At 40.7% G+C, this 144179-nt stretch overlaps 1 long non-coding RNA gene across 1 annotated transcript; it reads right to left on the bottom strand.

Annotated features, from left to right (window-relative positions):
- Nucleotides 1–28062: 28062 nt before the first annotated feature.
- Nucleotides 28063–94974, bottom strand: LOC140728715 (uncharacterized). Its single transcript, XR_012099161.1, has 3 exons — nt 94862–94974; nt 56770–56977; nt 28063–28913 (listed from the first exon to the last, which is right to left on the bottom strand). It is a non-coding gene; the product is annotated as an uncharacterized lncRNA (long non-coding RNA).
- Nucleotides 94975–144179: the final 49205 nt, after the last annotated feature.

Below are 144179 nucleotides of genomic sequence, written 5' to 3'. Positions count from 1 at the left end.
CCAGTCCAGAGCCTATGATCTTCTCCGACTCTGGCATTGAAGTCTCCCAAGAGAATGATCTTGTCATTGTTGGGAACAGAGGAAAGGACATTGTCAAGTTGGGCGTAGAGGTTCATCTTTACTTCATCTTCAGCGTCCAGAGTTGGAGCATAGGCGCTGATGATGGTGGCGTGTTGGTTCTTGACGAGCTGGATTTCCAGAGTCATGAGACATTTGTTGATTCCCAATGGTTGTTCTGTCAGCTTCTGAAGTAGGCTGTTTCAGATGGCAAAACCTACTCAGTTGTTCAGGATCAAGTCCTTTCCAGATAAAGGTGTATTGACCTTGCTCTTCCTTTAGTTGCCCATCTCCAGCTCTGCAGGTCTCACTCAGAGCAACAATGTCAAAGTTGAATTTTTGGAATTCCCAGGCAACAAAGGCAGTTCTCCTCTCTGGTCAGTCTGAGTTTGGGTTATCCATCCGAGTTCGTATATTCCAGGTTCCAAATTTCATAGTTTCACTATTCAACGATTTTCGACCGCTTCGTGGTGATTTCTCTGGATGCAACTTTCAAGACAGGATGGGGTGAAGCAGACTATTTTTTGGGCACATTTTCTATCCCCCTCCCAGTTCAGGGTGAGCAGAGTGGATCCTAAATAGGGCTGCTCAGATGTCAATACTACTATCGAATAACTTCCCTGCTTCTGTCCAAAAGCTGAGCGACTGAATCAAGTACTCACCGCTTTCGTACCAGTTCTTGACTAGGAGCTTCCAGCCATCCCATTGCCTGCTCCCATTGCCCTCCCCCAATCGCAGAAAGACTTGATGGTGTGGCCCACAGAGTGAAGATGCCTGTGCATGTATTTGTTAAACATGTACTTGATGTTGCACTCCAAGAAGTATACAATACTTCACAAATCAACCAGCTGATTCCAATGGCATGGAAACCATGATGATTGGAGCTGATGGATTTGTTGCACACTTCATCCGCCTTCACAGCTGTTGAGTTCAAAGTAACTTCATCCACCTGTTCCACCGTTGAGGTCTTGGTTGGATTGTTCTTTGTTAGGGACCTCACCCTCGACCTTACCACCATGGGTGACCCTACCAGGAGCATAGCTCCAGATGGCATTGCTCTCAGGATCTCAGGACCACACAAGCTTCTCCACCACAACAAGGTGAAAATCCATGGAGAAATCAGCTTCATACTGTAACATAGGAAGGATGACTGCTCTACAGACCAAATGTTTTGCTTGGATCTGTTGGTCGCAGTTATCAAAGATTCTTTTCCGCAATCTTGCATAGTCTTCACTAGCACTACACAGAAAATAGTTGATCTCTGAGTCAGTATCTCTTTTTGAGGACAGAAAGCTGCCAAGGTAGGGAAAGTGGTCAACAGTTTGAATGGCAATATTGTCAACTTTTATGGAGAGCTGGATAAATGGCTGGTTCGGTGGTGGCTGATATAGGACCTGTGTCATTTTTATATTCAAAACAATATTCAGGTCCCTCTATGCCTTAGCAAAGGAATTCAGGATACATTGGAGGTCTTCTTCAGAATGCGCTGTGATGATGTTCTCATCTGCATACTAAAGCTCCATGATAGTGTCGGTGACCTTGTTCTTAGCCTTGAAATGGTTGAGGTTATAAAGCCTGTTGTTCATTCTATACACAATTGGGCTTCCTTGTGGCAGGTGTTGACCAAGTAAGTTAAGGGTAGTACCAATAAAGATGGACAAAGGGTGAACACAATGAAGCAGCTCTGTTTGATACCTGTCTTGACAGTGAAGGGTTGTGATTCTACTGTTGCAGTATACTGTGGCTGACATGCCGCCATGCAGTAGCCTCAGTATTCCTAAGTACTTATCAGGTCAGCCATGTCTCAATAGTATGTGCCAGAGGTCTTGGCGGTCTACTGTATCAAATCCAATTGGTGTGCCGTGAAGATCATGATTACAGTACCTCTAAAAGGATGGAAATAAAACTATTCAGAGAGTACTTCTTCAGATAGCAGAAGGAATCGGTTGACAAGAATACAAGCAAACACTTTGCCTGATGTTGATAGAAGGGAAATGCCTCTGTAATTGCCACAAATCTGCCTCATCTCTCTTCTTTTATATAGTCATTATTAGAGCATCCTTGAGCTCTGAGTGCAATTGTTCCTTTTCCTAGACTATCAGGAGCAGGGCATGCATTTGCTGCAGGAGTGCTGGTCTACCTTCCTTGAGGATCTCTGCTGGAATTTTGTCAGCACGAGTGGCTTGGTTGTTTTTCGGTTTCCTAATAGCATCATAGACCTCTTTCATACTAGCAGTTTCCCCAATGTCTTCTCTCGCGGGTCTCTGGATGATCTGGTTAGTAACCTTCGTTTCAGTGGTACTGTTGCAGTTAAAATGTTTGTAAAAGAATGTTCTCCATTAATATTCTTCTAATTCTTTAGATTGTACTTCCTATCCTTTGAGAACAGAGGGCTTAATCTGCAGCGTAGACTGCTTTGGAGGCAGTGAAGCCTCTCATCTCAGAATCTGCCAGTCTCTGGATTTACAATTCACCATGATTCTTTTAGCTTACTCACCCTCTGTTGGACATTTGCCTTGGCTCTGGATTAAGCTTCTCTTTTGGCCTTGCTGCCAGTTGCTGCTCAAGTTTTAGTTTTGGTCTGGTCTACTTCTTCTGAACCCTTCTGTTTTTCATGAGTCTGATGGACATGGAGGAGTGGAGCAGGTGATAATCTGTCCAGCAGTTATGGTCATGGTCCTGTCATGGTCCTTGTGATACTCACATCACAGCACTAGCTCCAACCATGACATAGTCAATGAAACATCACTGTTTAGATCAGAGGTGCTGTGAAGATGCCTTGAATTTGTTTTTCTGGTGGTGAGTGTTTGTGATGATAAGATTGTGCTCAGCACATATGCTGAGAAGTAGTACTCTATTTGAGTTGATAGTTGTTAAACCTCTTCCTTTAGTATAGTACCCTTCCAAACATTGAAGCGCTGACTGACCCTGGCATTGAAATCTCCTAGAGAGTTATCTTATTCTCCTTGGGAATGCTCAACAGTGACATGTCTAGGCAAGTGTAGAAGGCGTCAATTTCATATTTGTGTCAGTCCAGAATTGGTACATAAGACTGGCAGTGGTTACCATCTGATTGTTGGCAGGCATCAAATGGATCATCATGAGATGTATACTAATCCCCACGGGAAGTTCAAGGAGTTGGCTGACAAGCTGGTTCTTTATTACAAACCCAAAACCATGAACCCTGAGCTTGTCTGCTGCCTTCCATTTCCAGAAAAAGTTGTAACCACCTCCTTTCATTGTCCTTTGTCTGCCAGACATTTTTCATAAAGAGGTCAATCTGGCATCTCCTGAGTTCACTGATGATGATCAGTTTTCCTCTCTGGTCAATCACTGGTTGCACTATCAGAATGCACACATTCCAAGCACAGAGGAGGTGAACGAACAGAAGCTGAAACAAGTGGAGATTTGGATGAGGTCCCCTTTATGAAGAATGTAGTGGGGAAAGCCAAGCTGAAGTGTGTTGGATCAGTAGTACCAAAGACCCAAGCCAAAGTTCCAGCAGTAGATGAACTGAGGTGGAAAGTTGTTGGGTAACGAAGCAAAGGTGGGAATGAGCAATCCTCATGATGGTGTAGATGTTCTGTTCAACACACCCTGCAAGGTTAAGTATAGCCCTGCTATCAAGATTGGGTGGATGATGTGTCAACCCTGACAAAAGCTGCAAACAGTTTGAGGATGGTGAAGTGAGATAAACCAATCTTACTGTATTGTCATAATTTTGTATCCAATACATTGCAGGTTGTCCATTATTATGGAGGCTCTCTTGGACACAGTGGCTTCTATGGGGTCAATCAAAGGTGTTACACTCTTTTATAAATATATTTATTGTGATGGCAGGACCTTGCTGGACATTAAGAACTTAAAGTCCTGCAGGTCTACCCCACCCTCAAGTTGCTTGTTGGCAGAGAAACTGAAGGAGCCGGATTTAGTGCTGATTGTTGTGCTGACAATGACAGAGAGGTGTCGGTGCACAAAGAAGGTATGCACTCTAACACTGAGTGATCATCTTAGTCATTTTTCATTAAATCGCAAGACTCTGTTGGACACTGGTAATGTGGAATGTTGTATGCCTGGTTCATTGGTTTATTGGTGAACGGCGTGGGAGCTGCATGGCCACGGTCAGAGCAACGACTAGGCCTCGGGTCACAGTGTCGACTGTTTCCAGCCGCCCTGGGAAGACGTCAGTCAAGTGCTCCACCAGAGCGCTGGAGGTGGTGTGGCATGGTGTCCATACTGGAATTGGTGCTGTCGCCCAGAGTTCGCTCAGCAGAAGACAAGAATTCAGACTGCTGCAGCATTTATTGACTCAGGGACTTGGACTATATATTTTTTTTGTGTCACTGTGTTTTACTGCTATTTTATATATGCTTGTTTTCTTATGTGCTATATGTGCCTTGTGCTGTGTATGCCTGCTGGTACAGTGTTTCGATACTTGGCTCTGTAGTAATAGACAATAGACAATAGGTGCAGAAGTAGACCATTCGGCCCTTCGAGCCTGCACCGCCATTTTGAGATCATGGCTGATCATCTACTATCAATGCTGTTTCATTTTGCTTCATTCACGGATATTCATGTATGGTTGAAAGACAATTATTCTTCAACATGAACTTGAATATAATGCTGTCTAACTGCACTATCAGACTCAGTAACTGAACAAAAAAATTATATCATGTCTCCCAAACAGACATACAAACTAATACATTAGTCCCATTTTCTTAGCATTTAAATTTTTGCTTCTGAGTTTTTCCCCCCTTTTCCATGATGACATATTACCCAGTATATATATTGTGGAACCTGTGACATGTTGCTTTCTTTGAAACAAATGTAGCTGAGAAAATTTGCAATCACAATGCATGAACGTATGAGTAGCTGTGAGTGCATGGACAGAAAGGGACAGGACCGACCTTTAGAATGGGTTTGCAGTTCAGGTTTTAAAACAATTGAATAAAAAATCTCAGTGAGCACTTGAGAAAAAGTAATTTCTTGCACGTCATGGCGATGGTCAGATGCTCATTTCCTGGAAAGAGGTTGGTTAAATAGAATCTTATACTTAAGGTTTACCTGGAGGAGCAGATGAGATGGATTCATTATAAGGTTGGGTGCTGGGAAATGGAAAAAGAACAAAGCAATGACAGGGACTCACTGAACAGAGTAGTGTTCCAAAGCGCTATAGATTTCAATGATTGTGTGATATGACCGCAATCTTTCCTTTAAGTGCTCATCCACCATGATACAGTATTTCTCCAGCTACCAATAAGCTCAATCACAACATAAATTCACTCTGGATGCCCATTACCCTGTGGGTGATATGGAGTTGTTCTTCTCTTTTGAATGCCATAGAGTTTACACAGGGGCTGGACCACCTTGGCTTTGAAACACGTCCCTTAGTCCAAGTGTATCTGAGCTGGCACTCCATATGGCTGAATCCAGTGCCTCACCAAGCATTTGGCTACAATGGCAGCCCACTGATCACACATTGGCACAGCGACAGTAAACCTGGAGAGTATATCTGCCAAAATCAGCATATTCTCCTGCCAATCTGACGATGGCTCAAGCACTGTGAAGTCCATTGTCACAACTTCCAACAAGCTGCCCATAGATGTTACTGCTTTGGGTTATGGGGCCTTGGACTCAGTACATCTTTCACAGGGCTTGCAGAATTCAACATCATGATACATGCCTGGCCAGTAACATTGCCCACTCACCAACTTGAATAATCTCTCCACCTGGTGTACATGGTCCCCGTGCATTTGAGTCATCACTTGCTCCCGCAGAGAGGGTAGAAGGATGAGTTGTCTCTGGTTGCCCACTCTTTGGGTCTCCATTGCACAGACCACTACCTGATTCCCCTTCCGCAGCAGTTCCAGTATTTGTGGCTCCTCTCTCAGCCACCCCTGCCAGCACAGTTGCTTTCCCCTGGCCCAGTATTTAAGGAAGTTTTAAGAAAAACTTGGACATGTATATGGATGAGAGGGGTTTGGAGGGATATGGCCCAGGTGCAGGTCAGTGGGACTAGGCAGAAAAATGGTTCAGCACAGCCAAGAAGGGCCAGAAGGCCTGTTTCTGTGCTGTAATGTTCTATGGTTCTATGAAAGCTGAGATAACCAGATCAGCCCATTGAAGAATGGCTATGGATTCTCTGCTGTAGGTGGGAAGTAGTCTCAAGGTCTAAACCTGGGGTTGTCACTTGCTCTTTATTGACTGATACTAGACAATGGGCCGAGGGGGCACCATAAGCCTCAGGAAGATGGTCCATGGCCAAACCCTCAGACGAGATAGGTCCTGTGTGCTGCCTTGACAGGGTATCTGCGGCTGCATTCTGTTGACCAGGGCTGTAAATACTTTGTAATCTGGAAGTCAAATTAAGCAATTTTTGTAACTCAGCACTGCTCTATAGCCCCCAATCTTGCTGTCTGCTGATGATTCAAAGCTTAATTATCTTCAAGGCCACAGGTTATTGCCGAGCAAGTGCTCCCTGAACTTATCAGTGACTGTTCACTTAAGACGTAGCAGCTCAGGTTTCATGGCACTATAATCTTCCATGTTACTTTCCGATGTCCCATGCCCTGCTGGTGTAGGTGACTGGCCTCATCTGCCTCTCCACCTCCTGGGAAAGTACTGCCCCAAGACCCTGGTAACTTGCATCAATTTCAATGGATTTAAGAAACCTGCATATGCCAATAAATGGGCTGTGACAAGCTTCTCTTTCAGTGTCTGGAAAGCAGTCTCACATTCTGGATTCCACTTCTGGTGGAACAAGTGGGCTGGCAGGCGATGTGTATTCTTCTTCGCAGACTCCAAAGTCAGAGGAGCATGGTAAGGGGTAGTGATAAGTGCAAAGCTCCTTATGAACCTCCTGTAATTTTGGCAAAGCCTGGGAAGGATAGCAGCTCTGAAAAGGTCTTGGGCCTTCTCCACTCACCCATGGATCCAGGATCAGTTGACACGCTCTTCAAAGCAATGACACAATCCAGGTACGATACTTCAGACTTGAAGAAAGAACACTTACTGAGCTTAACTTTAAGCTTGTACTCCTCAAAGCATGGGAAAGTCAATTCAAAATGCAGAAGGTGCTCTTCGAAGGTAGAGGAGAACACGACCACATCATCAAGATAAAGCAACACCTAGGATGTGCTCAATTAATCTTTGAAATATCACTGGGCACTACAAACCGAAGGCCACTCAATTGAACTCTTACAGGCCAAATAGAGTACAGAATGCAGTTTTAAGATCTATCCTTCTCCACCATTTCCACGTGGTTATGGCCACTGGCTACATCAATGGTGGAAAACCAGCTGGCAACACTTAAAGGAGTCTAGCAATTCTTCAATACAGGCAAGAGGGAAGGCATTCTTCCTGATTACAGAGTTCAACCTCTTATAGTCAACACCTATAGTTCTCATTGACCTATTCTTCTTCCTAAAAATTACAGTGGGGAAGAGTAAAGGCTGTTATTTTCTCTGATCACACCCTGCTCCAGAAATTTTGTATTATGGTCTTTAACCTTTTCGTACTTGCATGGGGAATCCTCCTATACTTCTGACAAACAGGAGCATCATCAACTACGGGGATTTCACGTTGAATGATGTTCATGTTCCCAGATTTTCTTTGGACACAAGAAGATGAGAAAATTTGCACATTGACTGCCGAACCTGCTTCACTTAATGAAGTGTGAGCCCAGGGAACTGGAGCTGTGCCTTGGCTGGAGGTAATTGCTGATCCCCAGCTGTTTCCAGCTGTTCCCTAAAGGTCACTCAGGTTCTCTGGCGGATCAACACGCTGGAAGCAGATATCAGTTCCCCCAGTGATTATTTCTGCTATAGCGATGCTGCAAGACATGTTTGAGGTGCCGGAACAACTTGATCCTCATTCCTTACTCCTACACACATTAGAAACCATGAGATGCCCAGACACAATGCCCTCATTAAGTCCTAATGCTTTAACTAACATGGTAGGCTTACAAAGGGATTGCTGGTAAAATGCAGAGACTGAGATGAAGCAAACTGATTCACCCTGAACAGGAAAAGGGGCAATGGTAGTGGCAAAAATCTTACTCACTACTACTGCTCATTTTGGCACACAGCAAAAGCAGTCTTCCAGTTCTGGCGGATTTTGGAAGTTGCCTGTAAAGTTGGTACGTCACTGGGATTTAAGAGCTTGTAACACTTCTTAATAACATTCACGCCTATTAAACCCAGCACAGCTTGCTTACGCTCTCTTGCTGCATATCCACCGGGGTCCCTTATAACCAATATATCCCTCATGGGTGTAGCCTGGCCCAACGCCATTACCTCTAAATCAACCTTGAAGTAACCAAGGTAGGGGATATCTAAACTGTTAACCCCACTCAAAGAAATCCACGCGCAGTCTGCCAAAGCCCCAACCCATTTTGACCACAAGTGCTCCTTAAAAAAATCTTACAGTAACAGTGGAAACATTGGCCACTGTGACCAAAAGGCACTGGCATACTAATCCTCACACAGAGACCTCTATAATTGGACTTCCTCCCACAACACATTCAAATGTACTACCCCTGGACTTGACTGTACCCCACCTCTGGCTTGGCCCTTCACTGCAGGGGGAGCAAGTTTCCCTGCTGTCTTTCCATCCTCTTGTGCCACAGGTGCAGAATTAACCCTTGACCTATGATTTGACTGGGAAGACAGGCAGGTTCATGCACTATGGCCAGCATTTCAGCATTTAAAGCAGATCAACTGACCTGACAAATCAAATCTAGGCTGCTGCCTACCAGAGCATTTGGAACCCAGCCCTTGCATGTTACCTACCTTCTGTGACAAGTTGTTAATAAAAACCTATTGTTCCTGTAAAATATCCATCATTCTGTCCAGGACTGGGTCAGGTTTGACAATAATGGCTGAAGAAACCACATTAGCCTCCACCACATTTCACAGGAGCTAGCCCCATCCCCCACCTCATTCCCTCAACACCAGTCTCTGCCTCCTCCCACCACTTAAGAGCTTTTTTGCAAAGAACATGAAGAAAAATTGTCAAGTTTTGTGTAATAACCTTTTTGAGCTTCCTGCAGAGCTGGATATTGTGAACATTCTCTACAAAATCGGTACACCAACACTGCCTTCACCTCGCAATTATTAAATTCTTCCATTCTGGACATCAAGGCATGGGAGTACTCATGCACAGACTCCCCTTCCCACTGTTCTCTCAAAGAACTGCTTTTCTAGCCTAGTGAGTGAAAGGGACTCCCCATATATATCTAAGGATCTCCAAAATGCATTCAGGGTCTGACCGTTCAGATTGCAGGCGACATTTAATCACGCCTTGCCTCCCCTCCTTTTCAGCAATGGAAAAGGGGCAAAGGCTTACCACTGAAATCAGGTCATCTAGCCACTCTAGCCACTCACAAAACGCAACACCCCCTTCCCCAAGAAAATCCTACACTTTCTCACTTTTGGCAAATATATAACACATTCCCAGGACTGAGGGGATTAACTTGACTCATCCTGCCTGCTGATAGGCCTATCGTCAGAGGGGAAGTGCATGGAAGAGGCAACTCGCTCTGTTGCCGGTTTCTGCTCCTGTAACTGTTCCAAAAAGAACTCTATAGGGACTCCTTAATTTCATTAGGCAGAATTCACCCAGACTGTTAAAGCTTAAGCTTGTCGTGTATGTCATGTGTTCGTTGCACGTTATTATGTTTTGGGGTGTGTTTTTTTTCTGATATACTATTGATTGTCGCTATTTGCTTGCAGGTCAAATAAAGTGTACGTTAGAAGTAATCACACTCGTGTCCATTTTTTTTGACACTCCTACACCTCCTTTGTTTCTTTCAGCTGCATCATAGCTTCCTCACCTGCCTGTGCTTTGCTCTAAGAGCTTGCAATTCTACCAACACATCAGTGTTAGTTAGGCATTTTCCAAATTTTTGGCAAACAAATCGGAATTTATTAATGTCAGTTCACCAAACCTGCGGGGCCGCGTAAGCAGAGTGGTGCTGAAATGATGGTGGTCACTCTCCTCTAACGGTCCCGTTTGCCCGACTTCTGTGCAGCCACTGCTTTAGCCAACTATTACTTCATCACCACACTGTGAAGCACTGTGCAGATTGACCTGCCTCTCTATAGGCTCACTCCCTTTCTCCAGTTAAGACCCAGAGCTCGCAGCACCAATCTGTAACTACTGAGCCAGTAGCAGAGGCAGATTCTGGACTTCATTAAGGCAGGCAGTCTGACAAGGTGGTTTAAAGTTATAACAAATTTTATTAACAGACAAAAGTTTTGTTAAAAACATTGTACATAGAGAGACAAGTCAGATATCACATGAAGCACAGCTCCTGAGTTATCATCAGATTGATCATAAATAAAGTGCAATAAAGTGTGTTAGGCAAAGTTACTACACCAGTCTAAAAAAATAACATTGGTGCATCAGGTTGACATGGAGATTTAAGACTAACCATACAAATATCACAAACTTAAGTTAAGCAAAAGGCATTGAAAAAGAGGCTCAGTGACTCACACCAGGACCTACACCGTCCTGCAATGTACAAAAGGAGCCGCTTAAGTAACATACCTCACACGGGTACACATGGTCACTAAAATAAATCAACCAAAAGGATCAGCTTTGCTGCCACATACCTTTCCTTAGAGACTGGACACTGGCCCAAGCAGGTGGGCAGCACACTTTTAAGGCCACCTGAGGTGGAAGGTCCCATGCTATGTTCCCTACTGGGGAAACAACAGGGAAAATTCCTGGCTACATTTAGTTTATTTGGCATTGTGTTCAGCAACAGATATGGTGGACTGAGGGGCCTGTTTCAGTGCTATACTGCTTTAAATTCTATCTGTGTAATAATTATGACCTTTTGGTTGCATACCTATAGCTTTTCCAGCTCCACATTCAAACTGCTTTTGAAACCCTTATGTTCAAACAATATTCTTTGTGATCAGTCCTCCCTCCTTTACCTTTATCAGCTTACACAGATCCATAAATTGTTAGATTGATCGTAACTTTCACCAAACATTATTCACCCTTTACCCACATACTCATATCAAGTAGCACATTGTAAGCCTGCCTGGCCCTAATCCTTACAATCCTTTGTAATACTCTACGAACCTCCAAGGTTTTTTGTGATTCCCCAGTTCAATGTATTTTCATTTACTATTGACAACCAGCTATTCAGTTGGGAGAAGCTGTTAGTGTAACACTATTACAATACCAACAACTTGGGTTCAATTCTTGCCATTGTCTGTATGGAATCTGTATGTTCCCCTGTCATTGTGTACATTCCCTCCCACATTTCAAAGATAGACAAGTTAGTAGATTAATTGGTCACATTGGTGTAATTGGGTGGTGATGCTCATTGGACCAAAGGTACTGTTACTGTGTCATATCTGTACCTTAAAATAAATAAATTAATTAATCTACTGTTGTCCACAATGGATCCACTTCCACCTTTTTAATGTCCACTTCCTCTGCCAATAAAGTGAGTTAGGTAAAGCTATTTTTATTATTATGAGGGATCCACATTCAAAACATTAATTTTCCTTTTAAAGATAATTACTGTTTCGAATTTCTAGAATTTTTTGTTCTTTATATTTTTTTCTTTGGATCTTTGAAATAGATACATGATAAGATTCAGTGGAAAATTAGGCTTTAATTACTTGTTCAGACTAGCTCCAATTGCACATCAAGAGCTTTGACATAACTTTTTTTTCTTTTTCAAAGATTCAGTCAACTTTCAGAAAAGAAGTCAATCTCAGTGTTGCAGACAAGACTGGGCTTCAGTCCTGAAAAGCTGAATGCATGATTTCAGTATTTCACGGATCAGTGAGCACAAGTGCAACACTGTAAAGAAAATGGCATGTATGTCTATGTCCCAATTTCCTGCATTCAGCCCATATCCTTCTAACCCTCACCCCTCCATGCTCCTTAGATGATACTACTGGACCTGCCTCAGTCACTTCCCTTGACAGCTCATTTCTATATACTGTGTCAAAAAGTTAACTCTCAGGTTCTTTCTGAAAGCTTTCCCCACTCACTCTACAGTTATACCCTTCATATTCAACTATTGTTACCATTCAAGTTATCTATGCTTCTCATAACTTTGAACATTTCAAAAAGGCAACCCCTCATTCTCCTGCAATTTAGGTGGAATAATGCCCTGACCAGGCCAATCTTTCCCTAGTTCCTGATAACATCCTGGTAAATCTTTTTTGCACTCTCTCAGTTTAAACAATCTTCCCTTTAACAGTTGACCAAAACTCTACGCAGTACTCCAAGTGTGTCCTCTCCTGAGACTAATTAAACTCGTCAAGCAGTATCAGTGGAAAGAGAAACAGTCAATGTTTTAGATCGAAGACTAAAATTTAATTCTGTCTCTATCCACAAGTGCCGCCTGATTGCTGAATGAAGCATCTTGGCCTGAGATGTCAGCACTTTATTCCTCTATATAAATGCTGCCTGACCTGCTGAGTTCCTCCAACCATTTGCCTGTGTTACACTTGATTCCAGCATCTGCAGAATATCTTTTGTTTATGATTACTGAGTATTTTTCCCATCATTTTCTCTTTCACTTTCAGATTTCCTGCATTCACAGTTTAAAAAAAAAATATTTTCAGGTATTTCATTTGGCTCCTACCTTGTGTTTTCACATGTTTCCCATGGTGGGGTGACCAGAGTTTCAAACAATATAAAGACAGAAGTTGGGTAAAGGGACATGAATAAAAAGAGAGACCAATAGAGAAGCTCATTGAAGAATGGCTAAGAAAGGTGTGAATTATAGAATTATAGTGATATCACAATGGATAAGAGGAAAGTAAAATATGGATTTTTAAAAAGAGTGAATAAAGAGAGGTGGGAGAGAAAGAGAGATAAGAAAAGTAATCACATTTTAAAGTTATAAAATCTCAAAACACCATTTTGCTATATGCAGTCATAAGATTAAATAGTTTAAATTGTACTCATTCTAGGCAAGAGTGGTTGATTAGCATTGGATGACCAATTATCATATCATTAGGAAGCTAATTATGCTGTTAAATTCCAAGCCTTACTTTTTGTGGCAAAATTAATAGGCAATTATGATGCAAATCTAGCATTCTTTATAAACAATGGGAGGCTAAGGGCAAGATGCCATTTGTGAGAAATAAACAGTACAGATTTAGAAATTGCATAGCAGATGCTGGAGGTTTGCAACAAATGGCATATTTCTACTATCCCTGGACTTGTTCTCGGATTTCTGAATTAATAACCGAGAGCATTTTAAACTCTGTTATTTTTTCCAATAGGATTATTGCAATAAATTTGTCTACCGAAAACAGCAGCAGATTCAATTTAACTGCCAACGTATTGTCCATTGTACAATAACAGCCCTTTTACAATTCATGTGGGGGAAAAAGCTCACATTCATGGGCTTTAAAACCTAGCAATTGATCATACACCAATTAAACACACCCTGCAGAGTTTATTTAACTTCTTTCGTTCATGTTGTGACTAAAGGAAATACATAGCTTTGGTGTAAAATAATCTATATTTAGCATTATTACCAGAAGGACCTTGTGTATTTAGCCTGAGGCCCTGAAATATTAACACTGAACCACAGCTGTAATAAAAACCTTAAAGCACGTAACTAAGAGTATCATGCACCAAGAAAGAGCTGGTTCCAGTAAATTATAAATACAAGAAAGTCTGCAGATGCTGGAAATACAGAGCAACACACACATAAAATGTTGGAGGAACTCAGCAGGTCAGGCAGCCTCTATGGAAATGAATAAACAGTCAACATTTTAGGCCAAGACCCTTCTTCAGGACTGAAAAAGAAGGGGGAAGACTCCAATATAAAAAGGTAGGGTGGGGGGGAAGGAGGCTAGCTAGAAGGTGATAGGTAAAGTCAGGTGGATGGGAAAGATGAAGGGCTGGAGAAGAGTGGACCATAGGAAAAGTGGAAGGAGGTGGGCACTCAAGGAAGGTGATAGACAAGTGAGAAGAGATAAAAAGCCAGAATGGGGAACAGAAGAAGAGCGGAGGAGGAGGAGAAAAAAATTACCTGAAGGAGTAATCGGTATTCATGCCATCAGGTTGGAGGCTATCCAGATGGAATGTAAGGTGTTGCTCCTCCACCCTGAAGGAGTAAGTCATGGACCAACGTGTTGGAATGGGAATGAGGATCACAATTAAAATGCTTCTCCATTGGGAAGCTCTGCTTTTGGTGGATGGTGTGGAGGTGCTCAACAAAGCGGTCCCCCAATGGAATCTGTGAAGCATGTATCTGCCATTACCTCACAGGAAGGCTTTGCAGTGATTCAACCGCTGCCACTCAAACTATGTCACAGATTTATAGAACACTATAGGACAGAAACCGGCCATTTGGCCCATCTAAATCATGCCAGACTAATAACTTGCCTGGATCTTAGCACTCCAGACTCCTTCCATCCATCTGTCTATCCAATTTTCTATTAAATGTTGAAATTGAACCCACATCTACCACTTCTGCTGACACTTTGTTTCCCCACTCTCAGCACCCTCTGTGAAAAGAAGTTCCCCCACTTCACCTTTCACACTTAACATGACCTCTAGTTTTAGGCTCACCCAACCTGACTGGAAAAAGCCTGCTTGCATTACCCGATCTATACCCCTCTTAATTTAGTATACCTCTATCAAGTCTCCCCTCATTCACCTCCGCTCTACAAAATAAAGTCCTTTCCTATTCAATCTTTCCTGATTACTCAGGTCCTCAAGTCCTGGTAGCATCATTGGTAACTTTTTTCTACATTCTTTCAATCTTATTGACATCTTTCCTGTAAGCAGGCGACCAAAACTGCACACAATACTCCAAATTAAGCCTCACCAGCATTTTACACAATTTCAATTGTTCAATTTAATATCAAAGAATGTATACTCTATAAAACTTGAAATCCTTATGCTTCATAGATAACCACAAAGCAGAGAGAAAAAAATACAAAGAATGAATGACAGAAAAATGTTGGAATCCCAAAGTGCCCCCTCCTCCTCCCATGCACAAGCAACAGAGGGGCATCAACCCTAGGATTGAGTTTAAGAGCTGAGAGGTAATGTTACAGCTATATAGGACTCTGGTCAGACCTTACATGAGTACTGTGCTCAGTTCTGGTCACCTCACTACGGGAAGGATGTGGAAGCTATGGAAAGGGTGCTGAGGAGTTTTACAAGGATGTTGCCTGGATTGGGGAGCATGCCTTATAATAATAGTTTGAGTGAACTCGGCCTTTTCTGCTTGGAGCAGCGGAGGATAGGAAGTGACGTGATAGAGATGTATAAGGTGATGAGAGGCATTGATTTTGTGGAGAGTCAAAGGCTTTTTCCCAGGGCTGAAATGGCTAACACGAGATGGCAGTTTCAAGGTGCTTGGAAGTAGGTACAGAGGAGATGTCAGGGGTAAGTTTTTTTACGCAGAGAGCGGTGAGTACATGGAATATACTGCCAGCAATGATGGTGGAGGCAGATATGATAGGGTCTTTTAAGAGACTCCTGGCGCGTAGAAAAATAGAGGACTATGGGTAACCCTAGGTAATTTCTAAAGTAAGTACATATTTGGCATTGAGGGCTGAAGGGCTTGTATTGTGCTGTAGGTTTTTTATGTTTCTATGTATTAAAAACCTCTTGAGTTTCCAGACCGTAGCTCAATTTACATTAGCAGATATAGTAGCCCAGGTCAGAGGGAAGAACAATGCCTCATACAGTTGCAGAAAAATGGATTACCTGTAACTTGGATGTTCTTATCCTTGAACTTCATAAGGAATTATTTTTAAAACTGCTTCGCTCCCACTATAATTCATTTTTGTCAGTATCTGGATATTATTTAATAAGTTTTCTATCCTTTTCTCTTAACCATTACATACTTTGACAACCTTGCTGCTGCATCATTCAATTTCTTATTTGTGCCTCTTTGTCTGAAATCTCCCCTCCTTTCTCTGCTTTATTTTCCTTTGTGTGGTTCTTTCCTTGTTGACTGTGCACTAACTCTAGGGCTTAGATCCCTTGGAGAATGGGAATTGATTTAGTAAGTGGAAGGTGTTGATGGTTCAGACACAAGGTGGGTTGTAAGATTGTCCAGGTATACTTGTGTGTCAGGGAGAGGAACATTGATCAGCATAGAGTTGGGCGAAAGTGCATTTTCCCAAGCTGCATAACTTTGTTGTTCCATAAATGGGGTGCAGCTTGGAGCAACAAGGATACAGTGAGTGAAAGTGAAAGGGAAGTGAATAAGCTGCTGATTGACTCAGTGAACCCAACATCTGTGGTAGAGAAAATACTTTGATTTCTTTAACATTATAATAAGCAGCTTGGAAGAGAAAAACATGATAGAGAAAGTCTACTGATTTATGAAAGAAAATACTCAAACTGAACAAATCTCTTGGATCTTTGGAGATTATAACTGTTGAGAATCAGTGCACTTTGGAAAGGGTGTAAAGGTGCTAGGTAGTCTCCCTCTGTTGCTCCTCTCACTTCCCTTTCTTCCATGGCCTTCTGTCTTCTCCTATCAGATTTCCCCTTCTCCAGCCCATTACCTCTTTCACAAAGCTCTTAATTTCACCCTCCCTCTCTCCTGGTTTCACCTATCAGATATTACCTTGTACTTCTTCCTCCCCTCCCTTGCCTTCTTGCTCAGATTTCTCTCCTCCTTTTTTCCAGTCCTGACGAAGGGTCTCTGTCCAATACGTTGACTGTTCTGTTTTTTCCACAGATGCTGCTTGGCCTGCGGAGTTCCTCCAACATTTTGTGTGTGTGGAATGGAAAAATGAGGTTTTTTATTCTCTGGAACAACAGAGACTGAGTGGAGGTCTGACAGAAATTTTGAAAATTATGAGAGACATAGATAGAATTGACAACTGATATCTTTACTCACTGAAATTCAGAAGATTGAGGGGGGATCTTATTGAAACATATAAAATTCTAAAGGGACTGGACAGGCTAGATGCAGGAAGATTGTTTCCGATGTTGGGAAAGTCCAGAATGAGGAGTCACAGTTTAAGGATTAAGGGGAAGCCTTTTAGGACCGAGATGAGGAAAAACTTCTTCACACAGAGAATGGTGAATCTGTGGAATTTTCTGCCACAGGAAACAGTTGAGGTCGGTTCATTGGCTATATTTAAGAGGAAGTTAGATATGGCCCTTGTGGCTAAAGGGATCAGGGGGTATGGAGAGAAAGCAGGTACAGGGTTCTGAGTTGGATGATCAGCCATGATCATACTGAATGGCGGTGCAGGCTCAAAGGGCCGAATGGCCTACTCCTGCACCTATTTTCTATGTTTCTATGTTTCTACCCAGCTCAAAATGTCTAAAACTAAAAGTCAGGCATTTAGGGTGAGTAATGTTAAGCCGAAAGAAGATACTGTATATGTTTTTTTAACACACGGAGTGGAGACTATCTGGAATAGCTTGCCAGAGGTGGTAAAGTAGGCAGATATAATAGAGGCATTTAATAGGTATATGAATATGAAGAAAATGGTGGGATATGAACCTTTAGTGGATAGAAGGCACTAGCTTAGTTAGATTTAACTATGAAGTTTAATTAGTCCATGCAATATCAAGAGTCAAAGAGTTTGTTTCTGGGCAGTATTGTTCTAAGTTCTATGTTGGCCTAGACGTTGAGTGGTGCATGCCTGAGCATGCTTATGATGGTGTAGCTCAGTCAGTTTCTGTACAATTCAATGACGTATCAGGTCCAAATATTTTCTGCAGCTTATTTCAATCTGTGCAATGTCTCCCCCAACCACCACACAACACACCAGGCGGTGATGCACCCTTTATTAATGCTCTCCACGGTACATCTGCAGAAATTTGCTCCTTAGGTGATATACCAAATCTCCTCAAACTCCTAATGAAATATAGCTGCTGTCTTGCAGTCTTTATAGCTGCATCAATATGTTGGGACCAGGTTAGATCCTCAGTGGTCTTGACGCTCAGGAACTTGAAGTTGCTCACTCTCTCCACTTCTGATCCCTCTATGAGGATTGGTTGTGTTCCCTCATTTTACCCTTCCAGAAGTCCACAATCAGCACTTTTGGCTTACTGACGTTGAGTGCCAGGTTGTTGCTGCGGCACCACTCAACTCACTGGAAAACAGTGTCTCTCAACAGCTCATATCAATTTGTGATTCTACCAATAATGGTTGTATCATCAGACAATTTATAGATGGCATTTGAGCAATACCTAGCCACACAGTCATGGGTATAGAGGGAGTAGGACAGAGGGCTAAGCATACACCCCTGAGGTGCTCCAGTGTTGATCATCAATGAGGAGGAGATATTATCACCAATCCACACAGATTGTGGTCTTGCAGTTAGGAAGTTGAGTATCCAATTGCAGAGGAAGGTACAGAGGTCCAGGTTCTGTAGCTTAATGATCAGGAGTGTTGAAATGATTGTGTTAAATGCAGAGCTATAATCAATGAACAGCATCCAGACATCAGTGTTTGTATTGTCCAGGTGATCTATCGCCATGTGAAGAACCATTGAGATTGCATCTGCCGTTGACCTATTGCGGTGGGATTTGCCTGGTGGCTGCTAATAGAGTAACAGCTCTCTGCTGGTGCTCCTAACTTATTTACTTTTGTCTCCAACCTTTTAAAATACTACTGTTAGATGGGTTATTATATTACTATGACTAACAAAGCAACTTTGGAAGCTATTACGGGCTCAATTCAAAAGCTTACTGAGGAGTTTCAACAATTCAGAAAAGAAGCATCAGCTGATTCACAACAGATCAGCACTGAAATTAAACAAATAGGTACAAAATTAGAAGATATTCAAGCAATTCTAACCGAGCATGATAAGAAGATAAGGGAACATGAAGAGGTTATTACTATACTGGATGAGAGAATGGATGATTTGCAAAAGCTGTATGAAAAACAGTCCAAGTCCAATGAAATACTGAGACAGAAGATTGTTGATTTGGAAAACAGATGTAGGAGAAACACCTTATGAATCTTGGGACTTAAAGAGCAAACAGAAGGAGATAATTCTAAAGAATTCTTTGCAAACATTTTGATGGAATTATTCCCTGATATTATAAAGTCTCTACCTTTGATTGATTGTGCTCGCAGTTCACCTATCTATGGATCGACTTCAAAATCAAAATCAAGATCAGTCATTATATCTTTCCATGAATTTCAAATAAACGACCGTCTGATTTGTGATGCCCATGGAAAAGGTAAGATTGACTACCAATGTCAGAAGATTCATATTGTTGAAGATTTTTCATCAGAAGTTATGGCAGAACATGTTAAGTATTAAAAAGTTATGTCGCAGCTATACTGGCAAAATTTTAAGCCTTCTCTTCGTTCTCTGGCTCAACTGAGAATCACAATGGAAGCTGGATCATTTAAATACATTTGTACAAAGGAGCAGGCACAAGAGTTTTTAGACTCAAAAAATTACTGTATACATATATTGAATAGATTAAAAATCTTGCAAAAACAGAAATACTATATATTAAAAAATGGCTGTTTAATATTTTTCAGTATGAATAATTGCTCTTTCTGTTTGATAAATCTGTTTAAGCTTGTTTAATACTGTATTATTTGGTCTTGGTTGGAACAGTAAATAACCTTGAATTCTTTGGAGTGGTTCCAACAGGCTTTCTAAGGGGATGTTTCCAGTGGGGGTAAATAGGGGTTGTTCTTTGACCGATTTTCTCTCTTTGGGAGGAGGGAGGGGGATGGGGAGTTCTCTTTTCTTGAAGCTGATTTGGGAGTCTAGTCAATTCTGTTGCTTAGCTAATATATCTCAAGGTTTATTATTTGGGTTTAATATACATTACTCTGATTGCTACTTTAACCTTTCTTATAAATAGTTTTAAAATGGATCAAAGTATAAATTTACTTAGTTTTAATGTGAAAGGGCTAAATCACTCCGTGAAAAGAAATACGATTTTTGGCTATATTAAAAAAAATTAAGGTACCAATTGTTTTTCTTCAAGAAACCCATGTACGTAAGTGCGACAATTCATGCCTTTTTTAATCGATGGAGAGGGTCTCTTTTCCATTCCTCATTTCAGGCCAAAGCCAGAGGGGTTTCAATCCTTATAGACAATAAAGTTCCCTTTGTTCAATATAAAGTAATTTCTGATAATAATGAGCATTTTGTTATAGTATCAGGGAAACTAAATAACAAACTAATGGTATTTGCCAATGTGTATGCCCCAAATATAAATGACCCAGGTTTCTTTAAGCATTGTTTTTCATTTTTGGCAGATCTAAGTCTGTACTCATTGGTGATGGATGGAGATGTTAATTGTTGCTTAGATCCAGTTTTAGATTGTTCATCTTCTAAACTAATGATACCAAATAAATCAGCTGTGCTTATTACATCTGTTTTAATGAAATGTGGTATTGTTGATGCTTGGTGTTTTATTCATCCAGTAGACAACGAATATTCATTTTTCTCTCATGTCCATCATATATATTCCAGGACTGATTATTTTTTATTGATAGCCAAATTATTCCATCAGTTCGATCCTGTGAATATAAAGAGATTGCTGTCTCAGATCATGCTCCTGCGCTCCTGTCTTTAAATATCCTGGTCTTCTTCAAACAAATAGGTTTTGATGATTTAATCTAACTTTGTTATCTGATAAAGATTTTTAAAAGTTTATGGAAAGACAAATTACTTTTTATTTGAAGAGAATACGTTAGAGGAGACTTTTTGTCTTATCAGATGGGATGCCTTTAAGGTGTATATTAGAGGACAAATTATTTCTTATACTGCAAGTATTATGAAAAAAGTTAATAAAAAGAGAAGTGATTTAGCTAATCAGCTGAAACAATTAGACCAAGAATATGCCTTGGCTCCAGAGCCTGCCTTATATAAAAGAAGTGTTGAAACTAAAACTAAATATGAGCTCCTTTTAACCTATCCAATTGAAACCCAACTCCTAAAAGATAAAAGTCAATTTTATATTCATGGAGATAAAGCAAGTAAATTATTGGCTGATCAGATTAAAACCTTTATAGCTAAACAGCAGTTTAAAGAAATATGCAAAGTTAATGGTGATAGGACAACTGATTATTTAGAAATAAATGATACTTTTAGAGGATTTCATTCTAAACTCTATAGTTTTGAATCTTCTAAGGATAACACATAATGAACAATTTTTTGAGCAACTAAACATTCCTACAATTTCTTCCGACAACAGAAAGTTCTTAGAACAATCTATATCTTTTGAGGAAATTGTTGAGGCTCGGCGCTCATTAACTTTGAGGAAAGCTTCGGGTCCAGATGGATTTTCTGGAGAGTTTCACAAGATCTTTTCCTCATTTATGTTCAATTTTTTTGGATTAATTCTAGTCGGGCAGACTCCCTCAATCTTTTTATGAGGCTTATTCTTAAAACGAATAAGGATCCAATTGAATGCTCTTCTTATAGACCAATTTCTTTACTTAATGTTGATACTAAGATCCTATCTAAAGTTTTGGGCCATAGGACTGAAAATATTTTACCATCTGTCATTTCCAATAACCAAACTGGATTTATCAAAAATCGATATTCTCACTTTAAAATGAGTCATTTTTTAATGTTATTTATTCTCCTTCTAACATGATATTGGAATGTGTGGTATCCCTAGATGCTGAGAAAGCTTTTGACATAGTTGAATGGAATAATTTATTTAAAACTGTAGAAAAATTCAATTTTGGACCTGTTTTCATTCAATGGATTAAATTACTTTATTTAGCTCCTTCCACTAGCGTTATCACTAATTCTCATAATTCCAAACCATTTAAGCTTTAATGTGGCACTAGACAAGGCTGTCTGTTGAGCCCTTTGCTTTTTGATCTGGCCTTAGAAACTTTAGCCTTTGCCTTTCGAGAATCTAATGATATCACCGGTGTTTTAAGGAGAGACACTATTCATGAAGTCTCACTGCACACTGATGATCTGCTGCTATTTTTTTCTACTGTTGAGATTTCGTTATCCCATGCACTTTCTTTACTCTCCTGTTTTAGCCAGTTCTCAGGTTATAAATTAAACCTACATAAAAGTGGACTTTTCCACTTGAATAATTTGATACCAACAAATTCTTTACTTTACTTTATTGTCACCAAACAATTGATACTAGAGCGTACAATCATCACAGTGATATTTGATTCTGTGCTTTGCGCTCCCTGAAGCACAAATCGAAGTAAATATAATAAAAATTTAAATTATAAATCATAATTAGAAAATAGAAAAGGGAACATAAGGTAGTGCAAGTCAGGTCCGGATATTTGGAAGGTATGGCCCAGATCTAGGTCAGGATCCGTTCAGCAGTCTTATCACAGTTGGAAAGAAGCTGTTCCCAAATCTGGCCATACAAATCTTCAAGCTCCTGAAACTTCTCCTGGAGGGAAGAGGGACAACAAGTGTGTTGGCTGGGTGGGTCGTGTCCTTGATTATCCTGGCAGCACTGCTCCAACAGCGTGCGGTGTAGAGTGAATCCAAGGATAGAAGATTTGTTTTGTGTGATGTGCTGGGCTATGTTCACGATCTCCTGCAGCTTCTTCCGGTCTTGGACAGGACAACTTCCACACCAGGTTGTGATGTACCCTAGAGGAATGCTTTCTACGGTGCATCTATAAAAATTAATGAGGGTTTTAGGGGACAAGCCAAATTTCTTCAGCTTTCTCAGGAAGTAAAGGTGCTGGTGGGCCTTCTTGGCACTGAACTCTGCTTGGTTAGTCCAAGTCAGGTCATTTGTGATATTCACCCCAAGGAACTTAAAGCTTTTGACCTGTTCCACCTGCCCATCACCGATGTAGATGGGGTTGTGCGGTCCGCTACTCCTTCTGAAGTCAACAACCAATTCCTTCATCTTGCTGACATTGAGGGAAAGGAATTCTAACCTTCCTTTTAAAATTGTAAGAAACCAATTTACTTACTTAGCTGTAACAATCATTAAAAATTATAAGTGTCTATTTAGAGAAAATTTTCTTACCCTATTGAATCATGTAAAAAGGATACTATCAAATTGGTCACTTCTTTCGTTATCGCTGATTGGCTGAATTAACTCTATCAAAATGAATATATTACCTAAATTTATATATCTTTTTCAGGCATTGCCTGTTTTTATTCCTAAATCTTTTTTTGATCCTCTTGACTCTATTATATCTTCTTATATATGGAAGAATAAGCATTCTAGATTAAATAAAATTCATCTTCAGAAAGATAAAAAGAATGCAGGATTAGCCTTACCAAACTTTAGATTTTATTATTGGGTAGTTAATATAAGGAATCTTACATTTTGGTTATATTTCATTAATTGTGAGGATTGCCCGAAGTGGGTTTTTAGAAACTAACTCTGTTAATAAATTTTCTATTATTTCTCTTCTTGGATCCTCACTTCCTTTGTCTCTGAGTAAGTTAACTGATAATCTGGTAGTTAACCACACTATGAGAATTTGGATATAATTCCGAAAATACTTTGGCTTATTGAGATTTTCTCTTTCAAGTCCCATTTTTTCTAATTATTATTCTAAACCCTCTATGATTGATGTGGCTTTTAAAGAATGGGATAGATTAGGTATTAAATACTTTCAGGACTTAATTGTAGAGGGAAGACTATTTTTGTTTGAACAACTGTCAACTAAACATAGTTTATCCAAAACTCATTTTTTTTTGATACCCACAAATAAGAGATTTTTTACGGTCTCAAATAAGTACCTTTACTAAAAGTCCTGATAAGAATCTGCTAGATGTAATTTTTAATTTGAAACCTTTTTATAATGGATCTATATCTAATAGTTATAATATGCTGTTGGGAATGAGAAGTGATCCTTTAGATAAATTTAAACATTTTTGAGAACAAGATTTACAGACTTCAATTTCTGAGGAAACTTAGAGTCAAATTTTTAAATTGGTTAACACTTCATTGTTATGTGCCCACCTCTCTCTCCTACAATTTAAAGTGGTCCCTTGGGCCCATATGACCAAGGATAAATTGTCTTGTTTTTATTTAGATATATCTCCATATTGTGATAAATGTAATAATGGAGAAGCTGCACTCATTCATATGTTTTGGACATGTCCGAGTCTTGGAAAATATTGGAAAGAAGTACTTCAAATTTTCTCGATACTTTTCATAGTAAACTTTAAGCCTAATCCTTTGACAGCTTTATTTGGTATTGTTGGAGGAAAGGATATTATTTTGGAGTCATCTTATTTGCACATTTTGGCTTTTATTTCTCTTATGACCAGAAGGACGCTCTTGCTTAAATGGAAAGATGCAGCCCCTCCTATTCACGCCCAATGATTATGTGATGAAATGTCATGTTTAAATTTAGAGAAGATTTGATGTTCGATCTTTGAATCTAGCCAAGACTTTCAAACATTGTGGGAACCTTTTCTGAATTATTTTCAAAACCTTTGATTTGCTGTTAAAGCACAGATGATGACTAATATTATTTTTTCCTTTTTTTCTTTACTAATCTGCTTTGGTCTTGGTAGTGGGTTAGATATTTTTATATAATAAAATTACTATATTTCAATGTTACAAATTAATTAATCTGTACAAATATAGGGTAAGGAGTCTTTATATGCAATTTAGTATATTGCATTGATATATATATATTTTTTCTTGTACTCCATATCCTTATATGCAAATTAATAAAAACATTGGAAAGGACCTATTGTGGCAATAGGCAAATTGCAGTGGGTCCAGGTTCTTGCTGAGGTATGAGTTGATTCTGGCTATGGTCAACCTCTCAAAGCATTTCATCACTGTAGATGTGAGTGTTACTGGGCAATAGTCATTAAGGCAATTCACCCTGCTATTCTTAGGCACTGGTATAATTGTGGGAACTTCTGACCGTAGCAGTGAGAAGTTAATGTCCTTGAAATCTCCCGCCAGCTGGTTGGCACAAATTTTCAGAGCCTTGCCAGGTACTCCATTGGGGCCTGCCACCTTGCAAGGTTTCACCCTCCTGAAAGACAGCCTGACATCAACCTCCTAGACAGAGATCACAAACTCATTGGGTGCAGCAGGGATCTTCACTGCAGTAGCTATATTCGCCCTTTCAAAGGGGGCACTAAAGGCGTTGAGCTCATCTGGCAGTGAATTATGGTTGCCATTCATGCTATTGGGTTTCACTTTGTAGGAAGTAATGTCCTGCAAACCCCATCAGAGTTGACGTGCATCGGTTGTCGCCTGGAATTGTTTCTTTGCTCTTGAAATGACCCTCTGCAAGTCATACCTGGTTTTCTTGTACATGCAGGGTCACCAGACTGAAATGCCACAGATCTAGCCCACAGCAGATCAAGAAGCTTCTGGTTCATTCACAGCTTTTGGTTTGGGAACGTACAGCAAGCACAGACACATCTACACAGGTTTTTACAAAGTCAGTAACAATTGCGGCATACTCATCCAGATTCAAAAATAAATGCCTGATTAAAGTTCAGTCCACTGATTTGATGCAGTCCTGTAAGTTCTCCTATGTTTTCCTTGTTCAAACCTTCTTGGTCCTCACTACTGGTGCTGCAGTCTTCAGTTTCTGCCTATACTCAGGGAGTAGAAGTAGAGTCAGATGATCAGACTTTCCAAACTGAGGGTGTGGAATAGCACAGTAGGCATTCTTGATGATGGTGTAACTGGTCTAGTGTGTTGCTTCTTCTGGTAGTACAAGTGATTAGTTGATGGTAATTATTTAGTGACTTTTTCAAGCTGGCCTGATTAAAATCCTCCAAAATGACGGTGAAAGCATTAGAGTGTGCTTCTTCATGCATGTTGATCCCATTGCCCACATCATCATTTTGGTATATTCCACCTCAGGTATTGGCCTGAGATGGAATGTAACAAAATGATTGCTAAAATCTCTCTTTTTAATTTTTTTTATTTTTATTTTTATTTTTTTTATTTCTAAAACCTTTTTTAATTCCTTAGTCTCTATTCTTTTGTCCTATTTGTGGAAGAGTAATCGTTCTAGAATTAATAAAGCATACCTTCAAAAATCTAAAATAGGTGGTATGGCCTTACCTAATTTTCATTTATATTATTGGGCAGCTAACAATCGTTGTCTTACCTTCTGGTCTTTTTCTCATAGCCAGTCTGACCGCCCTAAATGGGTGGCAATGGAGCTGAATTCCACTAAGGATCTTTCTATTTCTGCACTCCCTAGTAGTTTGCCTAGACTAATTGTTAATCCTCTTGTTAGACACACTCTGTGAATATGGGCCCAGTTTAGGAAATTTAATGGTTTCTGTGGTTTTTCCCTTTCTAGTCCTATTTTACATAATCACCTTTTTTTTTACCTTCTATGCACGATTCAACATTCTATGATTGGTATAGAAAGGGCATTAGGTATTTTGAAGATCTTTTCATTGACAATCGTTTCACCTTTTCAACAACTTTCTGCTAAGTTTAATCTACCTAATGCCCATTTCTTTAGATACTTCCAAATTAGACACTTCATTAATCCTTTATTACCCAACTTTCCTGAGATGCGAGAGAAAAACACTATGGACTTGTTTCTTTCTATTAATCCATTGGGTAAAGGCTTAATATCTTTTATTCATGATAAATTAGTACCCTTACGGCGTGCCCCTTTGGATAAAATTAGAATGGCTTGGGAGCATGACTTAAATATTCTCTTATCTGATGTGGTTTGGGACTCGATTCTCAAGTCAGTTAACTCAACTTCTCTTTGTGCACACCACTGTCTTTTACAGTTTAAGATTGTTCATAGGGCACACATGTCCAAATCTAAATTGTCTTGATTTTACCCTAATATTAGTCCGGTTTGTGATAAATACAAAAGTGGCGAGGCTTCACTCATTCATATGTACTGGACCTGCCCTAGTCCAGAGAAATTTTGGAGAGATGTTTTCCTAACTTTATCTCATATTCTGAACTGCCACTTAGAACCTAACCCTCTAATTGCTCTTCTTGGTTCCTTGGGTGAGATGGATATACATTTGAGCTTGATTAAATGTTGAACATTATCTTTTGCTTCTCTTCTGACTAGACGTCTAATTCTTCTTAGGTGGAGAGATGTTTCCCCACCCACGCACGCCCAATGGCTCGATGATATTATGTCCTGTTTAGACCTTGAAAAAATTCACTACTCAATTCTTAATTCGGACATAAAGTTTCATAAGGTCTGGGGACATTTTATTGAATATTTTCATAACCTCTCTTCTGATTAAGTTTCTTTTTCAGTCCCTTACTTCCAGCTTTTTTTTTTGGTAGTAGGCATTATTATCTTCTGTTTTTACTTGTATTTACAGTTTTGGGGGTTTGAATGTTCTGATTTATATTTTCTACATTTTGCTGTGGTTGGTCTGGAGTTTTTTTTTCTTTGCGGGGGTGGGGGGACACTAACTTTACACAACTTTAATTTGGGTGCTTTTTCAATTATTGTTGTGAATTATATTATCATTGTATGTTTACCTTGCACTATATTAATTTCCTATCTTGTTCTTGGGGTTTTTATTTTGCTGTAGTGTTGTAGAAAATGCATAATTTAAAAAAAAAATCTCTCATGACAGGTTAAATGGACAGCCCTAAATTACAAGATATTGCAGGTCTGGTGAATAGAATTAGGATATCACTGATAGAGTTGTGCACCAAGAGGAGTTGTTCATGAGGCATGCACCTCCACCTCTGCTTTTGAGAGACTCAGCAGTCCTATTGTGATGGTGTAGAGTGAACCTTTCAATCCAAATTGCTGCAGACGAATGACAGAAGAGCAGAGCTACTGCAACTAGATGCCCATCTTCCTTCACCTGCAGCCAGTGTGGAAGGGGCTGCCATTCCAGAGTGACACTCTTTAGCCACTTTAGGAAGTGCACCACCATGATGTGACTTTTGCCATGTGCTACTGATGCACCATCAATAACTCTTGGAGACGTGAGGTGAGATATAGGCTTTTATTGGCTGGAAGAAAGAACAAACAGCAATTGACCACCTCACTACATCCTGCAGACTGAGGCCAGGGCTCAGTCTTCAATCGCCTTTATACTGGGGTCTGTGGGAGGAGCCACAGGAGCAGTCAGCGGGGGGGGGGGGCATGTCCAGACAAGTATATGTAGTTCACCACAGCTACCCCCCTCTTTTGAGACAGAAGGATGCCAACACACGATAATAAAACCAAGATCAACTATGCATAAAGGATAGAACACTGTACTCTTAAACCTTTAGCTCACTTCTAATCAAAGATATATCCTGGGCAGAAATGTGCAATTTGGCATTATAGATTCAAATCCACATGACTCTATTTTAAATATCTTAACTTTTCAAATTTTAGAGGGGTGTTTTGAAAAAAAATTTGGAACTTTTCATATCATCCAAAATAGTCATTTAAATCAATAGGTCATGAGGTGACAGCAGACATTAAATATCATTTCCCCTGGACCATATATACCCTTGAATATTTCATAACATCCCTATTACCTCTGGATTTTAAGCACTTATCTTCCTTTTGTGATCTCCCAGTAATATTTCAAAGTGCATACAGGCAAATCTGATCAAGCCCTCCTGGAAATCCATTGAACATTCTGAATTCCCATTTACCCAGCCATTAATTTCATTTAAGAAAAAAAAAATGAGACCGCACATATAGTAAATAAGTCCAAAAAGTTTTGTAGGGAGCAATAGGCTTAAATCTTTGATTCACTAATCAAAATTACAATAGACGAGCATAAAACGCAAAACACACTTGGAATTATAATAGAGTGGATTTAACATCAAATTGTCTCTTGTGGTAAATATCAAAGGAAAGGTCATTCAATCCAAACTGGCAGTGTCAGCTAAATTTTCTACCAAGTATTTTTCTGTTTGATGTGTCCAGATACTGCTGTATGAGCAAAAGTCAAATGCTGGATCTTCTCTTTCAGTCTGACCATTTTACTTGTCAAGGTCATTCATTCTGGGCTGTGCTGTAAAAGAGAACTGTGATAACTCCCATAGCAGATCTTTACAAAAGGTTAAAAATAGTAAATAACATTTAAACAGTTAAAAACTCAGTCTACAATGTGCACAAATTAAAAAAAAGATATTCTGTAAACTGGAAGAGTGATGCAGTTTGTACTTGTCACCTTATTTAACTATTCTAGAAATGGTGTAATGCCAACATCAGATTAACAATATAAAAATTGTAAGCAGGAAAATGATATATATTTCTGTTGACATCACGTCAGTGAAGACATCCTCAAATTTCATCTCAATATTTGCAGCTGCTCCCTCACACCTACACAGTACAAAACACCCCTATAATTCACCCATTGAGAATTTCTATCAATCAGAACTCCTTCCTGACCTGCAAATACAATCTACTTACTACACCGTCCCAAACTTGCCCCAGCACCAAGAAACCTTTCACACACATGTCACACGTCCACACACTGTTAGTTATTTAGCCATGGCAAATGCACCCTGAAGACATTCTGCTACATTTTCACATTTGTTCCTTCTTTACAGCTGAACAGGTCATATGGGCAACGCTAACAACAGACAAAGAGCAACAAGACCCTATTCATGCAAATTGGAGGAGAGAGTGGAGCTAATTAGTACTGCAGTTGCCATGGCACGTGCAACTAATAGCAGGACAGTCTGTTCAGGATAATGGTGTCCTCTTTTCTGATTCCACCCCGCTCAGTCTGCAGTCTTTTCTGATGAAGCAGTGCTGCAGATCTTACCTGCCACTACCCACTTCACCAGAAATTTAACACTTTGCTTTCCTTCTGCAGATGCACAGAGCTGCCCAATTGATGAGGTGGTATTTCCACCAACACAAAAGCTGGTCCTGTACTGAGGGGGAGGTTTAAATGTCTGGTTGGTACATAGTGAGTAACAGGGAGTGAAGGAGAAAGGTTTGTCAGCTTTGTAGAAAATCAAATCTCACATAATCTCAGCTCTAGAGAACTCATTGACTCTTAGAGAGATAAAACAAGGAAACTGTGTTAACCATCAACCTTCCATTTACACTAACCCTACATAAATTGAATTTATACCCCCACATTCCCATCAACCACCCCAAAGTTCTACCACTCTCCTACACACTTGCAGCAAGTTATGTTGGCTAAAAAGCCTGCCAAAATGCCCATCTTTGGGATGTGAGAGAAAACAAGGGCACCCAAGAGAAATACATACAATTACAGAAGAACATGAAAACTGCACACAGGCAAAGTACAATGTTCAAAGTAAATTTATTATCAAAGTACATACATGTCACCCTATACATCCCTGAGATTCATTTACTTGCGAGGATATTCACTAAATCCATAATAGAATATTAACCATAATGAAATCAATGAAAGACTGCATCACCTTGAGAATTCAACCAGTGTACAAAAGACAGCAAACGGCTAATACAAAAAGAAGTAAATAATATTAATAAGTAACTAAATAATAAATATCAGGAATATGAGGTGAAGAGTCCCTGAAAGTGAGTCCATGTGTTGAGGGAACATTTCAATGATGGGGCAAGTGAAGTTATCCCCTTTAGTTTAAGAGCCCGGTAGTTGAGGGATAATCACGGTTTCTGAACCTGGTTGTGTGAGTCCGGAGGGTCCTGTACCTTTTTCTCGATGGCAGCAGTGAGAAAAGTGCATGACCAGGGTGGTGGGGGATGCTGATAATGGATGATGCTTTCCTGAGCCAACATGATGTAGATGTGCTTGGTGGTGGGGAGGACTTTACCCATGATGAACCGGGCCATATCCACAGCTTTTTGTGGGATTTTCCATTCAAGAGCATTGGTGTTTCCATACCAGATGGTGATGCAGCCAGTCAATATACTCTCCACCACACATCTTTAGAAGTTTTTCAAGGTTTTAGATGTCATGCCGAATCTTCACAAACTCCTAAGGAAGTAAAGGCACTGCTATGCTTTCTTCATAATTGCATCTACATGCTGAGCTCAGGACAGGCCCTCCAAAATGATAATAATAAAGAATTTAAGTTGCTGACCCTCTCCACCTCTGATGAGGGCAGGCTCATGCACCTTCTGTTTCCTCCTCTTGAAATCAATAATCAGCTCCTTGGTCTTGCTGACATTGAATAAGGGGTTGGCTGTTGTGGCACCCCTCTGTCAAATGTCAAACTCCCTCCAATATACTGATTCATCACCTCCTTTTATCTGGCCTATGACAGTGGTGTTGTCAGCAAAGTTAAATATGGCATCAGAGCTGTGCTTAGATGCGCAGTTATAAGTGTAAAGTGAGTAGAGCAGGGGGCTAAGCACTCAGTCTTGTGGAAGAGAAGTTGTTGTGTATCTGAATAGTCTGTAGTCTGCAACTGAGGAAATACATTTGCAAAAGGATCCGTTGGAGACAAGGTCTGGAAGTTACTCATTAGTTTCGAGGGGAAGGTGGCATTGAATGCCAAGCTGTAGTTGATAATGAGCATCCTGATAGATGCATCTTGGCTGTCCGAATGTTCCAGGGTTGAGTGAAGAACCAATGAGATGGCACCCGCTGAGCATCTGCTGCTCCGATAGGCAAATTGGAGCAGATTCAAGTCATTTTTCAGCCAGGAGTTACTATGTTTCATTGCCAGCCTCTGAAAATATTTCATCAATGCGGATGTAGGTGCTGCTGTACGATAGTCGTTGAGGCTGGTTACCATGTTTGTTTTAGACACCAGTATAAGTGACGTCTGCTTGAAGCAGGAGGGTACCTCAGACTGCTGAAGCAAGGGGTTAAGGATCTACCTACCACCCCACCAGCCTCCAGGTCCAACGTATAATTCTCTGTAACTTCTGCCACCTCCAACGGGATCCCACTACCAAGCACATCTTTCCCTCCCCCCTCTTTCTGCTTTCCACAGGGATCGCTCCCTACATGACTCCCTTGTCCATTCATTCTCCCCGTCCCTTCCCACCGATCTCCCTCCTGGCACTTATCCTTGTAAGCAGGACAAGTGCTACACCTGCCCTTACACTAGCTCCCTCACCACCATTCAGGGCCCCAGACAGTCCTTCCAGGTGAGGCGACACTTCACCTGTGAGTCGGCTGGTGTGGTATACTGCATCCGGTGCTCCCGGTGTGGCCTTTTATATATTGGTGAGACCCAACGCAGACTAGGAGACCATTTCACTAAACACCTATGCTTGGTCCGCCAGAGAAAACAGGATCTCCCAGTGGCCACACATTTTAATTCCACGTCCCATTCCCATTCTGATATGTCTATCCATGGCCTCCTCTACTGTAAAGATGAAGCCACACTCAGGTTGGAGGAACAACACCTTATATACTGGCCTGGTAGCCTCCAACCTGATGGCATGAACATTGACTTCCCTAACTTCCGTTAATGCCCCTCCTCTCCTTCTTACCCCATCCCTGACATATTTAGTTGTTTGTTTTTTTTTCTCTCTCTGCCCATCACTCTGCTTGTTCTCCATCTCCCTCTGGTGCTCCTCCCTGCTCCTTTCTTTCTCCTGAGACCTCCCATCCCATGATCCTTTCCCTTCTCCAGCTCTGTATCACTTTCGCCAATCACCTTTCCAGCCTTTAGCTTCATCCCAACCCCTCCGGTCTTCTATCATTTTGCATTTCCCCCTCCCCCCACTACTTTCAAATCTCTTAGTATCTTTCCTTTCAGTTAGTCCTGACGAAGGGTCTCGGCCCGAAACGTCGACAGCGCTTCTCCTTATAGATGCTGCCTGGCCTGCTGTGTTCCATCAGCATTTTGTGTGTGTCGTTTGAATTTCCAGCACCTGCAGATTTCCTCGTGTTTGCTCAGCTGATCTGCACAGGTTTTGGTATCATGATGCTTTCTGTGGGTTTTCCCTCCTGAAGGCTATTCGCATGTCAGCCTCAGGGACTGAAATCACAGTTTGCGATGTTTTGACAGTCAAAGCAAGCAGAGAAGGTATCGAGCTAATCTGGAATCAAAGCCCTGTTGTTACCTATTTTGCTTGATTTTAATTTATAAGAAATGATAGCATTCGAGCCCTGCCACAACTGTCGAGCATCCTTCATTGAGGCAGATTTAGTCTGGAGTTGTCACTTAGCCCATGGGATGGCTTTCTGGAGATCATACTTGGACCTCTTGTAACTTTTTTGGTCACCAGACCTGAATGACTCTGACCTGGCCCTCAGCAGAATGTGGATTTCATAGTTCATCCAGGGCTTCTGGATGGGAAGACTCTGAACGATTTTGGCAGACACACTCACATGCAACTGTTCTAATAATGTCCTTGATAACCATGGTATATTCCTTCAGATCCACAGATGAGTCCTTGAACTTTGCCAAGTCCACTGACTTGAAGCTTCTTCTCTGTCTTCCACAACCTTCTCCTTATTGCCCTAACCTCTGGAGCTTTGCTCTTTAGCCTCTGCCTGCACAAAATGAGGAGGACAGCCACGTGGTCAGATTTACCGAAATACACTCTGAGTCTGGAATGGGGTATTGGGATCTTTGGTGCTGTAGGTTATATGGTGATTGTAATTGGACAGGTTTTTCTTCAAACAAGCCTGGTTGAAGTCGTCGACGCTGACTTGAAATGCATTGGGCTGGATAGTTTCTTATCTGGAGTTTGCATCATGCAGTATTTCAAGCACTTGGTGAGTCAGGTCTGGAGGTCAACAATTAACACAGATCTCTAGGAATGAGAGACAGCACCTCTACTAGAGGTGTCACTCTGTCATTCTGCTGTCACTGGACTGAGTAAGACCTGATATTGATATCAAGTAGCTTCCCCCCATCACACCTTGCTGGCTGCTTGAAAACCTGTCAACAATGTCAAAGGTCACAAAGGATCCCGGCTGCGAACACCCACACAAATTTGTGCGTGACTGTGCAGACCCAGGTTTACACGTGACCGTGCGGCTCCAGGTTTACACGTGACTGTGCAGACCCAGGTTTACACGTGACCGTGCGGCTCCAGGTTTACACGTGACTGTGCAGACCCAGGTTTACACGTGACCGTGCGGCTCCAGGTTTACGCGTGACCATGCGGATTCAGGTTTGTGCGTGACCGTGCAGATCCAGGTTTACACGTGACCATGCGGATTCAGGTTTACGCGTGACCGTGCGGATCCAGGTTTACGCGTGTCCGTGCGGATCCAGGTTTACGTGTGACCGTGCGGATTCAGGTTTACTCGTGACCGTGCGGATCCAGGTTTACGTGTGACCGTGCGGATTCAGGTTTACTCGTGACCGTGCGGATCCAGGTTTACTCGTGACCGTGCGGATCCAGGTTTACGTGTGACCGTGCGGCTCCAGGTTTGTGCGTGACCATGCAGATCCAGGTTTACGCGTGACTGTGCAGACCCAGGTTTACACATGACCGTGCGGATCCAGGTTTACGCGTGACCGTGCAGATCCAGGTTTACACGTGACCGTGCGGATCCAGGTTTACGCGTGACCGTGCGGATCCAGGTTTACACATGACCGTGCGGATCCAGGTTTATGCGTGACCGTGCAGATCCAGGTTTACACGTGACAGTAGGGATCCAGGTTTACGCGTGACCGTGCGGATCCAGGTTTACGCGTGACCGTGCGGATCCAGGTTTACGCGTGACCGTGCGGATCCAGGTTTACGCATGACCGTGCAGATCCAGGTTTACGCGTGACCGTGCGGATCCAGGTTTACGCATGACCGTGCGGATCCAGGTTTACACATGACAGTAGGGATCCAGGTTTACATGTGACAGTAGGGATCCAGGTTTACGCGTGACTGTGCAGATCCAGGTTTACGCGTGACCGTGCGGATCCAGGTTTACGCGTGACCGTGCGGATCCAGGTTTACGCGTGACCGTGCGGATCCAGGTTTATGCGTGACCGTGCAGATCCAGGTTTACACGTGACAGTAGGGATCCAGGTTTACGCGTGACCGTGCGGATCCAGGTTTACGCATGACCGTGCAGATCCAGGTTTACGCGTGACCGTGCGGATCCAGGTTTACGCATGACCGTGCGGATCCAGGTTTACACATGACAGTAGGGATCCAGGTTTACATGTGACAGTAGGGATCCAGGTTTACGCGTGACTGTGCAGATCCAGGTTTACGCGTGACCGTGCGGATCCAGGTTTACGCGTGACCGTGCGGATCCAGGTTTACGCGTGACCGTGCGGATCCAGGTTTACACGTGACAGTAGGGATCCAGGTTTACATGTGACAGTAGGGATCCAGGTTTACGCGTGACCGTGCGGATCCAGGTTTATGCGTGACCGTGCGGATCCAGGTTTACGCGTGACCGTGCGGATCCAGGTTTACATGTGACAGTAGGGATCCAGGTTTACATGTGACAGTAGGGATCCAGGTTTACGCGTGACTGTGCAGATCCAGGTCTATCTCCATTTCATATTTTATGAAACTAACTACATTCAGCATCCAGTGGCTGGTATTTTAGCCTATATCACAGCACAGGTGAAACCACCCGGGGCTTGAGCACTATAAATAGAAGCTCCCCTTCTGACACATAGTTTCATGCTATTGCATAATCCTTGACTACCATCATTCAACGACTGCTCAGGATGTTGTGTGACGCCAGCAACCGTCGCTCCAGCACATTAGTCGGATTAATGATGTCCCATCCAAAGAGAGAGGGAGACATACTTTCCGTACTTTGTCAAGACTGTATTATCCATGATTCTACAAATTCTTCTCTGCCAGAGACTTTGAAGTTGTCTGACAACCAACTACGCAAACTGCCGAAACTATAGGGATCAAAGCCTGAACTCTGGCTTCAAAGGTTCTCTTACTGTTGTGCAAAGCCATCCTTTATCAGAAGTGATCAGCCTTCCAAGGTCATACTGCAGGACATTAGGAGGCCTGGATAAAAGCAGTTGGACAGCTAAAGGCATGCAGGAGGCAGAATCTAGTCAGAAGCTAAGGGTGATTAGTTCCTCTATGTGTATTTTTTATTTATTTGATGCAAAAACAAGGCTTGGATGATGACTTGATTTTATTTTATTAAGTACAATTGTGAACAATAGCCAGATCAGAAATGCTGATCATCAGCTAGTTCTCAAAGAGAACTCTGATAGGCCAATCGGATGATCACTGCTGCTCAGCGTGAAACGCACCTCAGCGGTGCGGTGGAGGTATGTGCTATGCGTGACCTGATCTGAAAGCATCATGTTGACTCATAACAGATCGTGTTCACGGTGGAACAGCTTAGTCAAGGATGGGGTGATCAGCACTGATGGACAAATTATACCTCCACTACCCCAGTTCATCAATTCTACTTAAGTAGCCATTGAAATTATTAAACAATGCACTTAGATCTAGAGGGGCACAACAGATCAGGCAGCATTGATAAGAGAAATGGATATTCAGTATTTTGGGTCTGGATTGAAACTGCAGAGCAGAAAGCCAGCACAGAGAGGTGAAAGGGAGGGTGGAGCAGGAGCTGGCAATTGATAGGTGGATCCACATAAGGACATTTGATAGGCGGATGGAAAAGGGTAGCACTATAGTGGAGTTTGTTTCCTTCAGATTCATTCCATAAGGACATATGGTTAGGGTTCGTGAGATGAGAGCATGCTGTTGGCATCGGAAGTGTGGTTTCACATGTCCCCAGCACAACGTGAACAATGATACATCTTACTGTATGTTTCGGCGTGCATATGACAAATAAAGCTATTCTAATCTAAGATCTAGAAATAGTGACAGAGTCTGCGAAGTGAGCGTCGATAGTGATCACAGACTACTGAAGATGGTCCATTATGGGAGAAAGGGTGGAGCTTGGTGTAAAGGGAAGGAGATGGGGAGGGCAGGGAGGAACAGAAATTGAAATAATTTCATAGCTGAGGGAGTAAATGAGGAGTATTTGCCTTAATTTATTTATTCACACATTTGGTGTACACGTTGTTGGATTTAATGAACCATCAAAAATAATTTGATGAAGTTGTAGGAGCAGAGCTTCTCACCCTGCAGCAGTGCTTGAGGTGAAAATATGAAAACCCACTGCTTAGGGAGTTCTGGGTTTTGATGGATTGGTAGAATGGAGAGATAGATAGACAGGATCAACAGAAGCCAATCAATTTGCTGATGATGCTTCCATGCTATAGTCGTCCCTATCATTTAGGTGATGGAGATTACAGGTATACCATATAGTTACAGAATTGCAGCAGTGTATTTTGTAGGTGGTCTAATATCATGATATGACACATTGTTTGTAGAAGAGAAAGTTTATTCAGGAAGATAAACAGGTTTCTAATCAGGTCAGTTGTTTTACCCTGGAAGATATTAAACTGCTTACCTAGATAGTCCAGTTTTGTCCTGTGGATATGCATACAACTGCTCTTTGCTGTATCTACACTCATTGGGTAATAAAACAATAGCCTCCTCCTCCTGCTCCATAAGATCTTAAGACTTGAAGCAGAATTAGGCCACCCAGCCCATCATATCTATTCTATCATGGCTAATTTATTATCTCTCTGAACCCTATTCTCCTGCCTTCTCCCTGTAACCTTTGTTGCCCTTACTGATCAATAACTTATCAACCTCCACTTTAATTATACCCATTGTCTTGGCCTTCACAGCCATGTGTGCAATGAATTCCACAGATTCACCAACTTATAGTGTGTCATAAATGCACCTCATTATTAATTAATTTATTTGTGTAATATTTTTGTATTGTGTGCATAGTCAACAACCTGTCTCTGAATGTGAAAAAAAACAAAAGAGATGGTTGTTGACTTCAGGAGGGCACGGAGCGACCACTCCCCACTGAACATCGATGGCTCCTTGGTAGAGATCGTAAACAGCACCAAATTTCTTGGTGTTCACCTGGCAAAGAATCTCACCTGGTCCCTCAACACCAGTTTCATAGCAAAGAAAGCCCAGCAGATTCTCTACTTTCTGCAAAGGCTGAGGAAAGTCCATCTCCCAACCTCCATCCTCATCACATTCTACAGAGGTTGTATTGAGAGCATCCTAAGCAGCTGCATCACTGCCTGGTTCGGAAATTGCACCATCTCGGATCGCAAGACCCTACAGCGGATAGTGAGGTCAGCTGAGAAGATCATCGGGGTCTCTCTTCCCGCCATTACAGACATTTACACTACGCGTTACATCCGCAAAGCAAACAGCATTATGAAAACCCCCCGCACCCCTCATACAAACTCTCCTACCATCTGGGAAAAGGCACCAAAGCATTCAGGCTCTCACGACCAGACTATGTAACAGTTTCTTCCCCCAAGCCATCAGACTCCTCAATACCCAGAGCCTGGACTGGCACCAACTTACTGCCCTCTACTGTGCCTGTTGTTTTGTTTATTATTTATTGTAATGCCTGCACTGTTTTGTGACCTTTATGCAGTCCTGGGTAGGTCTGTAGTGTAGTGTAGTTTTTTTTTTCTGTGTTGTTTTTACATAGTTCAGTGTAGCTTTTGTACTGTTTCATGTAGCACCATGGTCCTGAGAAACGTCTTTTTACTATGTACTGTACCAGCAGTTATGGTCGAAATGACAATAAAAAGTGACTTGACTTGACCTGACCTGACTTGAGTTATATGAACTGTGTTATGCACCTTGTACCAGAAGAATATTGTTTCATTTGGCTGTGTACATGTGTAAGGATGAATGACAATAAACTGAACTTGAACTTTACCAAATTGTGATATGTATTTAATTTGTTTAGACCATAAATGCAGAACAGTATAGCTCAGGAAGATGCTCTTTGGCTCACAATGGTATTAGACATTTCAATCTGGGAAAAATATAGCATCCGTCTATGATATCTCTGCGTCTCATAATCTTATGAACCGCTATCAGGCCTTCCCCTCTGCTTCTGCTGCTCCAGAGAAAACAACCCAAGTTTGTCCAACCTCTCATTATAGCAACATGCCCTCTAATTCATAGAAACATAGAAAACCTACAGGCCCAATACAGGCCCTTTGGCCCACGATGCTGTGCTGAACATCTACTTACTTTAGAAATTACCTAGGGTTACCCATAGTCCTCTATTTTTCTAAACTCCATGTACCTATCCAGGAGCCTCTTAAAAGACCCTATCGTGTCTGCTTCCACCTCTGTTGCCAGCAGCTCATTCCACACACTCACCATTCCTTTGTGTAGAAAACTTGCCCTGACATCTCTGTACCTACTTCCAAGCACCTTAAAACTGTGCCCTCTCGTGTTAGCCATTTCAGCCCTGGGAAAAAGCCTCTGACTATCCACACGATGAATGCCGCTCATCATCTTATACACCTCTACTAGGTCACCTCTCAAAATTCAGACAGCATCCTGATATACCTCTTCTGCAGCCTCTCCAATCCTTCAACTTTCTTCTTCTAAAGGGACAATCAGACTGTATGCAATACTCCAGGTGTGGCCTAATTAGAGTTTAAAAAAAACTGCAGCACAATTTCCTGACTTCTGCGTTCAATAACTGTTTTTGATAATTTTAGCAATCATCTCTCAAGATGAACTATTTTGGAATAGAAACCAGGATAAAAGGAATAAATACAGAAAGTATCATTTAAAAGTTCAGGCATCTATGGAAAGCATGCACACAAAATAAATTATGTCAAATCTGGCTAAACCAAAATCAATCTTAAATTAAACATTCTGGCAACACTCTGCTCTACAAGATCAATCGTCTTCCAATGAAATGTCATTAACCTTCATCAATGGGCTGAAGCATCAATAGTTAGCTTTATGTATAGAGGAATGCAGGCTAAGTGCAGTGTGTTCCTGGTGTGCCCTGGACTTCAAGACCAGCAGGCACATTGCAGTCCCTCCAAGTCCTTTGACCCACAGTGTAGTTCAGAGATAGTTCCATTACTGATGGCCAGATACAGTTCATGTCTATTCCTTCAGCTTTTCACTAGGCTGCCTGGTGCAAACGCTACTGCCTCATTCCACTGAATGCAGCTTCTGACCTTCATTAAAAGAGTAAGAAAGTGGGCAATTTTAATTTTAATTTAATACTATTCATATGTTAACTAATTTAAATCAGTTATTTGTATTGTTTTATTTTAATGAATTAAATTGCATTAAATAATTATCAGAGAACACTGAAACTAGTGTTTAAGAGGGGACTTGGCTGGAAACATCCCCTCCGTAGATGTAGCCTGACTTGCTGAGTTCCTCTAGCATTTTGTCTGCATTGCTCATTATTTCCAGCATCTGCAGCATCTCCGGTACTCATCCATTCTGATTGGTATGGCTTCTCCTGACTTCCCCTTCTTGAAATACACAGTTAATTCCCTGTTCTTCCTGAAGTTCAGTGTGAGGTTCAATGCCATTATGCAGAGCACTCATATTTTTGGGAGTTGTGTAGTTCATAAAAGATTAATACACACAGGTTGCTTCTGAGTTTTAGGCAGGATGCATATGAATTGTTTTTCTCTGGGTGCTCTCTGACCTGCTTAGTAGTTAAGTCAAACTGAGTTTGTTGACAGGTGCACAAGTACAGTGAGGTACAGGTACAATGAGAAACTTACTTGCAGTAGTTTTTCATGCATGTAGGTACAAAGAACACAGAATATACTGTAAATTATACACATTATACATAAAATTATATGACTACTTGCTGTAGTTTCTGTTTTGTTTTACACAGAATTACCCATCTCTTAAGAAGTTTGATTACTTTCTCTAATGCCTTCTTCACATTCATTCATTCATTGAGACTAAAGCTCTGCAGCTGATATTGTGAATTTTAAAAGGCCCAAGATAGTATCTGAGCAGAGAAGAGAATTCTGGTAATCTCACCAAAACAGAATGCATTTCACAAGAAGCTTCTGTAATATTGTGATTGTTTTCCAGAGACTTGCTAAAACTCTTAGAAAAATGATGGTCATTTTGCTTTCTCGGACACACACTTTGCTGTTTCATGAATCAAAAATGAATCCATGAATGGCATTAACATTTATAGGAGGATTTGCTTCATAATGTTCTTTTACACCACACACTGCACCCGCAATGCTAACAGCATTGTGGAGGACCCCCACACACCCTCATACAAACTCTTCACCCTCCTGCCATCTGGGAAAAGGTACTGAAGCATTCGGGCTCTCACGACCAGACTGTGCAACAGTTTCTTCCCCCAAGCCATCAGACTCCTCAATACCCAGAGTCTAGACTGACATCTGCATCATTTATTATTATATTGAAATGTGTCGTCTACTGTGCCTATTATCTTGCTTATTAATTAATTATTTATTAATTAATTTTTGTACTGCCCTGCACTGTTTTGTGCACTTTATGTAGTCCTATGTAGCTCTGTAGTCTAGTGTAGTTTTTATGTTGTTTTACGTAGTCTAGTGTAGCCTTGAGTTGTCTCATATAGTCTAGTGTAGTTTTGTGCTGTTTCATGTAGCACCATGGTCCTGGAGGAATGTTGTTTAATTTTTACTGTGTACTGTACCAGCAGTTTATGGTTGAAATGACAATAAAAAGCTACTTGACTTTTAATTTATCTTTCAATTAAGACTGATGAAAGTATTAGGATTAGTGAATAGGTATATACACACCAGAAAATGTCACAGTTGTTTTCAGGCTAATGGTTTATATAATTATACTCTATAGACTGCGTTGTTCCTCAGCAGACAGTAAGTAACACCTGCATGTGATTGGAATTATTTGTAGTTAAAGGCCCAGGAAGTTATTTGCTAACAGGCCGTGTGAGAAAGTGAAAGGAAAAAGAGATAAAGGGCCCATTCAATAAAGGAAGGGATTCTGTAATGTGATGGTTATGTTGCTGGAGTAAGCAGCTGGCATTCTAGAGTATTGATTGAAAAATGTGGACCTGGGAAATTTAAATTAAGGTAATTAAATAAATCAACAATCAAACAAAAACAAAGCTAGTTTCTATAATAGTGATCATGAATTTACTATATTTTGTATAAATAATCTGATTAACTGATATGGAAGGATATCTGCCTACATACTCTGACTATTTCAGTTGGGGACAATTAGGGAGAGGCAATAAATGCTGGCAACGGGATGTCCATATGCCATGGAGTCATAGAGAGGTACAGCATGGAAACAGGCTACTCGTCTATACTAACTCTAGCATAACCTATTTCACTTTGCTGACTTAAATTTGAATTTCTCTCCACATTTCAATTAACCTACCAGCCCCCATGTTATTGAGCTGTGGAGAAAAATGCAGAACTCACACACATATAAGGAAAAGATGCAAACTCCACACAGACAGCTCCCAATATCAGGACTGATCCCAGAGTAGTGCAGTAGCAGCTTGACTAGCTGGGTAGAGTATAATTTAACAGGATAGATTGTGGTAGAAGTACAGGAAACACAGGGAACAATTCTGTCACCCCCATGCAGCAACCATTTACAACAGCATGACAACTGCCCAGTGAGAGTGTCCCAGACTGGCATGTAGTACGTTTGAACAACTACTTGCATTTCAAAAGTGATGCAAGAATTGGCTGGTTGTGCCTGGACTCTCTTAACATCTTTCTCTAAAAGAATGTACGTTTATTGACATTTAGATCAGGTTGCATTAGAAATAAAGCAGTGAAAAGTGTAGATCAGTCTCTAGAAATTAATCAATAGATAGTTTGTTTTCATTTCTTTGAAGAAGGCTGACGTGGAGCAACTTGCCGGTTTGATAGGCATCCCATCCACAAACATTCACTCACTCCACCATGGACACACAGTGACAGCAGTTCGCACCATCCATAGGAAGCACTGCAGCAACTCATCAGGAATCCTTAGACAGCATCATCCAAATCCTTCACTTTACCTGGTAAAGGACACTGGCAGCAACATTGCCACCTGGAAGATGCCCTCAAAGCCAGAGCAAAATCAGGCTTATTATCACTGACACATAAAGTATCATGAAATTTGTTGTTTGCACTGCATTGCATAACACATACAATATATTATAAGTAATAATCTATTACCACTCTCAGCCAACATTGTCACCATCATGCCATTCAAACTCTCCTGGTCTCACCATCTCACAAATATTTCCTTCTGTTCTGTCCTCCTCCTCCATGCTTCTTAAGCAAGCTAAAACTTGCTTCATTCCAAAGCTTTCCCATTTCTAATCAATCTGAAATATTAATCTTGTTTCTCTCTGACCTGCTGACTTTTTCCAGTAATCTATGTCTTCATTTTGGAGTCCCAGAATCTGCCTTTTCTTTTTGCTTTCATTAAATTTTAATCTTTGACAGTCTTCTTGAAGTTAAGAGCAATGACTGATAACCAGTTAAGTCATCAGTGATCAGTGGGGGGGGGGGGGGGGGTTGGGGTGTGTGTGTGTGTGTGTGTGTGTGAGTGTGTGTGAGTGTGTGTGTGTGTGTGTGTGAGTGTGTGTGTGTGTGTGTGTGTGAGTGTGTGTGAGTGTGTGTGTGTGTGTGTGAGTGTGTGTGAGTGTGTGTGTGTGTGTGTGTGTGTGTGTGTGTGTGTGTGTGTGTGTGTGTGTGTGAAGATTTAGCATCCACAATCTTCAATATAAAGACACCTACTGCAGGGAAGTTTTCAGACAAGGAAGACTATATTTTTGATTGAGGTAGTTTGAGATGAGGTCAGTTACAAATTCTGTTCTCACACTGTGCCACACCTTGGAAAATTCAAGGTCCAATTTACAATTGATAAAAATGAAATCCTGAAGCATAGGAGCATTCTTGCCTTCAACTCATTCCTGAATTCCAACACCCAGAGCACATAAATTAGGCTGAGAACTCAGAACAGAACCGAGGGATGATAGATCGTGTGTTAGCTGAGAAACTAAATGGAGGCTTTCATTACTTGCTTAATTGAATTCAAAGATTCAAAGGATCTCAAGGTGTTCTTGTGTTTATACCTTCAATAATGAGTGCTTAAGCAGATCGTGTTGGGATTTTGCTTTCTCGTATTTGACAGACCATGCTCTGTGCAAATTGGATGCTGCTACTTTCAGCAGTGACTAAACTTAGATATTAATTAGTTTGCTCTAAATGAAAATAAGAAAATGGCTCAGATTCCTCATCAGATGTGGTGAAACATTGACTGTTACTCTTCCCACAGATGCTGCCTCATTTGAGTTTCTCAGGTATCTTTGGTTTTTAGTTTAGATTTGCAGCATCTTCTGCTTGTTTTTAAATTGGTTTTGGCTTGTTTTTCTTTATAACACATTTCATTCTTTCTCATGTGAAAGAGGGGTTAACTTAGATGGAAGATTTCCCAAGTTTTATGAGCACAATACACTTATCATAGAAGCATAAGGAGTGATGCTAAACATAAAGTTAAATTCTAATCATTTGTAGGATCATTTTCATGTTGACAGGCTTTTACTAATTGGATGCCACATGGATTAATAATGGGCCTTCAGCTATTTATAATTCAAATTCATGACTGAAATAACAGGACAGAAAGTAATGTATGAAGTTTTCCATTGATAAACATCTAAGTGGGTTGCAGTGGAACAGTAAAGGTCTCAGAGGGATTGATAGATCTAGTGAATAGACAGGAAGGTGGCATATGGAGGCAGCAGTGTGAGTTTACTCATTTTGTAGGAAGAATAAAGTTTATTTTTAGAGCATGAAACCATGATGGTGCACAAAGACATCTAGTGATAGTAGCTTGTACATGAAACACAGAAATATTGCACACAGGTAGAGCATGCAGTTCTGAAGGCAAATGATAGTTTATATTCTTTGCAAGGATACTAGAAGACAGAATTAGGAAGTCACATTGTGAATGCAGCAGGTGTGACCAAACCTGGATCGCTGTACCTTTGTTTTCCATAGATATTGATGGATGTTCTTGTGACTCAAAATGAAGTCAGACCATAAAATAAAGATTACAGCTTACAGAGTAGTTCATAGTGAGTAACTCAGCTCTAGATTTTCTAAGGCCTTTCCACCAGCTACAAATCACAACTCAGGAGTGTGATGGAATATCTGCTACTTGCCTGAATGATTTCACGTCCAACAATTTCTAAAAAATTCAGTATTCTACAGGCAATGTGGCCACTCCACTTCATTGGAATTTATTCGCTGTGTTAAACATCCACTTCCTCGAAAAGTGAAGTATCATGTTTACTGTTTGCACAATCTATAAATAGTACCCTAGCATCCTATCAAAATTTCTAACACATCTACCACTTCAGCTTCCCCAAGGACAGAAGAGCAAAGGAAAATCACAACCAGAGAGCTTCCCTCCAATTCAGATCACACTGTCTTACCTTAAAGTCTTCCTCTATCATTGCCTGACCCAAAAAATAGAAATCTCTATCCAAAAACAACATGGGAGAATTAGAAGTGCACATACTAGACATTGGAAATCTTTGCATAAAAATAAGAATGGCAGGAAATGCTTAACAGGCCACTGTAGCATTCATGGAGCGAAAAACACAAGGAGGGTTTCAGGTTAGCGACAGATCAGAATAATGAAAACACTTAACCACAGGGCTTCAGTGGTTCCCAAGGGCACAGTGTTACCAGAACCTTGATGGCTGTTAGGATGGACAAATAAATGCTGTCTTTGTTGATGATGCACACATCCTACAAGCATAAAATAGGATGAATGTTATTGTCCACGCAGAATAAAATCTCTAGTGTTTATAAGAGTGGTAATGATCTCAATGAAATAACACATTCTGAGAGGGATTTACAGGATAAATAATAAGAACATAAGAACATAAGAGATAGGAGCAGGAGTAGGCCAATCGGCCCCTCAAGCCTGCTCCACCATTCAACAAGATCATGGCTGATCCAATCTTAACTCTAGTTTTCACCGAATCCCACAAGGCAACAGTGCCAACCAACAGGGCACCATGCCGCCCATTTTATTTTATTATTCATCCCGCCCAAACCCATGTGATCACACGGGGGAAAAAAACCGAGTTGCCAATTGAGGAGAAAAAATCTGGAAAATTCCTTTCCGACCCATCCAGGCTATCGAAAACTGGTCCAGGAGATCTCATGGCTGATCTAAACCTAGCCTCATGTCCACTTACCTGCTCGCTCACCGTATCCCCTAATGCCATTTTTATCCAGGAAAATGTCTATTTCCGTTTTGAATTTATTGAGTGTAGTAGCTTCCACAGCTCTCTGGGCAGTAAATTCCACAGCCCCACTAACCTCTGAATGAAGAAATTTCTCCGCATCTCAGTCCTGGAACGGCATCCCCTTATTTTAAGATTATGCCCCCTAGTCCTAGTTTCACCCATCATTGGGAATATTTTCCCCGCATCCACCCGATCAAGCCCCTTCACAATCTTATATGTTTCAATAAGATCACCTCTCATTCTTCGGAACTCCAATGAATAGAGTCCCAATCTACTCAACCTCTCATCATACATCAACCCACCCATCCCCGGAATTAACCTAGTGAACCTTCTCTGCACTGCCTCGAGAGCCAGTAAGTCCTTTCTTAAATACGGACACCAGAACTGCACGCAGTACTCCAGGTGTGGTCTCACCAATACCCGGTACAACTGCAGTAAGACCTCCCTGTTCTTATACTCCATCCCCCTAGCAATAAAAGCCAGCATTCCATTGGCCTTCTTGACCACCTGCTGCACTTGCATACTAACTTTTTGTGTTTCCTGCACCAGGACCCCCAGATCCCTTTGCACAGAAGCACTTTCCAGTTTCTCTCCATTTAGATAATAACTTGCTCTATTATTTTTCCTGCCAAAGTGCAAGACCTCACACTTGTCAGTATTATATTTCATCTGCCAAATGTCTGCCCAATCACTCAGCCTATCTATGTCCCCCTGCAGGGTTTCAATGTCTTCCGCACTCATTACACTCCCTCCCATCTTTGTGTCATCAGCAAACTTCAATACGTTGCACTTAGTCCCTTTCTCCAAATCATTAATATAGATTGTAAAGAGTTGGGGTCCCAACACCGACCCCTGTGGAACACCACTAGTCACCAACTGCCAGTCTGAGAATAAACCATTTATCCCAACTCTCTGTTTTCTGTTAGAAAGCCAATCCTCCACCCATCCCAGAATATTATCCCCAATCCCATGATTTTTTACTTTAAATAATAATCTTTGGTGTGGCACCTTGTCAAATGCCTTTTGGAAGTCCAAATACACCACATCTACCTGTTCCCCTTTATCTACCCTATATGTTATGTCCTCAAAGAACTCCAACAAATTTGTCAAACATGACTTCCCTTTTGTAAAGCCATGCTGACTTTGTCCTATTAAGCTATGTTTATCCAAATGCCCTGTTACTGTTTCCTTAATTATCGATTCCAACATTTTGCCAACCACAGATGTTAGGCTAACTGGCCTATAATTCCCAGCCTTCTGTCTATTGCCCTTTTTAAATAAAGGAGTTACATTAGCATTTTTCCAATCTGCCGGGACCATTGCCGAGTCCAGCAAGTTTTGAAAAATTATCACTAATGCATCCACAATCCCAACCGCCACTTCCCTTAAGACCCTAGGATGCAAGCCATCCGGTCCAGGGGATTTATCCACCTTCAGTCCCATTAATTTATCAAGTACCATTTCCTTGGTGATTTGAATCGTAGTTAGCTTCTCTCCCCCTAGAGCTCCCTGTTTATCCAGTGTTGGGATATTTTGAGTGTCCTCTACTGTAAAAACTGATACAAAATATTTGTTCAGCGTTTCCGCCATCTCCATGTCCCCTACCATTAATTTCCCGGTCTCATCTTCTAGGGGACCAACATTTACTTTAGCCACCCTTTTTCTTTTTATGTAACTATAAAAACTCTTACTATCTGCTTTTATGTTTTTCGCCAATTTACTTTCATAATCTATCTTCCCCTTCTTAATCAATCTTTTTGTTATTTGCTGCTGATCTTTAAAAGCTTCTCGATTTTCAATCTTCCCACTAGATTTAGCTACCTTATATAACTTTCTTTTTAGTCGTATACTTTGCTTTATTTCTTTACTTAGCCACAGATAACTATTTTTTCTTTTACACCCTTTTTTCTTCAGTGGAATATATTTTTCTTGATAGTTGTAAAATAACTCCTTAAATATACACCACTGATCAAGTACCGATCTACCCTTTAATCTATTTTCCCAATCCATCTTAAGCAATTCCACTCTCATACCATCATAGTCTCCTTTATTTAAGCTCAGTACGCTTGTTTGAGATCCAACCCTCTCATCCTCTAATTGAATATGGAATTCGACCATGTTATGGTCACTCATTCCAAGGGGATCCTTTACTAGGACATTTTTTATTATCCTGCCTCATTACACAGGACCAGATCTAAGACTGCTTGCCCCCTTGTTGGCTCAGTAACGTATTGTTCAAGGAACCCATCCCGAATATACTCAATAAACTCTTCTTCAAGGCTGCCGTGTCCGACTTGATTAGTCCAGTCAATATGAAAGTTAAAATCCCCCATAATTATAGCTGTTCCCTTATTACAAGCCCCAACTATTTCCTGATTTATGCTCCGACCAACTGAGTTACAGCTGTTTGGAGGCCTATAGACTACTCCCACCACTGCTTTTTTCCCTTTACTATTTCTTATTTCTACCCAAATTGTTTCGTTATCCTGATCCTTTGAGTCAATATCATTTCGCTTTATTGCAGTGATTTCTTGCTTTATTAACATAGCCACCCCACCTCCTTTTCCTTCTTGCCTGTCTCTCCTAATTGTCGAATGCCCTTGTATGTTTAATTCCCAGTCCTGGTCACCCTGCAGCCATGTTTCCTTAATTGCCACAATATCAAAACCATACGTAATTATTTGTACCATCAACTCATCAATTTTATTCCTAATACTATGTGCATTCAAATAAAGGACTTTCAAATATGTTTGACACTTATTTCCTACCTTTTCCTTTTGTACAACTTTACGCTTATCTCCGTACATTCTTTCCCCTCCTGACACACTCTATCTTTTTATTCCTCCACTTTTACCTACATCCATTACCTTCTCCATTGTCTTTTTAATTATTTGCTCTCTAGAATCCTCCCCCCCACTAGTTAGTTTAAAGACGTCTCTGCAACCCTAGTTATATGATTCGCCAGGACACTAACTCCAGCCCGGTTCAGGTGAAGCCCGTCTCTCCGGAACAGTTCTCTCCTGTCCCAGTACTGGTGCCAGTGTCCCAAGAAGCAAAACCCACTTCTCCCACACCAGTCTTTGAGCCACGCGTTTAACTCCCTAATTTTATTTAACCTAGCCAAATTTGCTCGTGGCTCAGGTAATAATCCAGAGATTATTACCCTTGAGGTTCTGTTTTTTAATTTGACCCCTAGCTGCTCATATTCCTGTAACAGAACCTTTATAATACTCTTATATGTCTGGAAATTCTCAGAAATTTAAATTTCTAGAAAACATTATCATGTGAGATAGTCATTAGAACTGGGATAAGGGGAAGTTTCTTCTTTTTTTAAGGGATGTGAATCTTGGAATGACTCTTGCCCCTATTGTTGAAACTCATTCAGACATGTTCATGAATCTGGACGAATTAGTTTCAAGTCTTAAACCTCAAGCAATGTGGTGATCAGATGAGGTAAAAGTCCATCAATAACCACACTGAAATTTCAAGAGGTAGCATAGCCTGATTCTATTTATTGAGTTCCTAGTCAGTAGATGCACTGTGAGGTATGGTTCCAATCAAGACCTGATATGTGTGGAATTGCATCATTTCTGACAGCTGCTCAGACAAAATAACATGTGTGGAGAAATCAGGTGGGCGTGGAACCAGGAAAATGTAAAGTCTTCTGAATCAATTGCTTGCCAAGAGCCAATGGTCATAAATATAGAATACTGTACTAGAAAGCTGCAAACAGCCATATCAACGAACTGAATTGGTTACTCAGAGAAAAGATACATTTTATAGTAAAACTATACCAAATTATGCATTAACAATGGGCAAGTATGGCAACTTCATAACTTCCCTTCCAGGCCAGTATTCAAGGTCACATCTATCCCAATAAAGAGGGATGTAAGATGCACCATTCTCATATACTGTTTAAAAAAAAAGGAGGGTAGAAAGGTTCCTATTACGTACAATTTCTGTGAGAACATTATTTCAGATTTGTGAATTCTATCATATGGAAAGCTATTTTACAATAATATATTTACAATCGAACAGAAATTAGATTTAGCAGCTTAGATGCATTCCTTCAATTTAACGAGGCTTACTCTCTGATGAGATCTTTCAAATTCACTGTTGCACAGATTGATCTTTGCATTTTTGGATAGCATCCAATTCTCCAGCATCATCATTATTGATTTAAAATGGGTTACAGCATGAGATTCATCATCTGCATGCTCTTAAAGTACACACCTGCATTATTTATAAAATATTACCAAACAGATGTAAAATGATGGAACTCTGAATATTTGATCATCCAAAAGGGTGAAACTGCCACTTTCAGAACCTTAATTTAATGCCCATGCTTTATAGTACTTTGTTACTTACAGTTATGGGTTTTCACTTTTTGTGATTGGTTATTCATTTACAAAATAGATTGCTTTTAATTCACTGAACAGGAAGCCAATTAGGGAGAAAACCCTTGCTTAAATTAACAAACAATTTTGTAAAGGCTATATCTTGCATGGACAACAGACAACTGTAGTTAACTTCTACACAAAAACTGAATATGTATTCTTGTTTATTGAACTAAAACTATCACTTAATATAAGCATCAACAGTTAATTGGAAAAGTCAGTCACTTACCTAAAGAACTTGTTAAGCTAAAGTTACTTGCCTTCATTAGCGCTGATCATTTACAAGATTTGCCTATATGTTTTCTCTTCATTGTAGTAATTACAAACAAAATCTCTCAGCTGGGTGACCAGAAATGATTTTGCAAGATAGAATTTGGCAGTTTCAAGCATTGAAGCCTCACTCTTGGTAAGGCTCTCCTGGTGATGTACTGTACATACGAGCAGAAGGAAACAGGAGCAGAAGTAGGACAGTCAGTTCCCCAAGGCTGCCCCACCATTCAATTGGATCATGGTTGTTGTGCTTAGCCCTCATCTGGTGTCAGTAGCAAAACACCATAGCCTTCAATTCAGTGATCTTTCAAAAAGAATAACCTAACTCCTCTTCAATTACTAATGACCCAACCTCCACACAATAATCTGGGAAAGAGAATTCCAGAGATTCACTACTCCATGTGAGAATAAGCTCCTAAACACATCAGTTTTAAATCGCCAGCCCCTTTACATATGTGTTCATCGGGCCAACATTACAAAAATATATTTTCAGAGAGGTAGAACTGCGAGAGTGAAGGTGAACTAATAACAGCTGATGACATTATGTTACATCAAAGAATAGAAAGTTGATTGTATAAGTAACCTTTCAATGGGGTACACTAAAATACCGTGGAATTGAAAATGAATCAGAAGACATTTAGCTAATGAAAGCACCGGCTAGAAATTGAATCTTCAATATTTATGCAATTGGATTATGATGTTTTTAGTTGTACAGTGAATCGCAAAAACATACTTATTCTGCACAAATAATGATTAGAAGATTCAAAGCATATTTATTATCAAAGAATGTATAAATTATACACCTTGAAATTTGTCTGTCTACAGGCAGCCACAAAGCAAAAAACACAAATAACCCAATAGTAAAAAGACCAATAACAATTGTGCAGAGAAAGAGATGGAAGAAAAAACACACATCATGCAAACTATACAAGCAACCAACAGCATCCCAATCCAGACTGAATCCCAAATCCACTACCAACAGCATCCCAATCCAGACTGAGTCCCAGATCCACTACCAAGAGCATCCCAATCCAGACTGAGTCCCAGGTCCACTACCAACAGTATCCCAATCCAGACTGAGTCCCAGATCCACTACCAACAGCATCCCAATCCAGACTGAGTCCCAGATCCACTACCAAAAGCATCCCAATCCAGACTGAGTCCCAGATCCACTACCAAAAGCATCCCAATCCAGACTGAGTCCCAGATCCACTACCAACAGCATCCCAATCTGGACTGAATCCTAGATCCATTACCAACAGCATCCCAATCCGGACTGAGTCCCAGATCCACTACCAACAGCATCCCAATCCGGACTGAATCCCAGATCCGCTACCAACAGCATCCCAATCCGGACTGAGTCCCAGATCCACTACCAACAGCATCCCAATCCGGACTGAATCCCAGATCCGCTACAAACAGCATCCCAATCCAGATTGAATCCCAGATCCACAACCAGCAGCATCCCAATCCAGACTGAGTCCCAGATCCACTACCAGCAGCATCCCAATCCAGACTGAGTCCCAGATCCACTACCAGCAGCATCCCAATCCAGACTGAGTCCCAGATCCACTACCAGCAGCATCCCAATCCGGACTGAGTCCCAGATCCACTACCAACAGCATCCCAATCCAGACTGAGTCCCAGATCCACTACCAGCAGCATCCCAATCCGGACTGAGTCCCAGATCCACTACCAAAAGAATCCCAATCCGGACTGAGTCCCAGATCCACTACCAGCAGCATCCCAATCCAGACTGAGTCCCAGATCCACTACCAACAGCATCCCAATCCAGACTGAGTCCCAGATCCATTACCAACAGTATCCCAATCCGGACTGAATCGCAGTTCAAAATGCTGACTTTAACAAGCAAACAGTTTCCAGTAAAAGGCAGGCTGTTTCCCACATAGTGGGAAAGAGTTCTCTGGTATATACGAAATGTGGAACACTGCAATTTTCTTTCCTCTTCCAACCATTACACAAACAGACTGTGTTTCATAATGATAAACCACTGGACAGACTGCACTTACAGTAGTGAAGACAAACCATTATACAGGCAACTTTATATGCTGTGGAAAATAACAGTGGACAGCCAAGCATAACATTTTACAAAGAAACATACTGGATCAATCCAATTCCACAATGTGCTACAGAAGTTTACACAGCAGAGCATGTGATGCTATCTCTGAAGGCCCTTAATCTATTCTTCCTCCTCCCCCCCACTGGTGATTGACAGATCTGACAAATTACAAATGTGCTGTTGAAATTCTCCATTTCTGCAATCCTTAAGATGACCATGTAACTAAAATCTTTACTCAGAACAATCCAATTTTGCTTGTTTAGCAAACTTAGCGCAATTTCCGGTATGACTGAAAGATCTTTTCTCTGTTGAAGGCCTTCATCAGTTTGTAATGAAGGAGAATCAATGCAGAAATGCATCTATTTTTACTAATTTTAGTTTCTCTAATGGGCATCATCCATGGTCTATTGGAACAAATTACTATGGTATATGAGCATTTTTCTTCTGGTAACTTACTGAAAGCAGACATTTTTCTGCTTAACCGGCTCAAATGGAAGAGCAAGACATCAAAATTCCATATGTATTGAAAAAGACACACAATTGTGAATAAAAATTCTAAAATATTTAGTTTGACATATACAGGTATGGAATGCTGCTAGTATTAAAATTGAAGGAGATTTGTTCAGAATCTTATATAAATTATAGTCATTAACATTCATGTTTACAGAATAAATAACTTAAAAATATAACAAATAATAAGTCATCATTTGAGAAAATTAAATCAGTAGCATTGGTAACATCATGACTTTACTTACTGCTGAGGAGCCTTGGCCCGAAAAGTCAACTGTACTTTTTTTCCATGGATGCTGCCTGGCCTGCTGAGTTCCTCCAGCAGTTTTTGTGTGTGGCTCGAATTTCCAGCATCTGCAGATTTTCGCTTGTTAGTAATATTAATTACAAGCTGGCAGAAACCTGGGAACTTCCATTCACCTACTCTAACAATGAGACATCATTACCCAGAAACATGTGATTCCTGCCTTTTGAATTAGACCTGATATTGGCATTCTGGTTGTGAGAAATGTCAAAAATGGTAACAGCCATATCACCAAAAGGTTTTGCAGCATGTCCTAGCTGAGTATTGTTTTCCCTTCAGTGATGTGAAATTGAATATCCTTTCTCAGAAGCAGAAACTTACAGATAGTCTTAAATAAAACAATGGTAGTGGAGACACTCAGCAGGTCAGGCAGCATATGTGGATAGAGCAACAGATTTAAAATCTTTGGTCACAGAAAAAAAGAAGAGATCTGTGAATAAAAGTACATGAATGGCATATGCCATCACGGCAGCATATCATATGCGTGCACCTTGCTTTGAGTAAAAACTAACGTAGACACATTATTCCCAGCTCCCATCTTTTTCTTGCAATTAGTTTTATGTATTGGAATTACACAACATAATACCTATGTTCTACTGCCCTCCCCTATGCCCTACTACTCATCAAGTCCTACACTGGTCCTACAAGTATGAGGTGTTACACTCCTAAATTGTAGCACCCCACACATATCTGCATTAAACAGGGGATTTGGGAGTACTTGTGCAGGATTCCCAAAAAGTTCATTTGCGGGTTGAGTCAGTGGTGAGGAAGGCAAAAGCGATGTTAGCACTCATTTTGAAAGGAATAGAATATAAAAGCAAGTATGTAATGTTGCGTCATATAGCTGTTGATAGGGTTGAATGTGCCAAAGGCATTGGGACCATTGCAAGTTTCAATGATGGACCCATGCAATCAGAACACTGCTGAGTTGGACTGTTAATGGACCACTGAAAGGAGATCATAGTATTGGAAGATACGACACTTGGCCAGATCTGATAGTTAATGCGATTTATCCAGTTTTGTGCTTGGATGAGTTTTGGCAGCAGTAATTCAAAATAGATTTCCTGAATGTAGTCATGAGGGACAAACTGGTTTGTCAGGAGAAGATCAAAATCCAAAATAGACTGCTTATCAAAAGAAGACATTTGTGTAAATATTGAGATTTTATGTCTCCTGTGTCTTGCCGTCATGTAGTTTATTCTAATATAATAATTAGGGGTCCTGGGACATAGGAACCAGAGGCAAATAAACCTCGTAGAGCAGCAGCTGAACTGGGCCATCCCTCGCATCTGCCCTCAACACCCTGATCTTTTCAATCAGGCCCAATGGTTAAATCCAGGTCTCTGGTTATTTCTTGTTCTCAGGCCTGGGCCCCGCCATCTTGATTCAAACCCATACATGTCACACCATAACTGTTCTGCACCTCCAAAACTTCAGTTTACACCACAAAAATGCCAGGTCATATAGGCAGTTCAAAAGTTTAGTCCTGAAAGGGAAGTTACAAGCTATTGATTGCAGTGACTGTTTACTAGAAAAAGTGTGATTAAAGTAGTTTGTTTTATTTGCTACTGAAAACAAGTTGCTGTGCTTCACCAGCACCATCTTAAACCAAAAATTTGTCCAATAACTTGGGTCCATAGCCATTGACAGCAATACATTCAAGATTCAAGATTGTTTAACGTAATTTCCAGTACACATGCATAGAGCAGAATGAAATTGTTGTTACTCCTGATCCTATGCAACACAAATAAAAACTTAATTAGATAAAGAAGATAATTTATTATTAGAACAATAATAAAAAACATAATTTGAAATATATGTATATATATATATATATATAGACCTTTCTAGATTGATTGTAAGTCCATTAAGTGATACTAAGCACAGTAATGAGGGAATGAATGATGTGTGTCTGTAGGTAAGGTGACTCTGACAGGAAATGATAAAGTAGCAGTGATGGGTGGTGTGGAGTCTGGGTTAATGATCAGCCTTACTGCTTAGGGAAAGTAACTTTATATGAATCTGGTGGCCTTGGCATGGTGCTCTGGAGATACGTCTCTACCAAAGGAGGTGTAAGGTGTTTCTACCCTCCGCTAACCTACAGGTCACCACTGGGAAAGGGGTAGCACCTGCTCAGCCTCACATGAAGCCATGGGAGCCATGGTGGATGGTTAAATGAGCAGCTGGTGTATATCACAAATCCTGGTTATGCGACCACCAATGCCAGGCAGACAATCTCTGAAGAGTATCAATAATGCCTGGGGTCACCGGTCTTCTAAAGACACTGCCCAGAAGAAGGCAATGGCAAACCACTTCTGTGGGCATCCTGTTGCACAGTGGTGTATCTAAACAGAGGAGTAGGAGTTTGTTCACCAAAGTCGGTGGAACAATAGTGTTGAATGTTGAAATGAAATCCAGAAACAGCATTCTGAGATAAGTGTCCTTGTTTCTAGGTGTTCATGACAGATGTTATGACATCTTTCAGACAGAAGTTCTGTTTGTAAGCATACTGGTGTATGTGCAGTGAGGCAAGAATGGAGTTTTTGAAATGTGCCATTACCAGCCATTCAAAGCACTTCATGATGATTGGTGTCATTGCAAGTCAGCAGTAGTCATTCAGTTCTGAAGGTATCGCGATCTATGGTATAGTGATGATAGTGTCTGATTTGAAGCAGCCCAGATGAGTGAAGTGTTGAAGATGTCAATGAAGATCATCAGAGACCTTGTGTACTCTCTCTCCGTGTATTAAAGTACAACTTTGTAGCTGCCTGTACAGAGACAAATCTCAATGTTGTATGAAGTCTACATACTTCGATAATAATTGTACTTTGCACTCAAATTGGGATGTTGTCTGGTCTGCCTGCATCATGGAGGCAGACTCTAAAGATTCCCTCTCATATATTACAGATGGTGGCAGCTCGCCTGGGAGGTGGGGTAGATTTTGTGGTTAGCATTGTGCTGCATGCCTCAAAATGTGCATAATGTCTCTTTATAGTGTGTCAGGGAGGGAGGCATCACTGATACCTTCAACACTTATTGGCCTTGCGTACTCATAATGTCCCTGATGCCCAGCCACATGTGCCGTGGATCGTTATCGGATGGATGTTCCTGAAAGTTTTGTGCGTAGGCATCAAGAGGGCAAATGCCACTCAAGATAAGTTTTCTCCTGGCCACCCGGGGAGCTGTTCTGCCTCCGGACTTGAAGGCAGCATCCTAGGCTTTTACTAGGGACCGTCCCTCTACATTCAGAAAAGGTCTGTCTGGGTAGTTAGTTGACCATTCTTGAGGTACAAGAACCATTTGCACACTTACAGATTTAGCTGATGACAGATGAGGCACACTCCTCAAGGTCTGTGCCTTCTCCTTTTGTGGCAGTCCCCTTGAACATCTGCCAGGTTGTCTGTTCAAAGCAATCCTGAAATGTAGACGTTGCCTTATTAGGCCATACAGACATAGTCTTCTTGACTGGTTTCTCCATTTTCAGCAGCAGTTGGTTTGCTAGGATTACCATCATCGAGATCTGGTCAGAGAAACCAACATACAGGTACAGAATGGTTTTTACATTCCAATACTGAAAAAACATCACTGAGTGTGGTACAGTATTTTTGTGGGATACAAGGAAAGCAAAAATAAAAAAACATATTCACATCATTCAGTTGATTCGATCAGTGATACTCACTGTAGCCACTGAGTGCTGATGGTCGAGAGAATGAACGTTATAGAAGTGGTTGGAGTGCAAATGAAGTGGATTATACTCACCTGAATGTTGTTGAAACTGCAGTCATCAAGGTAAGTGGATCACTAATTATCTAACATTTATGGGCCTAATTTCATAATTTGAAGGAAGTAAATCTGCAGGCTAATTGTCAGATCATGAAGTTAGGAAGATCAATACCGGTGTATCCCTGCGGTACCAAAGGTTTGTTTATATTGGAAAATATTGGTAAAAGCTTTATCCTGCCTGTTAATGGCACACAGCAGCGAGTTGCTTACATACACATAGCACTGTGATTGACTTTAACCACCTCCTCATTTCAGAGGAAATTGCAGACATCGACTCAGAGATCAACCACCGCTTGAGCAGTGCTAGTGGAGCCTGTACAAGATTAAGGAAAAGAGTCTTTGGAGACCATGACGTACAGGTCCAAACAAAACTTCTGATTCATAAAGCAGTCATCCTTCCTACATTACTGTATGGAGGCGAATCATAGACCACCTACAGTAGATACCTGAAAGCCCTGGAACAATACCACCAAAAATCCTTATGAAAGATTCTGAGGATCATCTGGGAGGACAGGAGGGGGCCAGCATGAACTGCATCTCTACCATAACTCCAATGGGTAGGTCATGTCATCCAGATGCTGAACTCATGTCTCCCCAAACAGATCCTTTACTCCCTGTTGAAGGGAGCAAAGGAAACACTTCAAAGATACCATCAAAATCAGCCTGAAGAAATTCAACATAACATCTAAAAACTGGGAAAACATGACACTCAGTAGATACACCTGGAGTTACTTGTTCAAGTGTGAGCTGTGCTATATGATCTCTGCTGCAGCTCAGAGTGCAAGTGGCAGCTGTGAAAGGAGAGAATCAACAGCCAGTCAGATACAAGTACCAACCACAGCCACCAATTACTCCTGCCCACACTGCATCAGGATGGTACGTGGATCCCGCATCAGCCTCTACAACCACCTGAGGACCCATCAACAGATAGATATATACATTATTGATCTCAAAGAAAATTACAGTGTCACAGTAGCATTGCAAGTGCATGGATATACAAACATTTGTAGATATTAGAAGAGAAGTAGAAAGAATAAAATATAAGTTACCATAAACAGCCTAACAGGAGGGGGTCATCACTTCCCCAGCTATAAGTTGACTCATTATAGAGCCTAGTGGCTGAGGGTAAGAATGATCTCATATAGCTCTCTTAGGAGAAGCACAGTTGCCATAGACAACCCCTTAGGAGAACAACACCCTCAACTCGAGTGATCACACTTCTATTAGCACTAATTAGAGACTCAATTAGATTCAGTATCAGAATCAGGTTTAATATCACTGGCATATGTCGTGAAATTTAACTTTGCAGCAGCAGTACAATGCAATACATGGTAACAAAGAAAAAATAATAGAGTGAAAATAAATATTGGCATTGCCTATAATGTTCATATCCTGTGAATGAGTTAAATAAAGAAAATCTGGTGCACAATTATATTATAACAGATCATGCATGCCCTGTTTGCATTTCACTTTCCATTTGCAGTTAATTCTCCTCTTATTTTTCATGCAAAAACTAATTTGCAGTTATCATGAAAAAATATTCTTTCTTCTGATGAGAAATTACACAACCCCTGAGTTTATTTGTATTGAGGAAAAAAATGCTAAAAATCACTCTGTCATTTAACCTAGCAAAAATCAAAACTTGCCATGAAAAATTGTGTCTAAAATGTGAAAAGCATATTTAATACAGTGATTGTAACTGTTCACAGGGGAGAACAATTCAACAGGTTCAGCATAAAAGACTATAAACAGGATTACCAGTCAAAGGAATGTGAAATGCTTAACAACATTGTGGATCTATAAGGCCAGCATTCTTCCAAAGGTTTTATTTGAATCTGGACATGTTCATTACTTATGCACTACATCAAAACCCTGGAAACGTTCCATCTAGGCTGTGTTGGGAATTAGATATACAGCTTTGTCTGCAAAAAGATCTTACAATGCGATCTGGATTTGAGAAGGTAGCGATCATCATAAATCATCTCTATAATGGTTTCTTTTGGTCACAACGTTTGGAGACAAAGTTTATGTTAACTGATCCCTGAAGATTTGAACCTAGGGCAGGAAGACGTATCGATTTGTTCAGGAGAGGAAAGTGCACAATGTTATCCTTGGTTAACTTTGGCTACATCAGATCAATAACAATCTAGTTGGCATTTTGATTTGGTGTGTAGCCATACTGTATGTTGATGGAAATTCAAGTCTCTGGACTTTTGCTATAATAGTTTGTTTGGACTATTGGTTGGTTGGCATCTGTCTGTCTTGAAGGACAATGGGTGATCATCATTATCACAAACCTGGAAGGAACATATGGAGATCCTGAGATGCCCAGTCATCAAGATCCCCCTCCAGGCCTCACCATTGTAATCCAAAGGAAAGCTTATGAAGCAATTAATTTGGCATCAACTTGTATGTAGGAGCTGCCGGAAGGATGTTGAATGATGTCCAGCTGCCTGAGGGGCTCCACTCCGGATTTGCCGTCTGGGCTTACTCCTGTAGCCTTCATTTCTCCCAAGGCTGCCCACAAGGCTATTTACCCATAGCTGGGGACCTGGTTCACGGGCACTAGGGTGTGTCCACACACTGGTGGGCAGGTGTGGTACTCCCCATTTTCTGTGGTTCAGCCCGAGTCCGAAAGGAGTTCAGTATCTGTGTGTTGCCAGCGAGGAGGCATTACATGAGGCTTGCAGTTGGAAAGGCTGTGTACTGGAAGGAAGAGACTTACACTCAACTCTCCTTTTTGCAAGGTTGCTAGCCAGCTGTGGAAGCTGAAATTGAGAGCGACAAGCTCTACCCATTACACCACCACACTAGATGCATCACAACAGCCATTTTGACTCCAGTCAAACTATTACCAGTCACTATATTCCAGAAAGTGTAGAGGATGGTTGCCATGGAATTATAATACTGTGCAAAAGTCTTATATAGCTAGGGAGTCTAAGACTTTTGCATAGTACTGCGTTTGTGAATGTGGAGTAAAGAGCAAGTTTATAAATTTGGCGGGAGCAAAGGAAGTTGGGAATGGTGAGGTGAAGTGCCACAGGAGGGGTATGGAGCAAGTGACAGAGAAAGATGAATGGGGGGGGGGGGTGAGGGGAGTGGGGTTGGTGTGGGTGCAGACAAATCCAGCACTGAGATACCAGGCAAGGTCATTTGATTGCAAACAGTTGGTTTATTGATTTAAGAATCTCTCTCTGTTGTTTCCCCCCCCTCCCTTTTCCTTTTCCCTTTTTGCAACCATGATTCTCCTCTCCCTAACATCTTCCCACGCTCAGTCCATATAGAGACCCATATCAGGATCAGGTTTATCATCACTCTCATATGTCCTGAAACTTGTTTTTTTTTTTGCAGTAGCAGTACAGTGCAATGCATAAAATCACTACAGTACTGTGCAAAGTCTCAGGGATCCTAGCTATAAATAATGTATGTGTCTAAGACATTTGCACAGTACTGTATATCGAGACATCAGTTGCAGTAATTGAAACTGGATGAGAAGAAGTAAGAACAAATGCTGCTTCATTAAATAGTAAATAGATTACATTGATAAATTTCATTATAAAAGTTACTCATCAGTTAGCTGTTGAGGGATAAATATTTTATCATTTAAAATATTGCATTGAAAGTCTCTGAGAACGGCTGAGAGGATCATAGGGATCTCCTACCATCCATCGGGGACAGTTATCAGGAGTGCTGCATATGCAGGGCCCGTAGTATTATTAAGGATCCCACCCATCCATCCAGCAACCTCTGACTTTCTACCATCAGGCAGGAGACTCCGATGCATAAAAACAAGAACGGTCCTGATGAGAAACAGTTTTTACCCCCAGGCCATTAGGCTTCGGAACTCCAATCTTCATAGTTTTCAAAGTGTCACTGGATAGTCTGTTCTATACCCCACAATATTTAATATTAATGCACTTTAGTTTGTTATTTATGTGTGATTCATCTGTAAATGTTATCCCTACCTTCATAAGTTATCGTGTGCTATGCGTGTTATGTGCTTTACACCCTGTTTCAAAGAAACATTGACTCATTTCTATATACATTATATAGTTACATACATGTATGTAGTTAAATGACAATGACCTTCATTCATCTTGACTCAAATCTATCTCAGCATGGTTCTTGCACCATATTGTTGACCTGCACTACATTTTCTCTGTAATTCAACATGATATTCTGCATTCTGTTTCTGCTGTTCCATTAGTACAATCTCAGCATATTTGTGTTTGGAATGTTCTGACTGAATGGAATGCAAAAGAAACCTTTTTATTGCATCTTGGTACGTGTGATAATCATAAACAAATTACCAATATCACACAAGCAATATCACATTTCACAAAATTACTATGCTTCACAGTCAAATTTCTAGAGTATGTTAAGTAGCCCAAGGAATCCTGATGTAGGGTTTCAACCCAAAACATTAGCAGTTCCTCCTCACCCAATAGTTGCTGCTTGACCCACTGAGATTCTCCAGCAGATTGTATGAGAAGGGTTAAATCACATAACACACTCTAGAAGTTTGATTGTGAAGCATGATAATTTTGCCATATGTGATGTTATTGCAGTGGAAATGTAACCATAAACATACATGTCCAACTCTGTAATGAACTGAGGTACCAGAATTTGGTTGAGGTGTCCAGCTGTGTTTATTGTGTTCCTAAACACAATTTTTCAAGTAGTTGGCCCAGGTAAACAATGCCCATTGATGCAGTAACAGGCTTGGACTTAAGAAATGTCAGTTTTACCATTGCATGTGCAGGTTCCAGGGTATGGGGCATGGCACTAGGTACTGGCTTTTGATTAAAGAAAATACATACCCTTGCATTAGCTCTCCCTAGGGCAGCTCCTGCGCAACTGCTGCACATATTCATTCACCACACACCACCTCCAAACATTCATTGAACTCTAGCCCACAGCAACCACTCACCATTCACTCCCTCGGTGCATTGACTTAGTCTTACCAAATGTAGAGGAAGCAAAACCCAAAAGCACAGTAGCAGTAACAATCAGGGGTGAAGAATAATAATAGACCACAAAATAAAAAGATACAAGCAGCCAAAACCAGGAGAGAACAGAAGCTCAGCGTAACAGGCAACAAAGTAAACTTTAAACAGGGAGAACGAAAGCTAGAAGCAACTGGTTGAGGCTGGCTGATTCAATGAGTGAACAAGGACTGAGGATGGGAACTTGTGTTGAATGTGTGACAGGTGAATGCTGTTAGTTGGGTGGAGTCTGGGAGGTGCCTGTATGTGAAGGCTGGGAAGTGTCAGTGAGAGCAGGCCTGACAATCCTTAGGTGGAGTCTCCTTAAACCCTTTCTTTTCTGGGCCTACCTCCCATACCATCCCATTGAGACCCAGACCCCATGACTCTTTTTTTAATGGCAATTTTCTAAAGGGGGAGGGGGATGAGCAAAGCCTACGAGGCATAAGCTGCATAGTACACTTTAGAGAGTGCCCTGACGTGAGTTTTCTCAATGGCTGGTGCATACTGTTCCAGATACAAAATAATTTCTAGGCCTATAGCTTAGAATAAAACTGATTTTATTAAGACTGCCATTCAAGCTCAAGGAGAAAATTAATTGGTACTTTTTGTGGTTTGTTTCTGGTAAAAACTATTTGAACTTATCTAATGTGATTGCAATCTTTTAATTTTTTTGCAATTCAAGGTTGACATAATTTATTTCTCACTAAATGTTTTTTTAATTAAACTTGAAATCTAAATCAATTTGAACAATTGCTGATGCAGTATTTGTTGGAATCTGAATTTTACTTTATTTTGGATGATCTCACCACCTGCTTAATTTGAAAGTTTTCTTGTTAAACAAGAGTTTTTATCTTAAAGAGTTTTACTTTGACTGTGTCGCTGTAAATAGTGCGAGCTAATGTTCAATGAGAAACATTCCCCTTGCATTCATGGGTTCAATATTTCCTTCACAAGTGTGAGACCAAAATTTTCCCAACTGCTACCCCAGTGCTCTTCCTTTTGAATGTGTCCTTCAGATTTAAAAGAAGAGTGACATCTTTGCTTAACTGAAAAAGACTGCAGATGCTGAGGTCCAAAACAGCAAAAAATCTATCCCAGGAACTCAGTGGGTTGAGAGTATCTGTGGAATGAAAGGAATTGTTGAGTTTTTGGGCCACAGAGAGAGATGGACAGTTGACATTCCAGTGATTGGGTGGAAGGTCAGACCTGAAATGTTGACTATCTGTTCCCTGAACTGCTGAGTTCCTCCAGAATCTCATTTGCTGCTTAATCTGAGTATCCATCTTACCTTTAGTAAGATTTTAAAGAACCTTTAATAAGGGGATTATCTCTTAGCAGTTTGACTAATATTTGAACCTTGGTCAGGTTCACTAAAAATGATCTATTCATAATCATGTTCCTATTTATGGAGATGTATTAGTAGTTTTGTTTACTGTGTGCAATCTCATTTTTTTTTTGTAGCCTAACTCTCAATTATTGATTTGATGTAATTTCTGAACTGTTCCTATTTCCTGCAGTGGCAATTGTTTCTGACCGAGGTCTCGGTCATTAAACTACTCATGGAACATAATGGGAAATTGACTTAATAGTTTTTTCAATTTGTTGTTAGTGGTAATGTTGTCTTTAGAAACACCAGTTTTAGCAGCAGAAACTCGACTCGGTGTGAAGCTTATACAAATAAAATGCAGCCTTCCCATTTAACACCAATACTCAGTCATCTGGTAAAACTGTCAGATATGCGATCACCCATAAAAGAATTGTGCAAGCAGCTTCAATAGATCATATTGAGGGAAGCACAATCAAAAGTTTATTAAAGAAAAAAACATGATATATCAAAGTTTTATTTTATTAGTCTTGCACTAGAATGGCATTATATGATGCCTCTTTGAATTAATTCATAATGATTATCCATGTCTGCAAAAGAATTGTATACCGGTTAACTTAACATCTATTGCCAGGAGATTCCTACAGCACACAATTAAAGATAGAATGACAGAAAATCTTGAACATTTTCACCTGCTCAGAATGATTACATGTTTGATGAACGCATCTGGATTTTTTGAGTATATGACTAGTTCTTTATCCTCTGCCACACAGCCAATTTAAGAAATTGACACTGGAAGTCTGTTGTTGTTATTATATGTATGTCCAGAAGATGCTTAATAAGTTCAAGTGTAGAAGATTTTTAGCTAAGGTCAAAGCTCATTAAATTATTGACCTGCCAAAGAAATTAGCTAATTGCTAGAAAGTGAAAATCTAGGATAAAGGGTGAACAAACTAATTGGAAGAATGTGCCCGGTGGTTCTCATAATTATAACTGTTGATGTGACAACTATTGCCTGACTTTTTTTTAATGATTTGGATCATGGAATGAAAATTCAAATATATTTGTGATGGTGTTAATGACATTAATAGAGGTGGTGTTGCAAACATTGCAGACAGTGGAAACATTAAAATAATTCTTTTTTAAAAATCTATCGGCCAACTGAAGCTAATGCATTGAAATGCAGGCAAATATGACACCATCCACTTAATTGGCAGTATGGAGACTCAGACAGATTTTGGGGTCTGTGTCCATCGGACACTCAAAGCTGCTGTGTAGGTTGGCAGTGTTGTTAAGAAGGCATATGGTCTGTTGGCATTCATCAACTGTGGGGCGGAGTTCAATAGCTATGAGGTAATTTTACAGACCTTGGTCAGAACCCACATGGAATACTGTGTTCACTTCTGGTCACCTCACTACAGGAAGGATGTGGATGCTACAGACTGTGTGCAGAGGAGATTTACAAGGCTGTTGCCTGGACTGTAGAGCGTGCCTTATGAGAATAGGTTGAGTGAACTTGGCCTTTTCTCCTTGGAGTAACGGAAGATGAGAGGTGACCTGAAAGAGGAGTATAAGATGATGAGAGGCATTGATCATGTGGATTTCCAGAGCCTTTTCTTTCCCCCAGGGCTGAAATGGCTAACAAGAGGGGGCATAGATTTAAAGTGCTTGGATGTAGGTAGAGGGGATGTCAGGGGAAACTTTTTCACACAGAGAGTGGTCGTGTAGAATGGGCTGCTGACGACCGTGGTGGAAGAAGATACAATAGGGTCTTTTAAGAGACTCTTGGTTAGAACATGAAGCATAGAAAAACAGAGAGCAATGCGGTAGGGTAATTCTAGACCGTTTCTAGTGTAGGTTACACGCTCGGCACAACATTGTGGGCCAAAGGGCCTGTAATACGTTGAGATTTCTATGTTCTATGGATGGCATTGTTGATTGGAGTGCTGCAAAGCCGTGAAAGTCCAGTGAAGAGCTTTAAAAGGCAGGAACATTTTTCAACCAGAGTGGTTGATTGGAGTACTATGCGGACACAGTAGAAACATTCACATACAAGTCAGGCAAGGAGCTTTAAAAACCAAGTTTCCATAATAAAACAGGGGGACCATCTAGCGGTCATCGTCAGAGCTGTCTCAGTCAGAGTGGTAAGGCGTTGGCTCAACAGGGGTTCAGAGAGAACAGGCAGAAGGAAGGAAAGTTCATTTCTTATTTCTTAGTTAACGATTGAGAGAATAGGGAGTACGTCTACTGAGCCAGTGTTCTGTTCTTGGTGTCAGATGTGGAATTTCCGGGAGACTACTAGCCTCCCCGTGGCCACATCTGCACCAGATGCATCGAGAGGCAGCTCCTTGGAGACCATGTTAAGGAAATGGAGCTACAGTTCAATGACTTCTGGCTTGTTAGGCGAAGTGAAGGACAGGAGCTACAAACAGGTAGTCACCCCAAGGCTACAGGAGACAGATAAATGGTTGAGTGACAGGAAAGGGAAGAGAGAATGTCAGGTAGTGGCCATCCCTCTCAACAAAAAGTACTCCATTTTGAGTACTGTTAGTGGTGGAGGACCTACCTGGGGGAAGCATCAGTGGTTCAGAAGAGGCTGAAACTGAAGCGGATGGCTGCAATAGTAGGGGGCTCTATAGTTATCGAGGCAGATAGGTGATTCTGTGGATCTGAAAAGAAAATATGATGGTAGTTTGCCTCCCAGGTGCCAGGGTCTGAGATGTTTTTGAACTCATCCACAATATTCTAAAAGAGAGAGTGAGCAGCCAGAGGTCGTGGTACATATTGGTACCAATGACAGGGGTAGAAAAAAGGCAGGAGGATGTAAAACAGAACACAGGGAGTTAGAAAGAAGCTGAGAAGCGGAACCTCAAGGGGAGTAATCTCAGGATTGCTGCCTGTGCCATATGACTGTGAGGATAGAAATAGAATGAGATAGCAGATAATGTGTGGCTGAAGAATTGGAGCAGGGGATAGGGATTCAGCTTTCTGGATAATTGGGACCTCTTCTGGGGTAGGTGAGACTGCACAAAAGGGATGGGTTGCACGTGAATCAGAGGGGGACCAATATTCTGGCAGGCAGTTTACTAGAACTGTTGAGCACAGAGGGGTGGGAACCAATATGTTAGAGGTGAAGATAGACCAGCGGGATTACAAGTAGATGATGGGTGTAACATGAATATAAGGAAGTACAAGCCAATGATTGGGTACAAATACAGACAGAGCAAAGAGTTAAATTGTACCACACAGTCAAAATTCAAAAGGGCAAAGAATGCAGGATGGAAGGAGCTGTCTTTAAATGTGCATAGCTTTTAGAATAAGGTGGATGAACTAGTGGCGCAATTAGAGATCAGTCACTATGATGTTGTGGGCTTCACTGAGTCGTGGCTAAAAGAAGGACTTAGTTGGGAGTTTAACATCAAAGGATATACTTTGTATAGAAAGGATAGGCAGGAAGGCATAGGTGGTGGTGTGGCTCTGTTGGTAAGAGATAGAATTACATCCTTACAAAGGGGTGACATGGGGTCAGAGAATTTTGAATCTTTATGCGTGGAGTTAAGAAACTGCAAGGATAAAAAAAAACATTATGGAATCATATATAGGCCTCCAGTTAGAAACCAAGATATAGGTTGAGGTTGCAAAGGGAGCTGGAAAAGGCATGTAATAAGGATAATGACATAATTGTAATGGGGGACTTCAATATGCAAAGGGATTTTAGAGAAGCTTGTGCTTGAGCCTACTCAGGGAAAGGTATCTTAGATTGGGTATTGAACAATATCTCAGACCTTATAAGGAAGCTTAATGTAAATGAACCTTTAGGAGGATCTTAAAATGATTGAATTCATACTGCAGTTTGAGAAGGAGAAGCATAAGTCACATGAATCAGTATTGCAATGGAATAAAGGGAATTACAGAGGTGTGAGAGGAGATCATTCAGGTGGATTGGAGGGGGATACTGGCGGAGATGTCGGCAGAGCAGAGATGGCTTAAATTTCTGGGAACAGTTCACAAGGTGTGGGATAGACATGCCCCACTAAAGAAGTTCTTCTCAAATGTCAGGGCTAGACAACCGTGGCTGACAAGAGAAGTTAAGAACTGCAGAAAAGCAAAGGAAGGGACATATAAGATAGCATAAGTGAGTGGGAAGTTGGATGAATGGGAAGCTTTTAAAGTCCAACTGGTAAATTTAACTGGTAAATTAAACTAACAAAACACTTGATTAAATAAAAGAATTTCAGAGGAAGATAGAGCATTTCTTTTTACATGTACTTATTCCCAGACTACAAATCTATTAACACCAGTTCAACACATAACAGTTTATACTGTGTGGAGAGCAGTTGTATAAATCTTAAACATCCAATTTTATTTAAGCTACAAATGTAAGTGAAATAGTTTTGTATTTATGTGATTGTTACCCTTATATTTATGCAGCATCTGACTGCTACTGATTGTTACTTTGTGTTTATAAGAACGTAAGTAATAGGAGTAGGAATAGGGCACTCAACTTTCAGAACCTGGTTCAATGTTCATCAAGAACATAGCTAATCTTGTATCTCAACATCAGTTACCTCTTCACTCTCTGTGTCCCTTGATTCCTTTAAAGCACATTTTTTGATCTAATTCTTGAATGAACTCCACTAGTATCAGCAACACACACAAAATGCTCAGCAGGATAGGCAGCATCTATGGAAAAGAGTACAGTTGATGTTTTGGGCTGAGACCCTTCAAAGGATTGGGGAAAAGAAAGATGAAGAGTAGATTTAAAAGGTCAGGGGAAGGCAGGAAGTAACACAAGGTGATAGGTGAAACTGGGAGTGGAAGGGATGAAGTAAAGAGCTGGGAAATTGATGAAAAAGATACATGGCTGGAAACATGGGAATCTAATAAGAGAGGAGAGAAAGATAAGAAAGAAAGGGGGGAGGAGCACCAGAGGGAGGTGATAGGCAGGCAAGGAGATAGGGTGACAAGAGGGAAAGCGGGTTGCGAAATGGTGAAAGGAAAGTGATGGCATTACTGGAAGTTCGAGAAATTAATATTCATGCCATCAGATTGGAGGCTATCCAGATGGAATAGAAGGTGTTGTTCCTCCAGCCTGAGTGTAGCTTCATTGCAACAGTAGAGGAGGCCATGGATTGACATATTGGAATGGGAATGCGAATGGGAAGTTGAATTAAAAGTGGTGGCCTCTGAGAAGTCTTGCTTCTTCTGGTGGATGGAGCTTGGGTATCAGAATCAGATTTATGATCAATGCGATACGTTGTGAAATTTGCTGTTCAGTGGCAATGGGGCAGCACAGTGCTTAAAATTAAAAGTTACATTAAGAAATATATATAAAAAGAAATAAAAGTGTAAAATGAGGTGAGTTCCAAGAGTTCACGGACTGCTCAGAAATCTAATGGCAGAGGGGAAGAATCTGTTCCTAAAATGCTGAGGATGTGTCTTTAGGTTCCTGTACCTCCTCCCTGATGGTAGTAATGAGAAGAGGGCATGTTCTGGATGGTGAAGGTCCTTCAGGATGGATGTCACATTCTTGAGGCAACACCTTTTGAAGATATCGTCAGTGGAGGAGAGTGATAGAGTTAGCCAAGTTTAAATAACTCTGCAGCTTTTTCCAATCCTGTGCCTTGGCGCTTCCATATCAGATGGTGAAGCCATCAGTTGGAATCCTCTCCACAGTACATCTTTCAAAGATTGCTAAAGTCTTGGATGATATACTAAACCTCAAATTCCTTATGAAGTATAGCTGCTGATGTCAACTGGCGCATGAGCCAAACACTGAATCGATGAAACACCGATTCAGAAGCAGAAGTGTTTCAGGTCAAACAGTTTCTGCTGATTTAAAAGTCCAAGACTCAGAGATAAGATCTAAAAGTCAGAGTCAGGTGTTCTGTGAAGTTAGGAGCCAATGGGGCAGGTGGGTGATAGATACTTGAAATCATTTCCACCTTCTGCAGTTGTTCCTAAATCAATTTGTCTTTTTTAATAAATATATTATCACTTAATTTTATGAACCAATGAAGTCACAACAATTTCAGTCACACCACAAAATGCAGACATGAAAAACTGAAGACATTGGAATCTGGAGCCACACCTAAAATGTTGGGGGAACTCTGCAGGCCAGACAGCATCAATGAAGGGAAATGGACAGATATCGGGATCCAAAATATTCTTGTGTAAGAGAGACTGAAATATGCAAAATTAAAAGCAGAGAATGATGATCATAATTAGTTTACATCACCAACTTTTTACAGTTTGTGCAGAACTGCTTTTGAATTCCAGTTTCTTTACATAGCTTCAATAATTTTGCTGGTTGTGGTGAAGAGAACCTAGAGGGAATTTTGGCAAACTTCAGTTTAATCATTACACTGAGATATCTACAAGCTACATCTCCTATATATAATGAGTGTCAAGCATAATTATAAATCTGCTTGGGGACTGCTATTAGAATTTTTTATTGAGATAGTGGTTGCAAATAACATGAACACTTACTCAACCTGGCAGAAACGTAAATGTATGATTTACCTTCATCTGTATTTTGAACAAGCTGTTCTCCACAGTTCAACAGTTAAATGACATTTTCAGTAGAGACAGGTGCACTGATTTCTCCTCAATGGTCTTATTATGGTGAACAACTAAAGTAGAGAAATAATTGCATTTCACTCTGAATACCCGTTGAGGATACAGGGAAATCATTCATCATGCATTCTGTTTATACTATAATAAGTAAGGAACCACAACAACCAAAATTATACCTATATTATCTGTGTAAATAAATAGATCACATGTTGTGCATGTGTTGTGAATTATGATTTCCTCACAACCCTGTTCAGCTGAATGCAGTCCTAATTTAAATCAGTTCTATCCATTAAAAAAAAAGATAAAACCTGCAATGAATCAGTAAGAAAATGAGAAACAAATATCAATAGTTTGCCCATCTGTCATGGAAGTCTGGAGGTAGGTGACAATTCTATTTCTATCAAGCATCTATGTTTGCTTATATTATATATCACAGCTTCTGGTTCACTGCACTGCATTGAAAGCAGATGATACATTGAAAAAGCAGTTTAATAGAAATTGTAGCACTCATATCAATAAATGGCTTGTACAATGACCTCACCAGTGTCTGGAAATTCATTGAAATCAGGTGATGATAATCTCATCAATAATCATTTTATTGGAGTGAGATTTAATTGTTAGGTTTAGCATAATCATCTATTTTGAACTCCTCATTTTTAAACTTAGACTACACTAGGAAATATGATTACATTTTATTTTTTTAAAAGTAAGTTTATTATCAAAAGCGATAGATGTCGTCATATACAACCCTGAGATTTATTTTCTTGTAGGCATACTCGATAAATCCAATAACTATAATAGAATAATTGAAAGACTGTGCTAATGTACTGGATAATCAGTGTGCAAAAGACAACAACCTGTGCATGTACAAACAGAAATAAAAAAGAAATAATAATAACAAATAAGCAATAACTATCGAGCACATAAGCTGAAGAGTCCTTGAAAATACATTCACACTGCTTTAACATAAAAAGTTTGGTGAGGACACTTAAATTATTAAGTTAGTTGTCATATTGAGTAAGAATCAGACTGTTTTCAAATAATTATGTTAAATATATGTCTCTTAATACATTACAACATTATTTAACTATACTTGTTTGGAAATTATCGCAAAAATTAACTTTCTTATCAATCCCATCAATTGTGATATAATGCTGAAATTTCTTCAGAATAAGACGAGTATGTTTTTATGTAAAAAAAAGTGTTAATCCAAATGGATGAAGATAGAGAAATGTACAACAGAGCTGAATTATGAAGTTATCAAACCCATCTTCAATTAGCACCAAAGTAGCTAATTCCACTCAAAGACAATTCTATTATCTTGCAAAGAGCTTTCCAAACAGAATTGTGACAATATTTTCATTTTAATTCAGCAGGTTGATTTTGTGAAGCAACTAAAATTGACTAAGATTTAGTTAACTATCAGAAATGGCTATTTTGCCATGTTGCACATAAAATAATGTGTATAAGTTACAATAACACAGGCATGCATCCTATCATCTTTTTTTAGAGGGGAGGCACATTAAAATAAATAATTACCTTTTGATACATTAATTGAGAACTGGAACAGGCTACAATCCTATGTTTTGTTGTAAATCCAACATGGATGATTAATGCAAATAATTTTTAGCTTAACCAATGATCACATAGATAGTCAAAGGCTTTTTCCCAGGGCTGAAATGGCTAACACAAGAGGGCACAATTTTAAGGTGCTTGGAAGTAGGTACAGAGGAGATGTCAGGGGTAAGATTTTTAGGCAGAGAGTGGTGAGCGCATGGAGTGGGCTGCCGGCAATGATGGTGGAGGTGGATACAATAGGATCTTTTAAGAGGTTCCTGGATAGGTACACAGAGCTTAGAAAAATAGAGGGCTATGGGTAACCCTAGGTAATTTCTAAAGTAAGTATATGTTTGGCACAACATTGTGGGCCAAAGGGCCTGTATTGTGCTGTAAGTTTTCTATGTTTCTAATGTGTTAGTCCTATGATCAAGCCTCAGAAATATTGAAAGCCAGTAACTTGTGGTAGCATAGCAGTTAACAAGACACCATTACAGCTCAGGGTGTCAGAGTTCAGACTTAATTCCTGGCGTGCTCTGAAAGGAGTCTGTATGTTACACACCCCCTTCCCCTGGAATGCATGTTTTTATCCAGGTGCTCCAGTTTCCTCCCACAGCCCAAAACATACCAGTTAGTAGGTTAGTTAGTTACTGTAAATCATCCTGTGATTAGGTTAGTGTTACCCTGGGGGTTGTTGGGGTTGCTGGGCAGTGCAGCTTAAAGGGACTGAGTGGCCTCTTCAATGTTCTATCTCTAAAAACAATTTAAAGATACTTCCCCTTTCCACTGCTGACCCTTTAATGAGGATTGGTGCATGTCCCCCGACTTCTCTTCCTGAAGTTTACAATCGGTTCCCCATCTTGCTGTCATTAAGTGTGAGATTGCTATCACGACCCAACTCAACCAGCTAAGGTTTCTCACTTCTGTTTGCCTCGGTGTTGCCATTTGAGATTTTATGAACAATAATGGTGACATCTGCAAATTTACAAATGTCATTTGATCTGTGCTTAGCTACACAGTTGTAAGCACAGACAGTAGAGCAGTGAATTAAGTACATATCTTTGAAGTGCATCTGTGTTGATCAGCAGTCAAGAGGAGATGTTATCACACCTCCACATGATCTGTGGTCTATTGATGTGGAAATCCAGGATCTGTTTGAAGAAGGAGTTACAAAGGCCCAGGTTTAAATTCTTGGTGTTTGGTTTCAGAAGCTTGAAGTATCATTTGAAAATAAAATGTGAACAAGTTTTGTTTCCTGAAGACTGATTTTAATTTTAATATCTGCTGCTCATAATTTCATAACCCCAATGTTCAAAGTTCAAAGTACATGCATATGGCAGATAAATGTGTGGCTGAAAAGCTGGTGCAGAGGCAGGGCTCCAGGTTCTTGGATAACTGGAATCTCTTCTAGGGGAGGTATAACCTGTTCAAAAGGGACAGGTTGCACCTGAACCCGAGGGGGACCAATATTCTCGCGGGCAGGTTTGTTAGAGCTGTTGGGGAGGGTTTAAACAAATTTGGCAAGGAGTTGGGAACCGGAGTGAGGGGACTCAGGATAGGGCGAATGGAAAAAAGTAAAGATAGCGCACAGTCAGATTGTCAGGAAGGGCAGGGAGGTGATGGGACTTAGTTGCAGCCAACAGACTGAGTATCAAATCATGCAGAGTCAGAAAAGATAGCAAATATGGTACTCAAGGTGTTGTATCTAAATGGGTGTAGAATAAGAAATAAGGTGAATTATCTTGTTGCAAAATTACAGATTGCCAGGTATGATATTGTGGCCATCACTGAATCGTGGCTGAAGGATAGCTGTAGTTGGGAGCTGTATGTCAAAGGTTACGCGTTATATCGGAGGGATAGGAAGGAAGGTGGATGGGGTGGTGTAGCTCATCTAGTAAAGAATGCCATCAAATCAGTAGAAAGATGTGACATAGGATCAGAAGGGTTGAATCCTTGTGGGTTGAGTTAAGAAACTGTAAGGGTTAAAGGACATTGATTGCAGTTATATACAGGCCTCCCAACAGTGGCTGGGAGGTGGACCAGAGTTTACAACAGGATAATGCCAGAATAATCCCTACCAATCATAATCAAATCTTTTTGGAAATTATAAGCTAACCTTCTTTGTCCTTTACTTCTTTTTATGATCACAAGACTCTACAGATTTTCAAGAACATCCAGTACCCCAGTAGAAAGTTGCTTGATAGTGGTGGAGTTGGACTTGATGCCTTCTGTGTTTCAGTCTTCTTCACCCACCCAGGAAAAATGGTATCAGAGGTGGTGTGTGAACCAACAAACAGTGCAATTGATTGTCTTAGATGTTTTTCATGTGATTGCAAGACCCTGTTGAATATTGGTATTGTGGAATACTGCTTTCTCTGTACACTGATTGATTGACAAGACCAGTGGTGGGGGAGGTGACGGACCAGGGATTCATGTTGCAGGGTCACCTGTTGCAGCCACTCAGAGGAGGAGACACCAGAGATGGTGAGGTGCACTGTCCATTCTGGGTTGGGGCTGGACCTTCCCGTTGGTACTGCCCTCCAGTGTTTGCTCAATGGAAGACAAGCTGGATTGTGTTCATCTGCAGCCGATGATCAGACTGCTGCAGGCTTCTTTTTGCCAATAACATCCCATGCACCATCAACCTACGGGGCATGACAATCAGGGTCTTGGGCCAAATTATTCTTTTATCATGTGACTATATGTTTTCTGCTCTCTTATATGTGCTTTATATCCCTTGTGCTGTGTATAACAGCCAGTACTGTGTTTTATACCTTGGCCCCAGTCTCATTTGTTTGTATCCATGGTTATCTATGTATGGTTGAATAACAATTCAACATAAACTTGAACAACTTTTCAATGATTCAAACCTGTTGCTCCAACACTTGGGATGTTATTTCTGCTTAGTATTTTATTTTGATAACTCAATTTAAAAGTCTTCCCACCCTGGTGCTTATTGCCCATGTAACTTAGTTTAATATGGGACTTCCACATATCACAGTTTTTTGTCCCCTTTCCTCAACTCTCCCATGGAGAGTTTGGTTTGGCAAATAAGATGGAAGTAAATCCGAAAGGTTTCTACAGTTATGTTAAAAGCAAGAGGATAGTGAGGGATAAAATTGGTCCCTTAGAGAATCAGGGTGGTCAGCTATGTGTGGAGCCGAGGGAGATGGGAGAGATTTTGAACGATTTCTTCTCTTCGGTATTCACTAAGGAGAAGGATATTGAATTGTGTAAGGTGTGGGAAACAAGTAAGGAAGTTATGGAACCTATGACAATTAAAGAGGTGGAAGTACTGGCGCTTTTAAGAAATTTAAGAGTGGATAAATCTCCAGGTCCTGACAGGATATTCCCCAGGACCTTGAGGGAGGTTTGTGTAGAGATAGCAGGAGCTCTGACGGAGATCTTTCAAATGTCATTAGAAACGGGGATTGTGCCGGAGGATTGGCGTATTGCTCATGTGGTTCCATTGTTTAAAAAGGGTTCTAGAAGTAAGCCTAGCAATTATAGACCTGTCAGTTTGACATCAGTGGTGGGTAAATTAATGGAAAGTATTCTTAGAGATAGTATTTATAATTATCTGGATAGACAGGATCTGATTAGGAGTAGCCAGAATGGATTTGTGCGTGGAAGGTCATGTTTGACAAACCTTATTGAATTTTTTGAAGAAGTTACGAGGAATGTTGATGAGGGTAAGGCAGTGGATGTAGTCTATATGGACTTCAGCAAGGCCTTTGACAAAGTTCCACATGGAAGGTTAGTTAAGAAGGTTCAGTCGTTAGGTATTAATGCTGGAGTAATAAAATGGATTCAACAGTGGCTAGATGGGAGATGCCAGAGAGTAGTGGTGGATAATTGTTTATCGTGATGGAGGCCGGTGACTAGCGGGGTGTCTCAGGGATCTGTTTTAGGCCCAATGTTGTTTGTAATATACATAGATGATCTGGATGATGGGGTGGTAAATTGGATTAGTAAGTATGCCGATGATACTAAGGTAGGAGGTGTTGTGGATAATGAGGTGGGTTTTCAAAGCTTGCAGGGAGATTTATGCCGGTTAGAAGAATGGGCTGAACGTTGGCAGATGGAGTTTAATGCTGAGAAGTGTGAGGTTCTACATTTTGGCAGGAATAATCCAAATAGAACATACAGGGTAAATGGTAGGGCATTGAGGAATGCAGTGGAACAGAGAGATCTAGGAATAACAGTGCATAGTTCCCTGAAGGTGGAGTCTCATGTAGATAGGGTGGTGAAGAAGGCTTTTGGAATGCTGGCCTTTATAAATCAGAGCATTGAGTACAGAAGTTGGGATGCAATGTTAAAATTGTACAAGGCATTGGTAAGGCCAAATTTGGAATATTGCGTACAGTTTTGGTCACCGAATTATAGGAAAGATATCAATAAATTAGAGAGAGTGCAGAGACGATTTACTAGGATGTTACCTGGGTTTTAGCACTTAAGTTACAGAGTAAGGTTGAACAAGTTAGGTCTCTATTCATTGGAGCATAGAAGGTTGAGGGGGGATTTGATCGAGGTATTTAAAATTTTGAGAGGGATAGATAGAGTTGACGTGAATAGGCTGTTTCCATTGAGAGTAGGGGAGATTCAAACGAGAGGACATGATTTGAGAGTAAGGGGGCAAAAGTTTAAGGGAAACACGAGGGGGTATTTCTTTACTCAGAGAGTGATAGCTGTGTGGAATGAGCTTCCTGTAGAAGTAGTAGAGGCCAGTTCAGTTGTGTCATTTAAGGTAAAATTGGATAGGCATATGGACAGAAAAGGAGTGGAGGGTTATGGGCTGAGTGCGGGTAGGTGGGACTAGGTGAGATTAAGAGTTTGGCACGGACTAGGAGGGCCGAGATGGCCTGTTTCCGTGATGTGATTGTTATATGGTATATGAGAAGCTGGCAATGTGTGGAGAACATTGCCCTACCAAGCTTCAGCCAATGATAAGTGACAGCCGGAGGGATATCACCCCTGTCATCCTCTCTTCTCAGTGCTGCCATCAAGAAGAAGGTACAGGAGCTTCCATGTTCAGGAACAGTTATCACCCCTCAACCATTGGGCTCTTGAACCAAAAGGGATAACTTCGCTTGCCCCATTACAGAAATGTTCCTATAACATACTTACAAGGACTCTTTGTCGCATGATCTCAATATTTGTTACTTATTTATTTTATTATTATATCTGTCCTTTTGTATTTGCACAGCTTGTAGTCTTTTGCACTCTGGTTGAATGTCGAGTTGATGTGGGTTTACATTGGTTATTATGGTTATGATTCTATTATTGATCTATTGAGTAAGATTATTCTCAGGCTTGTATATGGAGATATATATAGTTATTTTGATAATAAATTTACTTTGAACTGTGAAGCCAGCTGAGCAAATTACTTCCAGATTTGAGTGTTTAAAATAAGCTTCTGGCGATAACTTTTCAGTCTTATTTGCAGTGTTTATCACATTATTCTCCTCAAGAAATTGAGGTCTAATTTTTCTAAGAGCTCAGATGTTTAGTACAAGAAATATGACTTAAAAACATAAAGAAAGTATGTCTTCTACAAACCTACAGACTCTCACAGCTACCTAGACTATTCCTCCTCCCACCCTGCATCCTGCAAAAATGCTATCCCTTTCTATCAATTCCTCCGCCTCCACCGCATCTGCTCTCAGGATGAGGCCTTTCATTCTATGACAAAGGAGATGTCTTCCTTTTTTAAAGAACGGGGCTTCCCTTCGTCCACTATCAACTCTGCTTTCCATCGCATCTCCCGTATTTCACGCACCTCTGCCCTCACCCCATCCCCCCGCCAGCCCACCAGGGATAGAGGCCCCCTGGTCCTCACCTATCACCCTACCAGCCTACAGATCCAAAGTATAATCCTCCGTAACTTCCGCCACCTCCTATGTGATCCCACCACCAGCCACATCTTCCCCTCCCCCCCACTCTTGGCTTTCCGCAGGGATTGCTCCCTACGCAACTCCCTTGTCCATTCATCCCCCCCCATCCCTCCCCACCGACCTCCCTCCAGGCACTTATCCCTGCAAACGGAAGAAGTGCTACACCTGCCCCCACACTTCTTCCCTCACCACCATCCTAGGCCCCAGACAGTCCTTTCAGGTGAGGCACTGCTTCACCTGCGAGTCAACTGGGGTGATATACTGTATCCAGTGCTCCCGATGTGGCCATTTATACATTGGGGAGACCCACCGCAGACTGGGAGACCGTTTCGCCGAACACCGGTGCTCGGCCCTCCAGCAGTGGCGGGATCTCCCTGTGGTCACACACTTCAATTCCACAGACCACTCCCACTCCGATATGTCTGTCCATGGCCTCCTCTGCCGTCAAGATGAGGCCACACGCAGGTTGATGGAGCAATACCTTATCTCCCACCTAGGTAGCCTCCTACCTGCTGGCATGAACATTCAACTCACAGACCTCTGTTGATACCCCTGCCCCCCCCCACCCCATCCCTATCTATAATTTTAGTCTGGTTCTCTCTCTCTCTTTCCCTCCTTCACTATAATCTCCCCCCCAGCCCTACCTTTCTTTCTCTTTTATTTCCCATAATTCTCCACCTTCACCCTAGCCCATTTCCCTTCAGCCTATCACTTCCCAGCTCTCTACTTCATCCCTCCCCCCACTTCTTATCCCCCCTCGACCATCCCATGTTACTTCACTCCTGATGAAGGGTTTTGGCCCGATACGTTGTCACTACCTCCTCCCATAGATGCTGTCTGGCCTGCTGAGTTCTGCCAGCATTTTGTGTTTTTAAGAAAGTTAAACATCTGTGCAGATTTGGCATTACGAAGTGAATTTAAAAACCTGGAAGCTGTGTCCATTGCAGCTTGGTTACTCTGGGTAATTGGAGCATGAAATTATTTTAGTTTGGATGGTTCAACTAATGACCACTTTAAGGAGAAGTCTGACCTATTGAGGTATTAGCCTGGGCATTATCCTTGCATTGGTCATGAACATAATGACGTTTTGCATCACAGGTCACATGCTTCCTTTCTAACCCACATAAACTGAAAGATTTGGTTACCACCTACACCCTTTGTTAAATGCTGAGGCACACATTAAACTGAGATTGTTAATGAGCTAGCTCACAAAATATCATTTAGGCATCAGTGTAATCCACACAATATCTGCAAAAGGAACTAGTGCTTTCCTGTCATATATGATGAATGAACTCTTCTCAGGCTTCTAGCCGGGTACAAATATTGATTATAACCAATGTTTTGATGACAAACTCTTCCACCTTCGCCAAGGATGATGCCCGGGCATGTCTGGTCCAGTGGTATTTATACCCTTGTAGTCCTTTCTTCCTGATTGGTTAGTCCTCATCCAATCAGCTTTCTGCTCTCCCACCTTGTTTACAATTGAAATCCAGTTCTTACTTAGAGTGAAACTTTGTTAAAATTATTTTCTAGTTTTATTTCAATGGTTTCTTTTACCAGGTGGCCCTAAAAGGCCCTGGCAGAGCACAATAGTTTTCTACCATTGAAGTCAATCCTATGGCCATTGCGAATATGATGTTCTGCTACCCCCCATTTCTTCAGGTAGCCCAAATGTGCTTTTTAATGTGGGTTTCCACCGTCTGACTGATGTACGCTGCTCTGCATTCAAAGGGAATCCTGTAAATGCCAGCCGATCTGAGTCCTAGCTCATTTTTGACCCGCATAAGCTGTGATGTGAGCTTCCTTATGGGTTTGTAGATGGTATTTTTCCAGTATTTCTTCAGGTTCCTGGCAATCCTTCCAGAAACTGTGGAAATATAGGGAAGAAAGATGGCAGTGATGGGTTCCTCCTTATTGTTTGATTTCCAGGTTTTTCTGTCTGTCTTTTTAAGGGCACAATTGATTTCAATCACCTTGTAGCCATTCTGTAGGAACATTGAGCATAGTCGTCTTATTTCCTTGTGGAGACTCTCCACATCCGAAACAGTAATCATACAGTTAACCACAGTAGAAAGAACTGCCCTACGTTGGGAGCCATGATGCTGGCTGTTTTTGCTGATGTATAAATCCATGTGAGTGGGTTTCCAATAGATGCCATGTCCAAGGCTACCATTGTATTAGAAAGTCCAAGAATGGGAGGCAACCATTCTTCTCCATCTCCATCATAAATTGAATGCTTGGATGGATACTGTTCAGATGGCCGTGGAACTGTTGAAGTATCTGGAGTTTATGAGACTACACTATGAAGGTATCAGCAACGTAGCTGAAGAAGCATTTGGGACGTAGGCAACAAACTCAGTGCCTTTTCCTTAAAGTCTTCCATGTAGAAATCAGAGTACACGTGACTTTCTTACGGACAGCTGATTGGATGAAGACTAACCAATCAGGAGGGACGGACAACAAGGGTAAAAATACCACCAGACTGGACATGACCAGGCATCATCCCTGAAGAAGATGGCAGAGTTTGGCATCAAAATGTTGGTTATAATTGATACCTGTACCCGGCTGGAAGCCCGAGAAGAGTTTATTCATCACACAATATAGGTTTGCATCAGAAGAAATCTGAAATCTGAAAAATCACTATTGCTTCTATCACTGACTGCAGTGTTTTCCTATAACCTGCAATTTCCAGTTGCAGAACCTGGGCTTCTGTACCTTCCTCTGCAATTGAATCCTTGACTTCCTAATCGGAAGTCCACAATCTGTGTGGATTGGTGATAATATCTCCTCCTCGCTGACGATCAATAGTGGTGCACCTCAGAGGTGTGTGCTCAGCCCACTGCTTTACTCTCTGTATACACATGACTGTGTGGCTAGGCATAGCCCAAATACCATCTATAAATTTGCTGACAATACAACCATTGTTGGTAGAATCTCAGGTGGTGAGAGGGCATACAGGAGTGAGATATGCCAACTAGTGGAATGGTGCCACAGTAGCAACCTGGCACTCAACTTCAGTAATACGAAAGAGCTGATTGTGTACTTCCAGAAGGGTAAGACGAAGGAACACATACCAATCCTCATAGAGGGATCAGAAGTGGAGAAAGTGAGCAGTTTCAAGTTCCTGGGTGTCAAGATCTCCAAGGATCTAACCTGGTCCCAACATATCGATGTAGTTATAAAGAAGGCAAGACAGCGGCTATACTTTATTAGGAGTTTGAAGAGATTTGGCATGTCAACAAATACACTCAAAAATTTCTATCGTTGTACCGTGGAGAGCATTCTGACAGGCTGCATCACTGTCTGGTATGGAGGCGCTACTGCACAGGACTGAAAGAAGCTGCAGAAGGTTATAAATCTAGTCAGTTCCACCTTGGGCACCAGCCTAAAAAGTACCTATGACATCTTTAGGGAGCGGTGTCTCAGAAAGGCAGTGTCCATTATTAAGGACCTTCAGCATCCAGAGCATGCCCTTTTCTCACTGTTACCATCAGGTAGGAAGTACAGAAGCCTAACAGCACACACTCAGTGATTCAGGAACAGCCTCTTCCCCTCCACCATCTGATTCCTAAATGGACATTGAAGCTTTGCACACTACCTCACTTTTTTTAATATACAGTATTTCTGCTTTTACACGTTTTTTAATCTATTCAATATACGTAATTGATTTACTTGTTTATTTATTATTATTATTTTTATTTTTATTTCTCTCTGCTAGATTATGTATTGCATTGAACTACTGCTGCTAAGTTAACAAATTACACGTCACATGCCGGTGATAATAAACCTGATTCTGATTCTGATACTGTGACCTCTGTCTCACTGACCACGTTGCTCTTCACAATGGCTTGGAATCACTCAGTATGGAAACCATAGGGAAGGCCAACCTGTCCACAAAATTACATACCATCCATGTTTCCTCACCAGCATGGAAATCTATTATACATTTACTGTATAGGAGAAGTCCTGTGAGGTGTGACACCCTTCCCAGAGCTCAGTGCAGGATAGACTTGGCAACTGGGAGTTTTATTGCTGGTCAACTCAGGTACCATGCAAATCCTCTTTTACCACGTGTCTGAATGCACTACACCAACTATTTTTAACTCTTTCATGCTCGATTTGGTTATTATTTTTGCAATGACATCATTCAGCATTAACATTACCTTTAACATAAGTTTAGCACATCAAAAACAGGAAAATTGAATTTCATGAAAAATTACAATAGGTTTAGTGAGTCTTGTGCAATATTTAAATACAAATAAATGCCTAGTTTGGCAGTCCTTATAAATAGTTTTGATATTTTCCCACACTTTATTTCCTTTATTGAGCTTAATTATCAAGGTCATTCGACTGATTATTGGAATTTTCGATAGGTTTCAATAGGTACATTTAATATTTAATTCTTTTTCTTCTTTTGCCTTTTATATAATGTTTCATTCAAGTTCTAGAAAATAGGAAATTACCACAGAGAGGATGATTGACAACTGGCCTATACATAGAGTCAGAAAGTAACCCAACATAGAAACAGGAACCGTAGCCCTACTGGCCCATCCTGACAATGCTGCCCAGTGATTAGACCTAACTGTATGTGCTTGGCTCATAACTCTCTAAACCTCTCCTATCCATGTACTTAACTAGGTGGATTTTAATTGTGGCTAATGTGCCCGCCTCAATCACTATTTCTAGTGGCTCATTCCAAATATGCACCAACCTTTGTGTGAAGAAATTGTCCCTGATGTCCCTTTTAATCTCTCACCTTTGATCTTAAACCTATGCTGTCACAGGATTTCACCCTCATGATCTTATATACCCCTATCAGGTTATCACGAAATCTCATATGTTCTAAGGAGTAAAGTTCTAGTTGACACAATCTCTCCTTGTACCTCAGGATCCTACCTACAGGCAGAATCCTGATAAATCTTTTCTGTACTCTTTCTAGTTTTATAACATCCTTCCAATGATTCCAAGTATGGCCTTACCAATGCCTTACATAACTTACTAACCCAGTGTACTCAGTGCCCTGACTGATGAAAGCCAGCATGCCAAATGCTTCCTCACCACCCCATCTACCTGTGGCACCACTTATTCTGAGCGATGCATTTGCACTCTGTTCCAGAACACTCACCTGGGTCTTACCATTCTATCTATAAATCCTGCCCTGGTTTGATCTCACAAAATGCAATATTTCACAATTAATCTGGATTGAAACCCATTTACCAATCCTTAGCCCACCTATCAAGCTGATCAAGATCTCACAGTAATTTTTCATAACGTTCCACTCTAACTGCGAACATACTCCCCGTGCCTTGTGCATTCATATGAAAACTGTTTATATGAACTACAATGATTGACCTGTGTTGCACACCACCAGTGTAAAAACAAGCCTCAATCTTCACGCTCTGCTTCCTAACACTGAGTAATTTTTTTTTACAACTTACTCATTTATGAGATGTAGGTGTCGCTAGCTAAACCAGCATTTACTGCCCATCCCTAGTTGCCCTTGAGAAGAGGGTGATGAGCTGCCTTCTTAAACTGTTACAGTCCCTAAGGTGTAGGTACACCCACAGTACTGTTGGGGGGGGGGTGGAATTCCATGATTTTGACCCAGTGACAATGAAGAAACAGTGATATATTTCCAAGTCAGGATGGTGAGTGAATTGGAGAAGGATTTCCAAGTGGTGGTGTTCCCAGGTATCTGCTATTCTCGTGCTTCTAGATGGCAGTGGCTGTTAGTCTGGAAGGTGCTGCCTAAAGAACTTTGGTGTGTTGTTGTAGTGCATCTTATAGGTCTTGTATACACTGCTACAACTATTCTAATCTGTGATCTTCCCCACGATCCCATGCAATTACAAGATCTGAACCAACAAGGTAAAGTCTGCAGATGCTAGAAATTCCAGCAACACACACATGATGTTAGAGGAATTCAATAAGCCAGGCAGGATCTAGGAAAGGAGTATAGTTGATGTTTGGGGCTGAATCCTTTCCGTAGGAATAATCTGTTTTGCTCTTGTTATTTTTCCTTTTTACCATATAGATTCTTGCATGAAGGGCAGGTCTACACATATTTCTAAAAAAACACGTATTTCATGCTTACATTCCCGTTCATGCATTACTTGTGGAAATCTGTCTTGATTTTGCTTACAGCAGCACGGATCCGTACATCCTGAAGGTGGCATTGTAATGGCTGTCCATTGACGCAACATTTTATTAGTGGCAACTGAGCCTCAGGTGACAGATTGGAAAGGCTCGCACCCATAGCTGATAGACATCTGACAGCTTGAGCAATTAGAATACCTTATTTTGCTGTCTCTCAATGTGTCCAACCATTGAAACAGCTGAAATGCATACAAATATTTTACAGAAGTGAAAAGCCACTTTAAAAATAATACATTTATGAAAAATGTTTCACCTACATTTTTTTACAAACTAATATTATTATTTTTAAATGGACAATGCTTAAGCCTTTGGCTATTTTATTAATAATTGGCATTTTAGTTATCAGTTCAACATACCACTCTGAATACGAAAGCCATGGCTGGATGGTGGTTCAGGGTTCTGATATTTGGCGCTGAGTTCAAATGAACCTTTCATGCTCAATAAATTGGTACTCGAACATCAACCCTCCACATTCCCTGAAACTCAACAAGCTTCTCCTCTCTCCATCTCAGTTCTGAAGAAGGGTCTTCAAACTGACCTTTGACTCTCTTTTTTCTTCACTCAGATATCTGTTGAATGCTTCTGGAATATTATGTTTTTACTGACTGATTTCCAAATGCCATGCTGAGGAGCAGAAATTATGGATGTGCAAATTTGCAGACTGCTGATGTCTGGCAGGCCTTCATAGAAACACCAGCTAGATATCAGCATGATCCAGCACTTTGCCACCTCTTCCATCTCCTCTATCTGCATTGTAGTCACCTTCTGCAAATGCTAAGAGCGTCATTATTTAATTATAAAAAATATTAAATCATAAAAAAGTCACAATATATTATTTTAAAATAGTAATTGAACTAACTGATGCATAACCTGGTTCAATAATCAATCCCTGCACATCCGGATCACCCTGAGGATTTTTGCTATGTCTAATTCCCCAGAGCAACGTTATGGTAGATGGACCAATTTATAATATAAATTTTGGCTGCTAAATGGCAGTGTAACAAATTTCAACTTTTTTCCCCTCAGAAAACAGTACTTTTCTCAACAGAACATTCAGCAGTTAAATAATAGAACAGGAGAAAGTCGCAATTAATCTCACTGATTAATGTATTTATTCAGCACACTAACTTCCATTTAAAATATTGAAAATGGAACAGATAAAACATAAAAGCTAATCTAATCCATGTGTTTTTTATTAAACTAGTCAATCCATAAGGAGGGCTTTCAATATATGGACATTAACTGTTGGATTTTCGTTAGTAACTAGTAACGTCTCCCTAGAATGCTATAAAATTTTAACACCACCAAGTTAATGACATCAAATTTCAAATTAATTGGAGCATTTCAATATAATTATCTCTGGAAATGAGGTGAACTACTATGTTACCATAATGATGTCAAATGTTGGGGCAATAAGGAATGATAAATGCAGAATGTACAAATGAACTTAAATTTATTTCACAACTTTTATGACTTTAATATGTCGAGAAGCCTTTCACAGACAGTAGAACGTTTCTGAAAAGCAAAAGTAGCTGGTAAGCATCAAGATCTTATAAACAAAAATGGATAATTGCTCAATGCATGATAGCTTTCTCAGCTTTATTGGCTAGGAGAGCTATTCTATTGTACTGGGAGGATCCCAATCCGCCTACCGTTTTTTGTTGGCTCCATTATGTCATGTTTAAGTTTAGAGAAAATTAGGAGTCGGATGTTTGATATATCTTTTAAACTTGAGCAAACTTGGCGACCTTTTATTCAATATTTTCATATGATCTAATTCTCTTTACTTTTTCAGTTAATTTTTTTTCTTCTCCGTGAAGTTCTAGATTTGACCAAAAGGGTTTGTTCTGTTTTTTTATTATTGTATCCTCAAAATGGACTGCCCAGTCTCCCTTTTTTTTTGGTTTTAGTTTAGTTTAGTGTTTTTTTTCAATTACAGAAATTTTGACTTTTTTATGAACTGTTAAGAGGAGACATGGTTCTTTTCTTTTCTTTATATTAGCATATTACTAAATATGATTTTGACAATGTATATTCCTTTCTTTGTACTATTATTGAAATATGTATTTGAGGTAACCTCTCCTCTGATTTGTATTTATCCTTATTCTTTTAAAACAATAAAAAATATTGAAGAAAGAAAAGTGATAATTGACAAATTTGTCTTTGTTAGTGATAGTGCTTGAGAGTTAAATATTAGAAATTCTAATGAAGGTCTTTGACACAGAGTTTTATCTGTTTCTCCATCCACAGTAGAAAAACATTCTTTGCCATGCTCTCCCGACAGATCGTTCCAACCATATGCACATTGAGGTAGTACAAAGGGAAAACTAATAAACAAAATACTGAATATAGTGTTAAATTTAGAGAGAAAGTGCAGTGCAGATAGACAGTAAGGTTCATGTCTTCTGTTGAGGTAAACTGGGGTATCAAGAGCTCATTTTATTGCAAAAGAGAACCATTCGAGATTCTTATAATGGGAATAGAAACTTTCCTTGAGCATGGTGGTGCTTAATTTCTATCTTCTTTCCAATGAAAAGGAATGGCAGAATAACAAGGGGTGGGCAGGGTCTTTGAGTATGTTGACTGTTTTTTCTGAGGTAGCAGAAAGTGTAGACAAGTCAGGGGAGGGGAGACTGGTTTGCATAATGGACTGAGCTGTGTTTATAACTTCCTGCAGTTTTCTACAGTCTTTGATGGAGCAGTTAGCATCTCAATCCATGCTGTACCTCGAAAGGATGCTTTCTGTTGTAATGAATACTGCTGGCTACTCTGAATGATTAAACTATTAACTTTGGGTCGGATGGGTTTGGCTTATTGAAATACTGGAAAGCATTAATATAAGAACTGACATTGCAGTGTCATTTTCTTCTGTTGAATTGTTAAACATTTTCCCACCAATTCCTGTCTCAAGGGAATAAAAATAAAAATCTATGGCAAAGCTCGGAAGGGAAATGGATCCCAAAAACAAAGCAAAAAATTGACTCCATTTTTCATTAACTGAAATATGTATTTAAATTATCACCTCAACACATCCACAGACATTTTCTTATTGTTGCACAGACCTCACCACGAAAATGATAATCAGTTTCGACTACTAAATTCCAAAAGCCTGAAGACCATTACAGAATAGTTCAGAAATAATCACACAGGAAAGTGATTGATTTTCCTCGGTAAATGAGGTCTTGAAATGTCTAAGAGCAGATTTGTTTGTACCATCACAAAAAATCCAATTAGTTTATATCACCTTTACCACAAATATGCAATTCTTGAGCTGCTGCAATAAAGGCGATTTCTTCTTTCTGGATCATCTTCCTCCACCATGAGCAATTGAAAGTGTTAATTATCTTACATTGATTTGCAAAATAAATCTGAAGAAATAATCTTCCATTTAATATATTCTTCTGCACTTGTATAATTTCTGCATTCTTAAAATGCACTTTTTTTTGTGAACTAGGGCGAGTTTAGTCAAAACTTAATCCTTACTCATTTGGGTCGTAAGTGAAAGTTTCTATAGCATGATCTGGGTGCAAGGTTTGATTGCTCTAAGTGCTGAGCTGATTTGGAGAGGTGGAGAGCGGCTTTGTTGGCAGTGAAATCCAGGTCTGAAGCGAATCATTGGGTGAAATGTTCTAGGTCCAGAGTGAGTCACTGTGCTCCTACTGCAAGGCATGATCCCCTGCTTGGACAATTTAAATGCCGGTCCACATAGACTAGAAAGGCAGGGTACTGAGAGTGGGGTGATCTTGGATTGCTCTGGCCCCTGAGTCAATTTGGAGAGGCCAAGAATGGTTTCTTCAGCAGTGAAACGTCGGCCCGAAGTGAATCGCTGGGTGGCATGTTCTAGGCCTGGAGCGATTCCGCCATGGAGCAGCCCAACTTCTCATGTGAGGTACAATCTGCTTTTTTGGACAATTTAAAAAGTGCTGCCCCAGATAGACTGAGAGCTCCCTTCTCCATGACATTAAGGCTGTGAGACTACCCCCAGCTGCTATGCGTTGTGTCTGTGAACTTTGTGGCAATTGCCCCACTAATATGATGAACTGAATAGCAAGGCTTTGGGCCTACTCTGGACTGCCATGGGAATTTGGATCTATGGACTGAATTTGGTTCGGAATGCTGTTACTGTTGCTTGCTTCCATTGTTTGCATCATGTGTTTAGTTTTATTTCTCTTCCTCTGTGGACATTGGAGTTCAGTCTTTTCTTTTAATTGGTTATTTCAGGTTTCTTGTTTTGCGGCTGCCTGCAAGCAAACAGATCTCAGGGCTGTATAACTCATACATTCTCTGATAATAAATGTACTTTGAATCTTGAATCTTTGAACATGACTGTTATTGGGATCCAGATATTTTCCTCGATAGTTGAATTTTGTGGAAGTTGCAACCTATCATGCATGATGATATGTTTTTACTTTGAATCAGGAGATGATCACACTGTTCCAAAACTACTTGGCTGCTTATTATGATGTATCTTTATCGCTTAACAGAACGTACAAATTCATGTACACACATATGCACATAATGCACAAAGATCTAATACAGAATAGATCTCACCATAGGAAGGACGTGGAAACCATAGAAAGGGTGCAGAGGAGATTTACAAGGATGTTGCCTGGATTGGGGAGCATGCCTTATGAGAATAGGTTGAGTGAACTCCTTGGAGTGACGGAGGATGAGAGGTGACTTGATAGCGGTGTACAAGATCATGAGAGGCATTGATCGTGTGGATAGTCAGAGGTTTTTCCCCAGGGCTGAAATAGCTAGCATGAGGGGGCATAGTTTTAAGGTGCTTTGAAGTAGTTACAGAGGAGATGTCAGGGTTAAGTGTTTTTATGCAGAGAGGGGTGAGTACGTGGAATGGGCTGCCAGAGGTGGTGGTGGTGGTGGTGGGGGCAGAAATGATAGGGTCTTTGAAGAGACTCTTGGATGGGTACATGGAGCTTAGAAAAATAGAGGGCAATGGATAAAGCCTCAGTAGTTCTAAGGTAGGGACATGTTCGGCACAGCTTTGTGGGCCGAAGGGCCTGCATTGTGCTGTAGGTTTTCTATGTTTTTAGAAGATTTTCATGTTTCAGGAATGGGGGAATTGTTCTCCTGGAACATGGTTCCTATCCCAGTTTCCGTAAGGTGAAGCTTTGTCACCTGCCCATGCATCATGAAATGCAAGTTGAAAAATAATGTTACTTATTTGCATTTTCACATGAAAAATTTTGGTTACTTGAAGTGTTGCAACACTGGGTCGGGGGATGGGGTGTCCCCTGTACTCACAATTTCCAGGTTGCATTACTTACAAGTGTTTTGTATATTTTCCTAGTGACTACATCAGTTTCCTCCCACATTCCAAAGATACATGGTTAAGGTCAGTGAGTTGTGGGCAAGCTGTCTTGATGCTGGAAGCATGGTGACATTTGCAGGCTGTCCAGTACAATTCTCACTGATTTGATTTGATGCAAACAATGCATTTCAATGTACATATGTTCAATATAGACAATATAAATTGGAAATTGGGATATAGAATCAGCTTGATAATAGAAAAACAATGTTAAAGGGTTGTTTCGTGATTGGAGGATGGTGACACTTCTATTTGTCTTGTACATCAATGATAAGGATACAAGTGTAGGAGGCATGATTAGTAGGTTTGCAGATGACACAGAAGCCGTTGGTGGTGTTGATAGTGAATAGACTAGTCCGAGGTGACAGAATGAGATTAATCAGCTGGTAAATTGGACAGAGCAATGGCTGATAGATTACATTTTTGTAGTTTTGTATGTTTTTATATATTGATGCACTTTGGAGAATTTAATAACGGTAGGATTTATACTGTGAGTGGTAGGATCCGAGAGATTAGTGAAGAACAAGGAGAACAGATAGGGAATAGAAGGATGCAGATCATCTGGAGGAAGTTGGAATTGTTGCACTGGCTTGAAGAGTCTGATCTGGTGCTGTACTCTCCTATGTTCTTTGAGTAGAAGTCAAAAGATAGCTGAAGGTGTCAGTACAATTAGATAGGGTGGTGAAAAAGGCAGATTTTATTAGGCAGGGCAGAGAATATTAATGCAGGGTAGGACACAGCCAGCTGGGTGTTTTTCTGGTCACCACACTACAGGAAGGATGTGATTGTACAATAGACGGTGCAGAAGAGATTCACCAGGATATTGCCAGGGATGGAATATTTTAGTTATGAGAAGAGACTTGGAAGCCTGGCTTTGCTTTCCATGGAACAAAGGAGGCTACGAGGGGGTAAATGTAATTATAAGAAGCAGAGATAGAGTGGATAGTAAGAATCCTTTCTCCCAATAGCAGAAGTGTTTAAGACCAGAGGGCATAGTTTAAGTGCAGAGAAAGTTTTACATCTGAGGGGGAACCTGTGCTCCCCAGAATGGTTAGAATCTGGAACACACTGCCTGAGGAATGTTGGGCAGAGACCTTTGGAACTAATAAGAAGGATCTTGAATCCCCAGAAGCAGAGAAGGCAGTCTACCAAGTGCTGGTACGTGGCACTAATATCAATGGGTACTGAATGGATGGCATGGATTTGGCTGAAAGGCTGTTTAACACTAAGATAGATGATTTTCACACAAGACTACCTTGGAAATATGACTTAACTTATTGTGCAGCATCTCAGGGTTAACTAGTGAAGTGGGATGCCCTTAGAAGGGAGGATATAATAACTTGGCCAGATTTTAATAGCATTCTTTGTGTGCTGGAAGGAGCAGAATTGAGAGCAACTCTTTGGTCATCACCTTGCCCACTTTTCTTATAATTTATCAAGGCTCTGCAAATACCACATTTCCTACTTCCTAAGTTATCATTGACTGTTGAAGACATTACTGTGACTCTATTAACCTTAGTAACAACATTTCTGATTTCTCATAAAAACTTCACTTGTTCTCTTGTTGTCTATCCTTTCTGTAGAGTTGTGATACAGGATGTTGATTACCCTTAGGGCAGAAGATAGAAGCATCTGAAAGCCTGTACCACCAAGCTTAAAGTGAACTTCCATCCTACTGTTATGACACTGTTGAACAGTTTCACCGTAAATTAAGTTGGACTCATGGCTCCACGTTCTACCTTGTTATGGTCACCTTATTGTCTGCCTGCCCTGTACTTTCTCTGTAACTGTAATATTTCCACATTTTGGTATTGTTTTCCTTTGTAGTACCTCAATGCAATGTTGTAATGAAGTGATTGCTATGGATGGCATGCAAAACAGTGTGTTTCAATGTATCTCAATATTGTGACAATAATAAACCAATTTACCTAATAGTGCGTTTCATTGCAGCCAGATTTGGCATTCTTGAAACAGCGTTTTCTACATATTACTCATTACTGAATGGCAGTCCTGCTTAATGAAAAAATGCACTTGTTTATTCCTCTACAGTTTCTATATGAATCAAGGCTTTAACAGGGAAGCAAACAGTATTATTTCACATGAAATGTTACAACTACATAATTTAGTAGCAATATTAATTTATCATGCTTCACCTCTCAGTTATGAATATAATTGTTTTGGGTTTATTTCTGGAAAATCCATTGTTGAAGTTTAAAGGCTGTATTCAATTAGTCCATCAAAAATATAGTCAGGCTTGTATTTGGAGTCCAACAGACTCTTATGCAGCTAGAACCATAGATTACCGTTAAGTTAAATTGTATTTGTTACAGACAATACATTGGCTAAACTATTCTATATTTTGTGTGTGTGTGTTGTACACCTTGGCAAACCGATGAGTCATAGGGTAGATTGGTTACAGAAATTCAAGCTTGTTCTCCATGAACACTCACTGATGCTTAAAAATTTATTGCTTCTGGTCCCTAATAGACTGGCTAGAATGAGACAGCTATATATAGTTGAACAATGCAAGAAGTCCTTTATCATTTCAATGTTATTAGCACAATGGAAATTTAGTTCTCTACGATGCAAGTAATAATTGGATAGATGGAATCTAATATGGTTTCAGAGTTAAATATTTTACTATTCATCTCCCACACTAAGAATGCAGTTAATATTAGTTATCCTTGTCCATATTTTATTTGTTGATAAAATGCTTCGCTCAAAGCTTCTCAATAAATCAATATATGTCTTCTTTCTCCTTTGCTATTTATTAGACATTGTCTTTTATATCAGTCCACTCAGTGTGCCTGGGTTTCTGCAGAATAGCTCTAGTCATCACATAAGATTCTTTTGGTACACCCACAGTTTCTGAAGTGAAAAAAAATCCTCAGAAAGAAGCAGGAGGTAAGTGCAAAACAGGATTGAATACATTTTGAAAGTAGTTTGCAGCTTAAAAATTATTTTCATTCCTCTTTGGTGAGCTATTGCATCACTTTGTTGAGAACCATTGCCCAAATAACAAAGCATCGTACTAGCATTATCCAAAGCAATATGGAAGTGACTGGCACACAAAGCTAATTCATTTCAATTACAAAGAAACACTGGGTTTATTTCCTCAGGAGTGGGAAATGCTGAGGGGTGACCTGACTGAAGTATACAACATTATAACATTAGATAGTAAGAATCTGAAACAATAGAACACAAATATAAGGTTTCAAGTGGATCTGAAAGTGGTTGGTGTCTGGAATGTGTGGCCTGAGGAAGTGGAGGAGTAGTTACACCAGCAACATTTAAGAAGCAGCTCAACAAACACTTAAATCATTGGGGCATAAAAAGTTACAGAATAAATGTGGGTAAATGAGACTAATATAGATTAGAATAATGTTTAGCATGATAGACTTGGCTGGCTGATGGACATGTGTATGAGCTCTCCCTAGCCATTGTTCAGATTCTGCAGATTGAGGCTCTGCTGATCTCTCTGTGCAGCTTGATGATTCTCTCCAATCCAGAGAACTGTGAACACAGCCCAAGCCAGCCGCCTATTCACCGACTCCAAATACACTTCCCACTGCCTCAAGAGAACAACCAACATAATCAAGGAGTCCAGTAATTCTCTCTTCTTCCTCCTTCATTTGGGCAGTAGATGCAAAAGGCTGAGAGCACGTGCCACTGGGCACAAAGAAAGCTTTTATTCCATTGTTGTCATGCTCTTGAACAGAACTCTCATGCACTAAAGACATTGTGGCCGTTACATTTTTTTGCCAAATATAACAACATAATTTATAACAACATATTTTGTATTCTGCTTTCTTTCTACCGCCTCAATGTACATGTTTATAACATGATTCATTGGAACAACAACTGAAGTTGGTACATGTGACAAAAATAAGCCACCAACAACATTGACTCATACTCTAAGACTAGTCCTGCATGGCTCAGTATGATTATACCCCATTAATTACACCTTCCACCTTTCATGGATTACCATGAATCTATCTGTAAAGAATATTGATCCTTAATGTACAGTCAGGCACCAGTTACACACAGAATGGCTGCTATCCAGGAGGCTGTAGAGAACATAGAACAATACGGCACAGAAACAAGCCCTTCAGCCCAGAATGTTGTGCCTAACCAGCTAAAAAGCAAATCAAAAACACCCAAACACTAATCCCTCCTACCTACACAATGTCCAGATTCCTCCATCATCCTCACATCCAAGTGTCTATCTAAACATCTCTTTAAAGTCTCTAAGGTATTTGCCTCTACCAGCATACCAGGCAGTGCATTCCAGGCATCCACCATTCTTCTGAGTGAAAAATCAGGCAGCATCCTCGTAAACCTCTTCTGCACCTTCTCCAATGGCGCAACATCCTTTCTAGTGTGGTGACCAGAAACATATGCAATAGTCCAGATGTGGCCTAACTAGAGTTTTATTAAAGAAGAGAGAAAGAAGTCCCCAGAATGACTGAAAGCATCGTGAGCAAAGTGAACAGTAATATAAATGGATATAGGGAGTTTCGATATTCTGAAAGGAGGCAGGAGACCTTGGGCCAATATATGAAGACAAGCAGGGAAGTATTGTTTCCACATTTAATCAAAGAAAATACAATTCACTGCAACATCTTCACAAAATAAAATTTGTATTCAGTTGTCTAGCATTATGAGTCAGCTCAAATTCTACTCAGGTAATGTCTATTCCCCTGTAAAGAGGAATTGTTTTTTTGTGCACAGAGTTGACATAAAACTGTTTCTTGGCACTCGGATGTAACCTAATATGTGATTTCTTGTGTCTGTAGGTGCTAGACTAAAAGAAGCAGCCATTTCATGAACATAAACAACTTATGTGGTGCTATGGATTTTGGTAACAGGAAATTATTGAATAAAACATGAGCTGTAACATAATGCTTTGATTTAATGGTACAATGTAAAGTGATGTTTAAAAACATAATTGAGTGCAAGAATAATAGGACCACACCATAAGCAAAGAATATAATGTTTATTTCAAATACTTCCCTGCTGCATTTGTTATTTCATGAAAATGGTAATCATTATCTACAATCCAATTAAATTATTGACTCCCTATGGAGATCCTGTGATATTGCATCAAGATATCAACAGAATAATTTTGAAAAAGTCAATAAGTATTATTGAGATTCATAGTTGTCTGGATGCTTACTAATTAATTTCAATGGGAAGATCTCATGTGGATAAAATGTCAGAAAGACAGTGTTAGTATTTGTAGTGTTTTGGCATTGTAATCTTTAATATCAAGGAGATGCATTCACCTAATTATGTGATTAAATTAACACATCACTCTGCATAATGTCACTTCTGTGTGATTTCCCAAGAAACATTCATCAGCAAATGTTAATGTGAACTTGCTGATGTCAAGAGTTATCACCAATTTTTAAATTGTTATTAATGATAATTTTAATTAAAACAATGGTGGTTCATTTCTACTTCCTATTGTACTCAACAATTTGGCTTCTTTTAAAGTAATAAGTAGTTAAAGAACTGCATGCTAATTCCAGCCTCTGTCACATTAAGGCAAATCAACACTCAGTTTGGCTTGTTCTGCGTTATCTGACGAAGATTTGGAATGAGGACAAAATGGTGAAACAAGTGCATTTTATTTTTAACAGGCTGAAGTGTCTGATATTGAAGAACCAGAAATATGTTACATATGTAGGCTTTAATGCATGAAAATGTTAACTGCAATAAAATATGAATTTTGTAACTAAGTTATAGATAATTGTAAGCTCCTAACTCAAACTGGCAAAGTATAAACAAATTGTACCTGCATCACTTGCTGCAGCAGTAAATACTCCATGGGTTCATTCGGTGTTACGAAAGACTGAAAATCTATTCTCAGAATTGCAGCAGGCCATCAAGTTGTGTTCTTGCTTTTGCAGGAGATTAGGCAAACAAGATGTTACCTTCCAATGGTACACTACCATGGTTACAGAGCATCATCTGCAGCATGAGCAACCTTTGCCTTAATTACCAAACCCCAGGAGGGACACAAGGTCACCATGAATAAATGCTAATTGCTTTGGAGCAAAACGTAACTTGTTTCTGGCAGCTGTGGATGCAGAAAAATAAAGATGTTCTATTATCATTGCTTATAATCTTTGATGCAATTGTGGTAGCTTGAATTACATTTATGCAAAATATGTAATTCAAATTACATATTTTATTTGCAAAATGATTATCAGATACATTTATTCAAGTGCTTTCCAGCTTTAAACACCTATGCTTCACTATAATTAGAGGGTATTGTCTAACAATTTGTTTTAATGCATGAATGTATTTCAGTTAATATCAACATAATTACCAACATATGGAAACATATTTTGATGGTACAGTAACGGGGTTACCATCACAATGATTTAAAAATCAATGACGTAGAATCATAGTGATAAACACCACAGAAACAGGCCTTTCAGCCCATTGAGTCCACAATAAGAATCAACCACATTAATACTACTATTTCATCAACAGCCCATAGATTTCACCACTCATTTATACAAGGGTCAACTTAGTGTCGCCAATTAACCTCCTAAACTGCATGTCTTTGGATACTGGGAGGAAGCTCACACAGTCAGTGGGAGAATCCAAACAGCATGAATGGTTAGGATTGAGCCCAGGTTTCTAACAGGGTGAGGCAACAGTTCAACTTGCTGCACTTGTGTTGTTTTAATTCACTAAAGCTTCACACAATGATTTTAATGAATTAAAATTGTTCAGGGTGTTACATAAGTATGTAATTAAGAGAAATTTTGGCACTGAGGGAAAGAAGGAAACAAAGGGAGAGTTGACTAAATCTTGATCAAAATGATACATATGAGGAACATCTAAAAAGCTGAATCATTGAATCATAGTCATACAACACAAAGTTAGGCTCTTCAGCCCAACTCATCCATTTCGATCATGGTGTCTATCTATATTAATCTCATTTTCTTGCATTAGGCCCATAACCATCTGTTCTTGTGTGAATGCTTTTTAAATGTTGCTTTTTTAAAGGAGGCATTGTAGGTTGTCTAAATCAGTGAGGGGTAAGGTGGAAATTTCAGAGTTCACGGTTTAGGATGGAGCTAACAAGTAGGGCTACACATTTGTTGAAGCTTGTACTTTTAGAGAAGGCTGTAGAAGAAGGAAAAAAGTGAATACATTAAATAATTTAAATGTGAAAGCACTTATAAAATCACAGTATTTAAAATGAGAAACCGATATTTGAGCAAAAGACTGGTAAAACTGAATGATTATCAGTAAAATTGATCAGTCATAATCTTTAGTCCTAGGATAGAAGTGTCAAATACTAGAGGACATATATTCAAGGTGAGAGAGGGAAGTTTTTTTATATAGAAAGAGTGATAGTTGGCTGGAAAGGGCTGCCAAGAGTAGTTGTAGAAGCAGAAATGATGTTGACAAATAAGGGGCTTTTAGGAAGGAATATGAGTAGTCAAATAATGGATGGATATTGATCATATGCTCGCAGAAGAGAATTAGTTTAATTTGGCATTGTTATTTGCTCACACATAGTGAAGCAAAGAGCCTGTTCCTCTGTTATACTGTTCATTGTTCGACATCCACAACTCCGAAATCTAGATCTTAAATAAAAAGAATAAACAGTAACAGTCCCACAGTTCCCAATGGAGCATTGGTTATGACTTGTTCCCAAACAGAACCAAATTAACTAAAGTCTACTCTTTGTTTGTTTGTACTTCAGATATTTTTGTTTTTCTCTGATATCCCCCACAATTTGCTGTTCGTTACTCCAGATGATTGACTGTCAAGATGAGGTTAAGATCTGCTTGACAGGCACTTTCGACCATGGATGTTCATTTGCTTGATATAGGAGGAAATCACAAGCTTTAAGAACTATATCAAAAGCATCACTTATTTCAAAACTTCTTTAAAAGATCAAGTACTTATTTATCACTGGCAGCAGTTATCCAGAGAATTGTGCCACAGAATGAATAAGCATTGATTAATTCTTTTTCTTTCTCACTGTGAATATGTCTGTTTTGTAAACTCAGTGTTTCTGAAAATTAGTGACATTTTTTGTGTGGATAACTGGTGAACAAGATGAGGGAGAGGTGTTCTTCACCTGAATCCACTTATCATCTGCCAGCTCTTTCTCTATCTCTTCCCTTCACTATTTATACTAATTATCTCCCCTCTATCTTTCAGTCCTTATGAAGGTTCTCAACCTGAAACATTATCTGTCCAATTCCCACCATAGGTACAGCCTGTCTCACTAAGTTTCTCCAGTGTTTTCTGTGCTTACTTTCTACTACTTAGTTTCTTTATACATAACTTGAATCGCAGCATTCAGTTTTGTAACAATACCAAATTACATGTAAATGAAAGTATAGAGAGTCTCAAATAGACAGGCACCAATGGTGATGAATGTTCTTCGCTCCTTAAGCTCAAGTGTTAACTCTGTTTCTCTCACTGATGTTTACTGACTTGCGAAGCAGATCCAACATATTCTGTTTTCATTGAGATGCTGGGCATATAATTAAACAAGAAATTGGCAGATTAACTGTAATGTAGAGGAGTAAATTTAAATATTTTGATGGCAAATGTAGAATACTTTTTAAAAAGTTGAGTGATGAAGAAATGTGATCTTCAGTGTGATTTCAGTATCTCTTTATAGGAACTACAGTATGTTATCAGAAAATGTTGACGGCAATAGGAACGTCAGTTGTTGGAATAAAAGCTCTGTAACACTTGGGAAGGAAGGATCGACCTATGTAGAGAAATGAATAGAATGGTCCAGATATTATGAAGGATGAGAGGCAATTGAAATGTGTAAAATCCAGAGACTGAAGTCTCTTTACTAAAGTTGGTTCTCAAAGAAAAATGTTGGCTCCTTGGGATTGATATGAGTGAAATGCATGTGTTCAGATGGTTGAAAATCATTGGAATTCTTTATTTTAATGGTCTGTATCATGTATCTAAAATATTGAGCATTAAAAACTGATTATTAGGCAACCTGTTGGAATACATTTTGAAGAGTTCTGACGTTCAGAAATTACTTTGTACAGCCAAATTTAACCCAGGATTATTTTACTATCATGGGATGAAGTGTTTACTGCCATATTTTTCCATGGTTCTGATTAAAGGTGCAGGACCTGAATGATGTTAATAGTTTCTCTCTCCACAGATGCTGCTTAACCCTCTGTTTTTTCAGCATGTTCTTTTTTTAAAATTTCAGATTTCCAGCATTTGCATTTTTAGAAATTGTATTTTATGGCCTAGTTTTTTCTTTTGCTACAGGATTGTGGCTCACTTCTGGCAGTAGTTGAGCAGCCCACACCAGGTATTGCAGGCTTACTTTTTGCTGGGCAGGACTCTGTTGACCTGAAGTATTTGTGCTGCAGAACATGCCTTCATAAACTCAAAAAAAAACATTCCAAGACAGGCTCTCCAAGTCTTTACAGAATGTCTGGATACCTGATTTAAAGGCAGAGGATGGAGAGTAAAAGAAGGTGGCATCTTCGGGTGGGGGGGGGGGTGGGGAGGGGGCTGGAGGATAGAATCATCCAGGTGACATTGCTAGGGGCATCAGACACAAGTCAAGCAGTAGGTGAATGAGATGGGAGACAAGAGAGTGGCAGGGTGGAAGGTCGTGTATTAGGGATGGGTGTGGTGTTGGCATCAGTGTGGAAATGGTCAGATGGTAGGTTCATGAATGATCATGATTGGAGCAGAATGGAGGTTATAATCAGAAGTTGTGTAGTTGGGATGATAGATCTAGCTACAAAACAAAAATCATGATTATACTGTAGGTATGCACTTTACTTAAAAGAGACATCATTAAAATGAGTGATTTGACTCAGCCTACTGTCAGATCTGCTCCTACTGACACCTCCCAGCCTACACGTGCAGGTGCCATACAGTCTCCACCCAGCTAATAGGATTCACATTCTACTCATTCTATATCTATCACCTGCAGCCTATTTAAACCCTGCTCTCATCCAAAGTCCTTGTTCACTCATCATACCAGCCAGCCTGAACCAGGTGGTCCTAGCCTTCAGTTACTTTGTTTCCTGTGAGTTCAATATCTGTTCTCTCTTGTTTTGTGGCCCCGTGTGGCTTGTCATTTTTCAGTAAAGTTATCGTTCACTGCTGAATCATCTCTGATGCTCTGTGTTTGGGTCAAGCCTCTTCTACATTTCATGACAGGATGAGTGAGCCAATGATTGACCCAGCAGAGTAAGCTTACAAGCAGACGATCCAGAAGCAGCAGGAAACCACTGACCAACTGTCCGTCACTTCATCCAACTCCTCGCCTCGGTGCAGCAACTCTGCACCAGTCAATCTCCTCCCTCTGAGCCCTACATTTGTGTCCTCAAATGCTTCATTGGATCTCCAATCTGATGCCGCATATTCCTATCACAGTGCATCTTACACTTCGAGCTCCAGCCATCTCTGTTTACTGTGGCCTGCACCAAGATCGCTATCTTCATCTCTCTTTTCACTGGGTGAGCTCTGATCTGAGTCAACATTAAACAGGACAACAAAGCAAGCATTTGCAACAAAAGATGAGATGCGCTGGGTTTTTAGCCATCCCGGAAGTGGAAGGGAGGCAGCGAATCTGATACATTGACTCTGCCAAGGCTCACGTTTGTGCTTGATTACATTATGGAATTCAGGACCCTCACGGCAGAGTGCAACAGGAATGTGGAAGGGCTGCTGGCCCATAACCATCATGACTTCTTGGAGAATTTGAAAGGCAAGGTGTCTCCCGCAGAGTAGCTGACCAGCAATGCATCAAATGCCTACTGCATCTAGGAAAACAGTATTTCCAAGAAGAGACAAGGGGCCTCCTATCTGCAAGCTTTCCTTGGCCCCTTGTTCCTCCTGATTGACTCACCCAACATTCCTCTCATCCTGGGTTACTCCTGGCTCTCCACCACAACCCTTGCTTCTGGTCATCAGGTGCTATGCTGGGTTGGAGACCTAGTTGCCTGCGGCTTCAGTTGAGTTAACCTCATAAATATGTGGAGATGGGAAAATCCTCAACCTCACCAAACTCCTACAGGAATATCATGACTTAGTCATCGCCTTCAGTAAAAGGGAAGCTAGCACCCTACCACCTCACAGACCACAGGTCTGGAGGATCGCCCTACATAAGACCACTTCTTCTCCTTCTATCTTCCTGAGACCCAAACCACAAATGACTACATCATTGAAGCGCTATAGCATAGCTTCATTCACTCGTCCCAGATTCCAGCTGGTGCAGCATTCTTCTTTGTCAAAAAGAAAGATGGGGTTCATCATCCCTGCATTGACCACTGTGGACTCAATAAAATCAACATTAAGAACCACAACCCTCCCCCTTGATGGATAGAACATTCAAAACACTCTGCAGATCTTCACCAATCTGGACTTATAGAGTGCATACAAACTGATCAATATCAGCTAAGGGATGAGTGGAAGAAGGCGTTCATAACACCCACTGGCCACAATGAATATTTGGTGATCCCTTTCAGATTTTCCAACAGTCCAACAGTTTTCCAGACCTTCATCAATAAAACTCTCTGAGTCATGCTACACAGGTATGTATTTGTCTCCCTCGGATACATCCTCATCTTTTTCAAGAATATGCAAGAAGACATCTGTAATATCCTTTCATTCCTTCAGCATCTCCACAAAAGCCAACTGCAATACAAGTTTTAAAAAAAGTTAGTTCCACACCCTAGTAATCTGCTTCCTCAGTTATGTCTGCTTCATTGCCCTCACCAGGCTTCCATCAGCAGCTGAGATGGTGTGGTTCTCTAGCAAGTAATTCACCTCTATGGCTTCCCTCAGGACATTGTGGTGGACCAGGGGCCACAATTCATCACTCGCTTTTGGTTAGCCTTCTGCTCCCTCTTCCACACCTTACTGAGTTTGTCCTCTGGCTATCACCCACAGACCAATGGTCAGTCAGAAAGAACCAACCAGGAAAGGGAGAAATTTCTGCAATGCCTTGTTCTGGGCCAAGCTGTTCCACAGTCTACACATCTCTTCTGCCATGGGTATCACACACTTTGAAGCGCTTCATGGCTGCCAACACCCATTGTTTTCCACAGAAAATCCCATGGTGGAGGTCCTATCTGCCAGGGTCCTAGTTTGCCACTGCCAGAGTGTTTGGCTCAGGGCACAGAGAGTCATCCTAGCTGCCAACTGCACCTACTGCTTCCAGGCCAGCTGTTACTGACACCCAGCCGGACCATTCCAGCCTGGGGAACATGTCTGTCTGTTCACCTGATATTTGTCCCTGCCCGTCGACTCCCACAAGCTATCATTCCAGTTCATTAGTCCCTTCGAGATAACCTACTGCATAAATCCAAACGGTTACCATCTCCAGCTGCCACCATCCCTCAGGATCATACCTGCCTTCCACATGCCCTGCCTTAAGCACGTTGCGCCTCCAGAAGCTAGAACAGTGGTAGTTTGTAAAGTACACAGTTGATGGATTCATGTCACCGTGGACAGGGTGTGCAGTACCTGGTCAAAGGTGAAGGATACAGCCCAGAGAAGAAGAGTTGGTTGTTGGCCAGTTACATCTTGGATCATTGCTCTTCAATGATTTGCACCAGAGCAACGTGGATTGCCCTGGGATATCAGGGGCTGGCTGTGGTGTGGGGAGGGGGAGGTGCAATTAAAGGTTCAGAGATAACCATGGAAGAAAAGAACGGCAGTAAAATCATCAACCCCCAAATCCCTCCCCCCCACACAAAAAAACAAACAAAAAATGGAACAGAGACATAGATGCCCAAATCCCCCTCCCTCACACACAAAAAAGGAGAAAGATCAGGCAGAAAACACAGAATATAAAAAACTATCTGATTGAACAAAAAGTCCATAGCCCAAGATCATATCCAAAATGCAGAAAACCTGGGTAACCATGGGCACAGTGGATGGCTCTCCACTCTCTGGGAGAAGAGAGATCTCACGTGAGATCAAAAGGCAGTCTCCTCTCTCTGGCAGCAGAGTGATCCCACCAGCAATCAAAAGCCAATCTCCTCTCTCCAGCAGTAGTATGATCCCACCAGTGATCAAAAGACAGGCCGCCAGTGCTCACCTTCCATATTGTCTTGATGTTTAGATTTCCCTCGACACATTCATCAGCAAAATGGAGTTGAATATCGACACGCGTCCCATCCTGCAGCCTTCTCACCACGAGGTTCAGGCATGCTGCCTCTGGTTCCTGGAATCCTCTCAGAGACTGCAGAGCACCGAAACATAAAAACATTGAAAAACCTACAGCACAATACAGGGCCTTCAGCCAACGAAGCTGTGCCGAACAAGTCTTTACCATAGGAATTACCAAGGGTTACCCATAGCCCTCTATTTTTCTGAGCTCCATGTACCTGTCCAGAAGTCTCTTAAAAGACCCTATCATATCCTCCTTCACCACCGTCACAGGCAGCCCATTCCACGCACTACCCACTCTCTGCATAAAAAATTTACCCCGACATCTCCTCTGTACCTACTTCCAAGCACCTTAAACCTGTGTCCTCTCGTGCTAGTTATTTCAGCCCTGGGAAAAAGCCTCTGACTATCCACATGATCAATGCTTCTCATCATTTTATACACCTCTGTCAGGTCACCTCTCATTCTCTGTTGCTTCAAGTGAAAAGGCCGAGGTCACTCAACCTATTGTCATAAGGCATGTTCCCGAATCCAAGCAACATCCTTGTTAATCTCTTCAGCACCCTTTCTATGGTTTGCACATCCTTCCTGTAGTGAGGCGATCAGAACTGAGAACAGTACTCCAAGTGGGGTCTGACCAGGGTCCTATATAGCTGCGTCATTACTTCTCGGCTCTTGAACTCAATCCCATGATTGATGAAGGCCAAAGCACTGTATGTCTTCTTAACCACAGAGTCAAACTGCGCAGCAGCTTTGAGTGTCCTATGGACTCAGATCCCAAGATCCCTCTGATCCTCCATACTGCCAAGAGTCTTACCATTAATATTATATTCTGCCAACATATTTGACCTAACAAAATGAACAACCTCACACTTATTTGGGTTGAACTCCATCTGCTACTTCTCAGCCCAGTTTTGCATCCTATCAATGTCCCGCTGTAACCTCTGACAGCCCTCCACACTATCCACAACACCCCCAACCATTGTGTCATCAGCAAATTTACTAACCCATCTCTCCACTTCCTCATCCAGGTCATTTATAAAAATCACGAAGAGTAGGAGTCCCAGAACAGATCCCCAAGGCACACCACTGGCCACTGACCTCCATGCAGAATGTGACCTGTCTACAACCACTGGCTTGCCTACTGTGGGCAAGCCAGTTCTGGATCCACAAAGCAATGTCCCCTTGGATCCCATGCCTCCTTACTTTCTCAATAAGCCTTGTATAGGGTACCTTATCAAAAGCCATGCTGAAATCTATATACACTACAAACAATTTCCAGTCTGCAAATCACAGGCTCCCACAGTTCCAGAATCACACTCAAGATGAAAAATAAACATGAAAGACATAAATGAAGTGAAATATATGGTTTCATGGTCCATTCAGAAGATGTCCATGTTGGAAACAGTGTACGCAGGCATCATCTTGACTTGGTCCTGTTAGTGCTGCTCCCACTAACCCTTCCCAGCCTGCACATGCAGGCACATCCCACTCTCCACCCTATTGATAGGATTCGCCTGCCACTCATTCCAGTCTCATCACTTGCAGCCTATTTAACCCCAGTTTTCATCCACAGTCCTTGTTCACTCATTGAATCAGCTGGCCTCAACTGCTTGCTCCTAGCCTTCACTCTCCCTGCATAAAGTTTACCTTCCAAGCATACGAAAATCTACAGATGCTGGAAATCCAATGCAACACCTACAAAATGCTTGAGGAGATCAGCAGGCCAAGCAGCAGTTATGGAAAAGAGTAAACAGTTGATAATTTTTGAGCTGAGACCCTTCAACCATCTTGATAAAGGGTTTTGGCCTGAAACAATGAATATTTACTCTTTTCCATAGATGCTACTTGATTTGCTGAGTTCCTGCTGCATTTTGTGTGTGTTGCTAAATTTACCTTGTTGCCTGTTATGTTTAGTTTCTGTTCTGTCTGATTTTGAGGCCCCTCATGGCTTATTATTTTGCAGTTTTTTTATGAAAGTTACCATTCACTGCTAAATCTTATCAGCTGCTTTACTTTCGGGTCAAGCCTCCTCTGTTCCCTGATACCTACATGGTCAGTACAAGAAAAACCCTTTAGTTCTCAACAAAATCAGGAGGAGAATTTTTAGGGTAAATGTACTTTAAGTCTTTTTCCCAGGGTTTGGCAATCAACAATTAGAGGGAAAACATTTAAGGTGAGTAAGAAACTGGTACTTATCATAACTCACAGTGCCTGTTATGCCATTGGCGATTTGGGCAGCATTTCTATCTGTAAAACTAACTTGAGGGGAATTTTTTTTTCTGCACAGAGGGTTGTACATATATAGAATCAGATACCAGAGGAAGATGCTGAGAGCAAGTGCATTAGCAACCTTTAAAAGACAGCTAGAGAGGTATACTGTTAAGAAAAATTTAGAAGAATGTAGGCACAATGCAAATGAGACATTTTGATTGGCATAGACCATTTGGGCCAAAGGGCCTGTTTTTGTGCAGTATAACTCTGTGGCTCTGTAACAAAGCAAGTCAAACAAGCCCTCATTGTTGGTTTCTGTCTTGGTTGTTTCCTGCTGTTCAGTAAGTCTGTTCCATCTAGGAGATTAATGCTCCTAAAAAGACATTGTAAATTATTGTGGTGGTTGAAATATTCTTGCCTGTTGTGTGTACAGTTACAGAGCTTTATTTTATGGACTTGAGATGTTGGGCTTGGGCCTTCACATTTATCAAGGAAGGGATAAACGATGGACTTCTCATGGGAATATGTTGAATATCTTGCTGAATGCTGTTTATAGATGGGAAGACATTTTGAAATGTCTGATTCAGAAGGAACTAAAGACAATTAGGCAATTTCAGCTCAGCCACTTTCCAACAATAAATGTCTGGCATCTGGCTGCTAATGTTATTAAAGCAGTCTGCCTATAAGTGGAAGGAGATATGTGATAATATTGTGCATTTGTTTAATTGTATTAGGGAAGCCATGATTTTTAAATGGCCTCTGCTATTTTGATTCAAGATAGCAGCCAAAGTTTTCTAAAAATCCTGTCTACATTTAAAAGCAGAAGCAAAATTCTTTGCCTTCAGACCCTATGTTAGGTTGTTAACAAAGTCACAAAACTCACACTGGACTTTGAGAATAATAATGCTGCCTTCTGATCACCTGCATCCTTTCAGTAATGTGTACTGATCTATTTTGAATTGTAGATTATGACCAGGTCATAAATGTATCAGAAAATAACTTGACTACTTGAAGATCTTATAAAGTAGTAAAGGAAAATTCATTCAGAATGTTATTCTTTGGACAAATTCTAGCTATCTCAGCATCATACTTGTATATCAGATTGAGAAGTTTTAATATCACTGCCATATGTTATGAAATTTGTTATGCAGCAGGGGTACATTGAAATACATAGTAATAACTGTAAATTACCATTAGAGGGGTGGGGTGTGTGTATAAAAAATGAAATTAGATAAGCAGTGCAAAAATAGAAAAAAAAAGTGAGGTAGTGTTCATGGGTTCAATACTCATTCAGAAATCTGATGACAGAGGAGAAGAAGCTATTCTTGAAACATTGTGTGTGTGCCTTCAGACTCCTGTACCTCCTTCCTTATGATAGCAATGATAAGAGGACGTGTCTTGGGTGATAGGGGTCTGTAATGATGGAGGCAGACTTTTGAAGGCATCACTCCTTGAAGATGTTCCAGATGCAGGGGAGGCTAGCGCCCATGATGGAGTTTACAGCTTTCTGCAGCTCATTTTGATTCTGTGCAGTGCAACTCCCCAAAAAAAAAACAGATGGTGATGCAGCCAATTTGAATGCTCTCCGTGGCACATCTGTAGAAATCTACAAAGTGTCTTTAGCGACTTACCAAATTTCCACAAACTTTAAATGAAATATAGCTACTGTCATGCCACCTTTTTTAACTGCATTGATATGTTGAGCCCAGGATAGATTCTCAGAAATGTTGACATCCAAGAACTTGAAAAGTTCACCCTTTCTGCTTCTAGCCCCTCTATGAGGAATGGAGTGTGTTCCCTCATCTTATCCTTTCTAAAGCCAACAGTCAATTATTTGGTCTTGCTGATACTGTGACACTGCTCAGCTATCTGTACTATCTTGCTCCCGTATACATTCTTGTCGCCAGCTGAAATTCTGCCAACAGTTGTGTCTTCAGCAAATTCATAGACAGCATTTGAGCCCGGCAAGCCACACCGCCATGGGTGTAGAAAGAGTAGAGCAGCGGGCTAAGCACACATTTTGAGGTGCGCCTGTTGATTAGCAGAGATGTGATTTCTGATCCATACAGACTGTGGTCTCCAGGCGAGGAAGCTGAGGGAGGTACAGATGTCTGGGCTTCAGAGCTTTTTGATCAAAAATGAAGGAAAGATTTGGTTTAATTCTGAGCTGTAATCAATAAACAGCAACCTGATGTAGGTATTAGTATAGTCCGGCAAGATCCATGCCTATCTGAAGACCCCCTGAGATGGCATCTGTGGTAGACCTATTGTAGTGGGTCCACGTCCTTGCTTTAGCAGGAGTTGATTCTAGCTATCACCATAAGAGAAATTAGTGGAGGAATTTGGAGGAAATTCATTATACCAGGGAGGAGGTATTTGCAGCCTTACAGCACGTTAAAGTTAATAAATCCTTAGGGCCTGATTATGTACACCCTTGTGGCGATAGAGAAAAAGTTGTGGTGGCCATTTTGGAGATACTTCCTTCATCATTACCTATTATTGAAATTTCTGGGGACATGAAGTTGGCTAAAGTTCCTCTGTTGTTCAAGAAGGGTAGCAAGTTAAAACAAGGAACTACAGGCTAGTCAGCCTGATATCAGTCATGGGGAGGTTACTTTAAGGATATCTCTGGGACAGGTTGTACCAACATTTGGATAAACAGAACCAGATTATGAAGTGGCAGCAAACTTGTGCTTGATGAACCTTGTAGAATTATTTTTGAGGGTGTAATCTGAAAGGTAGGTGAGAAAGGACAATGTATTTTGTCCATTTGGACTTTAAGAAGGTCCCACATGGCAGGTTGGTCTAGAATGTTAGGCCAATAGAATCTAGGAAGTTCTTGTTAGATGGATTCAGAATTGGCATAAAAGTAGCAAGCAGAGGGTGGTGGAAGAAGGTGCTTTTCAGAATGGAAGCTGGTGACTAATGGTGTGCCACAGGGGTAGGTGTTGGAATCCTTGTTCTTCGCTATTTATCTGAATTATTTGAATGGGAATATTCTAAATTATTTGAATGGCTTGATTGGTCAATTTACAGATCAGTAAGTTTTCAACTTAACAGGATGACTCTGTTCCATGCAGACAGGAACTCCCTGTTGGGGAAATCCAAAGAATGGGGAATCTGTGTGTACATTAACAAATGGTGCACAAACTTATCTGTAGTTAGCAATCACTGTTCTGGGGAAATTGAACACCTTAAAATTAAATGCCAGCCAAAGTACCCACTCGAAGTTTACTATTGTGTTCAGCACCACCATCTGCACAATCTGATGCTCAACTATTCCTCCCTTCTCATCATCGTTAACATACGTGCCCCCAGTGCTGTGTGCTGACCCCATTGTTGTACACTCTGCTCGCACATGACTGCACAACCAAACCCCAGAGCAATCATATCAAGTTCACCAATGACACAAAAGTAATGGGGCTTATCACCAACAACAATGAGATGGCCTAAGGAGAGGAGGTAGAAGATCTTGAGGCCTTGTGCCAGGCAAATAACCTCTTCCTTAATGTCAACAGGACAGAAGAGCTGGTTATTGATTTCAGGAGAATTCACACCACTTCCATTAAATCTGCAGAATAGCAGGGGAAACAGCAAACATTTTCAAACTCCTGGGACTGCACACCACACAAAACTTCTCATGGTCCCAGAACACATCCTACACAGTCAAGAAATCTCAGCTGGTCATCAACACCTGTACTTTCTGAGGAGGCTGAAGAGACTGGACTTTGCACTTCCATGCTCAGGTCATTCTACAGATGTGAATAAATAGCACCCTGACAAGCAGCGTCACTGCTCAGTATGGAAACTGCCTTGTGGTGGACAGGAAGACTCGACATCAGGTAATTAAAACAGTCCAACGCATCACTGGCCATCAAGTGCATATACACAGAAAAGTGTCTGAAAAGAGCCAGTAACACCATGAAAGATCTCACCCACGCTACTCGTGGACTGTTTGTCCCACTCTTATCAGGGAGGAACCTGCGTAGCATCCACGGTAGGACCACCAGTCTCAAACATGTATGTGGATACAGAGTCATGATGGTGCTAAATTGCGACTCCTTCATGTTCATCTAAGAAAACAGCTTAATTTTTTCCTTTGGTGTCTCTCCTTTTCCTTTTCAGGGTGGATGGGGTTCTGCTGAAGACCCTGACCTGGAGTTATACTCAGACTTCATTTCTAAGCGGTGGTGGGACCCAGTCCTGGGGGGCTCACGGCCAGCCTCTTTTTGATATTCCGAGGACGCTTCCGAGAAGATGAGTATACCTTTGGGGTTCTGAGGTTTTGCATCCCAATTCTAAGACTGTGTCACTGACTGAAGTGTCATGGGAGAGAGTGCAACATTGGGAACAGCAGATCAGCTCTTGGAGGCTCTGTACTCAGTGAGTTGTGCTCGCTCTCTCTCTCTCTCTCTCTCTCATTGGTAGGTGAGAAATTGTTGCAGATTCTTGTGTCTCACAATACGTAAAAAAAAGCAGCGCGACAGACACTGTAAATCAGCTAGTTGTTTTGTTATGTCTTCCCTCTTGCTGTGAAAGGTGGCCACCTCATTTTTCCTTTATCAGGGAGTGAGGGAGAGCCTGTGGTACATCAAAGTGTCAGGTGAATGATCGGTTTTTATTGTGCTGCAGATCATGGTCTTTATTGAGGGCTGTGCTATTGCATGTTTGGTGGGTGGAGGGGTGCAGATGATTTTTTTGCAAAAGTAGTTGGCTATAGGGGAGGGTCTTTGCTTTGCTGCTGCTTGTGTGTGGCAGGGGGAGTGGGGGGGCTTTGGGGTTCTCACGTTTTAACTGTCACTCATTCTTTGGAGCATTCTTCTGTTTTGTGGATGTCTGTGAAGAAAAAGAACTTCAGGATGTGTATTTTATGCATTCCTCTGACATTAAATGGAACTATTGAAAACAGTTAAGGCTGCTCAACACCCCCATCCACTATAGAAGCTATCTTATGTACTTATGCTTATTGTGTTTTTATTATTATTTTGTCTGTATCTTCTGTGTGTGTTTTTTATATGCTGCATTGGATCTGGGGTAACAATTATTTCGTAATCGTTTACACCTATATACAGGAAATGACATTAAATAACCTTGAATCTTGACACAAAATCAGGAAGTGATGTTGTTAGTGAAGAAGGTTGTCATAGGGGATATTATCAAGTGGAAATGTAGGCCAAGGAGTGGCAAGAAGATTTCTATACAGATAAGGGTAAGATGTAGTATGATGGAAAGTCAATCCAGCATAGGATTTATACTATAAGCGGTAGTTCACTAGGGAGTGTAATGGAATATCGGACCCTAAGAATACAAGAGCATTGTTCATTGAAAGCAATGTCACAGATAGACAGGGTGGTGAAAAAGCCACATTGCATGCTCACCTTCATCAGTCACGGAGCTGAGTATAGGAGTTGTATCATTCTGTTGTAGTTGTATAAGGATAGAGGGGCCACTCTGTTATAGAAATTATGTGTTTAAACTGTAAAGCATACAGAAATAAAATTACAAGGCCATACCAGGTTTAGAGGGCCTGTGTTGTAGGTAAAGGTCGGCCAGGCTAGGACTTTATTCCTTGGAGAGTGAGCAGTAACCTTATAAAAATATTTAAATCTATGAGAGTCGTAGATAAGGTGGATGGTAAGTCTTTTGTTCAAAGCTGGGGGGGGGGGGGAGCATAGGTTTACAGTAGGTTCAGAGGTGAAAGATTTAAAAGGGATCTGATGGGGAAACTACTTCTTGCAAAGGTAGGTGAGTGTATGGAATGACCTGCCAAAGTGAGTGGTTGAAGCAGGTACAATAGTATTTAAAAGGGGGAGTGAGAGTCTTAGAATGCAGAAATTGGAACTAGCTGGATAAGCACTATGGTCAGCATGGACTCTTGGGCTGAGGGGCCTGTATCTGTATTCTATTACCCTTTATATCTCACTCCATATAGCAGTAAAGGAACACTCACTAAATTTGAATATGACTTGGGTATCAATGAATTAAGTAGTAATTGTCTTCAAGGAAAGCCTGAGACTGGATGCTTAACTTGGCAGCACAGGAGATCTAGATGACCTTCAACAGCCTCATACTAACAAAAAGAATGCTAATGCCCAGCCAGTGGGACAGTGGTCAGACAGCCTGGTGGTTAGTGGACAGGTGGAAGAGGCTGGTTGGAAGAGTTTGTACAGAATGAAGGGAGGATCGCAGAATGCTTATATACATCTGAAAGATTTGGAGATTATCCATAGACAGTGCCTGTGTATATAATCAGGAGAAAAGGCACAGCACAGCTTTGTGCCTGACTTCTTCACAAAGTAGAGTCAGCTGAAAGCATCAATGCTCTGTACAGGATCAGGAAGTGTTCTGGCATGGTGAGGCCGTGGGAAGAAAAATGCTACAGCAATATGTCCCTTCTTGCTATGTTTTCTCTGCTGCCACTACAGCTTTCTTCTTCTAGACTTTCTTAGTCCATCCACAACATGAGCTAAGACATAACCTACCTCAAACTGCTGCATTAAAACAACACTATTTTCTCTCTTCTCAAGTCCGAAGAACATTCTAAGACCTGAAACATTAATTCTCTTTTTTTTTTGTTCACAGATGTTGCCTGACTTTTTGAGTTTTACCAGCATTGTCTGTTTATACTTCACCTCACTACCTTGCCTCAACAGCACTAATGTTTGAAAAGCATTAGCTACCTTTTATATATTTATTGAAATGATGCAGATTTCAACAGCAATGCCAGCCCTTATACCTGAATCAAGGAGAGAAAATCAGCCTCATACTGCACTGTTTGAAGAGTTCTGTGATGCATCTCTCTCGGGCCAAACTTGGATTAGCAAACTTTTGTTGGCATTGAATTCCATTTGCCATTTTCTTAAATTACTAAGTCTCTCTCTGCACCTGTTACCCAGAGGCTGCATAACTTAATGTCCTACCTGATCTAACATAGGCAGAAAAGGAAGATAGGATCCTGCATCCTGTCAGTTTGAAGTATATTGAAATTCTCAGGCTCTTTCCAGGGGCAGAAACAAAACTGCCAGAGGATATCACGGTGTTGTGAGTACAAACTCATTATCCCAAAACATCCTCACCAAATCCCGACCCAATTTCACCCCATGCACTTGCACGTCTTTTAACAGTTTATGAAACATAGCCTCAGATAATGGCTTCTAGATGGGTAAGGCCATTCCCACCACAGAATGGGAACAGCAGAACACATGAGTGGCTTCAGAGTCACTCATTCTTTGTCACCATTTCTGAGGACCAGCCTGGTTAGTCTCACTTCCCAATTCTGTCCCCACAATGCTGTTATATTTGTCTTCCTCAGGTATTTATCCAATTCCCTTTCAAAGAGTCTATTGAATATGTATCCACAACCTCATCAGGGCAGTGATGCTCAAAATTTAGCTGTTTGTTGAGTATTAGTAAACACTTACTATGTTTCCTCTGGTTCACAAGAGCACATGAACATACAAGTAGGGATAGGCCCCTTAAGCACCCCCTTTGTCATTCAATGAGATAATGGATCATCTTCCCCCAAACTCCTCATCTGTGCCTGTTCCCTATACCCTGAATTCCTGATCTTTCTAATCTGCATCCTCTTTAAAGAGCTCCACAACACTCTGGTGCAGAGAGTTCTTTTACCTCTGTGTTCTTAATGAGAGAACACGAGAACAAAATAGTCAGCCATCTGACCCATCGAGCCTGCTCCACCATTCAATAAGATAATAGCTGATCTGCCGATGGACTCATCTCCACCTACCTGCCACTTCCCCCATAACCCTTAGTTCCCCGACTATCCAAAAATCTATCCACACTTATCTTGGGTATATTTACTGAGGTAATTTCCACCGCTTCATTGGGCAGAGAACTCTACAGATCCACCTCCCCCTGGGAAAAGCAGTCCTCCTCACCTCCACCCCAAATCTTGAGCCTATGTCCCCTAGTTCTAGTCTCACCTACAGTGGAAACAATGTTCCTGCCTCTATTTTATCTACCCCTTTCATAATTTTATATGCTTCTATAAGATCACCTTTCTTTCTTCTGAATTCCAGTGAATACAGTCCTGGGTGACTTAATCTCTCCTCATAATCTAACACCCTCATCTCTGGGATTAACCTGGTGAACCTCCTCTGTACCACCTCCAAAGCCAGTATATCCTTCCTCAAGTAAGGAATGATATACGCAATACTCCAGGTGCAGCCTCACCAGTAACCTGTACAGTTGCAGCATATCCTCCCTGCTCTTAAATTAAATCCCTCTAGCAATGAATGCCAACATTCCATTTACCTTCTTGATAGCCTGTTGCACCTGCAAACCGACCTTTTGTGGTTCATGCACAAGCACTCCCAAGTCCATCTGCACAGCAGCATGCTGCAATTTTTTAACATTTAAATAAATTTAAATTCTTTCAATTTTCCTTCCAAAGTGGATGACCTTGCATTAACCAACATTGTACTCCACCTGCCAGACCCTTGCCCTCTCACTTAACCTATCTATATCTCTCTGCAGACTCTCCGTTTCTTCTGCTCAATTTGCTTTTCTATTCAATTTAGTATCATCAGCAAGCTTAGATAGAGTACCATTGGTCCCCTCTTCCAGATCGTTAAGGTATATCGTGAACAGCTGTGGGCCCAGCACCGACACCACTCATCACTGATTGTCAACCAAAGTAACACCCATGTATTCTAACACTCTGCTTTCTATTAGTTAACCAGTCCTCTCTCCATCTGAATACATCAACCCCTTATGTAATGGATATCTTTTATGTGGCACCTTATCGAACACCCTTTGGAAATCCACGTTAATAACATCCATCTGTTCCCCTCTATCCATTGTGCTCATTACATCTTCCAGTAAGTTTGTCAAACAGGACCTGACTTTGCCGAATCCATAATGCGTCTACCTGATGGATCCATTTCTTTCCAGATACTTCGCTATTTCTACTTTAGTGGTAGCTTCAAGCATTTTCCCAACTACAGATGTTAAACTAACTGGCCTATAGTTACCTGCTTTTTGCCTACATCCTATTTTGAACAGTGGCATGATATTCACTGTCTTCCAATCTGCTGGGACCTGCCCAGAGTCCAGAGAATTTTGGTAAATTATCACTAAAGCCTCTTTCAATATTTTTATTAATTTAATTTCTACATAGAAGAATACAGAGTACAAGAAAATATATATTATAAGTCAAAAAAGATAAAATAATACCAAATACATTATATTTTAGTCACACTCGCAATCGCATTACCCTATATTCATGTAAATTAAATTGTAATATTGTAATGTGATAATTTTTTAATACAAAAAAGTATCTAAGCCCACTACCAAGATCGAAGTTGTTTGGTAAAGAAAGAAAAAAAGAAAAAAAATCCTTATCATATAGTGAAATAAATTATCTGTACTTTAACTGCAATTTAAAGGTTTTGAAAATAGTTCAAAAATGTTCCCCATAAAGTTTGAAAGTCTTGACTACATTCAGAAATTGAACAATGGATCTTCTCTAAATTTAAGCATGACATAACATTACATAACCATAACTTCTGTCATTTCTTTCTGTACCCTGGGATGGATTCTATCAGGGGACTTCACACTGTTACAAAACGCGCCATATCATCATATAATTTAGTGCTCATTCGGTGATCCACAACCTACAAGCAAGAATGAAAACAGAGACAACCAGCAAGTTTCACATCATGTGGATGTAAGTATCTCTCTGGTTTGGCCGCAGGTTAAATCTCATTGCTGTCACTGAGCAGGAGGATATGAGAGTGTGACATCACATAAGGGACACATCTCATAGTTCAGCAGAAGATTGAAAAGTCTTGTTATGCTGGTAAAGGAAGGCAGTGCAGAAAAGTTTACTGTGATTTTAAAAAAAAGCATTTGGATAATTACATGTATAGGAGCGTTTTATAGGGACATGGACCAAATGTAGACAAATTGGACTAACTCGATAGATGCAAAAGAACCTGTTTCTCTGCATTTGATCAGGACCAGGAGACTTATCTATCTTCAGGTCACAAGTTTGCTCAGCACTAGCCCTTTAGTGATAGCTATTGTATCAAGGTCCTCACCTCCCATCGCATCCATAACATCATAGCATCTCGTCTAACATCATGTTAGACGTGTCCTCCACTGTGAAGACCAACACAGAATAGTCATTCAAAGCCTCTGCGATTTCCTCATTACCCAACATTAATTCCCCCTTCTAGTCCTCCAAGAACCCTATGTTCACCTTAGCCACCCTTTTCCACTTTATGCAATTATCAGAACTTTTATTATTCATTTTTATATTTTGTGCTAGTTTATTTTCATAATTTATCTTCCCTTTCTTTATTAGTAATCATTTGTTGCTTTTTAAAGTTTTCCAATCTTCCAGTTTCCCAAGACTCTTGATGACTTTGTATGCATGAGTTTGTAGTTTGATGCCTTCTTTTATGTCCTTCATTATCCAAGTCTGTCTCTTCCCACCCTCACTGTCCTTGTTTTAACTGGAATATACTTTCGTTGAGCACTTAGAAAAATCCCTTTGAAAGTCTTCCACCGTTTTTCAACTGTCCCACTATATAGCCTGTGATACTCATCCTATTGTAGTTTCCATTGTTTAGGCATAATACAAAAGTTTTAGATCAAACTACTGCATCTTCCATTTGTATGAGAAACTCAATCATACTGTAATCACTCTTTCCAAGAGGAACCCTAACTACAAGACATTGTACAGGACCAGATCTACAATAGAATGTTCCCCTGTGGATTCAGTAACATGCTATTCAAGAAAGCCATCATAGATGCATTCTGTGAAGTCCTTCTGAAGACTGCCTCGACCAACTTGACTCACCCAAAGTACACTGCAGATGCTGTGGTCAAATCAACACGTACAAACAAGCTGAATGAACTCAGCAGGTCGGGCAGCATCCGTTGAAATGAGTAGTCAGCATTTTGGGCCGAGGCCCTTCGTCAGGACTGAAGAAGGAGGGGGTAGGGGCCCCATAAAGAAGATGGGGGAGAGTGGAAAACCAATCAGAGGAAAGATCAAGGGGTGGGGGAGGGGATAGACAGGAAAGGTGAAGAAGGAATGTAAGGGGAAAGCACTATGGGTAGTAGAAGAAGGCAGAATCATGAGAGGTGATGGGCAGCTAGAAGAGGAGACAGAGTGAAAGTGGGATGGGGAAGGGAGAGGGAGGAAATTACCGGAAATCGGAGAATTCTATGTTCATACCAAGGGGCTGGAGACTACCCAGATGGTATATGAGGTATTGCTCCTCCAACCTGAGTTTGGACTCATCATGGCAGTAGAGGAGGCCATGGACAGACAAATCTGAATGGGAATGTGAAGCAGAGTTGAAGTGGGTGGCAACCGGGAGATCCTGTCTGTTGTGGCGGACGGAGCAGAGGTGCTCGAGGAAGTGGACCCCCAATCTGCGTCGGGTCTCGCCGATGTAGAGGAAGCCGCACCGGGAGCACCGGATGCAATAGATTACCCCAACAGACTCACAAGTGAAGTGTTTCCTCACCTGGGAGGGCTGTTTGGGGCCCTGAATGGTAGTAAGAGAGGAGGTGTAGGAACAGGTGTAGCACTTGTGCTTGCAGGGATAAGTACCAGGTGGGGGATCTGTGGGGAGAGACATGTGGGCCAAGCAGTCACGGAGGGAGTGATCTCTCCGTGAGCGGGGTCGAGAGGGAAAGATGTCCTTAGTGGTGGGGTCCTGTTGAAGGTGGCGGAAGTTGCGGAGGATAATATGCTGGATCCGGAGGCTGGTGGGGTGATTGGTGAGGACAAGGGGGACACAGTCCCTGTTGTGGTGACTGGAGGATGGAGTGAGGGCCGATGTGCGGGAAATGGAGGAGATGAAGGTAAGGGCATTGTTGATGATGGCAGAAGGGAAACCAGGATTCTTAAAGAAAAAAGATATTTGGGATGTCCTGGAATGGAAAGCCTCATCCTGGGAACAGATGCAGCGGAGATGGAGGAACTGGGAATAGGGAATTGCATTTTACTTTTCCTTTGCTACATTGACAATTACATTGGTGCTGCTTCCTGCACCTATGCTAAGCTCATTAATTTCATCGACTTTGCCTCTAACTTTCACCCAGCCCTCGAATTCACATGGTCCATCTCGGACACTTCTCTCCCCTTTCTTGATCTCTCAGTCTCCATCTCTGGAGATAGACTGTCCACCAATATCTTCTTTAAACCCACTGACTCCCATAACTACCTTGATTATATCTGTTCACACCTTGCCAAATGTAAAAATGCAATTCCCTATTCCCAGTTCCTAACTGTGAATTCCCAGTTCCTTCCTATAGCACCACTCTCATCCACACAGGGAGCAAGAATCTTAGACCTGTTAGACAAGCTCAAGGGCTGAGGCTCCTCCAGAACTGTCTCTTGGATCCCGCTACCTGCCTCACTTGTAGTCACACTGTCTTGTCCCTGTCCACAGATTGAATTTGAGGCAGCTAATCTAATGGGTGTGATTGTCTCCTGAAACAGGGAATCCAAGTAACTCTCCCCCTCCCTGATGTGCCACAGTGTTTGAAGATCAGATTCAAAGTCATCAAATTTGACCTTGAGTTCCTTGAGCAGCCAATACTTGCTGCAGATGTGGTCACCAGGAACCACAATGGGATCCACCAGCTCCCACATCTTGCAGCTACAGCAAACCCTAAACAAAATCCTCCTTCCAAATACAAAAAAAATTCTGTAGATGCTGGAATTGCTGAGCAACACACACAAAATGTTGGAGGAACTCAGCAGGTTAGGCGGCATCTACAGCCGGGTATAACTGTCAATGTTTCAGGCCAAGGCACTTCATTAGGGGCATGAGAAGGCCTTGGCATGTACGATTAATGAGAACCCCAAGGCATTCTATGCGTATGTGAAGAACAGAAGGATGACAAGAATGAAGGTGGGGCTGCTAAAGGATAAAGAAGGCAACATGTGCCTGGAGGCAGAGGAGGTTGGGGAGGTCCTAAATGAATACTTTGCTTCAGTATTCACAAATGAAAAGGACCTTGATCAGGGTAAGGTTGAAATAGAACAGGCCTGTGTGCTGTACAATGTGGAGATTAAGGAAGAAGAAGTGTTGGATCATCTTAAAAACACCAAGATTGATAAGTCCCCAGGGCCGGACATGATATACCCCAGGTTGCTGTGGGAAGTGAGAGGAGAGATCGCTGGAGCAGTAGCTATGATCTTTGAATCCTCTTTGGCTGCAGGGGAGGTGTCGGAGGGTTGGAGAACGGCAAATGTAGTCCCCTTGTTTAAAAAAAGTAATAGGGAGAATCCTGGGAACTATAGACCCGTGAGTCTTACGTCGGTGGTCTGCAAACTATTGGAAAGGATTCTTAAGGATAGGATCCACGAGCATTTGAAGAAGCACAGACAACTCAAGGATAGTCAACATGGCTTTGTGAAGGGAAGATCATGCTTCATGAGCCTAATTGAGTTTTTTGAAGAGGTAACGAAAGAAATTGATGAGGGTAGGGTGGTTGATGTGGTCTACGTGGATTTTTGCAAGGCATTTGACAAGGTCCCCCATGAGAGATTCATCCAGAAAGTAATGAAGCACGGGATCAGTGGAACCTTGGCTGTTTGGATAAAAAATTGGCTTACAGAAAGAAAGCAGAAGGTAGTAGTGGAAGGAAAGTATTCTGCCTGGAGGTTGGTGACTAGTGGAGTGCTGCAAGGATCTGTCCTGGGACCCCTGCTCTTTGTGATTTTTATAAACGACCTGGATGAAGAGGTGGAAGGATGGGTGAATAAGTTTGCAGATGACACAAAGATTGGAGATGTGGATGGAGCTGTAGGTTGTCGAAGGTTACAAGAGGATATAGACAGGATGCAGAGTTTGGCACTAAAGTAGCAGATGGAGTTCAATCCGGATAAGTGTAAGGTGATGCATTTTGGAAGGACAAACCAGAAGGCTGAGTACAGGGTTAATGGTCGGTTACTTAAGAATGTGGATAAACAGGGGGACCTTGGGGTTCAAATCCATACATCCCTCAAGGTTGCTGCACAGTTGATAGGATAGTTAAGAAGGCCTATGGGATGCTAGGCTTCATTGATAGGGGGATTGAGTTCAAGAGCAGTGAGGTCATGCTGCAACTCTACAAATCTCTGGTGAGACTACACAGAGTATTGTGTTCAGTTCTGGTCACCTCATTATAAGAAGGATGTGGAAGCTATGGAGAGCATGCAGAGGAGATTTACCAGGATGTTGCCTGGATTGGAAAACAAGTCTTATGAGGCAAGGTTAGCAGAGCTGGGACTTTTTTCTTTGGAGCATAGAAGGATGAGATGGGACTTGATAGAGGTTTACAAGATTATGAGAAGCATAGATAGGGTGGATAGCCAGGGCATGAATAGCAAACACCAGAGGGCATGTGTACAAAGTTAAGGGAGAGAAGTTTAGGGGAGACATCAAGGGTAAGTTTTTTACGTGGAGGGTTGTGAGTGCCTGGAATGACTTGCCAGGGATGGTGGTGGAGGCTAAAATATTAGGGGTATTTAAGAGCCTTTTGGACAGGCACATGGATGAAAGAAAATTAGAGGGTCACGGGGTAGTGTGGGTTTGTACTTTTTTTAAGGAATATATGGGTCAGCACAACATTGAGGGCTGAAGGGCCTGTACTGTGCTGTAGTATTCTAGTGTCTAATTAGGATTGGAAAGGATGAGGGAAGAAGCCAGAATAAGAAGGTAGGAGAAGGTGAAGGAATACAAGCTGGCAGTTGATAGGTGAAATCAGGTGAGGGGAAGTTGGGTGGGTGGGGGAGGAGGATAAAGTGAGAAGCTGGGAGGTGATGGGTGGAAGAGTTAATTTGAGGAGAGTCGACCATAGCAGAATGGGAAGGAGGAAGAGCACCAGAGGGAGATGATAGGAAGGTGAGGAATGTAAAAAGGGTAAGAAGGGACCCAGATTGGGGAAAGGAAAAATATAGAAGGGAGAGTAAAATAATGTAACAGAACTTGGAGAAATCAATGTTCATGCCATCAGGTTGGAGGCCACCAAGACAGAAAATGAGGTGTTGCTCCTTCAGCCTGAAAGTGACCATATTATGACCGTATCTGGCTGTGGATCAACAAGCCAGAATGGGAATGGAAAGTAGATTTTAAATGGGTGGCCTCCAAGAAATCATGTCTTTTGTGGTAGACTGAGTGAAGGTATTCAATTAAGTTGTCCTCAATAGTCCTGAAGACTTGTGCTCCAGGATTGCCATGCCACTGGCCAAGCTGTTCCAGTACAGCTGCAACACCGGCATCTACCCGGCAATGTGGAAAATGGCCCAGGTATGCCCTGTACACAAGAAAACAGGTCAAGTTCAGCCAATTACTGTCGTATCAGCCTACTCTCAATCATCAGCAAATTAATGGAAGGGGTCATCAGCACTGCTCTCATGCAGCACCAACTCGGCAATAGCCTGCTTACAGATGCCCAGTTTGGGCTCCATCAAGGACACTCAGCTCCTGACCTCATCACCTCCTTGGTCCCAATATGGACCAAAGAGCTAAATACTAGTGGTGAGCTGAGAGTGATAGCCCTCAATATCAAGGCAACTTTGACTGAGTATGGCATCAAGGTACCCCAGCTAAAATGGAGTCAATGGGAATTAGGGGGAAAACACTCCGCTGGTTGGAATCATATTTGTCACAAAGGAAGATGATTGTGGTGGTAGGAGGTCAATCATCTCATCCTCAGGACATCACTGCTGGGGTTCCTCAGGGAAGTATCCAAGGACCAACCATCTCCAGCTGCTTCATCAATGACCTTCCTTCCATCATAAGGTCAGAAGTGGAGATGTTCGCAGATGACTGCACAATGTTCTGCACCATTTGTGACTCCTCAGATAGTGAAACAGTTCATACCCAAATGCAGCAGGACCTGGACAATATCCAGGCTTGGGCTGACAAGTGGCAAGTAATATTCAAGCCACGCAATTGCCAGGCAATGACCATCTCCAACAAGAGAGACTCTAACCATTGTCCCTTGATATTCAATGGCATCACCATCACTGAATTCCCTAATATCAACCTCCTGTAGATTACCATTGACAGCAAACTGAACGAGCCAAATAAACACTGTGACTACCTTAGATCTGTATTAGCTATAGCTACTCAATCCATTGGAAAAGATTTGTCTTTATCTACACTATCTAAAATCCTACATGACTCAAATTACCTATATCATATCTGATAGTGTTCCCTGCTTCGTAAAGATTAGTCCTATCTTCTGAATTCTATCCACATCACAGTAACTCATCATTTCAGTGAATGTGTTGGCACCCTCCAGAAAGCCCTTGTTTTATCCTTAAAATACAGTGGCCAGACTGGGATACAGTACAGGACCAAATTGGAATTCTGTGAAAGTTCAGCATAATATCCAGCTTTTACATTCCATATAAAACGCACAAGATTGCAATTAAAAACCTTGTTGACTTATCCTAATAGCTGAGAAGTTTGCATCGTAAGTGCCTCTACATATCCTATTCTTTGCAACCCTTTGGAAAATGTGCTATTTAATATGCATCATCTGTACTCAGTCTTTCAACTGAAATGTATACTTGTTTAAGATAGCAGTGGCGTATTTAAAGAGGAAAACTATTACATGAAATCCTGTCCATTCAAGTAGATCCCATTTACATCCATTTCAAAGTCTTCTTGCCCTTCCCATAATGTGTTTTCAAAATATTCATTAGGGTTGACTTCATGTACCATGTGGATATTGAAAATAACCTTCTAACTTTCACATCTTCTGGATTTGTTTATAAAACTAGGATCCTAAATATCTTATTAACTACAATAAGATGGGGAATGCTAGAAGCTCTTGGTAAGACAGGCAACATTTGGGGAGAGAGAAACAAATAATGTTTGAGTTAGAAAGCCCTTCATCATATCTGAGTTAAGGAGAAAGCTAGGTAGTCCCAGGAAGAGAGAAGGTGGGAGAGGGTGATGGCTAGACCAAAGGGAATATCTATAATAGGCTGAAATGGTGGACAATCAATGAATGGAGAGATGAGCTGTTTTATCTATGCCATGAGTTGCCAGTGTTTTGAAGTCTGGGGAATGCTGTAAACTCTGACCAAATTGAATGCGCTGAGCAAGCCAGAATATGAAAATGAAGGAGAAAAGGGGGAGGTACAGCAGGTATAGTTTGTCAGTTCTGATATAACTAGAAAAAGGAGTGAGTTTTCTAAAGTAGTAGAATTCAGTATTGGGTCCAGGAGGCCAAAATATGATGTAAAATTTTAGTTGAAGTTTTATTTCAGGGTTGCCTCATAAGATTTGAACTCAGGTTGTTAGACTATATATAAGTTTCAGATTGCTTGTGTGATTACTTAACTGATGTATCATCAGTGAATAAGGTCCTAAGTGTTTTATGAATTAACTTCATCTAAATGCCTTTTTCCCACATTCCTTAATGCCTTTGCTTTATTTAAATACACCAGCCTTAGATTTTAAGTTAACCATTGGTAAGCAATACATAATCCAAAGTTCTACCTTGCCCTTTGCATTTTCCACCATCTACACTGATAGCCTGACCATCATGTAAAGAACCACAACATAATTTCAGTTTTCCAAAAATTAGAAGTATCTTCACTCTATCCACCTTGAACCACGTTATACTTAATGCATTAAAAAAATCAACCAAATCATTATGAAGATCTAAGTTGCTGTTTTCATAATCATTCCTTTTATTTCAACATCTTTTTCCCAGGTATTAGAGCCATATACCTACCTGTTCTCCTCATAACGTTATAAATTTCCATGTGGTCACCCTTCAGCTTCTTTTCTCTAGGGAAAATAATCCTCTCCGTAATTCAAGCCCTCTAATCCAGGCAACATCATTATGAATCTTTTTCCGCACACTGTCTAGCTTAATCACATCCTTCCTAAAAGAGTGCTGAAAAGTTCAATACTCCAAATGTAGACTTCATTTCTATTTTTATAGCACTCAAATTCCTAGTTTGCTTGGCTTTGGCTTCAAGTTTGTTCCATTCATAAATTAAGCTTTTAAGAACTGTCAGTCCACTGAATGACCTTGTAGAATCCCTGAAAACTTCTGAAGAATGTGCACTCATTGGCCACTCTATTTGGTACATCTGTACACCTGGTTGATAACGTAAATACATAAACAGCCAATCATGTGACTGCATCTCAATGCATAAAAGCGCACAAACATGGTCAAGAGGTTCAATTGTTGTTCAGACTAAATACGAGAATGGGGAAAAAATGTGATCTCAGTGATTTTGATTATGGAATGATTGTTGTTGCCAGATAGGGTGGTTCGAGTATCTTTGAAATTGTTGATATCCTAGGATTTTCATGCAGTCTCGAGAGGTTACACAGAAAGTTGCGAAAAAAAAGAAAAAAAATCTAGAGAACAGCAGGTCTGTGGCAAAAACACCTTGTTAATGAGAGAGATCATAGGGCAATGGCCAGGCTAGTTCAAGCTGACAGGAAGATGACTAACTCAAATAAACATGTGTTACAAAAGAGGAGAGCAGAAGAGAATTATTGAACGCACAACACATCAGACCTTGAAGTAAATGAGCTACAATAGCAGAAGACCATAAACATACACTCAGTGGTCACTTTGTTAGTCAAAGGAGCTACTTAATAAAATGGCCACTGAGATTAGTATAACTTTATAGGTCAGATTATGAACTTAACGATGAGTGAACGTGAAAATTTGTCAGTGGAAAATCAGTCAGAGAAGGTGCCTGCAATATCTGTGGTTTATTTAACATTAGAAACACAAATAAAAAATGTCTAGTGCCGTATTTTGTTAACATTTCTTTATTTAGTTAGTGTAAAGCATTACTTTATTGTTGAGAGCGTATGATAGAATTGGATAAAGGAGATTTCATGGCTAATTGTTTACATTTGGGGATATTTATATATTGAAGGTAATAGCTGTGAAAGAGCAGAATCTGCAAATGCAGAAATTAAACATGCATGTAGTAAATGCTGTAGTAATTAATGGGAGCATATAGTTTTCATATATGCAAATACTGATTAGAGGTCCAAAGGCTGAAATTTTGACACATGTGCAGAATAGTATTCTGCAATAACATGTCTTCAAACAAAAAAAGACAGTCTATATTAGATCTAGAATTAAGCCATTTTAGCTCATTTTTTGACACTGCAATTTTAATTCTTAGGAACATGATGAATAATAAAAGAAGAAATAATTGTCCACCTTGTTGATGTATTTTAATAGGGGTTAGTCAGTGTTGTTCTTCTTAATTTACTGATTGGTTTTACATTTGGTATTCATGGAGTTTGCACTCAGTGAGGTTACTCTGGGAATGAAGAGCCTGAGGTAGGATAAAATAAAACTTATTCACAAATTAACAGGATAACAAATTGTTATTTCTCCTTGTTGAGTGTTGATTCTTCAAAATATAGCTATCTGCAAATAAGCACTCAGGAGTTTGAGCTTTGAGAACAATAGAGGGTACAGTTTTAAGGTGCTTGGGAGTAGGCTCAGAGGAGATGTCAGGGATAAGTTTTTTACCCAGAGAATGGTGAGTGTGTGGAATGGGCTGCCAGCAACGGCAGTCGAGGCAGATACGATAGGGTATTTTAAGAGACTCCTGGATAGGTACATAGAGTTTAGAAAAATAGATAGCTATTTTTAAATTACTCTAGGTAATTTCTATAGAAAGGACATATTCGGCACAGCTTTGTGTGCTGAAGGGCCTGTATTGTGCTGTAGACTTTCTATGTTCTAGATCCATTTAAAACCTTGGGCTTAGAAATTGAGTTTCATCTCTTTTTAGTAATGGAAACCATAGGTGTGTTTACGAGTAAACTTCATTTTGTTCCCTGTAAAAACATTGTAAATTTGTCCCAAAAAATGCTTGAAATGACAACACTAGAAGTATGCACTAGAAAAGCAACGGACAGGATCACAGTTAGTAGCATCTGTAACAGTACGAGGAGACCTGAACTGAAATATTTGCTCCCATGGTCACAGATAGCAACTGCACATACAATGGTCATAATAAAGGAAGAAAAGGCTACGGGGAACTGAGAGATGTTCTACGTTCAATGACAAGAGGTCAGGGTATTGTCACGTGAAATAAATATCACAAGGTTGTGGTTTCTAGGAGACTGCTTGAGTCAAGATATGAAGAGGTTGGCAGGAGATGTCTACATTTATCTTCTCAAAGGCTAAGAATCCCCAATTAATCCAGTGATGCGTACATTTCCTGCCCTGAAAAAAAGCAGCAGACCGCTGCAAAGAGTTATAATGAACCACTTCAGTAATTGGATTAGGGAATTATTTATAGTCAGTCCTTTAATCAGTGCTGATTGACCTGCAAGGCAGCAAGTGAGGGATTATTAATTGTCATCAGGACTCCCTCATCCCATTATTGATGCAAAGTGTTATTGATAATTACTAGAGTGTAAAAATGGTCACTGCTTTACTTTGGGTCTATCATTTCACAAGCTCCCTGTGCTCTTTTCTTTAAGATCACTACTTCCATTTTCTGTTCAGCTGGGAGACAAGAACGTGGATCATGGCAGGGACTTTTCCCTTATCCTGTCTGCCATGATCTGTAACATAAGTCTTCAGGCTTCAGACCTCCTTACTGCTCTCCTTCTGGTGGCAGCTGCTGCCTTCCAGTGGCTTGACATTACAACATGCAACACATCACAACAGAGTCTTTGCAACTGGTTGTTTAATTATGCAAGGAGATGTCTTATTGTTGTAGGCAAATGATTCCATTACAAAAGGTCATTGGTATTTCTAATAATGACTCTGGTAGTTGCAAAGTTTTGATTTGTAGGGTTGGGGATTTGTGTGGAAATCCAGGAAAGTAGCTTTTAACATTTAGGATTCATCATACATTACCCCTGCCTTCCCTGGAATCAGTCTGCAGGACAATTCCCCACAACAAGGACATCCTTCTACAGATATGGAGATTAAACACAAAACTCAAGGAGAGAACTCAGCTTGGCTCTGTGCAATTGTGGCATGGCAGCCCTGTTCTGAGACTTGAATCCTCTCGCCTTGAAGGCTAACATATCATTAGAGTTCTTAATCACCTGTGCAACTCCCCCTTTCTTGTTCAATCTTTTCTACCCAGTCACATGTTCTTTGCTCACCAGTACATTGTTTTTGCCTTTAGACATTTGCTGATGTCTAACATTTCCACATCTGTAAAATGATCTCTACATCATTCTTCAGAGACTTGCTGACTTTAGTTTGCATTTTTGTTGTCTTACTAATAAAATTTTCACATATTACTGAATTGTCCTTCCGAGCACATAGTTCAATTAGTTTCTCAATTTCTTCTTTGCAATTATAATTGAACAAAGTGTGTACATTTTATGGATACCTTTGTAGGTTGCCCTTCATTATTCACATTGATATTCAATCTTCAGAAATTCTTCTGCATTAACCCTTGCTTGTGTTATGCATGGCTGTTTAACTTGAGCATAGTTTCTTTGGCTGATTCAATCTGGTACCAATGGATGATGTAAGTGTTGCTGATATCTGTAAAGAATTGCTTCACAAGACAAAATGACATCATGCAAAGGAATCATGAATGGAAAAGAGCATTCACGTGAATAGTGTTAACACACACATTCCCCCAATGACGTATTAGTTCAGGGTTTTGAAACATTGACAGGCCATTTCCTTCCACAAATGCTTCTTGGCTTACTGAATTTATCCAGCAGTTCAATTTTTACTCCAGATAAAAGCATCTGCGGTATCTTATTTCTTAAGTCCTAACACAGGGTTTGAACAGAAAGCATCAACCATTTATTATCCCCCCACGGATGCTGTTTGATCCACTGAGTTTCTCATTGTTTGTTGGAGCAGATGAAGCTGGACTCACACTTCATCTTGCTGTTACCTCCTCAATCTTCTTCACCCTGTGATTGCACTGACAAAACCTCTTGTTTCTGCTGGAGAATTCCACATAGGCCTGCAGTGATTAACTCAAAATGCATAATCTGAGGATCAGCACTAGGATAGCTGCTGGTCTTCAGTATGCACTTCCACTCTCTCCTGCTGTCTTTGAAGAAGAACTAAAATATTAAACATATCCTTGAACAAAAGAACGGATTGTTCCTCAAAACCCAGAGCCTTGACTGACACCTTACTGCCCTATTGTCCTGTTCATTATTTATTGTAATGCCTGCACTATTTTGTGCACTTTATGCAGACCTGGGTAGGTCTGTAGTCTAGTGTAGTTTTTTTTTCTGTGTTGTCTTTTATGTGGTTCAGTCTAGTTTTTGTACTGTGTCATATAAAACCATGGTCCTGAAAAATGTTGTCTCATTTTTACTATGCACTGTACCAGCAGTTATGGTCGAAGTGACAATAAAAGTGACCTGACTTGACTTGGATTGAAATATTTATGTTAATTAAAATTAAATTCTAAAACATCTTAAACTTTAAAGAAAAGGTTTGTAGTGTAAAGCTGGGGAAATTGCCACTAACTGTACTTAAATGACAAACAAGAGAAAATCTGCAGATGCTGGAAATCCAAGCAACACCCACAAACTGCTGGAGGAACGCAGGAAACCAGGCAGCATCTATAGGAGAGAATCCAGTCAACGTTTTGGGTTAGACCCTTCAGCAGGACTGTATTTGTCTCCTCAACTGAGTACACAGCACTGCTGGACTCAAGAGTGAGAGGTCAGGTGTATCTAGAACCGTCATCCAGTATACTCTGTACTCCTGTGCTGCAATCCGGCAGCTGGTGAGCAATTATCTCATGGATTTCTGTTTTGAGCACTAATGACCACGTGAACACCAAAGTCCCAACTTGATGACTAACACCGGCTGAAAGCAGTAAATGAGCTAAATAGATGAAACTTGCTGATCTTCTTTGCTGAATTCTGTCTTCTCTGTTTTCCTGTTATTCCATTTTAATTTATTGAACTTTGTTTCATCAGGCCTTTGCCTTGCAGCTTTCCCATTTTTCATAAAACGTGGTACCTTTTAATCCTAATGATTCTCTTTCTCTGTACCCTTCAATATGAAATAAATGCTTATATCTTTTCTCGCTATTTATCTCTTTCTTGTTCCTTGTTTTCTTAGTAATTTTCCTCTTTTCATTATTTCTGTGCTCAAATATAACGTTTCTTCATTTTCAAAGTCTGCCCTTCGCATGATCACTAAAATGAAGAACTGCAGAACCTGGAAATATAAACTAAAACTAGAAAATACAAATGTAACACCTTGGTTTACATTTTCACTGCTATATGCTGTAGGTATTTAATTTTGGCAGTTCTGCAAGAGCAGTCTGTTCTTTCAGCTTTTTGGGTTATTGCTGAAGATCAGAGATGTTGAGGAATGTGTGTCATCTAATTAGGATGGTGGAACTGGGAGAAGGTTCGAGATAACCCTACGGGGAGAGGTTTTGTGAAGGATACTAAGGTTGGTCTTGGTTTTTTATGTTTGGGAGAAAATGAAGAGAGAGGACACTGGAGAAAACCAGCTGCAGGATTCTTCCTTTCCTTTGCTAACCTTTAAATTAAGATTCATAAATATAATTCCTTTAATCGTATGCAGTCTGTTGTTACTTGGCACTGAGTTACACAGCATCCACACAACTGGGGTTTAGGATGGGAGAGCCTCTCAACCTCGTGTGTTTGTGGGACTAGAGAGTGCATTCCCTAGCCTTATGCAGCCAAGGAAACAAGCAAGGTTTCACAAGGAATGCTCAGCAGGTCTGGCTGCAGATATGGAAAGTAAAACAGAATTAATGTTTCAGGTAAAAGACATTTTGAAGAACTGAGAAGAAGACAAAAGATACTTGTAAGCAGCCGGAAGAAGGGTAGGGCAGGGAAGAGGATGCCATGGGGAAACTAACTGACTGAAAAGTTACATATGCAGCATGCTTTGTGAGAGGGAGAGGGACTTTTAATATTCACAATATTTTCATACATGCAGGCTTGTATCTGCACTTGTACCCTATGCTTATAGCAATGCCAATAATCAAAAACTGACATTTGCATTTTTAAAAAGTTGCAATTTAAATCAGAATTAGGTTTATTATTACTGACATACATTGTGAAATTTGTTGTGTCCCAGCAGTAGTACAATGTAATACATAAAAGGATTGCTGTAAGTTACAGTAAGAAATCTAAATAGTGCTAAAAGGAGCAGATGGAGAGGTAGTGTTCATAGATTGTTCAGAAATCCGACAGTGGAAGGGAAGAAATTGCTCTTAAAATGTTGAGTATGTGAATTCCGGCTTTTGTACATCCTCCCTGTTGTGAGAGGAGTGAATAACTTGGATAGCAAGGATCCTTAATGATGAATGCCACCTTCTTGGGGCACTGTCTTTTGAAGATATCATTTAACAGCAAGGAGGCTAGTGCCCATGATGGAGCTGAATGAGTCTACGATCCCTTGCGGCTTTAATCCTGTGAATTATTGCCTGAAAACGAGATGGTGATGTAACTAGTCAGAATGCTTTCCACTGTACATCTGTATACATTTGTTAGAGTCTTTGGGGACCAAATCTCCTCAAACTCCTAATGAAATATAGCTGCTGGTGTGCCTCTTAGTGATTGCATCTATATGTTGGGCCCAGGATAGATCTTTTCAGATGTAGATGCCCAGGAACTTGAAGCTACTCACACTGTCCACCACTGAAGGCTTGATGAAGAATTGTGTGTGTTCTCCCAACTTCTCCTTCCTGACGTCCACAAGCAATTCCTTGGTCTTGCTGGCAATGACTGCAAAGTTATTGAATGACACCACTCAACCAGCTCATCTATCTTATGTCTCCTCACCATTTTTTGAGATTCTGCCAACAGTTCTGTCATCGGCCAGTTTATAGATGCCATTTAAGCTGTGCCTAGCCTGACAGTCATGAGTGTAGACAGAGTAGTGCAGGTTTTGAAGCCTGTTGATTAGTACTGAGGGGATGATGGCATTGAAAGTTGACCTGTAATCAATAAACAATAGTCTACATGGGTCGTCTAATTTATTAGGGGAGGCTCCACTATTTCAGGTAATGGGTTTTAGGAGAAATTGTTTGTTTCTCACTTGAGGGACAATCATTCTGTGGCCACTTCCTAGGAATGGAACCTTATCATAACCTAAGGATTGCCTGTATAATTATGTAACTCCACTGAAATTGTAATGCCATTGAAATAGCATTTGGACCTGAAACCAGGCTAAAAGTGTAACCCATATGGAGGATCTCTAAAATACATTAAAACAATACCAAACAGCAGTTTCAATAATGTTGAAATCCATCTGAATCATTGTGGAATGTTGGACTGTTGTGTACACTAAACTCCCATCAATCAAGCCAAGTCACCACTTGCTGGGGATGGATTTCTGTCTGTAGTCACTTGCTTGCTGGGGATGGATTTCTGTCTGTAGTCGCTTGCTTGCTGAGGATGGATTTCTACACCTACAGTCACATTTTTTTGTGGTGGGTTTCTGCAGGCACCTGCTTGATGGTTTCAAGTAATTTCTGTAGCAGAACTGAAATAAAGGCATAGATTGCATAATTTCACCATGGATGAAGTTGTTTTAGATTCATTAAGGAACTAAATGACTGAAAGCCTTGGATAAAGCAAAGGCTGAAAATCTGCACTCTGGAATTGGCTTTTCCTCCAGCCAGACTTTTCCAGTTCAATTCCAACTACATCACCCACCTGACATGGTGGAAGATTAATCAAGTATTCTATCTACAAAGTGGTACAAATCCAATACATTTAATTACCACCTAATTAGTGATTTTCTATCATCAGGATAATGATGGAAGGTGCTGTCAACAGAGCTGTCAAGCTGTGCTTACTTACCAATAACCTACTCACTGATGCTCAGCTTGTCTGTATCAGGCCCTCAGCTCTATTGCAAACTACAAAATTCTCAACTCATAAAGTGATCATTTTTCAGACATTAAACAAATCAAAGAATTAGGGCAAAAATGTGGCGCAGTTCACATTAGAGCAAGTTGTGAGGTCAAATGGCTTTCGTTGTTCTACAAGACAAAAGCATTAAATTCTCCAATTAAGGTGACTGCGACTGTCTTCCACAGTTTTTCATTTCTGCTCTAAGCATTTAATATTGTCCTATTTGTTTGGGTACATTTGACATACAAGTTAAAAAAAGTATAGGATCTAAATGCAGTAAAGTCTGCAGATGCTGGAAATAGGATCCAAATGTTGTTGCTTTCCAAACAAATTAGCTGAAGTTTCAAACAGAACATCCTTTATTGAAGATAGATCTCTTAACTAAAAACAGCACCTAGTACACTGATTTTATTGCTTGATGCAGTCAATTCTTAAGGGCATACTTACACTTAATGGCTGTACATTTTATCCCTTTGTTAAAAGAAATAAACAAGCCAAAAAATGAACTATCTATATCCAATCTGTTAATTATTTAATCACTGTAGAGTTATAAATTCAACTAACTCTAATTCACTCAAGTTCTCACTTGACATTGCTGAAGCATCTTTTCCTGAATCTAGCAATTCCTCTGGTTTGTGTGGCGCATGCACCTCTGAGCTCACATCCCATTCTGCACTTGTTTCAATATAATTATCTTCATTGTTTTGAAAACTCTTATTGTGCCTGTTGCAGGACCTTTAACCTGAAAGATTGATGGTTTCTCTTTCCACAGATGTGGCCTGAACTGCTGAGCGTTTCTGGAATCTTTCTGTTTGTATCTCAGACTTCCTGCGTCTGCTGTTCCTTCATATTTTTTCTGTTTTAAAAAATGGTTGAAGCATTTCAGATGCGCACCCTGGGCTATTTCATCCTCAGTCAACAAGTTGACGTTAAATGTATGACCTTTATCACATACACTTGGTGTGTAATAAATCCTTTAAGCATCCTGTTTCCAGCTCCTCATTTTCTTATCTTATTTGATCTTAACTGTCCTATTATTTCACACTATTAGAGAAATGGCCTTTATTCCACTCATCACCCTCCTGTACTTCTCTGCTAACTAGACTAACTTACTACTTTGTATCATTTTTCTGATGAAGTTTCAGACTGAATCATTAAATCTACCTTTCTCTACAGACATGGTGAGGGTTTTCAGCATTTTCTATTTTTACTTCAGATTTGCAACATATCCAATGATTTTTTGATCCTTATTTTCTGATGGCATTGTACTCTATACTAGACTTACTTCCTGAATTGATGGAGTTCAGAGACGTGTCCTCCTTACATTGATTGATGATTGTAACAAAACCTTACTTTGAATGAGCATCCAGTTGTTACATACCACACTCACCTGAAACTTTTCTACCTTTGACACAAGTGTAAACCTCCGGTGAACATCAAAACCAACTCATAGTGTCTTGCGCCCTGGCCAGAGATATGAAGGTATGCTACTTTTGCTATTTCCCTGGGCTGGTACTCTGAATGATGATTATAGAAAAAGCGCCCCAGATTTCTAAGCACAATCTTCATACTAGTTTTTTTTTGTGCTCCATCCATGTTACTGTACTATATACTGTAGATTTGAATGAGTTTTCTCATCTGCCAGTCTGCAGAGCTGGGCAGAGAACTGGCAGATGGAGTTCCACTGTGAAGTGATACACTTTGGAAGGTCAAATTTGAAAGCAGAATATTGGGTGAATGTTAGGATTCTAAAAAGGTGTGGAGGAACAGATGGATCCTGGGGTCCATCCCTGTAGCTCCCTCAAAGTTAGTGTGAAAAATGGAAAAAATCCAGACAGCAGCAATTCTGAGGGCAAAAGCACCTTGTTAATGAGAAGGGTCAGAGAAGAATTACTAGACTTGTTGAAGCTGATGGGCAGGCAATAGTAATTCAAATAACCATTTGTTACAACAGTAGTGTGCAGAAGAGCATCTCTGGATACACAACACATCGAACTTTGAAGTGGAAAGGTTATAGCAGTCTAAACCACAAACACACACACTCAGTAGACATTTTATTAGGTACACAAGGTACTTAATAAATTGGCCACTAAGTGTAACCTTACAGTTGCAGAGAAAGTACAGTGCAAATTGACAAAATGGAAGGCCATGATGATATAGATTGAGAGTTCAGGAGCTCTTTAGCTTTAGCATGTAAAAGGTCCATTCAGAGTCTCTCAATAGTAAGATTAAAACTGTCCTTGAGCCTGGTGGTACACGTTCTTAAGCTTTTATATCTTCCGTCCAATGGGAATGGGGAGAAGAGAGAATGACTGGGTGAGAGTGATTCTTGATTATGTTCACTGCTTTTCTAAGTCAGCAGGAAGTGTAGATAGAGTCAATGAAGCAGAATCTACTCTTCATGATGGCTGGGCCGTGATCATTCCCGGGCTGTGTTATTCCTTGTAGTTCTGTGCAGAGCAGTTGGCAGAATGGGCTGCCAATCAACTTGCAGTACTGGTAAAATGTTGCATCAAAGTCAAAACACACACATATATGTATGTATATATACACTCCATAGTTGTCTTTTAGTCATATGTTTTATTTTAATCAGTTTCTACAAGTGACATTTTACTTTGGAATTACTGCACCTCATTATCCGCTGGCATTTTCCTTGGGAAGGCTAATGGAAGAAGTGCTGTATTTATGTAGTGGAGCAATGTATGGAACATTTTAATTGGCTCCTACCAATGAGTTCCATTGTTTTGATTAATGGATACTCCATTATATTTTATTATAATTTCATGGAGCATGTTATGGGGCTTAAAAAGTGAAAATTCTATCAGCTTTCAAGGCAGCAATTAAGAAATTAATTATATTTACATTAATAGAGCAAATAGTCATCTTTCTCATATATGATTCTAGATTAATTTACTATGAAGCATATTGCGGGGATGTTACATATGTTGTAAAAGCAGCCATTTTATACTAAATGAAATCCAATCACCTCTCTAGCCACTCCTCTTTAATCACACTAAATGTAGTGCTTAATTTAAGAAAAGATCAGAGACTAAAATAGCTGCAACCCAGAAAAATCTGTTTGCATCCAAAATTCTCATTGAATTGCAACTTGTTCATTCACTGCTAGAATCCAAAAGAACATAAGAGAGGAAATAGGAGTAAAATAGTCCACCAGGCTTGTTGAGCCTGTTGCACTATTCACTAAGATGATGGCTGACCTGGCCATGGACTCAGTTCCATCTGCCTGTCTTTCCCCAAAGCCCTTAATTCCCCAACTATGCAAACATCTAGCTGTCTTTAATACATCTTAAATATGGTTAGCCTCTACTGCTTCACTGAGCGGAGATTTCCACAGATTCGCTACTTTCTGAGAAAAGCAGTTCTTTCTCACTGCCCTAAATCTCCTTCCCAAAATTTTGAAGCTATGTCCTCATGTTTTATTCACACCTTCTTGTAGAAACAACTAACCTATCTCTATCTTATCTCTGGTTCAAATTTCAAAGTTCAATTCCATCCGATGTATTGAGAAGCCCTCAAGTCTTACCAACATATCCAGCGTGTTAGAAGTGAGTCATGACTCTGTGAAACACAGAACACAGCAATTCCTCATTTCCCTCCATACAGCAATCTTGCTCTTAGGTCCTCAATCTTGTTCTCCAGTGACTGTACATTTGCTAACAAAATGCTGGTAGAGAAAGTTTCATTCGCCAGGTGTTCAGTCTGGCTTAGAATCCTACCCTCCCCCCTCTCATTTGGCTGTGGAGACGTGTATTTCATAATTTATAATTTTGATAATTTTATATCTCATCTCATTCTTCTGAATTCTAGTGAGTATAGTCCAAGCACCTCAATCTCCCTTCATAGACTAAGTCCTCATCTCCAGAATCAACTTGGTGAACCTGCTCTGCACCACCTCCAAAGCCAGTTATGTCCTTATCTCATAAGGAGATCAGAACTGCACTCAGTATTGGAGATGTAGCCTCACCACTACCTTGTATAGTTACAGCATAACCTCAATGTTCTTGAGTACAATCCATCTAGCACTGGATACCTATAATTCATTGGTCTTCTTGATAACCTGTTGCACCTGCAAACCAAACTTTTATGATTCATGCACAAGCACTCTTTGGGCCCTCTGCACAAAAACATGCACCAATCTTTCACTATTTAAGTAACAGACTAATCTTCTGTTTTATCTTCCTAAGTGGAACTCCTTGCATTTACTGAAACTTTATCCGATTTGCCAGACCCTTGCCCATTCACTTAATCTATCTATATCCCTCTGTAGACTCTCTACATCCTCTGCACAATTTGATTTTGCATTCAATTTAGCATCATCAGCATTCTTAGATACACAAAATTCTATTCCTCTCTGCCAAAATGCAAATGTATAGTGGGAACAGTTGTGAGCCCAGAATGAACTCCTGTGGTACTCCGCTCACTATTGATTGTTAACCAGGGAACACCCATTTATCCCAACTCTCTGCTTTCTATTCATTTACTAATCCTCTATCAATGCTAATACATACCCAACTCCATGCATCTTTATCCATTGGATAAGTCTTATTTGTGGCATCTTTTTGAAAGCTTTCTGGATATCTATGTATACCACATCACCTGTTTCTCTCCATCCACTGTACTTAGTAGGTCTTCAAATTACTCCAGTAAATTTGTCAAACAGAACCTGCCTTTCCAGAACCTAAGCTGTCTCTGGATGTTAGAACCAATTCTATCCAGATGCTTTACTATTTCTTTGTTAATGGTAGATTCAATTTAACACAGTTTTGTATTCAGTTTTCTAAATTTGCTATTAAAATTGTGATGTCAATACAACGATATCACCTGTATTATAAAATTTGCTTCATATCACTGCTAATAACTTGTACATATTATGCAGCAAAAACAATACTAATACTAATTTCTTCCAGTATTATACAAAATTAACAGTCAATGTTGAATTCAACTTTTAGTGATAGACCAGCAACAGTTTTGTTTAAAGAGTTTTTCCACTGGATTTATATTGCTGTTGATGTTTGATGTGCACCATCTGATTCTTTATTCAACAAATATCAATATGCATATCTTCTGTTACAGTTTGATTAACCTTTGAAGTAGCAAGGGAAATAATTGTATCTCAGATCTTCTGGCTTGCTTTGTGTGTGACTTTAAAGAGCAGTGGTTCTATTAAAAGATGCTGAACGGTTCCTTAGAGAAGGCAAAGAGCTAAATTAAATATTCAGTGTAGACTGCTTACAGTAACATGAACATCTCAGAAATAAATTCAATTAACATAAATGATATCAAAAGTAAAAGAATAGTACTCTGAATATGATTTTGTAAAATGAAATACTTATCAAAATTAATGAAATGGTTAAGAGAAAGATTTATGAAGATATTTCAAATGTCAGTATATTGCAGAAAATTAAGCTACCAGTTTTAATTCTTCTGCTTCAATATTTCTATATGGGAAGGACAAGAAAGCAAATATCTGTCTATATGTGCCTGTGCACTATGAACTAAAATAGATTAACAACTTTAAAATGTGTGTGCTGGCCTTGGCATTTCTGAAAATCTCTTAGCTTACACAAAACCCACCTTTTGTCACTTTTCATCTGTTTGTGTCCTACTTTATTATGTCTCCACTCTCTTCCTGCCAAATCCTCCCATCTTTTGCAACATATCTAATTGTTTTCAATATTTCTTTGCCGTTGCTTTTCTAAGACCATAAGGTATAGAAGCAGAATCAGGCCATTTGGCCCATCAAGCCTACTTTGTCATTCCATCATAGCTGATCCATTTTCACCCTCAACCCCTATCTCCTGCCTTCTTTCTGTATCCCTTCATGCTCTGACTAATCAAGAATCTATCAACCTCTTTCTTAAATATATAGAATGATTTCACTTCCACAGATGCCTGTGGCAATGAATTTCAGAGATTTGCCACTCTCTGGCTAAAGAAAATCCTTCTCAGCTCCATTCTAAAAGGATGCTCCTCTATACTGAGGTTGTGTCCTCTGGCCTTAGACACCTCCACCATAGGAAACATCCTTTCCTTATCTACTCTATCGAGGCTCATCAACATTTGATAGGTTTCAATGAGACTACTGCTCATTTTTCTGCATTCTAATGAGTAGAGGCCCAGAGCCATTGGATGCTCATCATGTGACGTCTTTCAATCCCGGAATTATTTTTCTGAACCTCCTTTGAACCCCCCTCAATGTCAGCACATCCTTTCCTAGAAAAGGGGCCCAAAACTGCTTAGAAATCTCCAATTGAGACCTCGCCAATGCTTTATAAAGCCTTAACATTACATCTTCCCTTTATATCTACTGCTCTCGCTCTTTTAAAGTAAGCTGTCAAAAAATCTTTCCATTTTGAAGATTACACCAATTGCCCTGGCTGCTATTTTAGTTTCCAACCCATCCTGAACCCCAAACTGAGTGGTACATTGACACATACCACAACTCCAAAGGTTGTCATTGTTCTTGACACACACATCACCCTCTGTTAATCCCCTGCTATCTAAAACCTGAGCTCTTGGCTATCTTTGTTACCTTGCTGCAATGTTAATACTTTTGGTAATATTTCTATATAAGTATTATTCTTATCATTCAAAATTACAAATGTCACTACCTTAAAGAAAAAAACGCATCTTATTCTTTTTAGTTTTTGACCAACCTACAAAATTCTCTTTCCTGCACCCCCCACCAAAAAAAAACTTTTGTATTATTTTTACCGAACTTGAAATTTTATCTTTGAAGCACCTTGGACTAACATCCATTTCCTTCTGGAACTGAAAGGCTCTTGGTTAAATTTCACAAACATCCTTGATCTGTCTGTAATTCTCCTTATCAAATTAATCTGCACAGTTCGTGTTTGATTGAACTGCTTGCTGTTTGCTGTAAAATGGTTCTTTCTTACTTCCACTTTAGTAGTTCAATCTATTGTCCTCTCAAGAGAAGGTCATCCAGGCTGATTTTTGATCATTAGCAATCAAAAATTATTTTGTTGGGATTATCAAATCAGCATATTGACTGGTTGACAAATGTGTTTCACTTCAGCACAGTTTAAGCACTAGCATTTTGAAATATTTTGGGAGGGGATGATTATAGACTATGTGCGAGCTTGTTTCTGTAGATTTGTGGATGTTTGACTCTTGTAGACAGCTAGAATACAGGGGTTTTATCAAGAAAATGTTAATGACTATGGAATAACTACATAGTCACATGTGACCCAATTACTCTCAAACCTCCACCATGATGACCTTCAACTCAGCCTTATAAAATGTACATTGCGAAATTCCTTGGTCTTCACAGCATGCTGGGATAGGATGGTTGGTCATTTTTTTCCCCATGTGATATTGGTTAAACACATCTTTATTGTAGCTTTGCTCCCACATTACATGACCTAGACTGCTACAGACAACTATATCCTTTCTGGGAGATCGATATGAATTTCCACTAGATCCTGTTACCTGCACAGCTCTAGTCACTTCTGCAATCATCACTGGATTGATGAGCCAGCAAATAGAAGATCACCTTTGGCCCAATGATTCATTCACTCTGGGCTGTGAACAATCTCCAGCTGAATGCATTCAACAGTGCTTCCTCATGGTTTTCACCCATGGAAATTTATTCTGGTGATTTTGTGTGGAGTGGATACCATTCCTGTTGATGACAAAGTCTGGGTTATCAATGGATATTGCTACCGTCAGGCAGGAGGTAGTGAAGACTGAAGTCCTACACCACCAGGTTCACAAACAGCTACTCTTCCACAACAATTAGGTTCTTGAATTGTCCTGCAGAACCCTAACCCTAACCCTACCTCAGCAATGAAACGCTTCAGACCAACTCTTCTACTATCATTGACAGGAGTTCAGGAATGACCCAAGCGCAGAGGGAAAGACAGTGATGCAGAATGAACAGTTCACTGGGCTCCGATAAGAACTGTACTGAACTAAGGAAAATAATAAACGCAAGGCCAACAGGCCTACTAACTAAAAACTTTCAAACTAACTTAAAACAAATGTCATCACTATGGCTTGAAAACAGTAACCTAGTGCTAAATTAATACCTATCCTTTAACAACATCTATTGAATACACTAATTTTCCTTCCTGGAATGTGGACCAAGGTAAGCAGAGAGTACTGTCATTACTGTTCTCCCTAGATGCAGCTCCCACTGCAAGAGGCCACTGTCCACTGGAAGTCCTGGATGAATGACCTGTCAAGGATGTGTCGAGTTGGAGCCCAAGAATGTTCCACTAGTCCATACCACTCCAATCGATGAGGAACTGCTCCACACCCGGTGAGATACCAATGTGCAACATAGAATAGATAAGGATTCCATCCACTAAACCAGTAAGTGGGGGGGGGGGGGTAACTATTCCAGGGGAAGAAGATGACACAGAATTGAGCTGGAAAAGATGGAACACTGGATGAATCTTCATGGATGATGGTAGATGCAGACTCTAGGAGGCTCTGTTGATAGTCTTCTCCACTTATAAATGGTCCTATGGAGCGTGGGATCAACTTGTGGTTTTGCACTCTCAATGGAAGATCTCTAGATGCCAGACAGATCTTTTTCCTTGACTCCCAATAGAGAACAGAAAGTCTTCCAAAAATGGGTCATGAACTGTGGTGCTTGTTCAGACAATGGGTCCTGAGGGAAGTCATGCAACCTGGATATGTGCTGGACATGAGGGTGGCAGTTTTGTGAGCTGACAGGAGCTTGGGGAGAGCAATGAAGTGAGCGGCTTTGGAGAACTGGTCCACAGTGACCAGAATGGAGGTGTGCCCATCTGAGAGAGGCAGAACAGTGATGAAATCCACTGGGAGGAGAGACCAGTGGCAGCAAGGCACAGCCATTGGGCAGAGCAGACCAGCAGGATGCTTATATAACATATTGTTTTGTTCACAAGTTGTACATGCTGGAACAAAGCCATGGACATCCTGGGACATGGATTCATCTCATCTCCTTAAAAATTACAGGGTCAATTTGATCCCATGGGTGGTCAACCAGATGGAAAGAGTGATCCCACTACAATGCTCTGTATGCAATGGTTGGGAATTCCCTCACCTGGGCCTGGATCTGGCTGATGGGCTGCCTTCACCTCTGCTTCTTTTCCTCAAATTACCGGAGCAGCTCTGCACATGAGGGAAAGATGGGCTCTGAATCGGCATTGGAGATGTCAAGCTGGCGGGAAAGAGCATCGGCCTTGGTATTCTTGCTGCCACGATGGTAGTTGAGGGTGAAATTAAAGTGGGTGAAGAAGAGAACCCAATGGGCTAGATGGCAGTTGAGCCACTTGATATCACACATGTCGGAGAGGTCCCTGTGATGTGTCCATTCCAAAAGGGGGTGCTCTGCTCCCTCCAGCCAGCATCACCATGCCTCCAGAGCCTCTCTGAAAGCCAGAAGTTCTCGGTTCCTGGCATGATCGATACACTTTGCAGGAGTCAGGCAATGGGAAAGTAAAGCACAGTGGACAGCCAATTATCTACTGAAGAGTGCTGGGAGAGTACAGCTCCACTGCTAACATCAAACGTATCAATTCAACAATGGATGAGCTAGAGTCTGGATGGTACAGCAATGGAGCAGTGGTGATGTGTCACTTGAGCTTTGAGCTGAGAATGATAGGTCTGCGTCACTTGTCCATTGGAGAGATCTTCTTGGTGAGTGCATTTATGGGAGCCACGATGGAACTTAAGTTTCTGATGAAGCGGTGATAAAATTTGCAAATCCCATGAAGCGCCACATCTATTTGACCATAGATGGTTTTTGGCTACTCTGTGACTGCCTGAACTTTGCATGGGTCCATTTGAACACTGGAAGGGGTGAAGAACTAACCCAAGAAAACACCGATTCACACTTCTCTGGCTTGGCATGAAGGTTCTTTTGGACATGCTGGATGTGTTACTGGTAAGAGTGGAAATAGAGGAGAATGGCAAGCAACTGCACAGAAGCAGACTGATTCCATGTGTCTTGGAGCACATTGTTGACAAGGAATTGGAAAAAAAAACAGCACAGACATTGGCCAGACCAAATAGCTTCATGAGGTACTCGTTGTGGCCAGTGGGGGTGTTGAATGATGTCTTCCACTTGTCTCCTTCTCGGATGTAAGCTTTGCGTTAATCTATCTTAGAGGATATTGTTGCTCATTGGCAATGTTCAAATGCAGAAGTAACCATAGTGTTGCTGAGGGGCCGATAATCAATGTAGGGATGGAGCGGCCATCCTTCATACTCACAAAAAAGAAGCCCACCCCTGCTGCTGAGATAGGTGAACAGATAAGTCCTAAGGCCAATGCCTCCTTGGTGTATTACTCCATGGCCACCACTTCAGGACGAAATAGTTGGCTCTGAGGAGGACTACTACAGGGTTGGAGGTCAATGACACAGTCATATGCTGGTGTAGACGCAGGGAGGCAGCCTTCTTCTTACTGAAGATCTCAAGAAGGTCGACGTAGTCATATGGAATACCAGAAAGTTCCACATTAGCAGTTGGCTTAAGATGGGAATATGCTAAGAGGGGCTTGAGTGTAAAAAAACAAAAAAAAACTGCCGAGAGAAAGGGAGAAAAAAAAAACACGTTGTAAACAGTAGAAGCAAACTAACAGCATTCCGAAACAAACTGAGTCCCAGATCTGCTCCCGGAGGACTGTAGTAGGCCCAAAGCCAAGCCTTGGTTCCCAGTTCTCACACCAGCAGTACTCTTTTTTTCTCATAGAGCTTGGAACTGACTGAGTGAGGGTCCATCTAAGAAATTCACCATGTAAGCCAGTTTATGTGCATCATCACGTTAATGGGCTTGGAAAGTCAGCTCACACTGGCTAATAATGATTCAGCAGCTATTGGGGCACCAGAATATCTGCCTGGTGGATGAACACTGTGTTCAGATCTGAAAGTAGCCAAAGGAATTGTGGTAGTAGTGGCCGAGGAGACTACAATAGAGGGAGATGAGAGAAGTTCTGGTGCTGGAATAGGGATGTCCTAGCTGAGAGCTGCTGGATAGCGGCAGTGAGAGCAGTCATGGCTGCCACCTGATTCTAACTACCTTTTCTGAGTTGCTGAACCGTCATTGCGCATGCTGACATTATTTCTTTCAGCTTGGACCGGGCTTACAGCTCTGAGAGCAGTTATTGCACTGCAGAAGGCATTTCTGTCAAACTAGCTTCCACTGACTTTAACTTCTCCCCCACCTGACCCATGAAATTTACGTCCGATTTCAATTGTTCCCACTCCACAGTTTCCATTTCGATAGTCAAGTCTTACTGACAGGAGTTCAGTGATGGCCCAAGTGCAGAGGGAGAGACACAGCTGCAGAATGAACAGTTCACTGGGCTTTAATAAGAACTATACTGAATTAAGGAAAATAATAAATGCTAGGCCAACAGGGCCACTAAGTAAAAATTCTCAAACTAACTAAAAACTAAAGCCATCACTGCAGCTCAAAAGCAGTAACCTAGAGCTAAACTAAGATAACTTCTTTAACAGCATCTATCAAAATCACTTATCTTCTTTTCCAGAACATGGACTAAGATAAGCAGGAATCATTGTCATTGCTGTGTTTCGATCAAAACCTGACAAGACTGAAACAAAAGGAAGAGAGTTAAATACAATTTAAAAAAACGGTGTTTGTCTGGAATGCATGCATTCTCACGTGCATAATTGCTACTCTATCTTCTATCAGCTAGCTGCCTGCGAGAGCACCTAGACAGCAGCAATATCCATGGTTGTGACAGATGTCTCTGATAATGTTCTCTTTTGCATTAAGGTCTTGTTTAGCAGGTCTTCTTTCACCATCTTGTATAATTTATATTCTGTGTGTTGTCTGCATTTACATGCCTGATTTGCTGCAAGCAAGCTTTGCATTATCCCTGCACCTCACTGTTCTTGTACATATGATAAAAATCTCAACTCAACTTAACTTGAATGAAGACAGCATCTATCCTCATTTGTAGGGTATTAACAATGCCAAAAATACCCAGTCCAAAGATGCTACCTGTTCTTTGTGAAATCAAAGTAATTGAAATGTTTTGTGAATACAATGATGCAGTTGGACAGGAAAGTAGGAGAAGTGGCAGCCAGGTGGAAGGTGGTGGCTGGGAAGTTGGGAGTTTATGTGACATTGACCCCAGTTGAGAAAACTGTTCAGTCACAATAAAGCAGCCAAAGATTGTGCTGCAGCCTGGTCTATATCTTGGAATCATAACCTTAGCAACGCTGTGTGTGAAAATATATTGTTCACTAGAGGGATCACAGTTGGAATGTATCAATAAGAAATGTATTGGAGTGTCTGTACATTGAAGGGCTCAGCATCGCTTCCTGTCCCAGGGTCTCTAGCTCACTCTGATCACAGCCAATCACAGTCATGGGTAAGTTTTAAGGTGTATTGCTAATATTATCACAGCTCAGGCAACCATTCAATGAGCATCACATCAAAGATTCAAAGAACATTTATTACCAAAGAATGTATCAACTATACACCTTGAAGTTTGTCTGCTTATAGGCAGTCGCAAAGCAAGAAAGCAGAATAACTTAATTAAATAACAAATTAAAAGCCAAAAAAACAAAAAACAACCACTGTGCAAAGAGAGAGAGAGAAAAATAAAACACATCGCTCAAACAGTAGAAACAAACCAACAGCATTCCGAACCAGCCCGAGTCCTCGATCTGCTCCTCGAGGAGCTGGAGTCGGCAATGCCAAGCCTTGGTCTTCAGTTTACATGCCAGCAGGGTAGAACCACACAGCGTTCGAATCAATTCGCTGCCTTGTCAGTGTGGAGAAAGCAATGAACGTTTGTGGGAGAGCAAACAAAATCAGACTGACCCTCACCTCCTTACCTGACACTCGGGCTTCCGGTCTATCTGGGACGATGTTTAAATTGTCCAAGTGCCACGCCCTAAGACCTGAATCCAGGCACCCTAACATGCCTGGACCGCCCCCGGCCAAAGCCATTCTCGATTTTAAAGAGCAAACATGAGGAAATCTGCAGATGCAGGAAATTCAAACAACAACACACACAAAATGCTGGTGGAACACAGCCGGCCAGGCAGCATCTATAGGGAGAAGCGCTGTCGACGTTTTGGGCTGAGACAATGTCCTGACGAAGGGTCTCGACCCGAAACATCGACAGCGCTTCTCCCTATAGATGCTCCCTGGCCTGCTGTGTTTCACCAGCATTTTGTGTGTGTTGCCATTCTCGATTTCACTATTTCGGCTCGGCGCTTGAAACGACCCAGCCTCAAACCAGTGTTAGATGGACGGGCATTGAAATTCCTCCACATTGATTCCTCTCCAAACTGCTCATTTCCAGTAGCAATACAAACTCTGTCTGCGAACGCGACGGCCCGAACATGTTGCGCCCCACAATGGCTCATCCCCGAAATCAGCCTCACCTAAACCTGCCTCCTCACTGTCTGTGGTGATAGTTCACCACAATTTGCTTCACTAAAGGTTTTATAAGTAGTGTTTTTAGTTAATTTTCTTGCCTTAGGAATTACCAGTAAAACGTTGCACAGCTTTGGTCGTGCCATCTGAAACAAGTCTTTATGAAAGTACGTCCTGTAATTGGTAACATGTTCCTTAAGTTCTTGGAAGTATTCAAAAGACATGCTGCCATATCTAAAGTTGTATTGTCAGGATTCCTGTTGTGAAACATCCTTTTAAATTGCTACTGGACAATAGAGGAAAGCTGCTGAACTATAACTACATGCTTGCAATTAGAGATTGTGGCGATATCGTAGCCAATAAAATTGAAGGAAGAACAAATTCCATATTAAACTTATCCCAAGACCTGAAGGAGAAAATCATTCAGGATCTTTGCTTGAAAATCATAAATACCTTACATCCATGTTGAGAGGAGGCCTGACAGGCATTTCAAAGTTCAAAGTAAATTTTATCAAGTTACATACATG

The sequence above is a fragment of the Hemitrygon akajei genome, chromosome 6, assembly GCF_048418815.1.
Source record: "Hemitrygon akajei chromosome 6, sHemAka1.3, whole genome shotgun sequence".
NCBI lineage: Eukaryota > Metazoa > Chordata > Chondrichthyes > Myliobatiformes > Dasyatidae > Hemitrygon > Hemitrygon akajei.
The sequence above is the reverse complement of the archived record's forward strand: the minus strand, read 5'-3'. Positions and strand labels throughout refer to the sequence as shown.